General features: G+C 44.7%; 1 long non-coding RNA gene and 1 other non-coding gene across 3 annotated transcripts; both read left to right on the forward strand.

The window, feature by feature from the left end:
* Nucleotides 1–3,053: 3,053 nt before the first annotated feature.
* Nucleotides 3,054–53,447, forward strand: LOC106974497 (uncharacterized). Of its 2 annotated transcripts, XR_008289104.1 has the most exons (4): nucleotides 3,054–9,609; nucleotides 10,127–15,747; nucleotides 34,365–34,550; nucleotides 52,847–53,447. It is a non-coding gene; the product is annotated as an uncharacterized LOC106974497 (long non-coding RNA). The 2 variants fall into 2 exon arrangements; XR_008289105.1 differs by lacking the exon at nucleotides 52,847–53,447 and having other exon boundaries at nucleotides 34,365–35,683.
* On the forward strand, nucleotides 23,144–23,275 carry LOC113602640 (small nucleolar RNA SNORA27). The gene has a single exon (XR_003424120.1). It is a non-coding gene; the product is annotated as a small nucleolar RNA SNORA27 (small nucleolar RNA).
* Nucleotides 53,448–144,179: the final 90,732 nt, after the last annotated feature.

The raw sequence follows: 144,179 nt of genomic DNA on the forward strand, positions 1-144,179 counted from the left end.
CCCCTTCCCCTGAAACCTGATGGGAATTCAAGAATCAAGAATGATCCTGGGGTGAGAGGAGAGGGTGTTTGGGAAAGGAAAGAGGAGAAAAGGCAGAAGCTGAGCCAAGGGTCCCGCTCTCTCTTGCCTTCTTCCTCTGCAGGGATGCATGTGGGGGAAGGAAATAGGCCATTAGCAAGTGTGTGCTCATTCCTGACAAATTTGAGATAATTCCCGTCAGCCATGGTCTCATCATTGTCGGATGGGCCATTGGAAGTTGAGTGTGTGCTCTCTGCATTTAAAGTCAGAGGAATGGATTTGGGTCACAGCCAGATCCCCTCTGGCTATCAATGTACCCGCCTTGAGCTGCAGAAAGAGAGAAAGCAGAATTTTCTCTAGGACCCCACGCTTCCAAGAGCTAGGTAGGCATTCATATGTTTTCTTTGTAACAAAGTCTTTAAACATTATATAAAGAAGCTTAGATCAATTTAAAAATCTCTGACCAAGTAACACCCGGTTTTCCAGAAACAGAAAACATGGTGATTACTAACTTCTTCCTAAACATGACTTACTGAAAGCTTTCTTGGTTAGGTGTCAGAAGATCTAAATTCTCAAGCTTTGCACAAAGTAGGTACTCAGAAATCCTGATGGGTCCTGATGGCTGTAAAAATCCATTTAAAAATATAATACAGGCTGTTGACTGAGAGATTAATGTTCATCGTCTGGCGGGTGGAGCATGACAAGAGGTGTCACCTAGGTGGATGATCAAAACTTAGAGGTGAAGGACGGAGTAGGTAAATTTCTAAACAATTGAAACAAGCTCAGGAAGCATCTTGGAGCCATTACCTACATAAAAAGCAGGAGGGAAACACCACCGCAAGTCCTACCGTTATTAAAACTACATTCTAACCTACTAGCACACATTCATTTATACAGCATGCGGTTCAACGTCAGACAAGGCTGAGGCAAATCAACAAATGTGTGATAATCTCATTATATTCTACACCAACAGCCACAGGGCCCCAGACTAGGGGTGCAGCTCAGTAGAAGGGGCTTTTTTTTTTTTTTTTTTTTTTTTTTAATGAGGCAGGTTTATGCCTGTAATGCCAAGGAGGCAGCTAGCATCTTGAATGGTTTGCTACTTAGTGTTTTATTATAGAAAACATCTCTCCTCTGAAAGATTATTTCTGAAGTTCATACCCTGGAACACAGGGCTTCTTCATGTCAGTAAATTTCTTTGAAGGGAGTCCAAGATTATATTTCCAACTAGAAAATAAAACAAAACAAAACCTTAGAGGGGTGATTGGAGTCTGCCTTTTCTATGCTAACAACATTTTATGGGTTATATAAAAACCCAGAAATTGTACAAGTATCAAGAGCGAGCCCAGGGGAGACTATACCAGAGAGAAGGACACAGGAAAAAGTATAGCCTCTCTTCCAGTCTCCTGTGAAGGCAAATCCAATCGTGGGCGGGGGGGAGGAGGAACCTCTCCAGATGGGCTCAAGAACAAACCTCCACATCTTACTGATCCCCAAGAATTAGATAAGAACTCTCCAAAATAGAAATTTTAGAATACTTCTGTTTAATGTTCTATAAGGTGTGAAATCTATGAAATCAAAATAAGCATTCATTAAGTAAAATGACCAAAAGACAGAAAAGATAGTTCAGGGGGAAGATTAAAAGATGCATTATTTGCTTGATCTTTGCATTAAGGACCCATGGAAAAGTGGTAAATAATAGATTTTATGATAAAAAATAACCTATATTGGAAGAGACAAAAGGGAAAAGGGACTTTGAAATTTAGATGGAAACAAACAGTAAGGAGCCTAGTGCAGTATAGGGTATATATGAAATCTATGGTGAGTGTGTGTGTGAGAGAGAGAGAGATGTGAATATAAATAAACTATGCATATAAGACCCATCAGAAGTAATATTTAAAGGAATATTAGAAGACATTCTTGAGTAAAAGAAGGCTGCTGACTACAATAATTCATTAATCCTTGTAAAAAAATTAACAACAGAGTAAAGCTCAGGTAACTTACTGGTAATTCAAATATAAAGCATACATCCTACGTGGAAATGGGAATAAAAGGTAGCTTGATTTAAATAGACCCCAAGTCATGGTAGCTTCATAGTTGGATACCCGCCACACAAGTGTCTGAATAAACCAACTGCAGAGTTTTGAGGGGAAAAGATAATGGCCCCAATATCCCATACCCAATTACTCCGTGAGGGCAGATGAAAAACATTCTCAGACAGGCATGGGCTCAGAACAGAGGCAATCCGTGTTCTCTTGCAGAGAAAATTACTAAGTCACTCTACCTGAGCAAAAGATAAATCAATATAAACAACTCAAGAGTGAGGAAGTTGTGGTAATAAGGGATTGATGGTGTCCCTTTGGGCATTGTACTTCTTAGCCCTTATTGAGTTCTTTCCACGGCTTGACTAATGGTGGGGCAGATAGCATGTGGCAATCTCTTCCTTTTAAGAGGGAAAGGCATTGCAGTTGTAAAACAGGACAAATGGATGTGCCTCCTCCCACCGGCCCCAGAGGGGAACAGAGAACTCCATCAGAACACGCCGGTCCTTTCCATCTGCTTCAACTGTGGTCAGCAAGGGCACAACTCAGTCAGCCCCCAGAGTGAGCCCCGGACACCTCTTGCTGGCTTTGGCAACACTCCTCACAGGTCTGGCTGCAGCCCACTAAAATGGAAAATGAACGAGCAGGGATGAATTCTACGTCCGCAATTCTTTCTCTAGCTTTTTTTTTTTTTTTTTTTTAATCAAAAATAACTCCTCTGGATTAAACTGATGCAGTCAGGACCTGATTTTTCTCTCCCATTACTCCTTTCTCCTTTACGTGTCATGAACAAATAAATGATTTGGACAGTTAAACTTTGTATGAGAATTGCATTTATACGTATAACGAAAAGCTCGTTTTCACACTGTCCCAAGTTTTCTTATGCAGAAAACCCTATCTAATCATTGGGAAAAGTTCTTGGTAGTGGAAAAGTGCGTATTTTTTTTAAATCCCAAACATTAATACCATTGTACCAAAGTTAACTGATCTTCAGTGTGAAACTTCCCTGCTATTTTCAGTGCAACTGGGATATACTGCATTTTAAATGGTGACAATGCATTTACAAGTGTTTCTTCATAAAGACACAGGTTGCAGCCAGTCAGGATCTGTATGATGATCCGGAGATAAATAGTCCACACAGCAGGAATGTGAAGAAAACCCATATGTAGGAAGTCTCCTGCAAATAAGAGAAAGCATCAAGCCTGCCTTTAACCAGTTGGAAAGGCATGCAGACTTCTTTGCACTTTGTGATTCTTCCCTCAGCACTTAATTCTGTAATCATCACACAATCATGAAAATTAGGCATTGCAATTTCATCCCTGGGGGAAATATGTGGACGCTGGCACCCTGACAAGTGTAACAGTATAAAAGGAAAATTACCTTAGGCTTACACTCCTTTTCCCCCCGCATTTCCAAGAAAGAACTAAATTTTTGAGGTTCATAGCAGAGAATTCTGCTGTGACTTCATCGGCATGGTCTTCCACCCTGTTGAGCGCTTACAAAACTCTACGTGTTCCAAACTCGGTTTCCTGTCCTGGAAGGTTAACCATCCACCCTTCATTTCCAAACATTCCACAGATGTATTCCGAGCCCCCCTCTATACCAAGCCTGTATGTAGTAACCTTTGGGAAGCATTACAGCCTAGCGGGGAAGAGTGGGCACTCCAGCCACATGTAGTCTGGGCTCCAACCCAGCTGTCACTTACCGTCTTGGATGGCCTTTCCTGTGTTCCTTAACTTCTCTTATTTCTTCACTCGTGAGGGAAATACAAAAGCCAGCCTAACAGGTTATCGTGAGGACTACAGGAGAGTATGCGTGTAGGGTGCTTCACTTATTATTAGCCACAGTAGCAGTGTGAGTAGAAGTAGCAGTCTGCTCAGGCTGGCATTAAAAAACACCTTGAGTGGGTGGCTTCAACACCAGAAATTTCTTTTCTCCCAGTTTTGGAGGCTGGAAAGTCCAAGATGAAAGCCTGCAAGATCAAGTACGGTTTCTGGCATGTTCTCTTCCTGGCTTCCGGATAGCCACCTTCTGTAGCTGGAGAGAGAGTAGTGGAGAGAGATTGAGCAAGCTGTCTGGTGTCTCTCCTCATCAGGGCACTAATCCCACCAGATCATGGCTCCACCCTCGAGACCACATCTAACCCTGATTACCTCCCAAATGGCCCGCCTTCAAATACCATCATATTGGTGGTAAGATTTCAACATATAGTTTTGAAGGGACACAATTCAATCCATATTTTTTATTGTGATGATGATTATTATGATTATTTCCACTTTTAAGCAGCATGATGGATCATTTATATCCTTAAGAGGAAGAACACACATTTTTTAAAAGATGTCAGAACCTCCATGGAAGCGTAACTCAAAAGAAATCACCGTTGGACCTTCAAGAAATGATTCAGCTCCTCATTTTAATGACTGTCTATCTCCAAGTATCCTGTATATTTGGGGGACCGGTTGTCTGCCCAACCAGGCTCTTCAGTGACCAACAGCAGATAAACATCGTAACATAAGGATTGTAGACATTTCTGAGGCAATATTTAGAATGGTCCCAAGCCATCCCTCTAATTTGGCTGAAATGTGTCCACAGCGTCAGGATTTACCAGTTGGCTTATACCATGTGCACACAGGAGACTCCAACAACAGGGCTCCCAGCTGGCCTAAGGAGAAACTTTCTTAACTCATCCTTGAAAAGAAAAAGCCATTCTCTCACTCACCTCTGGATGGGTGTATCAGGGTTTCTGGAACACCCATCTCACTTTATGGAAGGAGGCCGAAGATTCCTGATATCTGGGAAGAATGACACACTGAGTGGGGATGGGCTGATGTCATGAGTAGGGCCGTGTCCTCCTTATACCCTTCAGGGGAAGGTAAGGAACCATACAACAGTATGCTGGACCTGTGCCAGACAGTCGTTAAATACTTGGGCCTTTTGCAACCTGATTGTTGAATCTCAGCTTGAAATTGGTCACGATGAGAATATTTACACCATGAGAATCAGCAAATACTACAAGTCAGGACCTTTTTCTTCCCTAGAAGTGTTGGTGTATTAGCATACCACTGGACTTCAGTGCCTCCCATTTCAAAAAGTCCTACACTGGGATATATCAATACAGATTCTTGGTTTCCACACAAAATTTAATGCATTATACTCTCACTCCTGACTTGGCATGTGTATTTTGGAAGGAAAAAAAAAAGAGTTGCCACAAACCTGGAAAACACATTCTGGAGGAATTTCTAAAATCCAACTATATATGTGAATGATCTTAGAATGGCAGTGAGGAATGGGAATAAAACCAAATAATAAAGAAAGTGAGGGATCTTGACCAGATGACAAAAACATGCCAAGATCCCTGATATTTAAATTATCTTACCATCTGCACCTGAGGTATAAAGAGTTTGGGTCTGAAGTGAATCGAAGATATTTCAGTGCTAAGTGTGGTCCATGCACACGTCCCTGTAACCCTGCAAGCCAGTGATGGAAGGAGTCACGTCTTACTAGTTTCGGCGCTCATCGTATTTACCACAATGCCTAGCACGGAGAAAGCATTCAGAACATGGTTCTAGAATATAGGAGCATGTGAGTGAAAGAGTGAATGGTGATAATAATAACAATAGCCCCAATAATAATAAAACTCTAATGTTTGAGCAATATTTGTTCCAAATACGCATTAGATGCCACCACTGACTTGTTTAGGAGCTACTAACGGCTTCCCATGTCACCCACACTCACCGGCCCTGGCCCCAAGCCCCTTCCTGCCCAGTTGCCTACCTGATTCTCATAGTCTCGTCCTCCACGTCTCATTCGCTTGACTCTGGCTATGCGTAACCTTCTCGCTTCTCCTTGAATGTCCCTGGTACAGATCTTTTAGACCTTGACTTGGCTCGCTCCTTGACTCATGCAGGTCTTTGCTCAAATGTCATCTCCTCACAGGAAATTTCCCTGGCCAATCTACCTAAAATGGAATTTCCATCACCTCGACAACGTTTGATCTCCTTAACCTGTTTTCCGAAGAGCCCTTATACTTTCTGGCATTTGCTGATTTAGTGGTTTGTTATTTGTCTTCATCTCTCTGAAGACTGAGTCTTTAGGGGCCTAATGACTTTGTCCACCTTGTCTTGGTGCTGGAATGGTGCCCATTATAGCAGGTTCTCGTTAAAAACTTGATAACTGATAAATAAATGAGTGACTTACTTTATTAACAAAATGCAAAAGAGTGACTGGCCAATGCAGCATGGGCTCGAGGTGAGTCCTGATTTGCAGAGGTGAAAAACAACCCTGCTACCTGCTCCCCAAGGCAAGCTCCTGTTTCCACATTGTTCAGTGCAACAGCTTTTCCGTCTGAATCTCCTTGTAATCTAGCTCCCGAGCCACAGAAACAGGACATACCCACGTGTGCAATGCAGACATGCCTAAAAGCTAACTAAATGCATTCCTCACCCCCAATTTCATTCTTATTCCAATTCATGACATTAGCAAAGCCAGAAAATGGGATATCATATGGCATTTTCTGATTTTCCACACTGCCACTCTCAGAGATAATATTCAGAAATGAGAGTGATCATACTATGCCCTTGGTAAAAACATGTCGGTGCTTATAGGTTAAAACCCAGATCCCCGAGGAAGGCATCAAGACTGCTACTGCTCTGACTCAGACCTACCTTTCCATTTTCGTCTCCAGCTTTGTATCCTCTTTTCTTGCCATTAGCTAGATTCTTTACTCCAAGCATGCTGAATCTGGGTTTTGGTTTCTTGGGTCCACCATGTTCATCCATGCCGCCATCATTATACTTTCTGTAACCTCTAACTAGATTGCCCTGTCTCTCCCCAGCCTGACACGTGGACTGTCCCTCCCCCATCCCAAAGCTGCCTCCGGTAAGAAGCCCTTCCTAACAACCACCAAGCTCACTTAGTTGACTTCTCCTGCTATGTTCTTTGGAAATACTAAATGGGCTCTGGTTCTAACACACTTTCCCTCTTGAAATAGCTCCAATAAGAGTGTTAATCTCTCGGGTACACATATTTAACCCTCATCAACGAACCAGCTAAGTATACAAAGAAATTCTCTACAAATGCTGAGAAGAGAGAGCCAAAGGCCTAATTAATTTTTCAACACTGAAGTCTGAGTTTTACAATTTGTCTCTTTTTTATGGTAATAAATTTTTCTAAAACAAGCAGGGCCTAGTGATTGGGCAGCGGGCCAGCAATTCCCATTTGGCAAGGAGTTTTCTTGACTCAGACTGTGTATACTGGGAGAACAATGCCACAGGTCAAGTGTCAATGCTAGCCCAGTTCCCTTCTAATGAGAATGGAGGCCTTTCGTGTGTGCTATCTGCCAAAAGATAGCTGTGGACGTCCCGCCGTGTCTCACTCCAGTGTCTACAAGCACTCAGGGCCCTAGTGTATGCCAGTATTTTCAAATTCACTTCACAGACTTGAGGAATAGGTGATCTGGAAGTGGACTTAAGAGTTAGTTAGTTATTCAGTTAATCGTTTATTTAGTTATTCTAATATGCAAGAAGTACGCATGCTTCCAACACTAGCCTTTGATTCATTCTTGCCATTTACCCAATCCTAGCTGTTCACAAAGATCATCTAAATGTCCACCATCCTCTCTCTCTCTCTCTATTCCTGGGTCAAGTCCCAATATTTCAAGAGGTCAGATTTCTAACTGCAAGTTGCAACCAGGGTAGAAATAATCCCTGCCCTTTTCCTAAGGCCGTAGGTGATGTGTGCCCACTCAGTGCTGTAGGTGATTATCTGGATTAAAAAAACTTCACAGAGAGGCATTGGTAAATGATCAGGAAAATACCCACTTGAGTCCAATATAGCCAGGACTTTTGAAAGTTGAATTTCCTTTTTGCATCAACCATTAGTTTGATAGTCCTGGGTGGCAGCTTAAAATGACGTAAATGTATGAGCTCATAGTTTCCGTGGGTCACAAGTCTGCTGTAGCACGACTGGATTCTTAGTTCAGGGTTTCACTGAACTGATGTCAAAGAGTCAGCGAGGCTACTCTTCTCATTCGATGCTCTGGGTCCTCTTCCAAGCTTACCAGTGGTTGGTAGAATTCATTTCCTTGTGGTTGTTGGAATGAAATCCCTGTTTCCTTGCTGGCTGTGAGCCAGGGGCCACTCTTGGCTGCCCACATTCCCTGCTGCACGGAACCCCTCCACCTTAAGCCAGCAGTGTCGCATTGAATACTTCTTATGCAAATCTCTGACTTCCTCTTCTGTGATGCTGGAGGAAACATTCTATTTTCAAAGGGCTCCTGTGGCTAGGTGAGGCTCATTGGATAATTTCTCGATCAGTTGATACGGGACCTCGATTTTACCATCTGCAAAATCTCTTCGCAGCAGCACCTAAATTAGTGTTTGACTGAATAACTTGGAGTAGATATGTGTAAAGCAGGGGCCATGGATCTTGAAGGGCCATCACAGAATTCTGTCTACTGGTCCTTCTCAGAGCATTCAAAATGTGGCTTTCAGAGAGAACATGTACACTGTTCTCCTACACCCACCTTGAGTTTTCTCTTATACACATCTTTGCCAAGGTGTTGTGCAGGCATCCTGACGTCGGCGTGTTGTCATTTCAGATGGCTTGATAGAATAGAGTGGGATGAATTTGGAGAGATAAGGCAGATACAGCAGAACCATGCCGGTCAAATCAAAGAATCTTGACTGCACCTATAGTGTGGTGGGATGTTATTAAAGGGGGCAGGTAGGCATGTAATATGGGATGCAATCATACCATAAATCAGCTGTGCCGGAAAGAAGAACGAGTGCATGTGAAGAGACCAGGGTGGAACTGTCACAGTGCCCGGGCAAGAAATGACGATGGCCTAAACTAGATAGGACGGGGCAGGAAGGAGTCCTTTCCCACTGGTACAGCCTGACTAGGCATTCACTTAGCATCCTCTACACTTCCCTTTCATGTTACTCATTCCATTATGTGGAACTGTTGCTTAGCTTGTCTCTCTCCCTCTCCTGACTGCACTGCATCCCTGACATGGCACCAGGCACATGTAGGCCATCGGGTAAACGATCACGAATCACCTAATGGGTTCTCTACACCGCAGCAAACCCCAGCACAAAGTCCAGCTGCCTCCTTTTGCAAACCTCTGCTGGCCTTGCTCCTGCTTTCTGTGCCTCAGTTGCACGGGTGTGCTTCACGGGACACAGTGGCAGCTGGGTCCCTGTTGTCTTCCCTCCGTGCCCATTCAACCCAAATTGGTGTCCTCTCCTCCCGGCTCCCCTTGGCTCTTGTTTACAAGCCAGGACTGCACCGTCTCCATCACGATTCTGGCAAACCTGAATATTTTATTGCCTCCCCCTACCCTAGAGGCTATAACAGAGACCACTTTTGTTCCACCAGTGAACAGGGACAGGAGTTTCCATAGCCCCAGAATCACCAGGACAGAACAGTTCCATTGAATAGACCATTGCCATCCTATCCCAAAACGCCCTTGTGAGTTCTGATGAGTCCAGTTGCAAATGCTTCTGGTTTCCCCTGTTCGATCTTCGATATGACCGCTCCTCCCTGCTGGGTAAGTCCTGTGAAAATTACTTTGCTCGTAGATTTAATTGACTTCACTTGAATTTTGCTTTCAGTCCTATTAGAAGACGAGCCATTTGCTCCCACACCCAACCCTCCCCCTTCAAATGAGTGTCAAGGGAACTGTTTGTGTTTTGTTACTAAGACTGTTGTTGGACTTGAGGCTCCGGTAAGAGCAGGACCCTCTTGAGTCTTGGCAACCAAATCCCACACGGCCTCACTCTGTTGGTTTTGTCCTCTCAGCCCTGTTCCCTTGTGGACAATTTGTAAAATTAGGAAATTAAGAAAACAGAGACTGGAAAAAAACCTGAGAAATTCTTAGTAAGGAAAATCCCTTCCTAGAGATGAGAAACCTCAACAGCAGATTTGCCAACGGAATTTGCACCGTCGATTCTCATCTAGGATGCCGTAAATAATAAACATTCTCTCTCTCTCTCTCCCTCTCTCCCCCCACCCTCTTCCTGCAAAACACAGTAGATGCTAATTGGATATTAATTTATTTTCTCTAGATGGCTGGGAAAGAAAGACTTCCTTTGGATTCAAAATGGTGCATTTTGATGCATGAACATCTTCCATAAACACTGGGACTCAGTTGGAGACTCACTCCAAGCTCTTTCTTGCTGTAATTTTTCTTAGAACCCTGCATTGTACTCCATCCTTCCCTTTCCTGAGTTCATGGAATCCATGTTCCCAATCACAGAAGTATGAGGGCTATTGCTTGAATGAGCTGACAGGTACCTCTTTTCATGCCATTAATGTGGCCCTCTTCTCCACGTGTGAAATATCACACTTGTAAACATTTTACCCACAGGTTTATTTGAAAGGAGAAGCTGTTTTCAGGAGAAGAGACAGGCCCTGGTTCTGATTTTCCCCATGAATGTTCTGAGTCAGCCAAAAGGATACCTACACCCAATGGGCATCAAGAATGGGAAAGAAAGGAATTCCATATAAACTTCTGTAAGGCAAAAAACAAAGACGGGTTTTATCTTCAGTGTGACCACAACTTTCACTTTAAATAAGTTTTACTTAAATCACAGCGTTTGAAATTTACATCCAGGGTCTGCCAGGCATTAGGCTCTCTGCTTTTATAGGAAGATAGTTCCCTCTTAACTGGCTCACGGGGTACAAAGGGAGGCATCTGGGTACCATGTGAGGCATAGCTTTAATGTCACCTCTCCCAGGCTGAGAAGTCAGCTCTGCACTCTGGCACGGGTCTTGATTCCACCTCCTTGGCTGCAAGCTAAAGAAACAGTGATCACAAACTGCTCTCGGTCTGTGTCCTCAAAGAGACTGTGAGCTCTTTGAGGCAGAAGGTTGTATCTTATTCAGTTGTAGTCATTGGTCTTGTCCCCCTTGTCTGCTACAACTGGGGCACAAAGACCAAAAATGAAAGAGAGAGAGAGAGAGAGAGGGACAGAGAGAGAGAGAGAGAGAGAGAGAGAGAGAGAGAGAGAGGAAGGGGGCAGCAGGAAGGAGCAGGAAGAGAGAAGAGGAGGAGGAGGATAAGATAAGGAAGAACGGGAGACAGAGACAATCCCTACAGAACATGCTGCTATAGGGGCTCCTGGGCGGCTCAGTCGGTTAAGCGTCTGACTTCAGCTCAGGTCGTGATCTCATGGTTCGTGGGTTCGAGCTTCATGACAAGCTCTGTGCTGACAGCTCAGAGCCTGGAGCCTGCCTTGGATTCTGTGTCTCCCTCTCTCTCTCTGCCCCTCCCTGCTCTCTCTCTCCCCAAAATAAATAATCAAAAAAAAAAAAATGAAGAATATGCTGCTATACAGGATCGGAAGTAAGAAAGGCATAAAAACAACTCTACTACAAAATTCCCCAAACCGCCAGCAATGTGCTGTTTCCCTTCTTCAAGCAAATCTGCTACAGAGGGACAGTAACTGGTGAAGCCATGAGACCACCCTGCCGTCCTTGTCACTACACATATCCTGAGGTCAGAGAGGGCTCAAAGATCATCATACCTTCTCCACCCCAGGAACAGGGGCAATGGGAGCTGTGAGCCTGTTACTTCAGGGAGAGAGTGGCAGGGAGAGGTGATAATGATGTATGGAGTGTAACTGTTCATTTATGCTCATTTAGTGAACAAATTAGACACTTCACATATCTTGTTAATTTTTGCAACTTATTCTGAGAGTTGAGATTGAGATATTTTGTTGACATTTTACATAGCATGGCCGTAAACAACTCCCATCATACCGAGAAACATTATTCGGAATTACGGAGGGTCCTTAACGTTCCCAGAAAGACCTCAGGTACCTATTCTCAGTTCCCATGAAGAGTCTTTGTGAAGGAAGGGTGGATCTGAACTATCAGAAATAGAAGAACTATTTTCAGAGTACATTCTATGGGCTGGGCACTATGCCAAAGGCACTTTTTTTTCCCTACTATAGAGCATTTGACTTGCCCCCCAACCCAATTTTCACACCTGAGTACCCGGGTCCCAATTAGAGATGAGCAAGTGGAGCAAGTTATTGTCCAAGATCATGCATTCTGGTGAAGCTGATATTTGAAATGAGATCTACCTGCTTTCAAAGCTCATTCTCTTTCCATCACATCATGCAACTGAAAATAAAGAACCAACTGGAATTTAGTTGACATGTGCTTCTACATGACCCAGTAGACTGTTCTGGGGACAGGGACTTAGAAATTCTGAAAGTCCCCACAATGTTGATCATCCTAGATGATGGAACTTTACATGCCCATGACTTCACCATTGACATAGCCAATACGTACTGTGAGAACCAGCATTCTCCCATGTAACATGATGGAAACTCTACATGGGAACCTGCATTAGAACTGATCTTGACACAAAGTGATCCTAAGATAAAAATAGCTATCTCCCCACCCTCTCCATTTTCCTTTTCCTTCCTCCCCTTTTCTCTTTTGCCTTTCCCTCTCCCCCTCCTTTTTGTTCGTCCCCTCCTTCTTCTTCTGTCTGTATCCTTTGCTTTTCCCTATGTTGGTTGCATTCCTTCCTACAGCTGACTTCCTCCGTTTATTTGGACAAATGAGAAACAGAAATGTCTACAGAATGCTCCACGCTTACATCATGCCAGCCTTGCACTGGCAAAAGTTGGAGACATTTTCATTCTTCTGTTATCAATACATGAAATCCTCTGGAATTCACTTGATGGATCCTTTGGGATCATAGGCTCACCCTCTGTACTAATCTCCGTGAACAAGGCCTATTACTGGCAGCCCACGCTGTGGTCTAGTGCAGTGGGAAAATGTGACTTGTCATCCCCATCAGAGCCATATGGAATAGAAGAATGGTTATTTCTCGGGAGGGAGGGTAGGCTATTACCACAAAAAGGGATGAACAGATTACAAGCAGAAAGTGATTGACAAATGTCCACAAAGATTCATTTTGACCGAACCTCACTCAAATTCCCAGAAGCATGGTCTTTCTCTCCTTCCTTGATGTCCAAAATTTGTAGCTCTCTTCCAGGTTTGGAGTTAGTCCTTATAATTTATTTTAATATCATCATCTTATAGCTGGCACTAAAATATTGACGTGCACCCTGTCTAGCAAGGCATAGAGGCCCCTCACGGTTTGGCTAGCCATCATGAATGATGACGAGGACAGTGATCACCACCACTGTTACCAAGTGCCTACGATATGGTTATGAATCTGGATTCTGAAGGCCTAGATAGATAGAGGTGGTTTCAAACCAGCTGGTCACTTGCAGCTCGTGGGATCTTGTTCCTGACTTCCGGTTTCCTCGTTGGCAATACAGTGCCAGGGTGATGGTAGCATAAGCCCCCGAGCGCTTCAGTGAAGTTTAATTAGAAATGTACTTACAAGAGTGTCGGGCACATTGCTTGGCACATGTGAAATATATCAATAAACTGTAGCTACTCTTTGTAGGTCCCAGTCCCAGCTCTGGACATGTTATTTGATCCTAAACAGCTGAGTAAAGGGGGAAAGTGTTTCCTAATTTGTTTCGCAGGGGAGAAAACAGAAGCTCAGGAAGAGCCGGATCAATTTGCTCCGACACATGTGGCTCATGAGTGGCAGCCTGGGATTTGAAGGCACCTCTTAGACTTCAGAGCCCTAGCCGTTTGACCGCCAATGGATCTCTGTCACTTTGGGATAAAAATGTAGGTCAGAGCCTGGTAAGGGACAAAACCCTGAAAGCCGGTTCTGTACCTGAGTATGCAGAGTGCCCAGCGGCCAGGAGAGACGGCAGGCATCCCCGTGGTTCTGTGCGTGGCTCTACCACTGCTGTCTCAACATCCCTCTTCCTTTAATGTTCCATTTATCATCTTGCAGACAGTCTACGGGGTGGTTTTGGAACTCCTGCCTTGGGCGTTGCTACCCAGAGACTCCTGGGAGGCGATGGGGTTGCTGCCTGGTGTTGTTATTTCTTGAACATGCTGGGAGCGTTTTGCGGGATGGGTGGGTTGAGACGAGGGCCCGTGCCAGCGGCCTGCGCCTTCCTGTCAGAGAGTAGCTTCTCGGGGCTACCCAGCTGCGGGTGATGATGCTGTTGAAAACAATTTCTGTCGAGCAGAATCCTGAGCGGGGGCCAGGCTGTGTCTGTCCTCCTTCTCCTGCCGCTCCAGTTTACGTCCGATCCCGGGGTAAGTGTTCCCATCTGTGTTACTCTGTTAACTGAAAAGGAAGGAATTAGCGCATGAACTTGTCACATCTTGTGACCTGTTGCACACTGAGATGGGAGGTGGTGGCAGAGCGAATACCATTCTTTCTCTCAGCGCCTCGCAGGCTTGCGCAGGGGAGTCAGAAGAGCCCTTCTGGCTCCGTGAAACACGCCGGCACCAGCCCTCAAGTCAGACAAGGCCCCTCCGAGCTGCACCTTATGGAGAGCCGAAGGGAGAGGGTGGCACAACCTCAAAGGAAATCTCCCCTCTCTGCCAAGCTCCAGATGGAAGGCCTTCCCACGGAAATGCTTGCTGGAGACGCTTTGCTGACACAGAGCGTTGCCAAGGGAAAGGGCCTCTGGTGGGGCTGCTCTTGTCCTTTCTCACGGGGGGGGCTCAAGGCTGGGGAGGGGGCACAGCTCCTCCTTGGCGGAAGGACCCTACGGGAGGGCCCCGTGTGAAGGGTGTCGGGGAAGTTCTGACCTCGAGCTGCTGGTGGCCACTGGCCCCTCACGCAGAGATTTTCAATGCGACATGACAACACTTTGAAGGTGTCTTTGATCCGTGTTTTCTTTTCACAAGGCTTTTATAGGAATCCATGCTTGGCTAAGTGTTGGATGCAGATTCAGGGAACGAACACACTCGGGTATGAAGTGTTCGGGAGAACTGGGCTCCATCTCGAGATTTCCTGATGGCGTCGGTTTGTACCCGTTTGCCTTGGCAGAAACTCAGTTAGGAAAGGAGAGGAAGAGGGAAAAAACATAGAAAAGAGAAATCCTTTTTGAATTCAACGAAATCGTGCCCCCGTAAATGGCAGAGACCAAGGGTCAGAGCAATCGTAGGCTCTCTCGTCAGAGATAGCAAGAGACGGGACCTCTCTCTTGGGTGAGTTGGCCGAGGCTGAGAGAAGGCTCTGTAGGCCCCAGAGAAGTTTTGCCCAGAAGAAGGGGCTCCCTGCCAACTCGGATTGCCACCAAGAGGCATTGTCTGTTTCCCACTTCCCATGTCCTCTCAGAAAAGAAACACTCAGCTCCACGAAGACAAACATTGATTCCAGGATCTCACAGACCCAGCCTATGTCATGACCTCTAGAAATAATTTCCATCAGCAAGAATATAAATACGCTTTTTTTTTTTCCTCTCTCTCTCTTTGATTTCCTCTGTTTTTAGAATTTTACGGCACACGCTGGGAGCCACTGTTGAGGTAGTTCCAGGCAAGCTATTCTCTGCCTTACCCGTCACCAATAAGCTGCGAACCGGTGAGTCAGGGCTGAGGTCAAGGAGCTTCAATAAGCATCTGACCCACAGGACTGTGATGCCGATGGTGCATCGGCCTGCTTGGAAACACTTTGCATGGGGTACTCCATGTGTCTGTAAACCCACGGATAATACCTGATTCAGCCAAATGCTCCAAACCTCAACCTGAACCCTCCTGTTGGAAGGGTGTATTGGATCCCAACGGCACTAATATGCTGGAACAAGACAGAATAACATACCATCCACACTTTCACGCTCTTTTGGTACGTAATGTCCTCAATAATTAAGGGCTCTCCTAGATTATAGATAAGCAGTGATTAATCCAGCAAGATTAATCCAAAGAACATTTTATCAGGCACATTTTTTTTTAAATACTGTGGTTGCCTTTGGTAACCTACAGATGATCACAACAAATGATGGTCTAGAAGGAGTTGCAGCCTTGAAATAAATATTTTCAATTGGACATAATATAGATATTGGGTAGTATCTAATTAAGCCTTTAATATCACTCAAGGGCTGTAAATATATTAAAGCATTTCATCAACTGTATGGAATAGGTGCCTGTGGTTATCCACATTTTACTGATGAGGAAACTGAAGCTCCAAGAATTTGGGTAATTTGCTCACGAATATTCTACTGGTGATGCCACTCTGGTGCCCAACCCGGCATGCAACTCCAGAGCACATAGTCTTTAAATTAAGCTGTGATAGTTCTCTGGGGAAACTGGGAAGGTGTAGTGTATCGTACTGGGACAGAGAGGGCAAATTACGGCGATTATTTCGCACCCTGCATTTTCCTCTACGTATTATTTGGTAACCACAAAGCCATGACCCCATCTCCACCTCTCGTGAGCTCCACTTACCGTGTCCAACGTCCACTGCTCATCTGCACCCACGGGGCCAAAGGCTCCAAGAAGCCAACACATCCCAACATCAACTAATTACCCTTTCCTCTAAATCTCTCTTTTCTCTCCCACTTTCTGGGAAAGTGGAAGACTTGGCTTTCTCCTTAAAAAGGAAAAAAAGAGACGACTAGCTATGGCTGTCTCCAGCCTGAAAATAAAGAGATCATAGGCTAGAGCATCAAGAAAAGACATTCCCTTTCTTCCAATAAAGATACATTTCCAATTTCCAATTGAAGTCAAATGACTACACATGTGTTTATTCATTTCAGGTCTGTTTGGCCTTGAGGGTAGAACTAAGTCTCTCTCTCTCTCTCTCTCTCTCTCTCTCTCTCTTTTTTTTATATCCATGTACCTAGTACAGTACCTTTAAATACTTAACAAATATTGTGGGACCCGTAAATGAATCCCTACATTGGATTCTGTACATTGTACAACAATCCCTACATTGTTGATTCTTCATAAAGCTGATGTAACACCTACCGTGTGCCAAGGGTTCTCTTGGTCTTGTGAATGCAGAGCCACACAAGACAACAACTTATGCTTAAGAAGCTGATAGTTTTAGAAAGCTGTAGGGGTCTTTTAAAATCACAGATCAAGCTTCTTGTCTGGCTGCAACTCTCCAGTGGCTCCCCATGTTCAGGAAGGGTAACATCGGAACTGGAGCATGGTCTGCAAGGTGCTCCCAGCCCGTGGTCGGTGCTTCCCACTTCATGGCACCTTCCTTGTTGTTGAAAATGTACAAGCTCCATTGGCCTCTTGATCTTTGTCTGCCTTGAACCTGCTAAGCTCATTTCCCTCTTTGAGCCTTTGCATCAGCCGCTTCCCTGAATTCCCCTTTCCTGATCTTCCCCTGCCTCCATCCTTTGGCCGTTCATTTACCAGCCTTAATGACCGCGGCTTGGAGAAGCCTTCCTAGATGATCCAACTAAAGTGGATGATGCTGTCTCATACCATCCTGTGTTGATTCCTCATGTAGTGCTCCCAGATATCTAATACGTTGTTTTTTTATAAGTTTATAATCTATCTCCCCTGTTAGCTTCTATGCTGTAATAAAAGTGACATTCTCTGACTTGTTCTCTATTGCATCCCATTATCAGAGGAGGACGAGACGCATTGTGGATGCCCAATAAATACGAGATTAAGAATTGAATTACTGACTAACATCAACCTCCAAGCCAAGGTGCTGGGCATGGCGTTCCCTTCTCATTCTGTAGCAGCCTGAAGTCTGTTTGTTTTAATTTTCAAGAATCTATGATGTTTCCCGATCTCTCCGGTACTTGATGGTTTTGTTGCATCGGGTTCAAACTGTTTGTGGAAGTGCTGTTTGTAATGTTCAGAAATTAGAAGGGCTTTATCATCAGTAAGGACTGGGTAAATGAACTGCCTCACCCCCATAAAATGGAAAACTCTGCCATCATTAAAATGCTCATGGATGCCTTTATTTATTGACATGAAAAGCTAGTCACATAGATTATTGACCAAAACATGTATAAAATATTAGTTCATTGAAATTGTGTGCTTTCAGAAAGTTCTTCAGTGAAATGTTAGTGGTCGTTTTCTCAAGGTTGTGGGACTTTAGGTAATTTAGAAATATTATTTATAGGAGCCCCTGGGTGGCTCAGTCAGTTAAGCGTCCGACTTTGGCTCAGGTCATGATCTCATGGCTTGTGGGTTCAAGTCGTGCATCGGGCTCTGTGCTGACAGCTCTGAGCCTGGAGCCTGCTTTGGATTCTGTGTCTCCCCCTCTCTCTGCGCCTCCCCTGCTTAGCTCTCTCTCTCTCTCTCTGAAACATAAATAAAAAATAATCATTTATAATTTTTCTGCAGATTAGTATGCTTATAATAATTATACAATATTTCCCTTGATGGAAGGACATTTTTAAAAGTGTTTTTCCATTTAAAAGATAAAGAAAGCAATATTTGGAACAAAAAAAAAACCCAGAGACAAACAAGAATATGATTTATTGTTCTTGGAGCTTTCTCACGGATCCCTATTTCCCACAGAGTGAAGTCTGAACAACTCAGTGTGGCCTCAAGATCCTTCTCCGTGGTACCATCTTCTCCAGGCTGGCTTTCCAACAAGGCGCCGCTAAGATTCTAAACCCAGGCACACCTCTCCTTTTGCAGTTTCCTAAGACGGCCTTGCTTGGCCATGACCTCATTTCCGTAGCTGCTCCCTTTGACGACAGTGCCCTTCTCCACCTTGCTATCAGGAACACATCTGTGTATCTTTGCACCTGTGGACTCAGTGCCACACTCCCTCCCCTCTGAGACCTTCTTTTCTTTCTTTTTTTTTTTTAAACGCTTATTATTATTTATTTTTGAGAGAGAGCAAGAGGGATAGAGTGGGGGAGAGTGGGGGAGGGGCAGAGAAAGAGGAGACCCAGAATCCGAAGCAGGCTCCAGGCTCCGAGCTGTCAGCACGGAGCCTGACGCGGGGCTCGAACCCGCAAACTGTGAGATCATGACCTGAGCTGAAGTTGGACGCTCCACCAACTGAGCCACCCAGGAGCCAGGAGACCTCTCTTTAAACCTTGCGCGTGGCTGTGTCAAAGCCCTCCTTCTTTCTTCCGCCTACATCCTGGTATCTGCTTGTTCACATTCATGCCCTGTCTAATCGCTGGCTCTGTGTCCTGGTAATTAACACATGCCTAATAATTGTGGGAAACAGTCTTGTTCTTAATTCATCACCACCCTGCAAATACTAGCATTGCCTCCAATTGACAGTATGGGACATTGAAGAGAGTTTCCCAATTTCACACAGTCAGTCATTCGGTGGGAGTGCCAGGATTCCAATCCAGCCAGTTCTGTTCCAGATTATATGAGCTTAACCATGACATGCGGCTGCCACCCACCTGCCGTAGCACAAGACACGTCATGGGCCTTTATTTAGACTTAAGGAATGGCCAATGCCACAGAGGTATCCATTTTCTCACTGGGATGAATCTCCATCCTAAATACAAGAAATAAACCTCAACACTTACGTGTCCTTGCCTTTTTGTGGTTTAAGATACTCATCTTATACTACGATTCTTTTTTTTTTTTTAATGTATATTTTTGAGAGAGAGACAGAACACGAGGCGGGAAGGCAGAGAGAGAGAGGGAGAGACAGAATCTGAAGTAGGCTCTGACACAGGGCTCGAACTCATGAACCACAAGGTCATGACCTGAGTCAAAGTCAGATGCTCAATTGACTGAGCCACCCAGGCGCCCCATAATTCTTAAAGTTTTCTCTGAAGTAAAACCTTTTGAAGATGCGCCTTCAAGAATATGTCTCACGGTAGAAGGCCTCAATCCTGATGCCTTGTTTCTATTTGACATTTTAGTTAGTCCCTTAGAAGTACACAGAGGTACAGTATAGTCTGTTACTAGAAATTTAAAAATAAAATTTGGTAACTGATAGTTGCAGAATGGTGTTTCTCTGATGAATGCAGTACTTAAGAGCATAGAGCTCTGGACTCCAAATTCTCCTTTCACCTCTTGCTGTGGGCCCTTGAGTAAGTTCCTTTTCTTTTCTATTCTCCTCTGCCCCATGAAAAAAACCATGCTATACTACCTTCCCCACAGGGTTATTTTTAGGATGCAACGTAATAATGCAGGGGAAATGATTAGGATGGTCTGGAGCATAAGTGCTCACTCAAGCATCAAATCCAAAAATTAGGTATGGCTGTCACTATTTTCTACTCCAGGGACCATAACACACTGGGAAGAATAGAGGCCAGGTAAGACACTCAAAGCTTGAGGTCCTGAAGGAAACGTACCTTCCTTACTAATCTGCAGACATATCATACAAGACCAACAAATCCGGTAACTGCTAACATTTACCTCTTCCCAGACTATATTCCCCTGTATTTTTTTCCTAAAGGTTTGCTGCCTCCCTTTTGCCTATTTTTTTTTCCAGTAACACTTTTCTCTAATGCTAGCTTGCATCGACCCTAGCCCTAACAGGTGAGGGGCGGACAGGTAAGTACTCTGTCCCAGGGCAAGGGGAAGGGGTAGGGATCCACATCTATAACTTTCTCTTCCACCACCCTCCCTCTTGGACCACAACCAAGTGGATCCTGGTACTGTTCCCAGTCTAGCAGGGTCCCAGAGTGGGAGCCTAAAGTGTGTACATCCTGAATATGCAGACTTGTCTGGAAATGCCTGGAGGGTTAGCCTGACAAGCAGGATGTTTGCCAAGGAGTCTCGTGGGTGGGATTCCAACCTATGATTATCTTCCTACCTGGTCATCGCCCTGTTAGAGCAACTGTTCTGTTGCAGCTCTTAGCTTGCCTATTGGTTCTTCCCTAAATACTCAATTCACTGAGGCCTTCCAGGATGCCTGCCTTATTAATATTCATCCAGCACCGCAACAGAGAGCCTGGCCCACAGAACACATGCACTAATCATGTGTGGAAAAATGAGTGAGTGAATGAGTGAATGAATGAATGACAAAGAGCTCAAAAGCTCATGAGTTTGACCCAAGGAAAATAGTTTTTTATATATAGGAGAGGCCATTTTGAATCGAACATAGCATGGTGAGTTGTTCAAGTGGAATTTGGCTACCCCTGCCCCTAGGAAGTGGTAACGATACACTGTAAGAAAACAACTTTAAGTGAGACAAATCCCCACCAATCTCCGTAAGTGAGGATAACACCGAATGTCCTAGCTTTAGGTCTGTTTCCCAGGAGCATATACTGAGAGGGCTTGGATAATTTCTTTCACTAGTGCTTGAACACTTGAGGATATTGGAGAACAGAAATAAGGAAAAGCTACAAACGTTCTGGAAGCTGTCAAAGAGGGAGACATCCCTGAAATGACCTGGGAATCCCCGCGACTAGAGATTGAATAAGAATCCACAGGAAGGGTCACTGGAGAAGGGAGATGTTTCTGTGATAAAAAGGAGTGTTAACAGTACCAGCTCTGCCCTGCACTTATTCTGTGGCTTTGGGCATGAAAAACTCCATTTTTTCATCACTAACGTGGAAGTTTTAATGGCATCCACGTTGGACATTATTGTAAGATTAAGTTATATAATATCTGCACAGTGTTCTGCATGGTTGATAATTCCAGTTGTGATAGTTTAGGAAGCATGATGAAGAGGAGGGTGATGATGAGGAGGAGAATGACAGATGATGAAGTCACGTTGCAAAGCTTATCAGAAATACTGCATTCTGATCAGGGTAGGGAAGTCTTCGTGAGTTTTCCCAATTCTGGCATATGGCTAAGGAGCCAGAGAATGTTTTATAACCAGTCTGACAATCCAAAGGTATTTAAGACGATTGTGGTCAGGACAAAAAATCAAGGATTGCAATTTTGAGGACTTACCCGGATGTATTTAGCAAGTGCCCATCTGGACCATCAGCCAGTTTCTACTCCTGCTATTAGAGCCAATTCATCCTTTGTGAGCAATGTACCAGATAGTTTGCTGGTGTAAGACAACTGTGCGTCCTCACATATTTTTGTTTTTTTTTTTTTTTCTCTAGCATGGGTGATACGAATGAGTTCCTCTAAAAGTCTGCGCAAGAGTTAAGTCTTGGAAAGTTGTTCAATACAGCAAGACATTAAAAGGCAGTTTTCTGTGAAGGTAGAGCTTTCTGTGAAGGTAGATTCAGTGAATATTCCCAAGAGTTTACTTGTATAATGGGAACCTAGAGAGTCCATGAGTCTCCGAAGAGCTGGTCCTTATTTATAGAAAAAGAGTTTCAAATCTTTCTAGAAAAGACTGGGTGCTTGCATGTATGGGAACACATGTATAGTGCTGACTCCAGAATGTCAGCAGAGAAGTGTGACCATACGGGCGGACAAAATAGACACATAATCCACATTCTTATGAAAACCATGCCCTAAGGAAAATTAAACCAGTCCGAGGAAGACTTCCCTGAAATTCAGCAGGAGAAAACTCTTGAAACATAGCTGGCTAGATGACTATTCATTCTTTAGGTGTATCAGGTGTAGGGTACAAGTTTGTGTGTTCGTATCACGTTAATAAAGCCTTCTCCCTCCTTATTTATTTTGTCTATGTGATGTGTCTACTTGAGAGTAATGTATCTATTCCAAACAAAACATTTCCTTTGAATTTCTAAAAGATTAATTTACATATTTATTTAATACTCAGTCATTGAGACTAGCAAAGAATATTAGTTATTTGTTCATAACAGGATCTAACTCCAAGTAAGTTCACTCTTGTCTTCTTTGTATATTTTTTTCCGCCCGGGAGTCTACTCTGTCCGATATTAATACTGACACATCAATGTTGTTCTTATTTGCACTTTCCTGATACACATTTTCCAAATACTGGGTTTAAATCTTATGAGACATTTGAAAAAAAATTGTTTTTTCCAGGAGGTGTGTTTTTGTTTCTCACCTGAACCGGTGGTTTCTAAATATTGTGGTTTTACGATCATTTACAGTTATCATCATAAAAGATAAATTCCCACTTCCTTCTGCGATCTTATGTTTTCTGTATCTCATGCTTTCCTACCATTTTCCTCTATTTCCTGTCTTTTGCTAGTTGAACTCTGCTTTGATTTCTTTAATCTCCTACAGTAATTTGGGAGGAATCATCCTGTTTTTTTGTTTCTACAAAATTTTGCAAAATAACATACTTGATCTGATATTCCCTTAATTATCAAGGTCAAGAAGAAACAATAGCCTTTGACTCCATCCTATTTTAGTCAAGAAATTTAGCACATTTTATTTTTTCGTCCCTTCTCCCGTTTCCCGGCATTTCGCAGTGTAATATGTGATTTTAGACAACTGTTATTATTTCTAAAATATTTTATATTTTGAGTTAGAAAATCCCCCTTCTTCAAATTAAAAAAAAAAAGTGGGGCAAAGGAAATATCCTTTTAAAACTCAAGCATACTGGGTGTTTGCCTTGTATCCTGTCAGAGGAAACAAATTGAAAAAGAAAAGAAAAAAAAAGAAAATCCCCCTTCTTGTTTCTTTTAGAAACATTCTTCACACTGTCTTTCTCTCTCTCAAAAATAAATAAACATTTAAAAATTGAAAATAAATAAATGAATGAATAAATACATAAATAAAAAGGGGCACCTGGGTGGCTCAGTTGGCTAGGCATCCGACTTTGGCTCAGGTCGTGATCTCACGTTCTTGGCCTTGTTCTCATTAGTTTCCACTTTAAATGTTCTCATTCGGTTTGCTTTTCCATGGTCTTGCAGGGTGTTCTGATGTGGCAGTTCCTTAAATGCGATGGCCCCGGGTCCCTCTGTTCTGTGCCTTTTCCCTCCCAATCTCTATAGCCTCTTAGGTGATCTCCTACATACTCGGGCATCTGGTCATCACCTCTGTCCTTTTGACTGCCCGCATCTCTGTCTATCTGTTTCTCTCCTGACATCGAGATGCGTGCACCCAACCAGGTTGCTGGATGTCTCCACCCAGTCTTCAAGGGGTGGCCTCATGTAGGAAAGGAAACGTATGGCTCGACCTTGCCCTAACTCTTGGTTGTCTCTTGAAACTCAGTGATTGCCCGACCAGCTGACTTTACTTTTAACAGCTCGCAATTGCCGGTCGTGCACCAAGACCTGTCAGTGTCAGTACTTAGATCCAGGCTGATTGGAAGCCAGAGCCTCAGACAGCAGCTTTTAAAGTATGCAAATATATACAGGCTGTCTACCAAGAAGACGACGAGGCTGTAAAGCAACCAAAAGCGTTTATTTGGGGTTTTGGGGATTGCAATCCAGGAGACACAGAGTCGACTGAAATCGAAAGTGTGCTCCGAATTCCAAGTGGGGAGTGCAGGCGTATGAAAGGCAGAAACCACAGGGTTACATAACTTGTTGGCAAGGCATTGTGGTTGGGGCTGACGGAGTTAAACTGACCATCTAACGCATGATTGGCGATTTAGCTACCAGGTGTCACATTATCTCTGTTGCGGTCCAAAGTTGAAGGATGTGTTCCAGAAGGCGGTCCAGGTACAATTGACAAATTACAATTGACAAAAGTCAAAAGTCCACAGTGTTCCAAAAGTGGAAACAGGATTGAAATAGGGGACTTGCATAGGCCTGCTTCCTCAGTATCCTCTAGAACCTACTTTTTGTGATGCTTATTTATTTGAGAGAGAGAGAGAGAGAGGGAGAGGGAACACGCATGCACATGGGGGAGGGGCATAGAGGGTGGGAGAGGGAGAATGGGTTGTCAGTGACGAGTTCAACCCGGGGTTTATCCCATGCACCATGAGATCATGACCTGAGCCGAAATCAAGAGTCAGACGCTTCCCTGAGCCACCCAGGAGCACCCAGACCCTAATTTTAAGGACTCTCTTAGCACTGCTTCCTTCACTTTGGAATCTTCTCTCACAGGTGTACCTCATTTTATTATGCTTTGCAGATAATTGCGTGTTTTGGTTTGCTTTGCTTTGCTTTTTACAAACTGAAGGTTTGCGGCAACCCTGTCTCCAGCAAGTCTGTTGGTGCCATTTTTCCAAGAGGGCTTGCTTACTTCATACCCCTGGGTCACATCTTGGTAGCTCTCACAGTGTTTCAAACTTATTCAGCGTTGTTAAATTTGTTATGGTGACCTGTGATTACAATTCACTGAAAGCTCAGAAGGTAGCATCTTTTAGTGATAATGTATTTTTTAATGAAGCGATCGATGGACATTGTTTTGGTTTTTAGACGTAATACTATTGCACGCTTAGTAGACTACGGTATAGTGTAAACATGACTCCTATATACACTGGGAAACCAAAAATTTCGTTTGACTCACTTTATGGTGAGATACGCTCGATCACAGCGGCCTGGAACTGAACACTCCATATCTCCGAGGTGAGCCTGTACCGTGCCGTGGGACCGCAAGCCCAAGCCCTGCTGGCCACCAGACCATCAATGCCGTCCTTCCCAGAGATGCTCCCAACAGCCACCCCCCCTCACTCCCCGCCCTGCCACCAGACAGCTTTAGGTCAGAAAATAATTCACATTCAAGACTGGGTGTTTTTCAAGTGGCTGCCCCTGCATCGGGCCCTGGAGTGAGTGAGCCCATGTGAGCCTTTGAGAGGTACTTCACAGTTTGCCTGGGCCGTTTGGATCTCAGGGAGGCGGGCCCCACTGGTTTTCAAGCCAGATGTTTCAGGAGCTCAGGTGCAAGTCTTAAAAGTTGGGGTGCCTAATGCAGGGTATGAACCCTTCACTCCTGAGGGAGAAGCTCCAGGGTTTTGAGTTCTCTCCCAGTTGTGGGTCTCCTCAGGGTTGAGGGGTATGGCAGGACTGAGTCACAGCCTCTCCTGCCTACCTCAGATGTGTCCCTTTTCACATTTTCCCCGTGGGAAGGAACCGCTCCACAGCTGTCAGGTGTTTCGCAGAGGTGGTTGTTCCATACGTAGCCGTATATTTCATGTGTCCTGGGAGGAGGTGAGTTCATGGTCTTCCTATGTCGCCATCTTGGACTGCCTTTCCTGGATATCTTCTTTAATATCTCAGAGACACACAAAGCTTTTCAATAGGAAAAAGGAATGATCACAGAAATAGAGACTTCTCTCATTATTCTACTGTTCTCTTAAGTCAAGGGAATGTGCAAAGAGCTAGCTAATAATGAAGACCTATTATATGCCTGTCACTGCATGAGGCATTTTTTATACTCAATCCCCACTTTAACACGCTGGTCTGAGGACTCACGTGTCTAATTCTAAAAGTGGGAAAACTGAGTCTCGGGAAGGTGAAGAAACTTACCCAAGACTCAGTTTTTTGTTTTTAAATGCTTGCATTTTCTATTTCATCCACATCAAAACTTCGCTCTATTGTTTCTTTGGATCCCCTTTATCTTCACGGCTCAACTTCCTTTCTTTAAGGAGACAAATCTTGGGGCGCCTGGGTGGCTCAGTCGGTTAAGCGTCCAACTTTGGCTCAGGTCATGATCTCACCATTCCTGGGTTCAAGCCCTGCGTCGGGCTCTGTGCTGACAGCTCAGAGCCTGGAAACTGCTTTCAGATTTTGTGTCTTCCTCTCTCTCTGTCCCTCCCTTGCTCATGCTCTCTCCCTCTCTCTCAAATAAACATTTAAAAAATTTTTAAAAATAAATAGACAAATCTTACTCTTTCCATTTGGACTCATCCTTGTAGGCTGCCCATTCCTCTCTGAGGTTGTTTCCAGGTTTGGGTCAACCTAAAGAGACCCTGACAGTGGAATGACTTCATCCTACAGTTAGCCAGGAGACCAGCTCCACTCCGTAGTGGGGGGAAGGGGATGTCCTAGATCCCAACCCCTGTGACTCTAGTGGAGCAATCAGTCAGTTGCCAGGACCCAGACCTTGAGGTGAAAGGAACGGTGGGGATTGTATCCTATGGGATTCTGCCTAAGAGATTCATTGGCCTTCAGCACTATTTTCCTTCTAGTCCTTCCCGTTTCGCTTAAGAAGATGGGTGGGACTAGAACAGCATACAGGTTTTTGGTTTTTTTGGTTTTTTGTTTTTTTTTGAGAACGGACTACTGTGTTTGAAGTGCCATGTGGAAGGTTCTGGTTTAGTGTTAATCCTGGAGGATTCTTCCACTGGCCCTGTTTGTCCGCAGCCACGTTTCTTGTCTCTGGCACTCCAGGTCAACCTAAAACATGGCAGAGTATTTACAGTGATCAAGCTAAAGGAGCTCTCAAATTTCCATGTAAATGGAACGGAAGACTGGAACTTTCCTACCTATACTCTGGGTGGTACAAAATGCCCACATTCCTGTAGTCCCGCTTCTGCAGACCAAGGCAAACAGATTGTCCTTTGAATGTCTCAAAAGCTCTTTATTTTTTTTCTTGTAATGCCAAATGCAATATTTGTTTGAAAAGACTACACCAGAAGTTTCCCAGCTGAGAAAACAGGCTTGTGAAAAATGGTTTCAGAAAATGAAATAAACCATGCAAAAGTTGTTCAGGGTGTGTTTGAAATGAACATCTGGATATGAACTACTAAATTACCTCCTTCCTCCTCCTCCTCTTTCTCACAGCTGTTTGAAAGAGTCCTGAGGGCAGGGAAACAGGTCAATGGACCAAATTGCACCTTTCCCCCACTTCTGATCCCTTTTGCACCTATGCAAGGAATCTAATGCACATGTGTGTTTAATAAGTGGGCACAAATACAAGACAAAAATTATCTCAATTCCTGTTGACTCTCTACAGCAATACCAAAGGAAAATAAACTCTGGATTTTAAAATTTCTCAAACAAAACTTATGGTTCCAATAAAATATCACTTTTCAGTTGACTTTTTTATATCAAGAGCTGAACAAACCACTCATTTCTCTTCATTTCTTCAGAAAGAAGGAATGATTATTACGTCACACTTTCCCCAAAGTCAAGAAAGTCCAGTTCCCAAAGCCCTGCCTTTTAACTCATGATGGAGGCACATGAGAAGTTCTGCATGTTCATGCCGTCACGCAGCCCCCTCCATAGCCACCTCTTCGACACACGCATCTAAAGAAGTACGTTGGGAAAGAACAAGTTGACGTTTGTCGATCTTCACGAGACTATCAGTGGCCACAACTAACGCAGAAAATATGAAATAATTGCCTCATGTTAGAAGAACGTGTAGGCGAGTCTTTGGGGAGACATGATAGATGTTTTCACATAAGAGGAGGCTGGCTGGTGAACTCTGTACTGTCAGAGGCCAAAACAGGCCTGATGAGAAAAGGAGACGCCATACGGAAGCAGGTTTTAGCCTCTGTTTCAAGTGTCTGTTTCCGCTACAGCCTCTCCTCCTTTCTAGGATAGGAAAGGAGCCTCGCTCACCCTTGGATCCTGGTGCTGTGCGGTCAACCATATACAGTGCATTACAGGTGCTCCTGTGATGGACGAACGCCTAACCGACTGAATGCAATTCCTAGTTTAGGTTTTCCAGAAGAAACAGGAGAAAACTCCCTTATGAATACACGGATGAATATTTGCAGGGAAAGTTGGAGAAGGCATTGGGAGCACACTTCTGAGATCAGATGGACTCCAAGGCTCTCCCATGGTTTGGAGTCTGAAATTCTATGTTCTCCTTCTGTATTGTTTAGAAGGAGATGTCCATCCACATGCCAGGGCTCAATCTCAGCCATCCTCCTTTCTTATATCCCCTAGGCTCTACTCGACACTGAGCTGGTTCTTGGCTAAGACCACTGTAGAAGGAGTCTTTGAACTTGACTCAAAGCTGCATGCCTCTAATCTAGGCATCTCTTTCCAGCTGATTTTATTTTGTTTCGACCTCTTGTTCTGTACCAAGAAAACTGTGCATAGTAGTGGATACCTACTGGGAAGCTGTTAAATTGCATGGCAAAGAGAAATTACCCAGCCCAGGAGATCAGAGAAGGCTTCCCTGAAGAAGCAGTGTTTGAGGCAAACAAAAGCAATGTAGATGAAGAAAGCATCCAGGAAAAGGGGCTTGGAGTACAAAAGATCATGAATGATACCGCACTGAGCAGGGGTACTATAAGCAGCTGTGGCTGGAGAATAGAACACCAGGGAGAGAATGTGTGATGGGAAGTAGGGAGCGGAGGCCATGGTGGGGAGTCTGTGTAAGTTCCCCTAACTCGCACTTAACAATAATCCAGCCCAAATGGATGGCATTTACTTCTCAGGTCAATGCCATTCATCAGGCTGTTCCGTCTGCATAGGACCCTTCTAATTTCTACCTGTTTAACATTTTCTCTCTCCTCGAAAGCAACCCTAATGCTCCCTTCTCCGGGAGCCTTTGATGATTTCCTCCAGTGGACACACTTCCCCCCATGGGTGTTTGTACCTCTCAGAGCACTTCCACATTCTGCCTCTCTGCTGGCTGGACTTGTGACATTCCATCCCAGACACCTTGAGCTTCATGACAGCAGGGGGTAACTCCTACCGCTCTTCCTGCCCCGTTCGACTCAGTAAATATTTGTTGATGAGCTGCGGACAACATTCTGCTCAAAATAGAGTGTTAGTCAGGAGGCGCGCGGGCCAGGCTTCTTAGGTTAGAATCTGGACACCGTGACCTGTTCGATGTGGAATCTTGGGCAAGTTGCTTCATTTCTTCCAGTGTCATTTTCTTCAACTGCAAAGTAGGGGTGGTGACAACACCTATCCCCTAGGAATTGCAGGAACATTAAAAATAACATTTGCGAATAACTTGGCCAAATGCTCAGATATGTTAGTCATGATAAAATCCCGAGGAAAGATTACAGAGACTGAATTGTCAAGCCTGATTCACGCTCATTTTTTTTTCCAGTTAAGTCAACATCTTCAGAGGATTTTGTATGTCTTATGTCCCATTCTAGTGTCTGTGTCCTCAGCCAGCCTACAAGAATGCAAATTGGGAACTGACATCAAACATTACATTAGTTGCAGGTGTACAATATAAAGGCTTGATATTTGTATATACTGCAAAATGATCACCACAGTAAGACTAGTTAACATTCATGGCAAGAGTTACAGATTTTTTTTCCTTGTGACGAGGACATTTAAGATCTACTTTTTTAGCCACCTGCAAATATGCAATATAGTATTACTAACGGAAGTCACCATGCTGTACATTATATCCCCGGGACTTACACATTTTCTAACTGGAATTTTATACCCTTTGATGATCTCACTTGTATGTGGAATCCTAAAAAGAAAAATCTGAGCTCATACAGAGACCAGACAGATACACAGAGCCTAGGTTGTGATTCCTCACGTGCATGTACAAACAAAAGTTGAGCTAAAGGAACAAGCTGAGTGAAATCCCGGGCACACGAGGGTAAGGGATGCTTGAGAAATGGTGAAAAGCACTTCTTACTTGAGCCCCCGTTCTGCCTCCTGGTCTGTATTCCCTGTCGCCATCTGAAACTGGGTCTTCCGCCAGTGACTGGTTTGCCCCCAATGGATTGTATCCCATCCAGTCTCTCATTGTAGTGTACCTAGGTGTATAAATTACACAGTGACTATGTAATGTGTAACTAGGACACTTTTGCGGGGGGTGGGGGGGATAGGCGGAGGGTGCTCTGTTGAACTTTACACTGGGACCACAGATGTGAATTGGGACAGTCACGGGCAGTTCAAGCTGTGCAATCGTCTAAGTTAGAAGCAGCAATCATGCTGACTTGGGTCACACAGCCTTCTGCGTCTTTCAAGTTCAAACCTCTAGCTCCCAACCAAAAAAGAGTAAAAGTTTTTTTTGATCCACTTTATTTTTAATTGTATCAGAACATTTTCAACTCAGTGTTGCACATAGGTTTCCTGGAAGGCTATGTCAATATATTGTGAAACATCTGGATCTTTGCATATTCGGATGTTGGACTATAATGAGCAGTTTTCAACCCAAATCTTTAGAGTCATGTAGATAAACCGATTGGTTTCGATTCAGGGAACTTAACTGCCAGCTTCAATTAGCCTGGGTACTTTAATATATTCTTTTTTCTAACATAGGAGGCAACTTCAATAAATTATTATTTATAGAGTACTTATTAAAATGCTACAGGGAAATCGTTCCTGGAAACATCTCGCTGTGTAACTGTAAATGATCAAGCCCTTACTTGCTGATTGAGTGTTTGAGGACTGAAGTCAGATCATAGGATCACAGCTACTCATGCCTGAAGACCTCAGACAGCACCCACGCCAACTCTGCATCCAATCCCTGAACCCCTTCGACAACATCACTGCTAGATAAGTGCCCAGGAAATATTTGATGTCTTGTTGATGGAGGGATGCATTTCTGCTCAGAGTAGCCCTTTCCATTGCTGGGTGGCTTTGCCAGATACAAAATCTTGCCTGGTTTTAAGTGGAAATCAGCTTCCAAGTTTCCATGCACTGAGCCCCATTCTCTAATAGGAACTCCATTCTCTGACAAAACGAATCTCCTTCAGCCCCTTTCTGTTCTCCCATCATGAGAGGTAGTGCAGACCTGCATCATCTGAGCCAGTAAGAAACAAGCACAGCCCATGAAGTGAAAGACAGTGCAGCAAAGTGGTTTATCCCATCCACTAGGGCCAACATGCTTGAGTTTGAATCCTGGCTCCACCTGTAACAAGGCGAGGCATTTAACCTCAAGGAATCTTAGTTTTCCCATATGTCCAATGGGAGATGTTCCTGGCTATCTTCTTGAGGCATTCTTGAAAGATTATAGGAGGTGGTGTAGGTAAAGTCTTTAGAATAGTGTCTCCTGGCACATAGTAAACACTTCATAGACTATTATCATATAGAATCCCAGCAAATAGAGTCTGGAAACCATCCTTCAGTTGTAAAATCACTGCTCGGTGGGTCAGAAGTTATTACTGGACACTTTGTGACCTAAGATGCAGCCTCCTCAGCAAACTCCACCAAGCATTCCTAGTTCTTTGGATTGAATGATACATTACTTTTTGGAGGGGATAAATCCTGGCAATTAAGAGTCAGGGCCTGGGAAATTGTATTCGGCACTGGATATACATTCAATTGATGGGACAGGTTTGTTTATTTTTTAATAGCCGTGAAATGAGAAATACTGAGGGTTCAGAAATGGATATTTTCCCAAAGCTCCTCATGAAATGTGAATGTGCACTCGGATTAAGAACAACAGACTTAACGTGAGTCTCCATGGGTCAGGATCTGGGTTCCTTCAGTAACCAGCTGCACAACTGTGGGGAAGTTTCTTCATTTCTTCAGGCCTCTGTTTCCACATCTGTAAAATGGAGATAAAATAAAAGTTCCTTCCTCATAAAGCTGTAATGACCCTTAAAGGAACTAGCACATATGGAGAGAAGAGTGCTCATTGGGTATTTATTCTATTTGTTTCACTGTAATAAGTATCTTCCATTCTTAATTCTTACCCCATCTCCATCTACCACCTTTGCCTCAACCTTTTGGCAGGTGTCAAAGAGTACCGAGCACCCTCTTGGCTATAGGTACAACCCAAGGTCCAAGACTAGGATCTATCAAGAAACCCTTTCCTAGCCAGGGTGCACTTCAGGCTGATGGTGGCCCAGTTTTCTTTGAGTAATTAAGAATGATTTGCATTTATACAGCACTGGAATAGACCTGGGTCCCTACTGGCAAAGCAATTAGGAGAGATGACAGCATGATTATTGTCTTAGGCTATGGCTTACATCAGCATTAGAATCATCTGGGTGGTATCTGTCACTTAAGGATCTGCTTCAAGATTGGCAGAAGGGCTCCACATACCTGCTGCTCACACTCTGGGACCCAAACCAGCAGCATGGGCAAGCATCACCCGTGAACTTGTTAGGTCTACAGACTCACTGGTCTCACCTTAGACCCACCAAATCAGAAAGGGTCTAGTTCACGGAATCCCCAGGTGGTCAATGTGCCCATTAAGGTTCAGAAGCATGATTCTTCATCAGCATTGAGAGGAATTCATACCCAAAGTTTGTGAAATGTTCCAGAAACCTTCATTCTACCACCCACTAAAAATGAGGCCTAGATAAAGCTCTTCACAGCCCTTGAATCACAGCCCCTCTAAGTTAGCAGCTCTCTCCATCTCCCCACCATCCTGTACCACTGGTTTAGCACTTATATAAATGCCTTCTTTGAGTTATTTTCTGGTTTGGATTTTCTACCTGATCCTTGGTCCTTGTTGAGAAACGGCAATATTTGTCATAATGGAGGCCCCCCTAAGACCTGTTCACTATTCTAGACATAGAAAGAAGGTGTGCTGTTAGTTATTCCAGCTTCTATCACTGATTGGTATCCCTTTCCTATGATGTTCCACTCTGGGGTATGCCATCTTCAGGAAGGGTTTGGAGCCGGAATTCATACAGAAACAGAGAAGTCTGGCCTCAGGTAAGATGTGCTAAAGGCTTTCACTAAACAAACAGACAAATAAACAGAAAACCCAGAGTAAAGTCAGAAGAGTTTGCCCCAATTATCATTTGGCTTTATGTTGACATCAATACATAATGAGATCCCTGATTTCACTGGATTTCAAATAGGTGGAGAAAAGATGGAAGGGGGTTAGTGAATAAAATTCTGGGATAAGTCTTGGGGTGTAAGAGGCACACACACACACGCACAAACACACATACACATATTGAACATCTATCATTGTGCCGGACAATGTGGATCCAAAGATGAGCAAAACCAAGTCCTGTCTTCATCTCTCACCCTTGGCCCTTGTGGAACCTTGAGAGAAAATAGACATGGTCAAATAACCACCAAAGTATGTGTTACATCCTAACAGCGATCACCACCCATAAAATTGAGGCACAAGTGCCTTGAGAACGTAAAAAAAAGGAGACGGATCTATTCAGGACGTTTCCTCTGAAGAAGCAACAAAACTGTAGTGTGGGGAGGGTTCAGAAGGACAAGGCGGGTGTGACAGGGAGGGGTGGCCCAGCTGGTGCTAATGTCGTGTGACCAGGGGAATCTGTGCCCCTTGAGGAACTGAAACAAGCTGGAGTGCGTGGAGCCCGGAGGAGAGAAGGAAGGGGAAGGAGGATTGAGAAAGCCGAGGCTGGAATGATGGTGGACGCGCTTTGGTCCTCGACCTGAGAGCACTGGGAAGAAATGAAGGGGGCAACAGGGCCATATTTGTGTTCCCCAAATAGTGACTTTTTTCTGCCAACATGGAGAACAGATTGGAGAGGGACAAGAAAGGATGTGAGGAGCAGACCGATTAGGATTGCATCCCGGCCCCCGGGGTAGGGACGTGGCACCTGGATTGTGAAGAAGGTGGTAGGGGCGGTGAAGAGAAGTGGGATATTCCAAGAAATAGGTGGGGAAGTGGAAAGGACTCAGGTTAGTTTGGCGGGCAGGAGCAGGGGAGAGGGAGGTGTTAAGGACCACAGTTTGCTGAAGTTCCGAGATGCTGTTCTTTTGGCTAAGGCGGGGAGTCTGGGCGGATATCGGATGGGGAGGTTGGGTGGGTCATGAGTTACATTTTGAACATTTTGAGTTGGAAGCCTTCCCTGACCTCCCAGACAAAGCTGTGCAGGACTGGAGTGTGGATGAGAGTCCTAGGCTGGAGGGGACTATTTTATAATAATAATTTAAAAAGTAGAAATAACCAATGTTACCATTCATTGAATACTTACTCAGTGCCAAGGCTAACCATCCATTATCTAATTTAATCTCGCAGGACTCCATGAAATGACTGATCATCCCCATGTTACAGATGAGGAAGTGGAGGCCCAGAGACGGCGTCCTGTCCAAGCTGTTAAGCACTGTGTCACACTGCCCCCTGCTGAGCACCTACTAAGTGCCAGGCTCTTAGAAAACGATGGTGTTTAAGACCTCCCCGAGGAGGAGCTTCTATTCTGGTAAGGTAAGTTCGCGGATGTGTGTGTCTTCCCTAGCAAACTAAAGGAGGAGAAGCCCCGAGGTAGGAATTTCTGCCTTTTGTCAAAAATACGGTCACTCGCCTACAAGCCACATCCCTCTGGCATTCACGTGCACAGATTCGGGGCATGCCCCTGCCTTCTCTCTAAACTTTTTGTTCAGAAACTGAAAGAACAATTTTGGGTTGTTTCTGCTCCCTGGTTTTAGGTTGCCTAAGGGCAGGTAAGTTAAGTAAGAAGAGTTTCACCATGCATCCACCGGGCAACCCACCCCCGTTAGCCTTTGATTTCAGGGTCTCAGACACACAGGAGGCGAGGGCAGCCCCACACTGCTCTCCTTTTTGTAAGGCTCTTTATTTGCCGCGAGCGGCTTCTTGTGTTTACCTGTCTGGGCATTGTGCTGAGGACTGTGAGAATGACACTCCTCAAGCCAGCTCTGAGATGGAAACAGACTCACCACAGCAGCTAAAGAAAGAACGTGTATGCAAAATGATCTCTTCCAGCACGTTCTGCTTTTGCCCAGGCGTTGCACATAAGCATGGAAGAATTTTACTGCTCCTGTTACCCAGAAGAGCTTGAGATTTGAAACTGGGAACCTTTCCAGAGCTTACATGGAACGGAGCATACAGATCAGTACTGAAAACATAAATCACTCTTCAACCCTTGATTCTTATTATTTTAGTAACAATAGTCTAGTTGAAATTTAACACTCTGCGCCTCCGTGTGTGTGCGTGTGTGTGCGTGTGTGTGTCTGTGTGTGTGTGTGTGTGTGTGTGTGTGTGTGTGTGTGTGTGTGTGTGTACAGGAAAATAAATACATTTTCAATAATCCGCTTTGGATTTAACTAAACCTCAACTTTATCTATTGTCAGGTGTGCTTCTGCTGTTCAAATAATATCAATCTCCTAAAAAACAAAAAAACAAAACAAAACAAAACAAAAAAAACCTGGGGCCCCTGGGTGGCTCAGTCCATTAAGTGTCCGACTTTGGCTTAGGTCATGATCTTGTGGTTTGTGGGTTTGAGCCCCGCCTTGGGCTCTGTGCTGACAGCTTGGAGCCTGGAGCCCCCTTTGGATACTGTGCTTCCATCTCTCTCTGCTCTCTCTCTCTCTCTCTCTCTCTCTCTCTCTCAAAAAAATGATTTAAGGGGCGCCTGGGTGGCTCAGTCGGTTAAGCGTCCGACTTCAGCCAGGTCACGATCTCGCGGTCCGGGAGTTCGAGCCCCGTGTCAGGCTCTGGGCTGATGGCTCAGAGCCTGGAGCCTGTTTCCGATTCTGTGTCTCCCTCTCTCTCTGCCCCTCCCCCGTTCATGCTCTGTCTCTCTCTGTCCCAAAAATAAATAAACGTTGGAAAAAAAAATTAAAAAAAAATAAATAAGTGATTTAAAAAATGAAAAAAAAAAGCCTATTTAGGTTTGGTACAAGTGATGATAATTAGTGCCAATTCGGGCAGGGAGAAGTCCCAAGCAAGTGTGCCCCTTACTGTGTTTCACTTTTACACACACAATAAAACTTTTCTTTCTTGTATAGAGTCATGCTTTTCATATTTTGTGATTTTCCTTAAACGTATATCCCAGATCATAAGAGAAATGCTATTTGGATTATCCAGTGTGAGGCAATTCAGAACAATGCCGTATTTGAGCAGATAATCAATGCTACCCTCAAGGACTGTCTGAGGTTACGGGCCTTTTGCAAACAACAGAGAATATGTAAACCCGAGCCCAGAGGGGAGCATTTCATTTTGAGCGTATTTTTCCAGAAATATTATTATGATTTATTTTTACTCAGAGAGTAAAATATATTCATCAGAAGTCTTTTGACTATTAGGGGGAAATAGAAAACAGTCCTGTTGGGAGGGTGGGGAAATAACTGTTAGCATTTCTCTCCATGGCACCTCAAAGCAGAGTTTAGGATAACCCATCCCCGCCCCCCATCATATAATTGTCCACACATCCGTGTGCAATAATGTTAATGACATCAAACCCAGATTAAAAGCAATTCTAGGAATTTCTGTATTTCTACCTGAGGCAGTTCCTTCTCCTGTGCCCTGGATGACATTAGTTTCTGCTTTTTCAATAACTTTGCACTCTCTAGACTATGGATCTTTCCAGAATATCATTTGCTCAACAAATGATTCTGAAAATCAAAAAAAAAAATTCTTAAAAAAAAAATCTTCCCTGATTTTACTTCCCCATTAACTCTTGTGCCGCGTGCCCTCTGCGAACAGCAACATTTCTCAAAAAGTTGCCGACACAACTAACACCCGTTTCCGAAGCCTACTCACTTCTCCAAACTTACCGAATTTGGCTTTCGTTCTTATCAGTCTAGGAAATAGTCTCTTTTCACCACCACGAGGGGGTCCATACCACTAAATAAAATGGACACCTTCGAGCTCTTTTTCATGTGTTTACTTATCCATGTGTTTACGGAGTGCCTACTATGTGCCCAAGTTCTGTTCCAGGTATTGGGGACACGGCAGTGAAGAAAACTGACAGGAAAACCGTTCTTTTGGACTTCACCGTTGTAGTGGAGATTACGGATAATAAACTTAAGAAGTAAACTTGCATCTTCTGTATCAGTGAGGGATCACTCACCAGACTTCAAGAAACTTGGCGATTTCCTGCTGGGGACACTCTTGGCTTCTGTGATCCAAACTCCTGTGTCTCCTCTTCCCAATCTGGTTGATTTTTTTTTCTTCAGTCTTTGTCAACTCTTTTTTTCCTTTTTTTGTCCGTTACACCATCCTGGACTCCCTCAGGATTTTGCTTTAATTTACTTCTTTGTATTCTTTCATTCATTTCTTTGGCCCTCACTTGTGTATGTTCTATTTTATTCCTAGGTGATTAAAAAAAATACTCCCCATCGTTTTAGCCACCACCAGACCCCAGTGATGCTAAAACTGATGAATCAAAACCCAGAAATGGTTGTAACGGGTTTATTGCAAAGCTAAGGAGGCTGTACTTCTGTCAAGCCATTCTCTTCAGGGGCCTCTGTGAGTGTTGCAAGTTCCCAGGGATTATATAACATCTCAGGTGTGAAGGGAAATAGAAGTTACAACCAGGGAGCATTTCCTTGGAAGCATTCCTGGAAAATTGCCTAAAGAAATCCCAGAAGGAAAGAAACTGAATCTTCAGGATTATAATCATTTGTTGTGACTTCTTTTCCCACTCCAAATAAATACTACCTTTTATACCTAAATTTGTGCTTGTAATTCGGTTCGTTTTTTTTTTCTGAAAGATGGTCCCCCAAATTGCATAAACTTTAGGCCCCATAAAAACTGGATCCTTCCCTGTCCAGAACTGGCCTCTCTTCTGAGGTCTAGTTAGTGCCAAAGTCTTTTTAAGTTTCTACTAATTCCATCATTAGCCTCTAATCCACTCCAGAATTCCTTTCTTTCTTCCTAGATTATTATAATATCTGTCTACTTGGTCTTTTCAATCACAGGGAAGCTCCCAACTATTTTCTCTACACTTTGTCAGCTAAATACAATCTTCAAAGTATAATTTATTTATTTATTTTTTAAAAACAATTTAAATGTTTTTATTTAGTTGTGAGAGAGAGAGAGAGAGAGAGAGAGAGCATGAGCAGGGGAGGGGCAGAGAGGGGGAAGACACAGAATCTGAAGCAGGCTCCAGGCCCTGAGCTGTCAGCACAGAGCCCGATGCGAGGCTCGAACTCTTGAACCGCGAGATCATGACCTGAGCCCAGGTTGGACACTTAACCAACTGAGCTGCCCAGGCACCCCAATTTATTTATTTATCTTTAAAGATTTTATTTTTTAAAGTAATCTCCACACCCAACACAAGGCTCGGACTCACAGCCCCAAGATCAAAAGTCACACGCTCCACCAGCCAGGCCAGCCAGGCGCCCCACCAATGTAAACCTTTATAAACAGAAATCTTCAGTGCTACTTGCATCTCAGAACTCCTCAGCAGTCATCCATTGTTCTTAGAACCCAAGGACTTACATTAAATCCAATATTTTTAACACTGCACCCACGTGCTGTGGGGTCTCGCCCTTGCTTCCATCCCCATTCTCATTCCTGTCTCCCCCTTGATGAACTGGTAGGTCTTTCCTCGTTTCCTCCCAAAGATAGCATTCACTCCTCCGCTGGGATTGTGCTCCATGATCTTTCCACTTGTTGGGACTCTTTTCTGCAAGATTTTCACCTGGCTAGCTCTTAAGATCTTGCCTTAAACATCTTCTCTTTAGAGAATCCCTCAGCCCCTAGAGGCAGGGATAGAATGTGCTTCACTAAAAATATATGGGATAAGGAGGAGGTGAGTGGCATACAAAGCAGGAGCAGGTTGCCACTGCCACAAGAAGGTAGATGAACCCAAGGGAGAAAGGCTGAAATAAACTGGTGTAGACGGCTGCGTTTATCATGCCTGGTTTCTTCTTCATCTAGGGTACATAGCCCTGTGACTGAGGTCTCACTGGTGGAATGAGAGCGGTTCAGATCTGGCCCCATGCAATCCTCCAAGCCCGTTCTCTCTTCCCTTATCTTCTGGCAGGATGCAGGCGATCTACTGTTAAGACTCGGGGGCCCTAGAACTGCATGGAAGACCACCTTCCAAATACCCAACTGAACTTTTGATGGTCAAGAAACAGACTTCAGGGGTACCTGGGTGGCTCAGTCAGTTGAGCGTCCAGATCTTGGTTTTGGCTCAGGTAATGAATGGTCTCACGGTTCCTGGGTTTGAGCCCCACATCAGGCTCTGTGCTTATGATGTGGACCCTGCTTGGGATTCGTTCTCTCTCCCTTTCTCTCTCTGCCCCTCCCCCACCTGTGGACGCGCTCTCTCTCTCTCTCTCTCTGTCTCTCTCTCTCTCTCTCAAAATAAATAAATAAACTTAAAAAAAAAAAAGAGGGCACCTGGGTGGCTCAGTCAGTTGAGCATCTGACTGGTTCACATCACAATCTTGCGGTTTGTGAGTTTGAGCCCCATATCGGGCTCGCTGCTGTCGGCACAGAGCCAGCTTTCCAATCCTCTGTTTCCCTCTCTCTGCCCCTGCCCTTCTTGTGCACAGTCTCTCTCTCAAAAATAAATAAATAAATAAAAACATTAAAAAAAAAAAAACCTTCACTAGATGAAGCCTCTGGAATGTGGGGCTTGTTTGTACTTTAGTTAGTATCACTTGTAATAACCTCAAACAAATTAAGAAAGAAACACCCACTGTATGCCCTCATCCCATTTCACTTTCTGTTCAAGTGGAAATGTTTGGTTTAACCTCCCATAACCCTACATGGATATGAACTGGCTCAAAGAACTCATCTGAAAGGCCCACTGGACTATACCCTTGCAGAAATCCCAAGACTCAAAGGATTGTTCGTTTTGATGGGCAATAGATGTAGTGGTTAAAAGCTAGGACTTTGGAATCTTTCACAAGTGGACTAATGCATTGTGGCCTGACTGCATGCATGATCGCTGTCCTTTACTTTGTAGTCCCTTCCCTTGTTGGCTCTGGGTTCAACCATGTGACTTCCTTGGTTACTGAGTTATTTGCAAACCTGATGCAAGCGACATCTTGAAAAGCACATTCATATTCCTCCTTTCTCCTTTCTTTTGCCCAAGTGGGCTGCTTCATTCTCATACTTGTTTCTTTCCAGAAGCAGGTGCTGTTCTAAGCTCCTGGAAGAATGTGAGTGATACATGGAGAAAAGCCAAGGTCATCTTAGATGACTTGATAGCTAGCTGACTCCCCCACTCCCCCGAAAAGTGAGAAATCCCAGCCGAAATTAGCAGAGTCACCTACCTAGCTCCCAGTTGACTTCGGAGACATGAGTGAACCAGGCAAGACCAGAAGAGTGTAGCCTCCTCGAACCTCATTAACAATACATGGCTATTGGTTTGAGCCAGTAAGTTTGGGGTGGCTTGTTGCAGGGTATTATGGAAGTGATAGATCAGGGTGAAATAGGTCCAAGTGAAAATCCCATGGCTGACCTTTATTAGCTCTAGGACCTTTGACAAGTTACTTAATCTCTCTGCCTCAAGTTTTGCGTCCAATAAATGGGATCTGGCAGTGTTTATTTCAAAACACTGTTGTGAAAAGTGATCAAGTTGGTGGGTGAAAAACACAGCGCTTAGTTATCGGTGTGTTGAAGAAATCAGTAAATCTTAGATGTGATGTATAGGAGATGTGAAGGCAGAGGAGAAGGAAAAATAGAAGGGCAGTGAGATCTTCTGTGGGTCAAAAGTTTGGGTTGCTCAGCATTCTGGGTATCTAAGAGGAAAAAAAAAACATTGAGAAATATAAACCATTAGGCAGCCCATCCATTCATTACTGAATAAACTAAGCTCTGTGTTTTATAAGATGTGTCACTGGGAGGTTGGTATGCTTAGTCCTTGTGAGCTTACTCCCTTGGAAGACATTCTTCACCAAATCTTGCTTCCAGATTTTACCTTTGGTATGTATCAAAGCTGTTTCCTCAAATAACCGCCTAAAAACCACTTTTGTCTTGGTTCCAATGTTGCCATAAGGGTGTTTTCCATTTTACCTATCAATACCCCCGTTAGAAGTTGTCACATAACATACTTCTTTCCAATATAGCAAAATACAGAGAAAGAAATGGGGCTTATTATATCTCCCTAGGAATCAACTTATGCCCTCCTTTTTGATAGACTTTCCTCTTAACCCTGGCCACCAGGAAGCTCAAATATATTACTCATCATAACAACTACATTACTCTTAAGTTTAGCATTCTGTCTAATTCTCCAACGATTCTGTTTTCTTACGAATACAGAGTTTCTCTAATGCTCTTTCTTATATGTCATATGTTTTAGCCACCTCAAGTTGTGCATAAGCAAATGGGCCTTTTCTAGTGTGTGACAACAGTCTAGAACCAAATGTTCACAAACATTTGTAAAATCTAGATGAGAAGCTGTTTCCTAAGGGCCTCAGCTCAATCTCTGAAACCTGTTTTATGGTCGCTCAGCCTTGGTTTTGGAAAAGTCATCAGGTTGCTAACTGCTTTGGCGATCATAAAACAAAGTTTTCTCCTAAACAGAGGAAAAGGCTCCACGAAGGAAAAACTTGTTCACAGAACACAGAGTGAGAAAAGGCCCCTCAGAAGCCTTGCTGGCATCAGTCCCAAGCTCATGTTACCAGGAATATTTACATTAAAAATATATCTCCAGCTTGACCAGCAGCTCTGAGGTCAAGCTCAAAATCCTGCCTGGGAGTTCTTTGGTTTTATTACCATTTGTCAGCTCAAGCTTTGGCTATGATTTCCCTGCCTTCTGAGGCATGAAGGCAAACAGAGCAGAGCGAGGGCTGGGAATAGCAGCCCTGATAGTGTGAGGTGGGGATGAGGGGCTTCTGAGGTTTTTCAGCAGGAAGTATCTGGTTGAAGTCCTCTTGGCCAAGAACTTTCCTTTTACATACTGGTCTTTTTATATGCAAGGAAATGCCCACAAGGGAGGTTAGTAGGACTAAGTAGGCAAAAAGATTGCCTTCTTTTCTGAGACCTTCTCCTAGAGATAAACTTACTTGGTCCCCTTTCCCCACCCATCCGGAACCCCCCCCCCCCCCCCGAGAGGCCTCACCAGCTGGAAGAGTGAGAAGGAGAGATTTATGAAGTTTCCTTTGTAATTAGAGCTATAATTGTATTTTGATTTTCACTAGGTTGCTACTCAGCCTGACATTAACAAACACCTGCTGGAGAAACATGTAAAATATAATTTTATCATTCACATTGTTTTGTTTTAAAATAGTTCAAGGATCTATGATTAAAGAAAAATTAAGTGAATAAATAAACCATTCTAATTTCAGTCCCTCTCAATAACAATACCAGCCAAGGTAATTCTGTGAGAGACATAGTACAGGAAAAAAAAAAAAAAAGATTATTGTCACACAGGATTGAGGTCAAATAATTCCATCACGTTGCAGTAACATATAAATAGATTTCCAGCTCTTACCCACATTCCAGTCCTGGTTCTGAACATCTTGTCCCAAGTCATGCCTCACCTTTTACTCAGTGAAGCTTCCAGGCTTCTTAGTGGATTGCTTTTTCACCAGTGTTAGTTACCTTTTGTAGTTTGGATTTGACCTTAGGGCAGTAATTACCTTTTGATCTTTCACTGCTGCATTCAAATCTATTTTCCAGTTCATGGATTCTCTCTTCAGCTGTGTCTATTCTGGTATTTAATTTGTTCATTAAGGCATTTTAAAAAATTTGTTTTCTCTATTTTTTCCTAGAAGTATTATTTGGCTCTTTTACAAATATGCTATTTTTTATAGCATGTTCCCATCATGTTTCTTATTATGTCATTTCATCTTTAATCACATTTAAAATTATCTGATAGAATATTGCAGATTATCATCGTCCACTCAAATCTTAGAGTTACCTGTGTATGTTGCAGACTCATTGACTCTCCCTTATGAACTTTTAGGCTGACTCTTGGTTCCGCCCCTGCTTTGGGCAGCCCCATAGGAAGAACACATTCCCTCTGGGTCGTGATAAGGAGACAGAAAGTTTTTCATTTTACAACACCACAATCCTTCTGGTTTTTCATTTTACAACACCACAATCACATTGATGAGTTGAACACAGAATAGAATGTGGATGTGCAGCTTCATGATTAATAGCTACATCCTCTTAAGATGGCAGGAGAAGCAATAAATAAACAGCACCTAGAAGCTCTTTAGAGCATATAGCCTCAGGTTAATTCTTATAACAGAAAGTATGACCTCCTCCCTTGATGTGCACCAGAGACTTCCCCAGTACATCCTCCATGGAGTGCTCACCAGACTACAAGTGCCTCTTCCTACCACCGTTCCCATGGATGGATGATAGGAAACCTTCTCCCCTGTTTCCAAATATAAGGAAACTAAGGGTCAGAACAATGAAATAATTTTTCAAGGTCATATAAGTAAGTAGAAGCGTTAGAATTTGAACATTCTTTCCGATTCCAGGGCCTATGTTTATTTTCCCAGCAGTAGAAATCAGAGGAGAGTGGGCACATAAGCCCACTGAATCAGAGGCCCTCCCAAAAATGCATAGTAAAGGCAAGTTTGCTTTGTGTCTTTTGTTCCATGTTAAAAATTAATATGAGTCTTCTATATTAATTCATAAAATTTTGTGTCAGTTTTTTTTTTAAATTTTTTTTAATGTTTATTTATTTTTGAGAGAGACAGACAGACAGAGCATGAGCAGGGGAGGAGCAGAGAGAAAGGGAGACCCAGAATCCAAAACAGGCTCCAGGCTCCGAGCCGTCAGCACAGAGCCTGATGTGGCGCTCGAACTCACGAACCGTGAGTTCATGACCTGAGCCAACCCGGACGCTCAACCGACTGAGCCACCCAGGCGCCCCTGTGTCCGTTTTACAGTGAAGAGGAGAAGATATTCTGAGTTAAATTGCCTAGTTTTCATCTTAATCCCTTTGCCTTTGTAGATATGTTCTCCTTTTTGTTGAGGCCTGGGCTAGCTGCCCTCTAAGAATCCATGCTCCCTCACCATGATAGTGCTGTTATGGGACTGTGGCTACCTGATCAGGAACGGAGCTTCCTGACCCTTTTTGGGTAATATGACTAAGTTCCTTACATCCAAAGGGATATGGGTAGAAGTGACGTTCCATGTATAATCATGACTTGTAAAAATGCCCCAACTGCAATTTTCCTCCCTCCAACTGACACCCCCACGTAGATGTACATGACACCCCCACGTAGATAGATTTCCCAGGCAACCTCGGAAATTATTCTGTAAAGATGGCCAAGCCTGCATCAGCTCAGTCCTTCTCAGGGAACAGAGAAGGACTCGCCTCTTCCTTGCCTCTTCCAGTTTCCCCTGGCTTCTAGCCTTGCTTGGCTTAGAACTCACATCTCTACTGCCCTCTTATAATAACAGGTGATTCGATTTAGGACCCACTTGGATAATACAATATACACCCACCCCCCCACCACCAAGTCAAGACCCTTAACTTAACCACATCTGCGAAGACCCTTTTTCCTTATAGGGTAACATTTATAGGTCCCAGGGATTAGGACCTGATCTCTTTGGGGGCTATTCAGCCTAGCACACCACCAAAAAACGGCTTGAGTTGACCCAGAACCAAAGACCACGAGGGAGGAAGGGGCTCTTAAAATGGGGAGAATGTTGAATTGGGGGCGACTAAGATCTTCCAGTGACTTCTTCAGTAAGGATCAGAAAATCCAATTTGCACACGCACAAACATGCACACTGGGTGAGGAGAGGGGTTCACAAGCTCTCAGCAGTGGCTCAGGCCGTGCAGAGAGCCTCACGGTTACCCGGTGTGCGCACTGAAGCCCCAAGGAACGTCACCGTGGGGGGCTGCAGGCCTACCTCCATCCCCCCCTTTTACTTACTCGGTCAACAAACGTTATTCAGAACTGTGTTCTATGTGCTGGGGATACATCAAGGGAGCAGATGAAAGCAAGAGTCCCCATCCTTGTGGCGGGTTTGGCAGTGAATAGGACCCTTGGTTGATGGCGAAGTTAATTGTAAATAAAAACATTCCAGTTTCCAGTCTTCTGGCATCTCTCCTTGTTTCCTTGACTCCCCAAAGATGTAAAGTAGAAACCAGTAAGTCATCGCTGGGCACGTTCTCATCACTCAGGTTGTGTTTGGTCCTTCTCTCAGAAGTGTTTTCGATTCCTTTTTATTTGGGGTTAATTTTTTTTCTCAGCACATAGTAGGTTGCTGCATAATGTCCTATTGATTTGTAGGTTAGAATTACTCTCCAAGGACTGGGGCGCCTGGGTGGCTCAGTCCAGTAAGGGTCGGACTTTGGCTCAGGTCATGATCTCACAATTCGTGCGTTCTAGCCCCGTGTCAGGCTCTGTGCTGACAGCTCGGAGCCTGGAGCCTGCTTTGGATTGTGTGTGTGTGTGTGTGTGTGTGTGTGTGTGTGTGTGTTCCTCCCCCACTTGCGCTCTCTTGCTCTCTCTCTCTCTCTCAAAACTAAATAAACATTTTAAAAAATGAAAAAAAAAAAGAATTACTTTCCAAGGACAAAAATGTACTCTGCGCCTGAAACTTCAGCTGCACAACCTTGTGCCTTAGTGTTTATATAGTGTTTATACACACACACACACACACACACACACACACACACACACACATATATACATATATATATATACACACACATATATATATACATATATGTATATATGTATATATATACTTTTTATTTTTTTAATGTTTTATTTTTGAGAGCGTGAGCAGGGGAAGGGCAGAGAGAGAGGGAGACACCAAATCTGAAACAGGCTCCAGGCTCTGAGCTGTCAGCACAGAGCCCCACGTGGGGCTCGAACCCATGAACTGTGAGATCACGACCTGAGCCAAAGTGGGATGCCTAACCAACTGAGCCCCCCGGGCGCCCCTAGTGTTTATATTTTTGTCTATCTTTCCTTGTGGTCAGTGCATTGCCTCTGCCCTCCCCCCACCCCACCCCACCCTCCGCCCCGGTTCTCCCATTTAAGCTCACACGGGGCTGTACAGGCAGCCAAGAGACAGGCAGCTTATCACAGCCCCACCGACACCCCAGCCTCTCCCGTCTGGCCCCGCTCTCAGTACAACCTGATGAAAAGATGTCACACCGCAGACAAGCGGTTCACCTCCTCACCTCTCCCCTTTGCCCTCTGCCTTGTCTAAGCAGCAGTGGGGGGAGCTGGGGGGGAGCAAAGAGATTAAATCAGGTAGTTGAAAGCTAACACCATCTCTAAGCAACCCTCAAAGCGAACCCAGGAATTTCAACTGTAATATTATCCCCCAGGAAAAGGAGCAAGAAAATGAGAAAGTCAGTGCCTTGCTGGGCTCAGCATTGGGGGTGCCCAGGCCCAGCTGGCGACAGGGAAGGGACAGCAGCCTGGCCTTAGCTGGAGAGCATCTGGGGGCAGAAAGAAAAGTGGGGCTCACACAGACATCCATGTGGGAGCAATCAGGAACATGCCTGCCAAGGCTCCAGGGCTCTGGGACACATTCACAAACTCCAAACAAGTGCATGGGAAAGATATACTTTGTTTCCTTCCCCCCAATCCCACCCCTTGCTGCCCCGCTGAGAAATGCTGGGTGTTGTGTTTCCAGGGGAGGCTTTTGTGGCTAATTTTGAAAAATGAAGCCAGCAGGTAAACTAGAGCTAATGGCCCCAGGCGGGGGGCAGACATCTGGGGCAATGTTGACTTTGCTGTGGGAGAGCCAGCTGGCCTTTCCACCGCTCTCCCTCCAACCCCTTCCCTGCCCGCCTCCAGGGGGCCTTCAGCTCCTAAGCAGCCAACAGCCCAGTCCCTTGCTTACAGCACCAAAAATGTTTGTTTTTTATGCGTGACCTTGGCCCGAGCACACCTGGACAGTGCCCTCTCCCTCATCCTGAGGGGCAATGGCTTCCCACCATCCCTGCCCATGCCAGGGGACGAGATTCTCAGAACCGGGAGAGCCAGACTTGGTAGAACTTGTGATATGAGCTCATCTTAACGACCAAGAGGGCGGGGAGAAAAGTGACCTCGATGCCAAACACTGTGCCAGCTGGGTGCTTGGCACACTTTGACCCTGCAACTTAGGACATATGATTTTTTTTTCTCATTTTATACATGAGAAAACTGGCGCGTAATGCATGTAACAGAACTAAAGCCACAAAGTAACCAGTGCTCAGGTTAGATACAAACATAGGTCAAATTTAGTGCAAGGCTGAAGCGTGTTGTTCAGGAGGTCCTGCTGGCCCAGATGCTGCCTGGGCTCTGCCGGCTTACTTGCTGGGAACCTCAGGGTAGGTAAACTTTCCTCCCTGAGCCTTGTTGCCCTATGTGTTAAAGAACAGGTAATAGCTTCTGCTTCTCGGATTGTCCTGATGGCTGAGTGAGATGATGAACGGAGAAGCTTTAAAAGGTAAGTGACCCGTGCAAATAAATGCTCAAAAGGTATTTGCTATTGATATTAGAACATTAGCGATCTTTCCACTGTACGTAGTTGGTTTGTAGAGAGTAGAAAAGTGCTTAGCTTTTCAGTACATATAGTAGGAGAGCCATAAGGTACGTGCGGATATCCCAGCTGGGCTGGGGCTTCAGAGAAGGACATGTCACCCCAGGGCTGAGAAGCGAGGTCTGGTTTCCCCTCGTCACTGCGCCAGCAGCAGAAGGTCACCTTCCCAGAAGTGACTGGAGTCAACCCTGTCAACACCCAGGAATCCACAGGACTCCTAGAATGGAGTTCTCCGGTGCCTCTTCCCCATCCTTTCTTTGCCTCGATCCAGGATCACGGGCATAGAAGAGAAAACGGGGGTTAGGAAGCCCCTTCTCCCTGCTAAATGGTCTCATTCTTTGTCCGTCCATCCATCATCCATCCATCCATCCACATTTTCTTAGCATGGTTCTAAGTGCTGCACAGGAAAAGAGAGGAGAAGAGACATCTACGGTGATACCCGGATGTAAGCTTATTGCAGGAACAGTGCCCCGCCCCTTCCCAGCCTTCACTGTAAGTCGGAGGTCTGGGCGTGTGCAAGGAAGGTGTAGGCACCCGCAGCCAGAACAGCACAGGCACAGAGTAAGGACATTCTGTGGATGTGATCTGACTAACCATTTCGTGTTAGCCGAACACAGACTCTTGTGTCTGTTTTTACTCTTCCACTCCTGCCCTGGAGCCCCGGGGTCCCCCCCCCCCCAGCCAACGCTCCACTGCTCTGCCTCCCCCATCCAGTTGTATCCTTCTGACTTCATGTCTGAGTTTACAGGGAGGGACTGTCCAGCAGAGCTTCAGACTGAGCTCCCATACTTTCACAAAGAGCAATTCCGTGTTTCCTTCATCCAGAACATCAAACAGAATATCTCCCGCGGGGCCCCTGAAATCTATGTTGCCACCTCGTTAATGACTATCTGGGGGAAGGTTTTATGAGGTATCGGGGCAGATGTGAACAGATATGGGAGAACGGATGTCTTCTAGCCTGAGTCATCATGGGGTAAAAGCAATGCTGACCTTTTTGTGTATCTTCCCAAGTCATTAGCATGCATTTACTGGGTTTTTGCCCTGCGCCCGCCCTGTGCTCATGACCCTGGGGAGACACAACAAAGCAGGGTTACTTTGATGGAGGAGTGTGATGGCTTAGCCTCAAAGTCTGCAAAAAGAGCATGTGAGGGCAGGGTTCCGATCCTTCCTGCTGTCCTGGTGGCTGCAGTGGAAAGTCACAGTGTCGTGGCATCCAGAAAAAGATGTGGATACTTCAGTGTCCGGGAGGGTTATCTGCTGGCTGTGGAGACGGTACCTACATAAAGTGAATGCTCCGTAAATATTAACTGAATGGATGATTCCATGAACAAATGAATGAGTGGGTGGTGGGAGAGATGGGGCAGCTGATATCCCGAGATGGTGATGATGTGAGCAGTGCTGTCAGAGAGAAGAGGTAGGGTGGGGAAGACCTTGACCTAGGAGATGCCCAGCACAAGTTAAACTATGTACTTTAGATTCTGCAAAGGAAACAGGACTTCAGGGCAGCTTTTTAATCACTGTAGGGAAACTGAGGCGTAAGCCCAGTCAACAGTACTGGTTACTATTGGCTGGTATGATAAAAGAAATAATAAAGGCCAAATAGGTTGAGCTTTTATTCTATGTCAAGAACTTTCTAAATGCTTTAACATTTACTCTTCAGAGCCAAGCACTATCACATATGCGCTACGTTTATTCCAGATTTGCAGAAAAATGGAAAGGAAGGTAGAGGCTAAAAAGCCTTCCACATTCTGAGTGCTAAGGTTCAAATCCAAGTGGTCTGATCCCAGAGACTGCATTCTTAAAATGATCATAGAGGCAGGGGAAAAGTTCAGTTCCGCGAGCAAGTGGATGTCTGGGGCTCCTCCCACACAAAAAGGGCAAGAACGTGTCCGGACTCCACCCGTCGTCCGGGAGGCTAAATCAGTCCTGCAGGGTGGACACGGGGACTGGACAGAGATGTGACTGGGAGCAGCACAGTCACATGAGCGGGCAGGGACCAGGCTGTCAGGCTGCTGCCGTGGACATGCTGTTCTTGGTGCACATGGCTTAGACCTTCTCTTCCTTTCTCTTTCTGTCTAGTCCTGGCGCCCACACTCCCGCGTCTGTCTCTGAGCTGCAGCACCCAGCTCTGTGCAGGCGGGTTCCATCTACATCTCCTCCTCTAATTTATCTTCAGGTTTGCACTGCGCTTTCCCGAATGCCTTCTGGTGTGTGCTCTCCATGCCTTGTCAGCAGCTACGACCTCCAGCAAGGCCAAAAGGGAGCCATCTTTGTCCCCAACTCAATCTGCACCACCTCCCCCCCTTCTCTCTCTCTCTCTCTCTTTTTAAATATTTTTTACGTTTATTTATTTTTGATAGAGACAGAGCACACGTGGGGGAGGGGCAGAGAGAGAAGGAGACACAGAATCCGAAGCAGGCTCCAGGCTCTAAGTTGTCAGCACAGAGCCCAACGCGGGGCTCGAACTCACAAACCGTGAGATCATGACCTGAGCTTAACCGACTGAGCCGCCCAGGCACCCCTCCCACTTCCTCTCTTCTGCCCACACCGCCGACATTCTGTCTCCCGGGGCTAAGCCTCAGAGGCTCCAGATCACTCTCTCTCTTTACATAACATGAAATCACTTAGGAGTCCTTGTCAATTTTCCTCTTATAACTGAAAATTTTTTTTCGTTGAATTTCTATGCCTGCAGCTGTTCTTTCCTTGCCATTCCTACTGCCCATCCCTGAGCGCAGTTGCTTTGTGTTTGAAATCGCGTATGGACTCTCGGTAGATTCTTGCCTCCAGTTTCTCTCTCTTTGGTTCCATCCCCCACGCGCTGCCAAACCAATCTCCCTAAAGTGCACTTCTGAACATGTCAGTCCCCTGAGCCACAAGCTTCAACGGCTCCCCATTGTCTGCCAAATAACGTCCAGATTCCTTATCATGGCTTTTCACATCCACTTAGATCTGGTCTCAACTCAGTGCACATTTATTGAGTCCTGTGTAGTCCCAGACCCTGTGCAAGGCGTTGTAAATGTAAAACTGAGCCCAGGATGCTTCCTGCCCTTGGGGGAAGAAAAAGAAGAGAAGCTGGTCCTCAGATCTCCAGCCCGTACTTCTTCCCACTCATGCCTACTGCCTAAGGTATGAGTGTGGATTTTTGCTCTTCTCTGGAACTTCCTTGGCACTTTCTTGACTCTGTGTCCAGGAATTTCCTCATTTCCATGAACAACCAACCCTCTCCTGGTTTACTATCCCCTCCTTATATAGACAACCATGAGCGGCCCTTTTGAAGATGAATGCTTCTGACCACTCTCCTTTGCACGATTCTCGTGATGGATCACGGTCCGCTGTACGTTACAGATTTGCGTCTACCTTTATCTCCGTACCTTTATTCCCCAGACTGGTGTGCAACAGCCAGCCGGTCCGCCGAGGATTCATTTATGTATGTTCTTAGAAAAAATCAGCAACCTTAGGTACTGTTTTCATTCAACAAAATGTGGCAGTTTTTTCCTCCTGCATGCCTCCTCGGAGAGTTCACCAATTGTGTTTTATGGATTCCGAATCCATAAGAGAACGGTGGAGTGTCTTAATGTTTTCAAAACATAGGAATATGGGATATTTTCCTCACATCTATTTTATTTTCATACGATTCAATCACATCTCCTGGAAATAGGGTTCCATGGAACACAATTGAGGAGACCCTGTCCTAGAAAATGAGACCATGGAGTAATAGTGAGAATAATGACGCTAAGAAAAACTTGTTATTTGAACATTTGCTCTGTGGTAGTCACGACACCAAGGGGTTTTCCATGCAGGTTTTTATTTAATTTTCATGAAAATCCAATGCACAGGTGGTAATTTTGACCCATTTTGCAGGTAAGGAAACAGAGGCTCAGAGCTCTTAAGTGATATTCCCAAGGTCATTATTGTCATCGAGAAAGCAGTTAAACTACAACATGAAACCAACCTAGCCAACCTCAGAGCCTGTGCTCCTTGAGGGAGGGGGGCCTGTTTTTAAAATCTCTGTGATCCCTCTCGCCCCCAAATTCATAACGGTCTGTGACTCTCGAACACACTTACGCCTCTGCTTTTGCAGTCTGATTTTTGCATTCGTGCTTTGATGCTTTACAACAGAGAGTAGAAAGAACACTGCTACACTGCTCCTTGGCTCGGGAGACCTGAGTTTATGACCCCAAATCTGCCTTTAATTAACCATGTGTCATTAGGCAAAGAATTTCTTCCCTCTGGGGCTCAGTTTCCTCAGCTGTAAAATAACAGTGAGGTTGGACTCGTTGATATCTGAGGTCCTTTAACCTCTTTTCACCACGCTCTTCTTTTTGCCAAGTTTCTGTGATTAATAGAATTAGATGAGCCCTTTGTTGCCTATTGTATCTGCCACTGAGAGAGCTGGAACCGTCTCTCAAAGGAATCCAGGCCATGGCCAATTCAATGTGTTGACTTTGAGGCCACCTCGATGACCCACACAGTCGCTGGCAGCATGAGGAGCAGAAGCATTGCCTTTTACCAAATATGTTCTTCCGTTAGAGTATTTTTTTAATGTGAAACATCAAATGAATTTCAAAATGTTATCTGGATGATATAAGTATAAATGAGTAAAAAAAAAAAAACCAGATGGGATACATTTCCCTTGCAATATATATGTGATTAAAAAATTGAGGGGAAAAATGTTTGTAGCAAATATGTTTTGGATTTTCTGAACCAAAAGCTCTTGCAGAATAGTTTGAGGCCTCCAGAGTACCAGTGTGCAGCTGCTTTGGCCGGCCTTCAATGACCCATCAAACCCCAGTCGTCTTGGAAACCCGCCTGCATCCTGGGAAGTGTTCTCCATTGAGCAGCTAAAATGGCTTCCAGTCTTCCAGGGTAACATAGTTTGACTATAGTTTACCTCTTGGGAACCTTCGTACAAACAAGATGTCTATCTCCTGACCCCAGAGCCATAAGTGGCATAGCTTGAAGAAACACAACAACAATAGAGGCTGATGTTCGTTTGGGGGTTTTCCTGACGCAAAGCACAGAATTTCAAGGATGGGGAATTTCACCGGTAAAAATGTCTCCCATTGAATTATTCTTACCCGTTGAGTGAGGAATTCGGGGTTAGCCTGAGCAGCCATAATGGTTGGAAGGGAGAAGAACAACGAAAGGGAACGGGGATGATTCTCTCGTTAATTAAAATGCTCTCAGGCTTGGACTGACAAGACTTGGATTTCAATGTGAATTCTGCAGTCGTTAGGGTAATGCTAATGCTATAATTTTAATGATGGCAGTTAGCATTTATTGAGCACTTCCCATGTGCTAAAGCCTTAAACTGATCATTTTACTTATCTTTTTAACACTGGTAGCAGAGTCTGTTCGTGCCTGGCCCGGTCACCTCTGCTTATCTCCGAGGCCACCACTGATGGTGAAGAGAACTGTGCCTCTCTGCCTCAGAGCGTCCTCTGGCCACAGGAGGGGTTTGGCCCACTGTCCTGGACAAGCAAGAAAGGCCAAGGTGTTACAAGAACCATCACTAACCCCCAAGCCACGAGGGGCGTCAATTGGCGAATAAACTCCTACTTTCCTTGCCCTCAGCAGGACAGTTCTGAGACGTGATCTATATGGGTTCGCAGACAGTCCCAGTGGGATCACTGGAGGAGTTAGTGAGACAGGGATCCAGTGAGACAGACACCGGTGACATACTGCGTGGGGAGAAGCCCAGGAGGGTTTGAAGCCTAGTGACCCGAATACCAGCGAAACTGGAGGGTCATCGAGCTGGGAGCGGCCACTGTCATACTATACCTTTGTTGATTCCCCCATACAGGCCTATGTGCCACAAAGATATCTTGAGGCTTTGCAAAAGGATCAGTAGGGTTGGGGTTTGGTACATCTTACTCTGAAGAGGCACACTTCTGGTTTCCTCAACAGGAATAAAACCTAATGTTTTCATTGTTCTTAAAATACCATGCCTTTATTTTCTAATTATAAAAGTAAAATATACCCATCTCATCAACCATGAAAATTAATGAAAATATCAGGAAACATATATCCATAATCTCTCTAATGCAAAGACAAGTACTAGCAGCGAATGCTCTCTGAATGGATTTCTTTATCCATAAAATGGGGATAATGAGAGAACATACCTCACTGAGTTGTTATGAGAAAGAAATGACTTAATGCTACTATTTTCCTTAGAAAAGTGCCTGATAATTATTAGCTAGTGTTATAATTTTCAAGACATTCCGGACATTTTCCTGGGCACTTTGCATGGCATCTCCTTATGTCTTCTCACACACTCACACACACGCACACACTCACACACGTGCATACTAACACAAATAATCCACGTGAGCATTTACCAGATGACCCACGTTACAGCTGAACTGAATGACCAATCTAGAAATGAATTGTTTTCTTCTTTCATGGCAAAGCAAAGATTGAAGCTCGTGTTTGCTTTACTATGTTTTTTTTTTTCCCCTGGAACACACCGTGTGTGTGAACAACATGAAAAGATTCTTGAACCTTCGTTACTTCCATATGTTTGTCACCCAGTGCCTTTCTCAACATTTCTCTCTAATAAATAATAAGTAGTAAAACCACTAAAACAAAAATGACCAGTATTCTTCTCAGCCTTGACAGCAAAACCCGGGAGAACAGAGGATCCTGTTCTGGGTCACTTCCTCCCGTGCCGCAGGGAGCTTGCTTTAACAATTATCCACTCTTTCATTTGGTTTCTCAATTTGTTTTTCATGGCACCACCCCCTCAGCCTCCAAACAGAGTCAGAGGTTTCCCATTCTAAGAAGGGTCTCTTCCCTTAACTTCTACACCTTATGTGTTAGTTAGAATAGGTCACCTGCAAAAAACTGCAAAATCTCAGTGACTTATACAGTCCTAGTTTACTTTTTGCTAATAGCAGGGGGCAGGACAGGCCAATGGTGCGGGTCCCCATGCTATGCAGTCATTCAGGGATCCAGGGTCACTTTATCTGCCATTTCTGCTTGGAGTCCTTGTCTTCCTCTTCCTTCTGTGGCCGTTGGCGGGGGGGGAGACAAAATGGAAGATCTCCAGTGGCCAGTTTTATGGCCCAAGATTGTAAGTGATGCACATCACTTCTGCACATCACGTGAGATTGGTCAGAAATAATGACTTTGCCCCGCTTATGCTACAATAGTGCCAGGAGGTAGAGAAGACCCCGGATATAATAAAAATCGTCAGTCTTAGTCATGCCGTTGTAAGCAACCCCTCATCTCTTCCTATTGTTTCCCCTTCTGTCCTCTTTGAAAGAAAAAGAAAAGTTGCTAACCTCTGAATAGGGTGTTACATTTAACACAGCATTGACCCACCTCAGCGCTCATTCTCCCTAATGTTTTACAGCCTTGGATTAGCACCACCACCCGCCCCTGCCCTGATTCACTGTTCTCAAGGCACTGAAAACTGGCTCCATGTCAAAATCTAGCACCTAGAACAGAGCCTGACACAGAGTAGATAGATGTTCAGCTTCCATTGGGTGGATGAATAAAATATGTAATTTTGGCGGTATCAGCTTCTTTCTTTGTGCAAAAAAAGCCATTGCTCTCCTTTGATGTGTCAGATTTTGTTCTAGACGCTGGGTAGTCACTGGCTGAGGCCGTCACAAGCAGATGCTGAGACGGAGTTTGATATACAGCGTTTTATCAGGGGTTAACACTTTTGGAAGGGGGAGGCGAGGAGTAAGATAAGGCAGATGAAGAAGGCAACTTGTGGTGGAAGCCTGACAAAGATTTAGGCTACCATACAGGAAGTTCTGCAGAGCCATTCCAGCCACGGGTTATGGGCCGCCATGGGGAAGGTGTGCCCTTGGGTGAAGTGGACCTCTGCGGCTGAGGCAAACCCTGTAGGAGTTGACAGCTGAGATGCCTCCTTCTGTGAAGGGACATGTGAGTGGCATAGTTCTCTGTCCACAAGTGGGACTATAGTAGTAAATGCAATATGGCTTTTGCTCCAAGATCTAGTAAGAGACGTGAATATACACACTGCACATTTCAAAATAACCTAGTAAATGTGATGATAAAGATTTGCAGAAGGTGCTTTGAGTGTTCTGAAGGGGCATTTGGACAAACTTAGGTGATAAAGTTGTTCAGTTTCCTAGATGAGTTTTAAACGTGAGGTTTCCTAGACCATATGGCCCTGCTCTGGCAGTTGAAACATGCACAGGAGTCAACAGGAGAAGAAGTGGACAGAAGGTTTTCCAGACAGTGAATGCAGCCTGAACAACAGTATGGAGGCTATTTCTTCTCTGACTTCTCCGGGCCACTCCTTGCCTTACTGATAGATAGAGAAGTTTCCTTATTTTCCCCTCTTGCTTCCTAAATGTTAGATCTACCTAATCTCTTTACTTATGTTCTCTTTTGCATGAGCTATACAAATTTCCCTAATGCCCTCACTAACCCCCAGCTCTAGCAGCCATTACCTCTAAAGTAGCCTTTCTCAAATGGGATCATTTGATGATTAGAGTGGATCCTCTCCATTCACTCAAAGAGGGTACATAGCTAATACCATTTCCACGCACAGGAGGAAGGTCAATTCATTATACTCAGTGGATGCCTTAGGACATCTGGTTTAATTCTTTTGGAAACCCGATTGAGAAGGGCCATTCTAAACCGAAGACCCCAAATTTGTATCTGTGTCCTCAGCCTCCATACTGAACTTTAGTGCTATTGAGCTGATTTCCAGCTGCCCCCCCCCCCGTAAATCTACAGAATTGCAAACTCCACGTGTCCTAAGCTTCCCCTCTTTCCCTCCTCACACTTGCTCCTAATTTTGATCTTTCTCTTTGAGTCTGTGGTATCACCAGCCATGTAGCCATCAGGATCCTCAGCATCCCTTAGTGGCCAGCATACCTCGGGGACCGTCGGGTCCTCTAAAACGTCCTTCCGTTTTTTTCTCATTCTACTCCCAAATCCATGCTTTAAAGCCATTTGTTATTTGCTTTTACCCAAACTCTCCTAACTATCCCCTCGACAGATACACACACACACACACACACACACATTCCCACACAGGTTTTCTCTAGAACCTTCCAATTCCAGTGTCTCCTTGCTACAACCACAAGTACCAACTTGCTAAAGGGAAGCCCTTAACATGTCCTTCCCCTGGTCAAAAAGCTTCAAAGCTTCCTAGATTCCTTCACATGACCGTCTTTTCATCAAAAGCCACAGGTAAGATAGGGGCTACCTCCTTGTCACCATGGCAATATTCTATAAAGGCCCCAAATAGGAAGGATGGTTCAGCACCATCTGAATGCCTAGCCTTAGGTCCACACAATTCCTCATCCGTGTATGCAAAGTTCTCTACCACACTGTGGTAACTTCCCTTTTCTGCCCAGCCCCCGTGATATCACGATTCATCATCTCCAATCCAGCCACACTCCATGGCTGTTCATGCTCTGGAATCTCCTTGTTCCAGGCATTTACCACTACCATCCCGTCCCCTCTCCAAGTCCTGGTTTCCTTTCACTTGTCAAAATCCAACTCACCCTATCATGTCATATTTTTCATGATATTTTTTTTTTATGATTTGTCACCGGATGTTAATTCTCCATTCCTAGAAATACTACAGCACAAAAACGTGTGCCCTTATCATTTTCTCGCTGGTAATATGCTTGTCACTACACAGGTAATGAGGCCCCATCTGCATTTCTACCAGGAGAATTCCAGCGTGAGATCTCCGCTGAGCTTGTCTAAGTTTCTGCCTGAGCGCAAAACTCGTGAGCCTTGTAGCAAAAGATGCTTCTGCTGAGAGAGAGCTCCCTTTCCTATTTTCCAGTATTCTTAAAGTCAGATATGTCTGTGCCTTACCTGCAGTTTGGTTTCTCATCTCTGATTACATGCTGCAGCCCTACATTTGAAAGACACATGTGGCTTTTGCCTGAGCTAACATGATCAGGATGTCTTTCATGGGAACAAAAAATGTTCTGCCCAATACACAGGCCAGGACAATGCAACTCCTTACAGTGGCTTTTGAACAAGCTTTGAACTAACTAACTCGCTCCCTCCCTTCCCTTCTGTTCTTCCTCTCCGTCTCTCTCTCTCCCCCACCCTTTTCCCCTGCCTCTCTTCCTTCTTCTCTTCCTGCTTCTAACATTTCCTGACTCTTCTCTGCAGGAAGAGAGACGGAGCTTTTGGGCAAACATTCTGCTATTAGATCCTAGAACCGCTCTGTCACAAGCTCCCTTTAAGAGGGTGGTGATGGGTGCTTGGGTGGCTCAGTTAGTTAAGCGGTTAAGTGGTTAAGCGTCCGACTTCGGCTCCGGTCATGATCTCATGGTTTGTGAGTTCCAGCCCCGCGTCGGGCTCTGTGCTAACAGCTCAGAGCCTGGAGCCTGCTTCAGCTTCTGTGTCTCCCCCTCTCTCTGCCCCTCCCCTGCTCATGCTCTGTCTCTCTCTGTCTCTCAATAATAAATAAACATTAAAAATTAAAAAAAAAAAAAAGAGGGTGGCGAAACCCAAGGAAGTGTGGCTCAGTAAAAGAGTACAGGATTTGGCTGACAGGTCTGGGTTCAAATTCTATCACCTGCTATCTGTATGATCCCCCAAAACTTACTCCTACCCTCTAAGTTCCAGTTTATTCGTTTATAAAAGGTTCACATAGTTATGAGTTCTCCAACACTCCTAGGGCACGATCGGGACCCAGGGGACCGAGGGTGCCCTGTTTAAGGGGGCACTCCCTCCTCACAGCCCCGACAGTGAACACCTCCTTGCATTTTGCCTCTGGGAGCCTCCCTCGCCCCACCTTAGTCCAGGCCTGGAGAGCTGTGGGGGGGATTGAGCGAGTTGTTACACGGAAAGCGTTCATAGCGGGAACCGGTCCGTAGTCCGTGTCCACAAGCACGAGGCATTGCTGTTTGCTGTAACTACAATAACCGTCATTCTTCTTTTTTAAACAACGATTACCATGACCGCAACCACAGCACCGTTTTCGCCATCACCATCACCACTGATATCGGAATACACTGATGCGCATTTGACTTGAGGGTAAAATTAATTTATGGGCGTTTTTTGCAAGGCGGTGCTTCTCCATCTTCGCACCTCTTGAGCAAAGTGGCAGCCAGACGCACAGCCTGGCATCACGTCGCTTTAGAAGGGAAAGCACAGTTGCGGCAAAGCCGCGAAGAGTCTGATTGGTGCCACAGCAGCTCGGGGCTGCTTGGTCCATGTGGCTTTGGGGAAACTGGGAGACTGGCGACTCCCCAGAGGCAGAGAGATGTGATGGTTATGCGCTCAGGTTGGGGTACACCTGAATTTCAGAACGGGATTCTCCATTTCCCGACCGTGTAAGCCTGGGCGGGTCATTCTTTCCCCAAGAGTGATTTGTCCATCAGGTGGCTGTGTGACGACGACATACGACAAGGCCTGTGAGTAACTTAGCACCACCATCGCGTACCACGTGTACCTGTATGGGACTTATTTTATCTTTCCCATCTTTATGCTATTGCTACGGTGGAGGTACTGGGATGCTGCCGTCCCCCGTCCCTTTACTTCCAACCCCAGTGTAAGATCACCCCCTCTAGGCTTGTGTGGCCTGGGAAACCATGAAACCCCAGCCGCCTGGCTTGAATGGGCCACTGTTCCCTGCAAGGCAAGGCTGCGGGTGGGGGAGACCTCACTGTGATCTTCTGCCATGCTTGACACATGGTCAGCACCTGTCATGTGATGGGAAGTGGATTTTATGGTTCAACTTCTTCCATCAAGGGAGAGCATAGTGGCTCGAACGTTTCCTTTTCTAAGCCTGCCCCACGTTCTTCTCTCTTTGTTTTCTGGATATCTGTTGGCTCTGTCTAGTGAAGTAGCTGACATCTTAATGATACCTTTCTGTGGCTTCCTTCTACCCACCCCCACCCCACCCCGATTCAGGATGAGGATGCCTTCCATGGGCTGGCCATGAAGACCATGAGTCTACACTGGATCCCTGGGGGGAAGATACCTTCACTCTGAGCCATAGCTAAGATGTTCATATATTTTCGTATTCCAAATGGGTGGAAGGGAGGGATGTTGGATGGGATGTTGACAGGACTGGATGGGATGCTGGGTGGGACTGTCTCTAGCGAACAAGGACATACGGTCCCCTGGCCATTACCTATTACCCCTTCCACAGCCACTTTAGGGAACACCTATTACAGTGTGTGTAATAGATCTATAATTGGGCTCCTGTCATGTAAGCCTGTGTCATCAAGACAAGCAGTCATGGGACTGTACTTGATGGAAGGGGGGAAATATCAAAAGTGGTCTCAGGAACACAATCTGCACTTTCCGTCTGGAATACAGTCTTGCTCCCTGAGATCCGCGGGGGCGGCTGGTCATGAGCAGAGGCAGTGCAGCACCAGGCCTCTTGGCTGAAATTCCATGAGCACAAGGGTGTTCCTTCCCTCCCACATTGCTTAGGGAACCCACACAGAGGAACATCTGGCCAGATGCAATCTACAAAACATGCTGTGAAACATACTAGCTCCCTCAAGCCAGTGGGACCCCACCTAGTCAATGAACAGGAAAGGGCCCCACAGTGAATTCTGGAGGCTGAGATCTGTCTCACACGGGACCTGTCTCTCTGTAAAGAATGAAGTCCAAGCCAACCATTCATAGTGAAGTCTGACAAAATCTGGGAGGCTGTCTTAGGAGTCAGGGATGTTAACATAAGGGATCAGTCAGGACCTGGGGCCACTGTCTACCAGTTTGTCACAACACAGAGGAGAAAGGAGAAGGGGGGAGAGGCCCTGGGTTGTCAAGGGCAAAGCATCCACAAAGAGCTAGCCTTAATCCAGCAATTGCGGGCCCCCAAGTCCTCTGCTAAGTGCTTCAGCTGCAAAGCTTCATTTGATCCGCGCAACAACCCCAACTAAGGTCTGTACCCATTTTGCGGATCACGCAGGCGAGGCCAGAGGCTACAAAATGTTCTCAAGGGCACACAGCTAGTGGGGGTGGAGCCAAGGAGAAAACCCAAGTCAGTCTGCCTTTTCAGAATTTGTTTGCAGGGAGTAAAGCACAGATTTCTCTGCCTGCAGACACATCCAGCCTCCTGCCACAGCCTGGGTCCTTGAGATTAGGGAGGTATTGTGTCTGTGTCACAGCCTCTGAATCCCCATCTCCCAGGACACTGAGAACAGGTATGAATATTTTGTTGGCTGCCTGTAGTGGTGGATAAGCCCTGCCAACTTCTCAGGTGAAAGGTGGGAGCCTGCATGCAATGAAGAGTGCTTTTCCCGCTGGACGTTGCTCAGGTGTGAAGGCAAATAAAAAGGGAGGACAAGGGAGGCGTTGCGTAATTAACCGAATGACTTCACAGGTTCCAAACTTCTGATTCCAGTTGACCTCTGAACTTAGTGCCCTCTCAGTCTGCTGACTCCCAGCGTGATGGACCCAACCCCCCAAAGTGGGGAGAGATATGTTTCTAGTAGCTTCCACGGGATCCTGATGAGGAAAGGGCCAATTGGATCCATAAACAGGACCGCCAGGCAGAAAACCAGGACAGTGATTACGAGGGAAAGAGCTCAGACTCGGAAGCTGACCCGGGGCCAGCACCTCGACTGCTTTTGAGTGCAGAACTTCGGGGGACAAACAGATGACTCAGAGCAGCAAGCCCGAGATCCGAATCGGGAGCACCGGCAAATAACCACCTGTCCATGTGGACCTGTCCACTGTCTCCCGCTTAACCGCTGCATCGTCAACATGCCACTTTGCGTAGCGCCTCTATTACCTCTCATTTACGAGGTTCAGGGGAAGTGAGTGCCCCTCGGAGTGACTCCACTGGATGGCCCTTCTCTCCCTGAGCTTCTCCCGAACCACAAGGTGAATCAGGCCCCAGGATTTGGCCTGGTTCAAATCCTTGTGGTGCCTCTTCCCACTTTGAAAATGATCCTTACATTCTCTAGGCTCCAAGACTCCATTTCCTTATCCGTGTAACGGAAATAATAACTTCACCCGCCTCACAAGAGTATTTGGGAGGGGAAAATTAAATAATGCACATAAAAGGCCGTAGCCCATGGCTGGTGCATAATTAATGTTCAATACAGTTTTGTTAGTATTATTACTGTTACTAAGGATGTAATTACAAGTGTATAAGTTTGTTAAAGCTGCCCCAACAAAGTCCTGCAAAATTGGTTGCTTAAACAACAGAAGTTCTAAAGCCTCTAAATCCCAAATCAAGGCGTCCTCAGGCTTGCCTCCTTCTGAAGGCTGTCAGAAGAATCCATTCCAGGCATCCTCCGCGGCTTCCGGTGCTTTGCTGGTGATCCTTGTCATTCCTTGGCCTATAGATGCATCGCCCCCAATCTCTGCGTCCACCTTCACATGGCGTCCTCCCACGCACGTGCCTGTGTCCACATTTCCTCTTCTTATAAGGACATCAGGGTTCTGAAAGATTCAGGGTTTCTCCTACTCCGGTATGTCCTCGTCTCAACTAATTCTGTCTTTCATGATCTTGTTTCCAAAGCACGGGGGCTTAGGGCTTCAACATAAGAAATTGTGAAAGAACACAATATAACAAGTGTAATTTTTACTATACTTAACATAACATTAGACCCATGTCATTACGACCGTGTATTTTTTTTTTTTGAAGTAGAATCATATTCCATTTCCTTCCCGCCACCTGCTCACCCTTCAGGAGAGCCCGTGTTGCCGTGTTGGGATCTGAGGAGCAAGGGTGGGTGAAGAGGGGAAAAGCCAGCATCACAGGTTAGTAGAACCCATGCGGGTAGACCTGGTGGACGAATGCAAAGGCCACTTGTCCAATAGGAGGTACTCAAAATGATGTTACAAAATTGAGTTAGATTCTGATGACTGTAGTTACCCCAGGCATTCCAGTGTAGTGGGCTGGGCCTGGAAAAAGACTCTGACGAGTGATGACATCTACCATTCTAGATGAGCGGGTCCAAGTCTAGCCCCAGCTAGTGAAGAGAAACAGGTCAAAGATATTCTGGTTGCAGGTGAAAAGAAGAGAGCTCTGAAGAGCTTTGCACCACCACGCAGACCCAAACATGAGGGGAAAGCACTCATTTCACTGCTTCCTCACGTTGGCACAATATCTGAGACGCTGCAGCTTTACAACGGACACACTTTAAAGCATGCTCTCGCGTCTGGAAGCTAAATACATCATTTCGAAATTACAATCATTTCTTATTTTTGACTCTTCCCCTTCTTGAGATTTTGTGCTTGTGCTCACACGCACACAGACCTGAGACTGTCTCAAAGAATTTTCCAGAATTCTTTACTCGATTTACTCTTCATGATAACCTTTTTATAAGCTTCTATTGCTGATACCATTTTAAAGATTCAGACACTGAGCTACAGAGATGTTAAGAAGCTATGTCACCCAGCTATTAAGAAGAAGAAGAAGAAAGAGGAGAAGAAGGGGAACTAGGAAAAAATGATATTTCATCACAGGTAGGACCCTGAACTCTTGGTCCACTAAGAATGTCTAAGCCAGAGATGAGCAAACTACGCCTCCATGGGTCAGATCTGGTACAGTGTTTGTGTAGGTAAAGATTTATTGTAGCACAGCCATGAACATTCATTTACATGTTATCTATGACTGCTTTTAACAATGATGTCAGGATTGAGTAGTTACTGCAGAGACCATATGAGCCAAAAATATTTACTATCTTGCCCTTTACCAAAAATGTTGACTGAACTTGACTTAAATCATCTCACAATGTCTATCTTTCAGACCCGTTCTGTGTGGGTGCACTGTGAACTCTATTTGAGCGTTAGAACCGAATTTGCTCTGAACCATCCATATTTTTATCATCATCGTCCTTGAAGTTAAAATACCCCATTGGTGAAATAGTGCAGCTAATGGAGTAGAAAAATACCAGCCAGTCCATGGACCTCACCTTCCAGCCAGTGAACTGGACCTAACCCTTAGGGATCCAGCCACACTATGGTAAAAATCACTGTCTGAGTAACTGACCCTTTTGCCACATCTTCCGTGGTCAATAACTCCTACCTAACTTTCCTTCTCTAAAGATTGCATAAATTATCACCTATATGCAAATATGATTATGACTTAATTACTAGGGCTGATTGGTGATTCATTTTTTGATTATGATCAATCACTTCTCACGAATCATAATAAAACATTCAGGGCAACTGGCAGGATGCTGATAACGCAGTTTTCCTTCAAATTTTGTAACCGCCCCCAAACCAGTCAGAATAAGCTCTTAGCTGAAGTCTTCATTTTGTAAAGAAATGTTCTGAGGGCAGTTCATAGTGGGGATAAGTCAATAAAACTATGAAAAGTGCTTAATATTACTAATAAATAAAGAAATGCAATATAAAGGGAGTTATGATTTTAACCCATCAAAATGACATTTAAACATTAATAATAATACCCAAATATGGAAGCTGATTTCAAGGAGTAGACAAATTGTCAAATTTGTCCAGATTCAAAATGGCCTTACACTTTGACCTAACTAAACCACTTCTAGGAATTTCTCCTAGAGAATTTTCATGAAGTTTAAATCATCTATCTATCCATCCATCCATCCATCCATCCATCCATCCATCTATTCATCCGTCTATCCATCCATACATACATACACTTATCCATCCATCCACCCATCCATCTTTTCATCAATATTTCCATCTGTTCATCCATCCATCTGTCCATCCATCTGTATCACATAAATATAACACAAGTCTTTTTATTATAACTTTGCTTATGATACTAAGAAACTTGGATACAGACAAAGATGTGGGATTTGTTTAATGAAGTGTGATGTATACACATGACAAAGTCCTAGGTGTCAGAAATACACACACACACACACACACACAAATATATATTCATATATGTATATACGTATGTATGTATGTATACATATATACACGCATGTATATATGTATACTTGTATATAGGTTTATATATGTACATACATATGTGTATATATATATACATACACACATATGTATATGTGTGTATATGTGTGTATGTATATATTTATGTGTGTATATATGGCTGTAAAGCTTTCCAAGATCTCCAAAAGTGAAAGAAGTGAGCTACAGAATGGTATGTAGGATCGAAATTTATCATGCATCCGCACCGTCTGAAGATTTTGTTAAAACACAGATTGCTGGATGCACTTTGGAATTTCTGATTCAATAGGTGTGTGTGTGTGTGCGTGTGTGTGTGTGTCAAAACCTGAAATTTTGCGTTTCTGACAAGCTCCCAGGTAATGCTGTTGCTGTGCTGGTCCTGGGACCATACTTGGAAATCTGTTGATCAGTGAATGATACTATTGTATGTCTACTTACATATGAAGAGATACATTCTGGGAGAAAATAATATTATTGGTTTTGGGGCATAGGACTGGGGCATGAGAGAGTCTACATTTTACTTTATAGTACTTATACTCTCTGAATTTATACTACTAACATTTGTAGTATAAACCTATTAGCGATACTTATTGCTTTTAAAAAGAACCTTCCAGTCACTTGATTCGTTTTCATCTCCCCTTTTAGGCTAAATACAAGTTTCTTAAATAACTTATAAATTCCATGTATCTTCTTCTTGTCTGAGAGTAGAGAACGCATCGTTGATACGGTCTGCATTCGTTAGCTATTGCTGTGTAACAAATTGCTGCAAACCTAGCAGTTTAACCTTAGCAAAAAGATTTACTATTGCACACAGTTTCTGAAGTTCAGAAGTCCACAGGCAACTTAGCTGCGTGATTGTGGCTCCCCTGGGGTCTCGATTATGCAGTCTGCTGGGATTACCATCTTCTCAGGCTTTGAAGCAGGGCTGGAGAATTTAGCTCCAAGTTTACTTACGTGGCTGTTAGGCAGAGTATTTTTATTCCTTACCTAGTAAGTTAAGCAATTTTTCATTATGACCTGAACTCCCAAACATCTTCAAATTGGTCACACGATGGCTTGTCACTAAGATCGAAATATTTTTTGTTTAGATTACAAGTCTGTTTTTTCATTGTAAATTAATCAATTATTCTAATAAATAAGAAGTAAAGGAAAGACTATAGGATGGAAAAGAGGAAGAAAAAGAAGGGAGGAAGGGAGAGAGGGAGAAAGGAAAAAAGGGAATGAAGAATGAGAGTAAGGAATACAGAATAAGGAATGAGTGGCAGGGCCCCCGTGTTTGAGGCTAGGACTCTGAGCACATTTCAGATTGCATAAGCAGGTGACATGTTAATGTTTAACTCAGGATTAGAATTAATCCATGGACTTCAACATTCGTTGAACAGTTGTTAAGTACTTGGCCTTACCTTGGGAACTCAAGGAGCTGTAAAAGACAGGGGCTGTGCCCCCAAAAGCTCCCAGGGAAGACTGACCTACAGACCGAAAGAACACCAAACAAACAAACAAAAAAAACAGCCAGTACTTATTTAGTACTAGTATGCTATACTACATATTATTCTTGCATGATTTCATTTAATTCTTACGATAACTCTGGAAAAGAGTACTTTTATGCCCATTTTATTTTATTTTTTTATTATTATTTTTTTAATGCCCATTTTATACAGGAGGAATTGGAGGCACCGCTAGGTTAGGACTTGAGTTAAACCCAGGAATGTGTGCTCTCAGAGCCTGAGCTCTTAATCACATCAGCCTGAACCTCAGGCACTTACAATATAGCTTTGAGATAAGTCCTTAAGTAAGTCCTTTGAGGTAAGTCCCTACTTTGATATAAATGAGGGGAAATGTGGGAACACAGAGGAGACTGGTTCCAACAACCTAAGGGCATCAAAGAGGAGGCTGTCACATTGGGGCTGGGTCTTTAAAGACGACCTGAGGCTCAGCGTGGAAAAAAGAAGGCGATCGATGTCTTGGCCAGAAGAAAAAAAATATTGTGGAGAGAATCACAGGAAAGCATCTCTATAGTCATGGAATTCTGGTTGGTGCCTACAATACAGAGGAAAACAGTGGGGGTGGCCTGGAGGAGAGATGTGGGACAAGGCAAGAAGGATTTTGTGTACCGAGTAAATGATTGGAATTTAGTGTCATGGGAGATAGAAACCAGTAGGTTCTTTAAGCAGAATGAGTTATTAAGATTGATCTCTTGAAAGACTCCCTCTGGACCAAAGTTGGGGAATGATCACAGGAAGGGAAATTACTGGCGGGGAGGCAAGCTGGGGGCGATGCCAGTCGTGAAAGTAGAAGTGATGAAAGCCAAGTTGGTTCGTCTTCCGGAATACGAGAAGAATGGGCTCAGTCAGGGAGACAGTTGAATGGTGGCTGTGAGCTGGGGGAGAAGAAAGAAGGGAGAGGAAGAAGATGCCCCCCCCCTTATGCCTCGGCCACTTGGGGTATGATAGTGCCTTTCACTGACACTGAGGACAAGGAGAGCCATGTGTGGGAAAGGGATTTATCATTCATAAAAATAATAACAGTAATAATGACAGACTATTTCCTAAGTGTTTACTATAAAGCACACACCGGGCTAAATTTAATATTTTACGAGTACTATCTCATATTTTACCCTGAGAAACAAGATAGGCACCAATGTTACCAGGCTTTTGCAGAATGAGGAAATTGAGGCACAGAGGTTCATTCATTTGTTTGTCTGCAGACCATTCACAAACACTAAAGCCAAGATGCCATCGAAAGCCTTCAACTCTGGAGGCTGTATCTTAACCACTATGTAACATAGATATATTATTTCCTCTTGCTTTGAACACAGATGCCCTTGGAGGAAAGCGGTGGAGGTGGGACTCTTTGTTGGGGTAGCAGACAGTCTTCAGCGCCAAGGAGGTGTCTAGTCCCATCACATATCTTCAGAGTGAAAGATGGTGACGCTCTTCAGAGGTGACAGAGCCAGTATGGCCTGCTCTGAGTCGAGAGTTGTCTTTCCTCCCCCTTCCACACCAGTAGCGAAGTTGCATTTGCTCTGAACCATTAGCTCTCTCTGGCCGGGTTGCCCTGGTGATCAATGGTATTTGCAAGGCAGCTGGCTAAGGTCACAGGTCAGGCTCTAGCTATGGAAAACACACCCTGGGTCTTTGTCTCTTCAATAACCAAGCTGGTCTCACCAACTGAGAGAGCTAATTGGCCCCATCCCTTTGAAATGAGGACCCAGCATAGCGGGAAGTTAATAAAATGTATCTAAGAAGACCACAGGATCACATCAAAATCACCAGGGGAAACTTGGAGGAGACCTGGAGATTCCTGAGTCCCAGCCCAGACCTCCTGAATCAGGATCTCTTTAAGGGAATCCCATGGATCTACATGTTTTCTTAAGTTTCCCAGGTTATTTTTATGCACGGCTAGGTTTGGGTACTACTGAAAATAGCCTTCTCTCTCATGTAACTCCAAAGAGAATCAGGTGGAATGGGGACTCCAGGTACTGAGCTGGGGGGAAAAATGGAAAGAGAATTGGTGTATATCGTATCTCAAGCTTGTTCCTCTGGAGTGCTTATGACTAGTGGAACAGATGACAATAATAGGGGCAGGGGCCCAGGTGTGAAGAGGTGACTTAATATTCCTGCTTTAGTAGAAAGGAAGGAGCTACTGCTTCTGGATTCCCCCAAGACCCCAATAGTAAGTGGTGAGAATATAGTGATGTTTATATCTGCAGAAGAGACCAACAAGGCAGGAGGGCATGGCTTGACTCTGTTGGGTGGGAGTGCTATCCTCAACTATGGATTACTTTATTTTCCAAGCGGCAAAGGGTTGGTTATCTGTGGGGGAAACTGGCAACAGAGACTGTCATTGATTTACGATCTTTGCTCGGCATTCGTGTGGTAGGCAGCAAAGGGGAAACTCAGGTCTCAGGACCTCCATCTCCTTGGAGACCTAGGGTTCCCTTAATCTCTTCGGATGTTGGAAGTCATACTCCTGTGATTGCCACTTCCTAAGCTTGACTTAGGAAGGGACTGGGAGGCTGGTCCCATTCCATCTACTCCTTTAGCCAAGTCTGTCAGAAAGCACCCAGCGTCTCTTCCAGGCCTTTCTGTGTGTGTTGCTGGTGCCTTCTCCTGTAAACACTGGACTGGAAACCCAACTCCTGCTCCCAAAGTATACTCCTTCTCTTGGGATCTAGGAAGACTATGGTGGCTGTGACCGACAGGATGTGGCAGAGGCTGAAAGAAGTCAGGAGCTTTCACTTCCTGTCTTCAGAAATGCTCACTCCTAGATCCCTGAACAGTCACGTAAGGACTCCAGTACCCTCCTGGAGAGACCGCTGGAGAGTCCCTGAGAAAACACGGAGAGGGGGAGGAGCCCAGGAAAGCCTGGACAGCCTGCCAAGAGAACTCGTTTTCCACCAGACGTGTGAGTGAAGCCATCGTGGATCTTCAGACCAAGCAAGTCATGGCCGAATACCACCTCCAGGTGCCAAGCAGCTACGAGGGACGGAACAGCCCGACCAAACCCTGCTTGAATACCTGACCCACAAAATCATGAGGTATAATAAGACGGGTTTTGTTCAAAGCCACTAACTTGAGGGATATTTTGCTAGATAGCAATAGACAACCGGAATAGGATCCCAGTCTGAGCAAAGCCCCCCTGAAATGGTGGGTGATTAGTATCCCATGTAGCATGAATCTCAAGAGCTCTAGTGTTGGCCACTTTCCACCAGAGAGAGAAAGTCAACACCTTCTGGGAGCAAAGAGCCCATCAGTTCCCATATTATCAAAATAATAGCCTATACACGCAAGGGAATAAATGGATCAACCCATTTTAGGACTTCCCCTTCAACACACGCTCACCTTCCCCTTGCTCCCCCAGCAGGGGCTGCACCTCTAAGGAGAAGCTGTCATACACCCCACTTAACAGAGCTCTCCCTATTTCAAAGGTTTTTGTTGAAACGGGGTCAAAATAAAGGAAAGTCCCTGGGAATCCAGAAGGAATGACTCGGAGAAGTATAATCCAGTGACCTCTGTTACAATGACTCAGCTGGCCTGGCCTGGCCTGCCCTCAGGAGTAGGCTGGGCCCGGGGAGAGAAATGAACCCTGGGGCCCCACAGCTGCAGGTAAAGGTTTTCAGTTAGACCCGTTACTAAACCCAGCTTCCAGCACCCGTAGTCCCGGGGAGAGAATGCTAGTGGTTTTTCAGCAAAACACACACACACACACACACACACACACACACACACACACACACTCTGTCTCTGTCTCTCGGTGTTCTGTACCCTCCTTGTTAGCTGAAACCAGGAGCGCCTGGATCCCCTAAAAACTCAGTCCTAGAAAGACAAAGACAAACCCCCAGTCGTCTGTCCAGGGAAAACCAGATCTGTACACGCAAAGAGGGAATGCCAAGGCGAGGGCCCTGCTAAGATTACGGGCTGTTAATAAGGAAAGACAGAAGCCAGGAGGTTTGATGTACAACTCGACAAGCAGAGGTTAAGGGGAGAGCCGGGGCAGGCTCATTTGCAAACTTGGTCCTGTTTCATTAAGTGAGAGCAGAGACAGCCTGTCTCAGTCCAGCAGAGAAGGACCTCATTATCCACGTAGGGAGCAAGAGATAAGAATCTTTTAATAATTGTTGGGAATTTTTTTATTATGATGTGGAATGCCAATTTAGGCCTCTCCTCACAGACTGGATACAAACAGCCTCCTTGGAGTTAAAGCTGCCCACCCCCCCCCCCCCCCGGCTGTGGTCATTAAGGACAAAGAGGAGAGAGACGGATGTTTGCTCAAAGAAAGGCCGCTGCTCAGGGGGGGCTCCCGTGGCTGCCAGGGACCAGCAGCCTCTGGGCTGGTTGTCCTGTCTCCAGAACTTTCCCAGAGTCCTCAGACGCTTGCCATCCTGGGCCCTGTCTCTCTCCCCTACCTTCGGTTGGCAGTGAATTTCCCCAAGATATTCCAAGGATCTGCAAAGGGTTGGGCTATTTTTCCGTTCACTTTTAAGAACTTCTCAGGTACAGGGATTTGAACATAACTTTGTGTCGTTAACTTGACAGACAACGAATCCTTCCCGCACTAAGCAGCCATTAGGCACAGAAGTGCAATGAAAACCAGACAGTTTTATCGTGTTGTACCTAGACACCCTTGCCTACCAGAGACTAGGCTCTTTCTTTGTTGGAAGGGACGGTGGGGAAGGAGGTAGGTGTTGCTCCTAGACACTCTAGAACTGACCGGATGCATTGCCCTGGGTGTCACCCAGGGATTGAAGAAGAATTGAAGAGAGGATTCCTTTTTCTTTTTCTTTTCCTTTTCTTGGTACGATTTTTACTTCATGATGTGTGGAACAGTCCAGAGGTCGGACACTCCCACTGGGGGGGCTCTTGTCAGAGGCTGTTCAGGCCCCCGTTGGAGACCCGCGTCCTGAGGTAGGATTTCCATGGGCAGTGGCTGGACTGCCCTCAGAGGCTGAGGAGAAGGGAGATCAAGGCCTAAGGAGGCCTACGTGGTGCTGATCCTCTGGCCCTGGCTGCGTTGGGGGCTCCCCTTTGATCCCACCCAGCTGGGCCGTTAGCCCCGCACCCCCAAGGACTCCCACAAGTGGGTCCGTCCTTCTTCCAACCAGCCTCCTCCCCCCTCCCTCCCTGGCTCCGCGGGTCCCTTCTATTTTTCTCTCCCTCTCTCCCCACATCATGCCCCGCGGGGTAGATGCTGACTGACAGTGATGGTGGGTTTTAAGCCCGGCGTGTCAGGAGCGATGAAGCGTCTTCCAGGGAGACGGGCCTGGCCGTTGCCATGTTCCCAGGCGAGGGCTCGGTGCCCAGGCCTGGAGGCTCCGGGAGCCGTCTGAGCACTCGCGAAGCGCCTGCTCCTTGGCCGGGTTTCAGAGAGGCCGGAGGAAGTGAGGGGTGTTGCCGGCTCCCTGGTGGGATCTGTGCTGACAGATCTAAAGCTTCCGAGGGTCCCACGGCAGCTCCAGGCAGCTGTGGCCCAGTGAGCTGCCCTGGGCGCCCCGCTCGCCGACTCTCCGCTTGCTTCTGCCGTTGCCCCGGAACCATGATCCCATCACCCTCGGTGGCAGTTACCCAACAGTCACAACCACTGCTATGGAGAGTGATGTCCAGAGCAGGAACCCGCCCTCCCCCGCTCCGGGTTCGAGAAATGGCATTTGCTGCGTCCTCGCCGTCGGGGGAGGGGGGTGGTCTGACGCGTCTGAGCCCCACTTGGCTTGTGGAAATGGGACCCTCCTTCAGTTATGACAGAAAGACACAGGGGAGCAAAGTTTGGCTGTGACCTAAAGGCATGCGAGGACGCAGGGCAGGGAGGGATGGAGTGTGGGGGCAGCGGGGGGCGGGGAGGGGGGGGGGGCACGTGTGCATGTGAGTCCAAGTCCCGTTGCAGCCACGTCTTGGTTATCCCAGGGGGTCAGGAGAAGTGAGGCACAGGCTGCGGAATCGCCCGCGGAGGGAGTGGGGAGCAAGCCTTGTTCACGCCAAAGAAGAGGGAGGGAGGGAGGGAGGTGCAGGATCAAAGTGCTCAGACCTGGCTTTCAGGGACCCCGTTCAAGGGGTCCTTGCTTCATATTTGTGACCTTGCCTTCTCACCAGCACAGACGTGCTCCAACCCGGCGTGTCTCCACCCGCACACGGACCGGGTGGTACCCACCTCCAAAACTAGGCAGCCTGTTTCTTCCGTCTGGAATGTGCCTCTTTCTCCTTTCCTCCAACTGGCATTGTGTACGTCCTGAAGTCACCTCCTCCAGGAGCCTTCCCTGACTGCCTTCCAACCATACGGTGCCATTCAGAGAGACGAGATCATGATTTCCATGTGAAGCAGCTCGCGTCTCTCACTGACGTTTGAAAAGCAGGTGGCCCGGGTGCCCGAGATGCTTGTGCGGGGCTCCTGTTCAGGGCAGGCCTGACGCAGAAACCCCGTGGACAGCGGGTCGGCTTCAGAGGTAGCCTCGCGGTCGTTCTCTTCCTCTGGTGACTTTGGGCCAAAGAGATCCTCCAGAGTGTGTGGTCAACTTCCACCAACACCACGGAGGAAACAGGATGTTGTGGTAGGAGAAGACGCTTCTTGTAGTTAGAGATCCAAGTGAAGAGAAAATAAGCAGTTTTCCTGGCTCACTGGGTGCACGGGCATGGTGGTATTCCAAATCGCATTCTGAGACCACGCTGGTGCCGTCCTGATGTTGTGACCCTCACGGATGCACCTGTGGCTGCCAGGGCAGTCTTCTGACTCCCTGTGCCTGGAGTTCTCTTTTCCGCTACCCTCACATGCCTGGCTTCTTCTCCTTCTGCAGGCTTCTGCTTAAATGACACCTCCTCCAGGAAGCCTCCCCTGATTACACTACCGAAAGTAAAACAACCCACATTATTTTCTCTCCCTGCCTCCTGAGTTCCTTTGAGACTGGTTAACTGCAACGTAAAATGATTTTATTTTTGTGATTAGTTATGTGGTTACTTTTTGCCCCTGAGTTTCACGGTTTTAAGACCCTTCTCGTTGGTCACCATAGCTCATCGCCTAGAACAGAGTCTGGTATCTTAGGTGTTGGTGAGCGTGTGTTGACTGAATGAACGACGGTCCATAAGCACCCTGAACAGATTGTGGGATAGGGCTTTTGACTAGAAGGGCCTGCTGAGTAAAAGTAGCTTGTGAACTGCCAACATGTCATTGGTGACATCACCCCCTCTGTTCCCTTTGTCCTCCTGCACTGCTTTCAGCCACAAAGAATTGCCCCCAAATCAAGGCCAGGGAAACATGGGGGTGCTACCCAAGCAATTAGATAAGATCCCTTTTGTGTCTGAAAACTCTGCTCCAGGGACAACAGGGCTCCACTTGGATGGGGAGGTGGATAAGAATGATCCGGAATTCTCAGTGAAGTGTTGGGCCAAGCCACGCAAGTCTTGCTCGCTCGTTTTGTTTTCACATTAAGTGCTTTGAACTGTCGACATCCCAGAGAAACGAGCCTGTAAACCCTGTTGGAGGCAGACCCCCTGAAGAGGGCGCTACAAATGCCTCTCTCATGGAATTCTGCGATTCACTGTTAAGTCCAGCCTCCGAGCTGGTCAAGTACAGGCACCCAATCGACAGCCCCCACGTGGAAGGGAGGTTTCTACCTTCTCCCTCTCTGTTTCTACCGTGGCTAAGAGCTCATGTGTTAATTGGAGACAGAGTGGGGGCTTTAAAGCCAGCCTTCCATACCAAAAGCTACCGTCAGACGCGGGACAGTTCCATTAACCTCTCTGCGTAAGCCTCAATCTGGCATCTGCAGAATCGGAATAAAAATACCCCCCTCATGGGTTTCATGTGAAGAGTAAATGAGTGAATGATTGAGAAGAACACTTGCTGAAATTATTGCAACGTGTTCTGGGATTTTCTCCACCATACTTGTGACTCACTTGGTCATTATACCCTCTGCTGTTTCGATTTGCCTAGATCTACTTAGCAGGACACCGGCAAACCACAGTAACAAGTGCCCCGTGCCTGATGACAAAAAACCATCAGTGACCTCCGACAGTCACTTGCACCAGTGCAAGAGAATGCCAGATAACTCGAGAACCATTTGGGAAATCTGAAATCAAGGTAAGAAGATGTGTGGGCTGAGCATTATCATTTCCTGGGCTTATCATGGGAAGCTTTGTGGAGAAAGTGCTTTTGCAGTAGATGTTGGGTCATGAAAATGACAGGGGACAGGGCATATGTGAAGGCCCGGAAGTAGACGAGGGCACACGGCATCCTGCCGGGGAGCCAAGGACTCAGGCTGCACTGGAGAACTCCAGGTGGCCTGGTGGCAGCTGCAATATATGAGTCACCCAGGCTTGGTTGTGCTTTCTTCTGGGGCCCTGGGAGGATCAAAGATGTCAGGGGGTGGGGGTGGGGCACTGGAGGAGGCGGAGATAAGCCCATCCTACTGCATGGGGCCAGCTTGTGACCCGCAGTTCCTCTGGGCACCTCAGACAGTTTCCTGCTTTTATCTCCGATTTCCCGCATTGCTTTCCAGTTGTCTGTGCACGTGGCATTCTCTTGCCCTCGTATGTCCACCGTCTGAAGGCAGTGGCCGTTTTCTGTCACCGCACACGGGGCACCTGGTACTTTGCTTGCAGGGCATCCTACTGAGCAGATGTAGGCAGGTCGGATGGGCAGAAGGTATAACGACCAAGTGAGTCACAACCGTCGTGGATCATTCAGGATCGTTCAGTGAGTCGTTCAGGGGCAGGAGGCCTTCATTTATCTTCTGTTCCTTCTAGAGGTTTTGCATACATCGCCTCAATTAGGGGACCAGAGAGTCGGGTCCAACACCGAATCCCGGCTCTCCTGCCCACTAACTAGCACTGCCACCCTGGCGGAGTTACCCGCCCTCAAAAAACGCCCATGTCCTCATTTGTGAGATCGGAGGACCAATGGAACGTGCCTCGTCCAGTTGATGGAAGGGTGAGAGTCACGTGAAGGCATTTCACGTGGCCCCTGACAATGTCCCCACTGTTCCCTTCAGCAGGTATCTGTGGGACACCCTCTAGAAGCCAGCCACTTGATCGTCCCTGAGAATACCGTGAGGGGGGTGACCAGCCGGCTTCCGTGGAACTCGCGTTCTAGGTGGGGAGACAGATCGGCGACAGAGAACTCAGGGCACGTTGGATGATACGTGTTCCAAAGGAAGGATAAAATAGAGCAGGTTCCAGAGCAGAACTGGGGGTGCCGTTTTAGCTAACACAGCCAGAGAAGGCCTTTCCGAGGAGGAGACATTTGAGCAGACATGGGTGAAGTGAGAGAGTAAGCTTCGCAAAGTTGTGCAGGAAGAAGATTCCACGCCGCGGAACCAGAGGCGCAAAGGTCCTGAGGCTTGCGGTGTACGGAGCAGCGGGACGGCTAGAGCGGTGGGAGCAGGGTGAGCGAGGAGGAAGGGGAAGAGCAGAGCAGGTAGCCTTGGCGGCCCTGGTGAAGGCCTCGGTGTTTATTCTGAAGGAGACAGGGTCATCAAAGGAGTCTGGAAAGGGTGGCTCCATCATGGGATTGACAGATTTGGAGGGTAGCTGTGCCCACCGTGTGGAGGCGAAAATGTGGTGGAGGTGGTTGGGGGGTAACCTCTGGAGGGGTCCTTGCAGTCATCCAGGGGATAGGGGGTAGGGATGCCCTTTCCTCATGCAGCCGTCGCTGGTACATTGTGACCCTGTGAATGTCATTTCTCCTTATACAGGCTTATGTAATGCCTCTCCCTGTCATTTTGCCCTTGTGGCCTATGCAGGACCCTGCCCAGTCTTACCGGTCCTTGAATCTGAGAGCCCCCAATCGCTCTCCTCCTGTGGAACCAGGGCTGCTGGGTCCTCAGAGAATCAGTCCAGCTGTAGGCAGCATCCTGAGGCCCTGTTTCCCGCTGCTGATCACTGGGGACACACTTTCCTTAGCTCAAGGCTTGGGCCCAAAGGCAAACGTGGTTTGCTTATCCACAGGGCGTCTTTCTGCCCAGTCTCCTGCTACATGACTCACTAGATGGCCAGGCTGACCTACAGGTGGCCTGGGGTTGCAGGGAGAGGTCATTTCCAATGGATATCCGTTCCTGAAACTGCTGGGTTCTGAGGCCTCACGCCCCCCTCCCCCCCTCCTCAAAGGAGATTCCACAGCCCTGTTAGCACCCAAGGGAACAGTGGGGATGGGCGTAATCCAGAGACAATATCCTCTGGGAAGCTGGTCTGGCAGGCAGACTTTAGTCCGGGCTGCCAACGTCCTTGGGATCGTTTCATACCCAGGTATTCGCAATCCGGGCTGTGTACAGATGAATCCCTTAGGGGGAAATCATGAAGCGGGGCTGCCCCAGAACCCAGGGAACGCAGGGCTGCAGAAACTGCTGCTGGAGAGGAGGGACTGTACCTTCCCTGTGTCACCTCAGTCCTGCATCCCTGACGCCCCCGCGAGGTGAGCCCGCCTCAGCCTCCAAGCAAACCGCTGCTCCATGATTTCACAGTGGCACGGAGTCTGGACTGTTACTGACACCGCTTGCATTTTGCAGCTGTGCGTCGCATCCCCATGGCAAGACCCTCACTCTGTGCCTAGCTCAGAATGCATGACTTTCCGGAACAAGCCCAGCCCAGCCCCGGTGAGGCACTTCCAGGCACCGTTTTGTGGGTCCTGGCAACTTCTGCCTGCCTGTGGATTTCTCGTGACCTGCTCGCCAGCCGCTCTTTTTTCCTCTGGGCCACTACTGGTACCTTTGAGATGCCCTGTGGTCTTCTTCCCTGGGCCCCCAGCTTCTTCAGGTTTTGCCCATTTCCATCTCTGGATTCCAACCAACACATACACCCTGGGGCCACCTCCGTTCCGGTTTTGATGTCCTAATAGAAAGTCAAGGACCAACACTCCGATATTAAAAATTTGGTCCATTAACAGAAATGGCAGAGCCCAGGACTGTGGGGAGGGATCCTAAGGAGGAGCTAATTTAAAATTTAAATTATGTGCACACTTTGAGCCAGCACGTATATCTTGGTATTGATCGAAGCTCTTTGGAAGCTATTTATGTTTTCAGCCCACCTATAAGGCTGAGATTTATACTGCATTTGGTGTTTAACTAGCCTCTTAATGCATCCTGTTGAGCCCTGGTATTGGTGGGTGTGTTGTAAATTTTAGCCTGGGTGCTAAATTGATTTGCTTAGTGGAGTTGAATTTAGGCCATTAAAATAAATAAATAAAATGAATAAGAGGAACTTCCAGGCCTTCTTGTCATATTAAAATCAACCAAAGCCAGAGAAACACAACCTCTGGAGTTGTGATTGGGTTTCGTGTGCCAGACTTAGGGCATGAAGGGTTCCTTTTGGTATGGCCTCCCGTAGGGAACACTTGCAGTATGGAATTGAGGGAGAGACCATGGAGAAGCACGTGTACATGCTGATTGGAAAATAAGAAGGACCACGGGGCGCCTGGGTGGCTCAGTCACTTAAGCGTCCGACTCTCGATTTCAGCTCAGGTCACGATCACGCGGTCCGTGAGATCGAGCCTGGAGTCGGGCTCTGTGCTGACAGCATGGAGCCTGCTTGGGATTCTCTCTCCCTCTCTCTTGCCCCTCCTCTGCTCATGCTCTCTCTCTGTCTCTCTCTAAATGAATAAATAAACTTATTTTCTAGAAGAAGAAGAAAAAGTCCTGAATTCACACCCTGACTCTCCCTGTACACCCATAGTGGGATCCTCTTTTTCCCAGTTTCCACTGGCCTGGCCCAGTGGTTCGATAAAGTTGTGGTCTCCTTCCATGGGTCTCATCTCATTGTATTTAGCCCGCCTGTGTTCAGCTGGACTCTGACATATGTCCAGCCCCTGGGTTGGAACAAGAGGGCAGCAGCTCTCAGCCATCCAGGGCCGACTTTGGAGGCATCTGAGAATCATGGAGGGTCTCCACCATTTCCACATTCCATGGAATCAACAGCTTCCACGAGACGTGGGCTGCCAGGACCTAAGCTAATTGGAACACAGGCCAGATATTTTCCCGAAGATTCACTCCAGATAAAAGGCTTATGTTGTCTCCTAGAGAGAGGTTAAAAAAAAAGTTCTGAAATCAGTAGACCATTTAGGGCCTGTTGCTGACCCTCCTGGTTCTCTGACACAAGAGCATTTTCCTTTGCAGTCAGTACAGAGATGGTGGTCATTTGAGCTGGCTTTTTACCGTGGTGGCTTAAGGCATACTGGTCACAAGCCACCATCAATGGCAGGCTGCGAGAGCATGGGCAGAGGAGGGGCAAGAGAGAGGGAGAGAGAAAATCCCAAGCAGGCTCCATCCCATGACCAGGATGCTGGTGGCTCCCGGAGCAGATCTGTGGGGATGAAAGTGCCAGCAACACTTTCTCTCTCCTCACGTGGGTCGGGCGAGGTCTCAGTCACTCTTGTTCAGCCTGGGTCTCTTGATCAGCGATTTCCGGATTTCCCAAAGATGGCATAGTCCTCTCTTCACGAGGCACGGGCCATTGTCTCTGACAGTGCTCGACCCTGAAATGGGAAGTAAGCTTGGCTCATCCACTTTTTATCCACACTTATCTAGCCTTTCAGTGGCCCTAGCTCGAACCGTACCGTCGGCGCTCATAGATCCCATCGGAGAAGTGGCACATTCTTGAAAGTGTTGGGATCGTGGGAGAGCAAAGGGCAAAAAGGAGACAACATAAGCAGATGTTTCCGTTTGTGGACATCTTTTTTCTCGTCCCTTTGGTTTTTCAATAGAGAAATATCTGCTTGGCCTCCTCTCAACGGGATGATTAGGTCTTTGGCAGATGGATATGTTAGCAGTGAAGACAAATGACACAGCAGGACCTGGTGATTCCCTGTGGCCGAAATGTAGGACGCTGTGGGTGCAGGCTGGCAGGTAGACAGCAGCTGCTCACGTGGAACTTATAAATGCCGGGTTAGGGAGTGTGGGACGTTAATCTCTAGGACATTGGCTTATACCAAAGGGCGTTTGGGCAAGAGAGTGCATTACATAATTTGTATACTACAGAGAATTTTCTGATGCAATCTTCGAGGAGATTGGACTGGGTGAGCTTTGAAGCACAGGGATTGATTAAGGCACAGGTGCTCTGAGTGAGCGGTGGGAGGTGGAGAGGCCCTAAAATCATGAGTAAATTGTAATGCGGTTTATTAATAATTAATCATAAATGAGATGACCACCTCCCTAAGCGGTTATTTCCCCAAGTTTATAATCCGTCCATTTCTACACACACACACACACACACACACACACACACACACCCCTACCTCACACCATGCCTCCACACCACAGTGACTATGCTCACTCATTTCTGAAATATCACTTTTAAAAAATTGCATTTCAAAAACAGCAGAAGTTACCATAACTCTCTTTAGTTTCTCTGAGAATATGATCTGTGCAAAACCCTGGGCATGGGTGAGGAACTGGAGAAAGAATCGATATTGCTGACTCCGCAGAGTCCTTCGGCTGCCCTCATTTCAGTCCAGTGGGAACACTCAGCTTCCTCTTTCCTCCAAGTACGTCTACAGAGCAGGGGAGAAGTTGCCACAAACTTCTTCAACGCGGCTTGGGCCCTCTTCAAAGCAGCGATACTATTTCAGCAAAAAGTCCATGCAAGAGCTCAGCCGGTGGTAAAAACCCATTTAAGCAGGCTCTGGTTTATTTACTGTAACCAGAGCAGAGTGGAATTGGAGCTGGGATAATTAAGCCCTAATTCATCAACACTTTGGAAACAGCACATTTGGACTGGAGAATTCCAAAACGGGATGGCCGGACTGGGGCCGACTGGCCTTGACTGAATTCTGGGAAGGGGCAGACATTCTCTTGAGTTGCCCACTGATTCTGACCTACCCAGACATAATGCCTTCCTCTGGGTTCGGGGGACTGTGGAGCCAGCTGGGGCCAGTCGACTAGTCTATCCCCTTGGAGGTTTCTAGGTACCCCTCATGGTCCGATGTGGGAGAGATCAGATGCTGGCAAAGTGTGAACATCATTTGTGTGCCTGGCACTGTGCTATTTTTTTTTTTTAATTTTTAAGTTTATTTATTTATTTTGAGAAAGAGAGAGCACAAGCTGGGGAGGGGCAGAGAGAAGGAGAGACAGAATCCCAAGCAGGCTCCGTGCCGTCGGCGCAAAGCCCGACATGGGGGCTCGAACTCACAAACCATGAGATCATGACCCGAGCTGAGATCGAGAGTCAGAAGCTTAACTGACTAGGCCACCCAGACTCCCCTGTGCTGTTCTTTTAAAACTAAAATTAGGTTCTAGGTTTCATGCCAAGTCCAATGTTCCTGACAGGGTGTGCTGAGAAAACAGCCATTCTGAGCTCCTTCCCAGGCATTTCACAGCATGACAACCTGCTCAGACCCAGGGCCTGGGCATTTAGATAAGGACCCTAAAATGAGAGCTTAGGATTCCTACCACAGGTTCCCACCTGGCTTTTCCTGGGGTGCCTTTGAACATAGCCAATCAGAGTTGAGTCTGCGAAAACGTAGTGAGCACTTACCCGGCCATCTTTCTAAGTCACAAGTGCTTGCTGCCCGGCTCTCGGGCTCTTGCCCGCCTGTGACCTGGGCTGGAGGACTGGCCTCCCCCAGCTCCCCCCGCCCCCATCCTGGGACTTGTAAGCAACAAACCTTGTGACTCTACTCCCTTTGAGTGTATTGACGCTGTGCCTTCAATCAAAATGACCCTGGAGTTTCACTTCCCCAAAATGGGAGCCCCAGTGCTGAGGAAGCGACCTGCCGACCCTCTCGTGGCTGGCTTGTGCCTCCTCATTCAGCAGGTCATAATCTGCATAGTCTTAAGTCTGCACACAGGCTCCAGGTCATCCAGAACAGAGGGATCCAATGAGACTTGTTTCCAGCCTCCTGTCCACACACATTTGTAGCCAGTGCCTCTGGTCCTGTCTGCAGCTCCCTAGTTACTCAAAATTACCACCAGTCTGGGGCCAAGACATTTTGCTAGCCTTTGCACATGCTATTCCCCTAAGCCCCCTGGCATCACGCAAATGGCTCTACCCCTCCTTCAGCTTCCCTCAAGCATTCCTGTCTGTGACTCCCCCGGGGAGATTTATGCCTTTTACTCGCTGTTCACTCCAATTCTCATTCATTCATGCATTGACTCATTCATTCCATTGAGAACTGTTGATTGGTGTGTGTAATTACATTACAGGCATCGCCCTAGGTCTGGAGTAAACAAAATACCATCTCTGCCTTCATGGAGATTACATTCTAGAGAGGGTAAGGGAAGGACGGGGAAAAAAAAGTGTATTTCAGACTAGGAAGAGAATGAAGGACAAAGGAAATGGAGTGTGAGAGAGTAGGTGTTATTTTATACAGGGTGGTGAGGGGAGATGTCTCCTACAAAATGATATTTGAGCAGAGACCTGAAGAATGTTAAGGAATATGCTGTGCGGATACTGGTGGGAGGAGTTTAAGGGTAGAAGGGAGAAAGCAAGTGCAAAGGCCTTGGAGTCGGTTCATGAATGGCATATTCTAGGAAGACTTCTCTCTTCTCTCTTATTTCTATTTTATATACATAATGTATAACCTTGCTGTAATATCTCATTTGCCTTTTCCCTAGAATGGAGATCAGGGACCTTGGTATGTACCTATACATATCTGTGTGTACACACACACACCCAGAGACTACCATTGCTCTCGGAATATAGTTGATGCTTAATAAGTGCTTGTTGAAAGAAAGAATAATCATCTCGTTAATACTCCTAACCATCATATAAAGAATATACCATTATATCTTGCTAGATAAGGAAAGAGAGACATTAAATAATGCTCATATTTGCACAGCTTGTACATGAGCAGCGTTGTCTAGATTCTGACCCACATCTCTAAGGCTCAGAGTAAGAATATTTTCACAATAGTCTTACTCGTGGAGTCAGAGCAGATCCTCTTACAAGCCTAGGGTCACGGGCCTGCAAGGTGCAATTCGTGTCCTATCAGCAGGCATCCTGAACGGGCGTGACTGCCTACCCGCTTGCCTACCTTTCTGGCTGCCTCTCATCATGTCCTTGGGACTAACGAATGCTGCATTTGTGACATTTGGCTTGCCGTGCAACCCATCAGGGAGTGTTATTTGAGCAGAGCAGATCTTGGGTGGAAGGCATCTCCACAGCTGGGCAATGGAAGGGAGAAAGGACCACCGTGGAATACTGGTGAGAGCTGGAACAGGGTACAGGGTGCAAAGAATAGAGCAAGGCGAAGGGCCTCTGGATGAGGATGGAGAGATTTCTGTCTATATACCTAGCTCCAACCAGCAGGGCTTTCACTGGGGCCCAGGGAAGTGAGAAAGAAGGAACAAGGGCACCACTTCTGGCAGGGCTGGGCAGGTGACAGGGTCACAGGGACTGCTGGGAACAGGGGCGGTTGGGCCCTGCCTGCCGTGTCTACCGTGGGCAGGTGTGAGCACTGACAGGCGCAGGGTCCCATGCAGTCTGGTGGGAGGCCCCGGGTCCCTGGCTCTGGTGGGTTCACTCCAGGCCTGGATGTTTGCCTTGGCAGCCCTGGAGCATTAGCCTTGGCCTTGGCCATTCCCCAGTGGCCAGACAGCCGGGCCAGCACACCTGAAAGTCATTAGATTGGGGGTCCTATTTTGTTCTCACATTTCAAGCAGTGACCTGCAGCCATGTGTGACGGCACAGGCACTTTATCGACCCCTTCTCCGGCCCACCCCGCCCATTTACCTTTCCCTCTTCATCCGTCCCTCCCCAAGACCTACCGATCCCCCAAAACCCAGGGCTAACAAGGACCCTTTTCTTTCCTCTTCCATAAATATTTGTAAGGGTTTTCACAAGCTATTTAAGTCAGTCAGTCTTCTTCATTTTTCCATTAATGAACACTCTGAGGCTCAGAGTAGCGAAGCGACTAGCTCGGAATCACACAGCTGATAAGGTGTAGAGCCTGGGTAGGCACCGAGGCCTAGAAGATACCAAGAGGCTGTTGAAATGTGGGCGCCATACCACCAACCACCCCAAATACTCTGGCCGCTCTGCCTTGGTGCTTCCCATCTGTGATGTCCGAACCCACCTTTTTCTCCTCGCGTGGACCCAGTGCTCAATTTATCTTGTTCTCGTTCCTGTGTATTTACAGCCACGTGGGCACCTCGTATAATTTACCTTCCTTTAAAAATATGTCTTCTAGAAATATCGTTTTCTAGCCTGTGTTTGTATTTTGCTAGAGCCATGGGTCTCAACCAGGGACCTTTTGCCCTCCAGAGGGCAAACATCTGGACACACTCTGTGGTTCTCACAAGTGGAACAGGAGGGTGGTTGCGGTGCCTCATGGGTAGAGGCCTGCAGTTGTGTGCGACGTCCCACAATGCACAAAGACAATCCTCCACAATAAAGAATTATCCAACGCTAAAGGTCAGCACTGACAAGGTTGAGAAACTGCGCTAAAGGCATAAATAAATGCATGTAATACTTTGTGTGCATTATTATATGTTGAAAAATAAATACTTAACCATTGACCTATGGGAGCATGAATCACTCCTATCCTGTCACGGGCAGTTTCTGCCGGCTCGTTACGGCTTCCCGTGCGCCTCCCTTCCCAGCTCCGGCTTCAGCGACAGTGTTGGGGTAGCTTGACATCGACCACAGTGGGAATATTTACACCATGGAAATTGGCAAATACTATACATCAGGTCTTTTGTTTGTCTGTTTTTGTTTTTGCTTTGGAGAGTCAGTTTATCATCACACCGTTAAGAACTTTCTATGTGACAAAGATTGCACATTGTCTTATTTAACTCTCACAATGCTATGAGGCAGCTAACATCACTACTCCAGTTTAATGTTAGGACATGAGGCACAGGAAACTAAAGCAACTTGTCGTATATAATATCGTTGTTAAATGGCGGGGACAGGACTTGAAACCAGGCAGTCACATTCCAGAGCCTTTGCTTTAAGCACTACCTGCCTGGCCCCACGTTAATTAGAAAATTAATTAGTGTTAATGATACACTGTGTATTCCTGAGTTGGTCCATTTGAGATGGAGAAATGGATATTTACACAAAGGGCATTACGTTCCGATATCATGTTACAAATTTGATCCCTTGATAAATGATAGCATCTGTATGAAGTACTTCCTTTTGGGTAAATGTATATATTTTACAGTAAATGAAGATTAAACCAACTTGCCCTAGAGTTCTTAAAACCCGAAAAGGAGCGCTCCTTCAAGATGTTGCCTAAGCGTCACATGCTCAGTGAGATCTTCTCTAGTCCATAGTTTAAAATTACAACTTCATGTTCTCCCCAGAAGCACACCCTATCCCTCTTCCTTCCTTATTCTCTCCATAAGCACACATTCCTTAAGGTATTGTTTTTCACGTCAACATCCCCAACACCTAGAACAGCACGTGGTACATAATATACTCTGAAGAAAAGATTTGCTGAGTGAATAAATGCATGACAAACAGAGACTTCTCCAAAATAGAAAATAACCCTATCACTCATGAAAAGGCTCCATGTTTGATACGTATTTATGAGAAATGCAAAGAAAGGTGGGATCTGCCTTTAGACGAATTTATTAGACATCGTTCCGATAACCCAAATTGGAAAAGATAAATTGGACGCCTGAAACCGTGAAGCTGGTTTGGCTGAACAGATGCTACGCTTTTGAAATAGATGGAGCTTTCTCCCCAAGTCCTCCAGAGCACTGAACATTTGCCACCATGGTCTTTGGGATGGACTTGGGGCCCATAGAACAGCCAGCCATAAGCACTAAATAAACGCGTGAAAAATGAAATCTACCAATGCTAGGCCTTGCAGAAGGCCGTGTTTACTAAAGAGGGACCTCCTTACCATCACCGGCTCCATGAGCAGCTCACAGGAACGGAAGTTCAGAAAGCTCAAAAAGTATTTGTTGTTCATTGTTCATCTGAAATTCAAATTTAACTGGAATTCTATATTTAATCTGGCAGTCCTAGCAGGGAGCTCAGGTCGGACGCCACTGTTGCTTGGTTACTGTCAGGGACTCTGCCCCACGGAGTGCTGAGGACACAAGGATGGAGACCAGGGGCAGGAAGCGGTCCCAGGATACGATCAGTCAACAGTTCTGGGCACAGGCTGTCCCTCCTTTCTGCCTCAGAGAATCACAATATTTGAGAATCAGATAGCCCCGTTCCTGGTGTTCACCTAAAACTCTTGGGCTTTGTTTTCATTTCTACCTGCATTCAGTGGTTTCCTTCTCACTTCTGTTATTGTGGCAACATTGAGAATTGTGCTAAAGCCTGGCTGATTCAAAGAACACAAGGGACATTCCTAAAACTGCAGATTCCCAGATCCCACCTAACAGGTAGGTCTGGGATCGGACCTAAGACTCTGTTTTCTAAAATCTCTTCGGGAGATCCCAATAGTTAGCCATCTGGGGGAGCCACCTGAACACTTCAGTTCCACCACTCTATGCTGTTGAAGACTCTTGGAATTCAGTGCCATGGGAACAGGGATCAAGGCTGGAATGAAATTTGGCCCACCCATGGAATGGGACCAATATTGGGAAATAGGGCCCAGGATGCTATGGAAGGATGGACCAAAACCCTGGTACATGAAAGTTCATACGATGGCAGTCTATGGGGAATGCAGACACATACTTGGCAGGGAAATCGGGATAATGTGAGTGGGAGGTATAAGACCAAGGAAGGTGGTTGCTACCATGAGGAATATGGGTCACAATTCTAAGTCCATAGAAAAAAGCAGTTGGCATGAGGAAGGCAGTGCCCTGGGCTGGTTGGCAGCACAAAATCAAGGGATCTGAAAAATTAATTCATCTGAGTTCGAATGTCTTTATATGGAAAATGAAGAATCATTAATTTCTGCATTTATTCATTGAACACGAGTGTCTACGCACCAGACATCTACTGGAATATTAGAAAATCACTAATGAATAAAATACGTGAGATGCCTGCCTGCACAAAGCTTATAGGCTATCAGGGAACACAGGCAATAAACAAGAAAAATGAAACCCCTTTTGATGATTTGATAGTTGGCTGATAACAAAGAAGTTGGTTCGTGCTCTAGATGTCCAGCCGGAATCTTGAACCATATGTCATCGATCAATTTTACCTGAAAATCTTCCATGTTGGGGCTTAGGATTAATGTTTGGGTAGTCTAACTCTCCAAAGTTAGAGACTCTCCAAAATGATACGGCGGAGTCAGCCCGTACCAGGTCACGAGAGTGACTGTTAGGTTTTCCGAATTATTTTGTGCCGGTTGTTATCATAGCCACTATTAAAAATTAAATTAATAAACTCGCAAATAATTTGCATTAAAAGCAAAGGTCACACATACTCAAAACTCACTGCTTTCTAATGGCTTACCACATTTTATCATTATGTGTGTTTGTGAGATTATTTGTACCTACTGTATTCGTGTGGCAGAAACGTTATTGAATGGAGTGTTACTGTCCGCCTATTGTCAGCATCCACATTCAGTGACTTTGCATTGATAGTTTGAAATTGGCCATAATGGGAATATTTACGTCATGGGAATTTGCATACGCTACAAATCAAAGTTGGTTGGATTCTTTGTTTGTTTGTTTGTTTGTTTGTTTTCCAAGAGAGCAGGTTGTTGACATTTACCAACAGAACACTGGAGTCTCCCCTCCCCATTGAAACTGGACCAGACTTGGAACAATGAAGAATAAAAAATAATGATGTCACAACTCCTTAAATGCCTTTACCTCTTTGATGAGAAAAGTCATTCAAGGGAAAGGCAGATGCTAGTTTTTGAAACTTTGGCTTTCTTTCCTCTTGCCTGAGGATTTAAATAAACAAAAAAATTTTTTTGTCTTTTTCCATGCGAAGACTTCAAGTAGTTAGAGAAGGCTTGAGTCTGAACTAAGAGGGTACATTGGAGAGATGCAAAGGAGTGGGAAGTGATGAGAACCAGGGATTAGGCGGTGCCTGGGGTTTTGTTACACAACTCTGGTGTGTGTGCTTGTGTGTGTATATGTTACATGTATAAATTATATATACCTACATATACATGCAAAAGATCCTTATGTATCCATATTTCCCCTTTATCAGAAGGTTATGCTGGAAGAGGCTATGCTTAGAAGTAAGCCAGACCTGGACTTGACTTTCTCAGCAATGTGATGATACTGGGGAAAGTCTCTTCTTGTTTCCTTGTCTGCAAGTTCGAAATAATAGCATATAGCTCATAAATTGGCCGGAGAATATAGATAGAGTATCTGACAGAAACTGACACCATTCATTCATTGACTGATTCACTTAGCAAATATACTTCACTGAACGAATACAGTAAAGAAAGTGAATGCAGTCGGCCCTGTGGAGGTCATGGTTTTGCAGGAGAGACATACGTTAAATACTGTGCTTAAAATAATTTTGCTATTCTGATGATGAACCCAGCGAAAGAGGGCATGTGTCCATGAAGCAAAACTGAAGAGCCAAGGAGGGTGTGGGCACTCAAGAATATTTATGTTTTCTTTCTCTATTCTGTCTTTCCCTCTTGTGGCAGCCAATATCAACCCTTGCCCACATTTCTTGGGCCACATCCCTTCAATTTGCTGGTGTAGAATATGCACCAGGTTCTGTAAGTCTTTGCTTATAGCTTTTCTCCAAAGCAGCTGAAGGCTGCTGTGCCCTGCTGCAGGCAGACAGAAAGTGCTAGAAGTAATGCCCCTGGGAACAGTCTTCCCCAACACAAGGAATGCTTCTGTGACGTTCGTTGTCTGCCAGAGTTTCCTCAGTAGAATTCGACTCCAGTTGCCCGCGGTACAGTTTGCTAGCACATCTTTTTTGGCTGCTGTCCCTTTTTCTCACTTCCCCATTCCCTACAGGTGTTTGTGCCATCCGAATACACTATTTGCATCAATTCTTTGAGTCAGACCTGCTTTTCTGGGAACCTAAGCCAAGAGAACTCTTCTCTCAAACGTGTCTGTGTCCCTAAGCCGCCACATCCCTCCCCCTAAGCTGGGCAAGAAGTGTGGCCCCCAAATCATGCGCAGACTTCTAGGAATAGATTGGTTATATAACATATGGTCTAAACCCGGGCAACTTGGAGAGTGAAGGGGGCCGAGTATGCCCCCTTCACTTGAAAATATGCCAAGAGGACAATAGACATAAACAGAACTGTGCTGGCAGACACAGTCAGCCTGTCTCAGAGAAGCTTTAATCCTTCCAGTAGGATGTCCAGGCCAGGGTTCTGGGCGCTGACAGGGGGTCTCTGAGTACCTCTCAGGAGAAGGCAGCATGGGTGCCTAGGTCATCTGTCAGACCCTCGGGGCCTGTCATTCCCAGAAGAGTGGCTGACTGCAGCCGGGGGCCGGGTGGGGGGGAGCTCATCTCTACTTAGAGCGCTCACATCAACTCACCATTTTGGGGAGAAAAACAACACAGATTTATCAATGTCTGTCACCTCCTTTGGGCAACTGCACCTTTTTAAGAGCCACGGGGTCCCCGGTGAACGTGGATCACACCAGTGCATGGGAAAGGAGTCACTGGGGGAGCTTTGCTGAAATGCTCACTGATGTTGGCAACATACTGAGCTGGATGTATTTCCTGTGCACCGGGGCTGCTGTGGGTGCACTGGGGACAGGGAGGAGGGATTCCCAATGAAGGAAGTTTCTATGCAAACCCTGCAGCCCATAAGAGATCAGGTTTCAGCTTCGATTTGCTCATTCCCCTTGCGTTTTTCTTTCCCCCAAACATTTAAACTCAGATAGCTATATAAGTTCAAATGTTCTTTTATAGAGTGAAATAAACAGCTTTTATAGCCTGAAAACAGCAAGCTTGGAGATCAACCATTCACCACTGAAGCAGGCGTGTTTAAGTCGAAGAAATAGATGGCATTCTCTTCCTTATTGTTAGCTATATTTTTCCCCCCAAACTAAAAGGAGGTAGCTTGTAAATTAGCTGCCTTCCAAGTTGCCAGGGAAAGAAGTTAATGCAGCCTCTGGGCATTTTGCTACAAGGCTGCCCCCCTCTGGTTCCCACCATTATGTGATTTGTTTTTCAGAAATTTGAGAAAGAACGGTTCAGAATTCAGGCAGGTCAAGGTCAGGGTCCCAGGAGCTAGTCACTCTTTCCCCACATTCTAGTTACCACCCCTGGCTTCTCAACACATCCTACACTTTTCTCTAGATGCCAAAATATATAACTGCATTTAGGGTGAACTTTGGCCACCCATGGTTCCAAAGTACACATGATGAATGGGTTAGGTTGAAAGGCAGAGAGCATGGTGAAGACAGAAGAGGGACGGGACCCCACACCCTCCATTGCCAGCACTGGCCTTTCCACTCCAGGTATCATTATAGCCTTTAGGGCTATTTCTTCACTTGGGGATAAGGAAGCAACTGGAACATTCATGCAGGAGGCTAGCAGGTAGAGACTGATGCTGGAGATACCCGGAGTCCCAAATCTTCCTTATTTGCATTGAAGGAGCCAGTTCTGGTCTATTCATATAACAGATAGCTTTCGAATGATGGTTAATACCAGGCATCCATGGGCACATCACAGGGTGGCCCTCAAGCTGTTCCCATGCCTTGAGCCCTCTCTTTGGCCAGTAGTTGTAATTAGACGTTGCAGCCTCAGAAAGCATCTCTTTACAATTGCCCTGACTTTCTCTCCAGCCACACTTCCTGATCAGTCTCAAGCATGTGCTCCAGAAACACGCGTTATCTCACAGTGTTCCCCAAATTTCATTTTTGTCAAGCAACTGAGTCTCTATTTCCACCCCTTCAGCCTGGAGGACCTTCCTTTCTTTTCATCCTTCATCTAATCTCTTAAACTCTCATCAAAACTGCTTATATCAATTTGTTAGGGCTGCAGTAACAATTTACCACAGACTGGGTGGCTTAACCACAGAAATTCATTCTCTCACAGTTCTGGAGGCTAGAAATCTAAAATCAAGATGTCTATCGGTAGGGGTTGGGTCCTCCAGAAGGTTAAAGAATCTGACCCATGCCTCTTCCCCTTGTTTCCAGTGGTTTGCTGAAATCTTTGGAATTCCTTGGCTTTTAGAAGCATCGCCCCAATCTCTGCCTTTATCTTCATATGACATTCTGCCCCTGTATATGTCACTGTGTCCAAATTTCCCCCTTTATATAAGGATATGAGTCACATCGGCCCACCCTAATGACCTCACCTTAGCTAATTATATCTTCAGTGACCTTATTTCTAAATAGGTCACATTTTGAGCTAGTGAGGGCTAACACTTCAACATATAACTTTGAGGGAGGCGCATTTTAATGTCTTTAACAACGCTTATACCATGAGTCAATACAACAGAGTTGAGAGCTCCCCCTACCTCCCTGGGCACAGATTTAATTTTTTAAAAGTTCAGTGATCTCGCCGAACTTCAGTTGTTTGTTCAGCTAGGTCCTACACTTGTTTGCCAATTGGATGAGATCATGACCCCATCTATTCCCTTCAGCCTGTGCATACTCAGTGCATGTTTCTGGAATACATAATAACCCATTCAGAATCGCCTCCTTTTTGCCAAGGGCCAGAGGAGAAGCATGAAGAACAAAGCCATAAGGGTACCAGCAGCCAGCATGCCTTACGGAGCTATCATAAGGGAGAAAAGGTGTTCCCTCGGCTCCCTGGTTCACTTCTTCTTCTGGCTTTTTCCCCCTTAAAGTCATTATTTATCCACCCATTTCTCCTACTTTGCTTTTCTTTCTCTTTATTTCCAACCCTGCTTACTCCCTGCTGCGTCCCACATATGCACCCGATGTGTGCTGAATCTGAACAGCTATCACCATGAGGTTAAGGGAAGTATGGAAAACTGGGAGTTTATCAAAATATTCTTAATACCACTTCTAGGCTGTCAGCAGTTGTTTATGCCTTCATGTTAATCCAGGGATTTATATTTACTTTATTCTGATGATATAATATGATGTATAATTGCTTTTGAGAGTTTGGAATTGCTTTTGTAGAAATACGGGACTTGAGTCATGAATCCTAATGCTTTGCTGCTAACAGGCTTTTGTTATGCGGAGGAGGGTGCTTCCTGTCTCTTCCTATTCAGAAGAGAACTTCTCACACCCCAGTGAGTTAATAAAAATGGAGAGAGTGTGTGATGGTGATCTTGAGCAGGCCCTCTGGGAAGCTCTTACATTTGCCAGACACATTTGAAGTACTTGCCAGCTCCGTGGCCCTGATCTGGAAATGCTCCTCCCACTCTACCCTAAGGGAGAGGCCAGGGCAGCCATGTTGACCCTGGGTGGCCCTGCTTTTTGGTCCTACCTGAAAAGCTCATGGGAAGGTACCCTACTCAGGTGGAGCCGATCAGCTTTAGTCTTGAGGATCTGAGCTAAGCCTCACAAAATGAGCTGTAAGATTGGGACGGGCTCTGGATCCATAAGGTCATAGAAGAGCAAGAAACCAGTGTTGCTGACAGGAACTGTATGCCGGTCAAGGTTACGGGGAAGTGGAAGCTTCTAGCCCCACGGTGGGGGGGTGGGTACGCAAAAGAGAATGTAGTCTGTGGGCAGGGAAAGCAAAGCTCTGGAGCCACCTTGACAAACGTCTAACCCGAGGTCTTCTATTTATTAACGCAACGCTGTCCATAATGAAGATCCTGTTGTGTGGGAGCTCTAACCAACAAGACAGAGCATAGGACTGTTCTGATTTAGGGTTCAAAGAAGAGATGATTCTGGTATGTTAGTATATCAGTAACCTCTGCTGCATAGCAGATTATCCCCAAACAGAGCATCGTCAAACAATAAACGCTTATTGTTTCACCCAGTTTCCATGAGTCCAGAATCCAGGAGGAGCTCAGTTGGGCAATCCTGCCTCGCTAAGTAGCAATGTGTCGATTGGTCAGGTCTGCCTTTGCCTGAAGACCTGACTGAGCTGGAAAATTCACTTCCAGTGTATCTCACTTTTCCTGCCTCGCAAGTTCGTGCTGGTTTTAGCGGGAGGCCTCAGTTCCTCACTAGATAGGCCTATCCATAGGTCTGTTGTCTTTTGGCAACAATGACAATGGCATTGGCAAAAAGCCAATGGCAGTTGGCTTTTCTACAGCTGGTGAGACAAGAGAGAGCAAAGCAGAAACTATTTTATGACATAGCCATGGAAGGGCCACCTGAATTTTGACCACATCCTATTGGTTACATAGGTCAGCCCTATTCAGTGGGAGAGACAACTGCACTGGATAAGAAAACCAGTTGAGAGCCCTCTTGGAGCCTGGATACCAGAGTCTGACCAAGAAAGACACCAATCTAATGTGTAAGAGAGAGAAAATTGAGGCAGCTTCCTTCTCCAGGACTATTCCCAGATGTCACTTAGGTACACAGACTCTCTACCTGCCAGACATGCCAGTCTCTATACAAGTGTTCAAACTGTCCTGTGTTCTTAACACCCTCCCTTCCCTCTTTCTGACACTCCCTACTCATACTCATCCTTCAAGGCCCTATTCACATGATCTCCCAGCACCCAGGAAAATAGTTATGCCCCTTGCCTTGTTTCATGTGCTTCTTGCATTGCTGTCTTGTCACATTTATTCCATTCTCTAGCTAAATCTTGAGAAAGAAACTATGCTAAGTATCATAGACAGGAAATAATGCAGAGATTGATTATACAGTTGTTGGAAGAACTGATAAGCTAACAGACATGGTCTCAACACTGGCTAAGGCCTCAGCTGGGATGCAAATCCCTGGAGTTGAGTCTCAGCCCCTGGGTTGATTTCGAGAGTTTCCTAGAATCGCCAGCCCCAGCTCAGGGCAGCACAATCCAGTGGATGCTGAAATGAGCAATGCTCAGTAATTCCAAAGCAGCACTGGGAACATCTTAGAATACGTGTTCTGTCCCCAGGCCTTCAAATTACTAAGTTGTTCTCATCTGTCACTTTGTGGTAAATAAATCCAGAGTGATCCCCCGGTAGGGCTGAAACGGAGCTTATGTGTTGTTGGGCCAATGACCACAGGTTTCCCCTCTGCTTCTCCATTCAGCCTTCTAGTAGAGAAAATGGATCAGGACATTGCCTTCTGGGGAGCAGGGGCAACATGCTCTGAGAAGGGGTGTGTGTGTGTGTGTGTGTGTGTGTGTGTGTGTGTCCATTGAAAAGGAGAAGCATCTCCCAGGCCCTGGGGATGGATGGCACAGTACTGTTGGAGGTTTGTTTCACACAGTCTTGATGCAACTTTGTATTGCCCTCCCTCCATTCCTGAGAATTAACACCATCAACTAAGATTTATTGCTGTATATTATGCACCAGGCACCGTTATAATACGGAGGCTCAGAGTAAGCAGGACGGGAATCAAGGAGTCTCCAAATCTAGGCCCACACGCTACGCGGAATGCGAAATTGCTTCAGTGCCGAGGCCCCAGGATGTTTTTGACTCTTCTGTCCTGCTCCTTGCTTATATTTTAAAGGGTAAGATAAGAGTACAATGTATAACCCCCATTACACATTCAGTCAGTCAACGATCACCTTCCTAAGGGTAGGGAAGGTTAACACCAGTGGTCTCAGTTACTCCAGTGGGTTCAGAATGTTTCCCTCTCTCTAGTATCCTCAAAAGTTGCAGTTTACATGACAAATAACTCGATCACTCAATATAGAGGCACCATTTGCCCCTGTGCTTAGAACATAATAGCTTCGCCCTAAATATTGGTTTACTTGAAAGATGCTTAGTTCTCTGGGGAGCAGTATCATGCCCAGGCTGAGTGGTCTGTGCCTTCTAAAGGAGGTAAGGGGGGGGCCTGACAACCAGAAATGCCCCCAGATCAATATCTTTTACCCCGGTATCCTGACATTTTTCCCTTTCAGAAATAGCAGTGGGGCCAGAAGTTCAAGTGCCTGTGGTTTAACCCGATGCTTCCCAGCCTGAAAGCTGTGCACCCTTGGCCCTGGGTCCCTAGCACCATGATGTGGCCTGTCCTCCTACTTCCCCTCCTTCCTCTCACTCTCTGCACACGTGTCCTCTTCCCTCCCCTGAGTCTGGTCACTAATAATGCTCACTCCTGATGAAAAGCTCCAGCCCTGTGGGACCACCTAGTAAAGAGATGTCAGCATCCGCCGGGCCTGGGTCAGGCCGGTGTCAGTGGCCTCAGCCTTGTCTGTGGTCGCTGCTGGCCCACGTTTAAAGGCATTAGTCGATCCCAGCCACACCCCCATCCCTGGAGGCCCACACCTTTGATCCTCCTCGGGACTCTCTCCATAACCACATCCCGGCTCTTGCAAGTTGTAAATTGCCGCGTTTGCCCTCTTTGGGTGCCTGTGATGTTTGTGCTTCTCCTTCTTCCATTTTACAGTTGAAGGCTTTATACATGTTGGCTCAGAGGCCAGGATCTCCTTCCTCAACACGACTGCCTGTCTGGCCCTTTCTCACACTTTGTGTCTCAACTGCCATGCCATCCATTCTAAGACTTCCCATGACCACTAGCCACCAGAGTATCCCTCAGCACACAGTTTAGTACAAGTTAAATTACTATATTTAGCTTTGTCATATGGTTTCTCCACTGGACCTTAAAGCCCACCAGGCCAGTCACGATGCCCGACTTTCCCCATTATCTGTCCCTCCGAGTCCGGCTGGTGAGGTATGGATAGGTTTCCCCTGCACTGTGCTCTATCTCCCAGGGCTGTGCCTGCTTGTATTTTTCCAAAAGGAATCCCTCAGTGTTTCACTCTCCCATTCCGCTGGGGAATGATTCAACCTTCTATCTTTGTCCTTCTGACACCTCATTAGACTTCACGAATCCTCCGATGCTGAGGACAACAGCTCGTGCTCGCATGTGGTTATTATTCTAAGCTGACATTATTGATTACTGGGGAACGCTCTGTGCCACGAACTGGCCAAGAATATTTACATACTCCAGAGCCATATACGGTCTTAGACTGTTCGGGCTGCTGAAACAAAATGCCACAAACTGTGTTGCTTTTAAACAGCAATCTGTTTCTCACAGTTCTGGAGGCTGGAAGTCCAAGATCAGGGTACCTGCCCAGTCAGTTTCTGGTGAGGAACTTTCTCTGGGCCGCAGACTGCCAACTTCTCATTCTGTCCTCGTGTGGTAGAGAGAGAGCTGACCAGCTCTCTGGCTTCTCCCTAGAAGGGCACTGATGGCATTCGTGAGGGCTCCTCCCTTGTGACCAAATCACCTGCAAATGCCCCACCACCAGTTACCATCGCCTTGGGGGTTAGGTTTCAACATACGCACTTTGGGGGAGACACAAACATTTAATCTGTAGAAGAAACTAATAAAAGGCATGGGACGCTGCCTTGCTAATAGTGATTTGGCATCTAGAAGGCTGTCTAGAAATGTTAGTTTCCATGGTTTGGTCATAGTTACCATTAGTCCTTGCAACATTAACTTACTATTTCTCACTTTTTTATGGTTACAATGAAGAGAAACCTCAACTCAACTGGCTTAAATGATAACAGGAATTCAATGGCCCACGTAACTAAACAGTTCAAGTGTTCAAGTGTATCTACTTTGTGGAGTACGATCCAGGATTTAAATGTTGTATTAAGGAATTGGTTTCTATCTAGGTATTTCTTGGATGTGCTTGTTCATCGTGGGCAACATTTTCTGAAAAGCTCTTCTCACGTCTGGTGGGAACCACCCACAGCTTCTGAGGGTCACACCCTTCCTCATTCACATCCAGTGTATGCGGGGGGTTGGGGCAAGTGGGGGCTTCTAGTTTCACCCTCTGAAGAAATAGGCTGTCCTCTCCACACAACTTGAGAAAATGTCCCCTCAGGAGGATTCTGGCTGGGTCACAGGCTGGGTCCTGAGGTCATCACGGTGGTCAGGATGGAAGGAGCTGGTTGTCCTCAGCCAGAGACTCTGGGCTAACGGTCAGCCCCATCACAAATGCATGATGGGAGAAAGGGAGGAGGGTGAGGGTGAATTCCCAGTTGGAAATCAGCAAACTGTTGGAAGAGAAGCCAGGGATGAGCCCTGGAAGGAGAGCCAAGGAATATTCTTGAGATAGCTACCTGTAGAGTCATGATGGTTTGCTTAGAGACCATCATTAAATTGTTCATTGAAGGAGGGAGGGATGAGAGTAGTAGGAAGGGAGGAAGGACACAAGGAGGGCCATGCCATTTTGGCCGGATACACCACTGTGCAAGGAACTGGTGGTGCTATGGGTGGAACTTAACCACAGGTCGGAAAGAACTGGCTAAACAATTAGGAGGAAAGTAGTTGCTTCCTAACTTTTGCTGTCAAAGAATATAAACAGTATATGGCTTGAAAAGTTAAATTAAAAAGATGGAAAACATAAGAAATAACTTCATGCCTAGGAAAGATAGTACTGAGTATTTCACAAAAACTAAAAAACAGTAACTAAAACTGAGGCATAAATGTCTGAACTCTCTTTCTTTCCTTCTTTCTTTCCCTCTTCCTTTCTTCTTTCCTTTCTTTTCTTCCCTCCTTCCTTTTCTTTCTTTCTTTCTTTCTTTCTTTCTTTCTTTCTCTCTTTCTCTCTTTCTCTCTTTCTTTCTTTTTCTTTCTTCCTCTCTTTCTTTCTTTCCTTCATTCTTTCTTTTATTCCTTCTCTTTCTTTCTTTCTTTCTTTTATTCTTTCTCTTTCTTTCTTTCTTTCTTTTCTTTTATTCTTTCTCTTTCTTTCTTTCTTTCTTCCTCTTTCTTTCTTTCCTTCATTCTTTCTTTTATTCCTTCTTTCTTTCTTTCTTTCTTTCTTTCTTTCTTTTATTCTCTTTCTTTCTTTCTCTTTCCTTCATTCTTTCTTTTATTCCTTCTCTTTCTTTCTTTCTTTCTCTCTTTCCTTCATTCTTTCTTTTATTCCTTCTCTTCATTTCTCTCTTTCTTTCTCTCTTTCTTTCTTTCCTTCATTCTTTCTTTTATTCCTTCTCTTTCTTTCTTTCTTCCTCTCTTTCTTTCTTTCCTTCATTCTTTCTTTTATTCCTTTTCTTTCTTTCTTTCTTTCTTTCTTTCTTTCTTTTATTCTTTCTCTTTCTTTCTTTCTTTCTTTCCTTCCTTCCTTCCTTCCTTCCTTCCTTCCTTCCTTCCTTCATTCTTTCTTTTATTCCTTTTCTTTCTTTCTTTCTTTCTTTCTTTCTTTCTTTCTTTCTATTGAAGCATAGTTGACAGACAATATTATATTAGTCTCAGGTGTGCAACACACTGGACCCACAATTATATACATTACAAAATGCTCACCAAGTAAGTGCAGCTACCATCTGTCACCATACAATGTGATTACAATATTATTTAGTATATTCCCTATGCTGTAATTTTCATCCCTGTGACTTATTTATTTATTCACTCATTCATTTTTGTATCTTTTTTTTTCATCATGGTAAGTGTACTCTTTAATCCCCATCACCTATTTCACCCCTTCCCCCACCCCCCTCCCCTCTATAGTTTGTATTCTATAGTTAAGAGTCTGTTTCTCAGTTTGCCTATCTCTTTTTTTCCCTTTGCTTGTTTGTTTCATTTTTTAAACTCCACCTATGAGTGAAATCATACGACATTTGTCTTTCTCTGACTGACATATTTTGCTTAGGATTATGCTCCCTAGCTCTAACCACGTTGTTGCAAATGACAAGATTTCATTCCTTTTTGTGGCTGAATAATATTCCATTATGTGTATATATACCACATCTGCTTTATCCATTCATCAGTCAGTAAACACTTGGGCTGCTTCCATAATTTGGCTATTGTAAATAATGCTGAAATAAACATGGGTGCAGATACATCTTGGAATTAGTGATTTTGTATTTTGGGGGTAAACACCCAAGTAGTGTGGTTACTGGATTGTAGGCTAGTTCTCTTTCTGATGTTTTGAGGAAACGCTACACCGTTTTCCAGAGTGGCTGCACCAGCTTGCATTCCCACTGACGGTGCACAAGTTTCCTTTTTCTCCACATCATCATCAATCCTTGTTGTTTCTTGTGCTGTTGATTTTAGCCATTCTGACAGGTATGAGGTGATACTGCATTGTGGTTTTGATTTGCATTTCCCTGGCGGTGCATGATGTTGAGCATCTTTTCATGTGTCTGTTGGCCATTGGTATGTCTTCTTTGGAGGAATGCCTGTTCATGGCATCTGTCAATTTTTAATTGTATTATTTTGTTTTGGGGCATTGAGTTGTACCAGTTCTTCATATATTTTGGATGCTAACCCTTTATCAGATATGTCATTTGCAACTATCTTCTCCCATTCAGTAGATTGTCTTCTAGTTTTATTGATTATTTCCTTCGCTGTGTAGAAACTTTTTATTTTGAGGTAGTCCAGGAGTTTGTTTTTGCTTTTATTTCCCTTGCCTAGGGAGACGTATCTAGAAAAATGTTGCTATGGTCGATATCAGAGAGATTACTGCTTGTGCTCTCTTCAAGGATTTTTATGGTTTCAGATCTCACATTTAGGTCTTTGATCCATGAGTTTATTTTTGTGTACAGTGAAAGAAAGTAGTCCAGCTTCATTCTTTTGTCCATAGCTATTCAGTTTTCCCAACACCATTTGTTGAAGAGACTTTTTCCCATTGTATATTCCTAGCTCCTTTGTCATAGCTTAATTGACCATATAGTTGTGGGTTTATTTTTTGGTTTTCTGTTCTATTCCATTGATTGATGTGTCTATTTTCATGCCATTACCATACTGTTTTAATTACTACTGCTTTGTAATGTAACTTGAAATCAGAATTGTGATATCTCCAGTTTTGTTTTTCTTTTTCAAGAGTGCTTTCACTGTCTTTTGTGATTCCATAAAAATTTTAGGATCATCTGTTCTAGTTCTGTGAAAAATGCTGTTGGCATTTTGGTAGGGATTGCATGAACTCTGTAGATGGTTTTGGGAAGTATGATATTTTGACGCTAGTTGTTCTTACAATCTGTGCGCATGGAATGCCTTTCCATTTCTTTGTGTTGTCTTGAATTTCTTTCATCAGTTTTTTATAGTTTTCAGACTGCAGGACTTTCACCTCTTTGGTTAAGTTTATTCCTAGATATTGCACTGTTTTGGGTACAATTGTAAACAGGATTGTTCTCTTAATTTCACTTTCTGCTGCTTCGTTATCAGTGTATAGGAATGCCACAGATTCCTGTACATTGATTTTGTATCCTATGACTTTACTAAGTTCATTTACCACTTCTAGTGGTATTTTGGTGAAGTCTTTGGGGTGTTCAATACATAGTCTCATGTCATCTGCAAAGAGTGAGAGTTTTACTTATTTCTTATCAATCTGGATGCCTTTTATTTCTTTATGTTGTTCGATTGCCGTGGCTCGGATTTCCAGTACGATGTTGAATAAGAGTGGTGAGAGTAAACATTCTTGCCTTATTCTGATATTAGAGGAAAGGCTCTCAGTTTTTCACCATTAAATGTTGAGATATGTTCCCCCTAGACCCACTTTGCAGAGGTCTTAAAATGAACAACTCTCTTAAAATTAACGACAAACAACTAAACATCTAAAATATTAAAAAAGAAAATGGAGAAAATATTAACCACATATGTGGAAGCAAACATTTGATATCTTCAGTATTCAAAAGGACCTGACGTGTCAGTTTACAAAAAGTTATAAAGAAATGGTCAAAACTAAAACCTGAGAAATAATAGACGATAAGATTATGAATGTATTTTTAACTTTCTGATAGAAATGAATGCAAACTAGATGACAAGTTTTCTAGCACCATGACAGAGAATTTTTGTTATTTTTATTTTGTTTGTTTTACATGATACTTACCATTGCTGGCACATGGTGGGGATCCTCATCTTAGTACAGTCTTTCTTAAGGACAGTGTTGCAGTGGGTGCCACAGTTTTAAAAATAGGTCTGCAATGTCACCAGTTGAATTTACCTGAAGTACATAATTAAGGGTATGATCAGAAATGTACACGCAGTGATGTTTATCTCAGTATTGTATATAATAGAAAAACATTCCTTTTTTGTTATGGTGGTTTATTTATCTAAGCAATGTCTACACCCGGCATGGGGCCCGAACTCACAACCCTGGTAACAAGGTTATTCTGACCGAGCCAGCCAGGCACCCCAGAAAACATTTCTATAAAAGGAAATAATCTCATAGTCAATAGCAGGTCAAATTAAACAAGGGATACCTATACGGTATGAGACTGTTCAGTTAATTAAAATTGATGTTGTTGGGGCACCTGGGTGGCTCAGTCGGTTGAGCATCCAACTCTTGATTTCGGCTCAGGTCATGATCCCAGGGTCATGGGCTCAAACCCCAAGTCAGTCTCTGCACTGGGCATGGAGTCTGCTTGGGATTCTCTCTCTCCCATCCTCTGCCCCTCCTCTGCTTGCTTGCTCTCTCTCTTTCTCAAATAAAGAAAACTGATGTTGTTGATATTTATTGAGATGGAAAGATAGATATTGTACACTTTAAAAGCATATAAGCAGATTTCAATATATTGTATATATTACAACACCAACTTTGTTAAAATTTAAATATATATGTATTTGATCTTTTATACTTATAAATTTAACTTTATAAACTTAAATATGTCACATATTCTCAAGATTAAAAAAACCTGGGGCTAATATATGCAAATATGAGGGTATTTATAGGCTTTTTCTTAGTTACCTCTGAGTGGTAAAATTACAGACCTTCTTTTTCATTATCCTGTGTATCTGTATTCTCTGTCATTCATTCCCTTCCTTTTTACTTTCTTTCATTCTTTTAAATCTATAACCTGTCGCATATAGTAAAAATACCTAATTCTGATTTCAGTGATTGAGTCATTTAATTTAAATGTAATGGATGTGACAGTCAGGTGAGAGAACTTTGGGTGAGGAGAAAGTAAGAAGCCGAGGTAGAGAAATGAGGTTTGGACTGAGAGCCCAGCATGAAAGGAGGGGTCTGGCAATGGGACCAGCACTGAATGGTAACCGGATGAGGGTTCTAACCTGCTCTGCGGGAACACATGATGAAACCTACAGGGGCGGAGCTCAATACAATCTGCAGAAACATTTCCTGGTGGATGGATAGCTGTTGACACGGATGGATGAGAGAAAGCCTCAGCCCTGTTAGCTTCTTTTTTCTGCAAAGTGGGGATCATAATCCTTTCCCTTTCCCCAGGGTTTTCACAAGGATCCAAATGTGTTCTGAATATGATGTGCTTACACACCCTAATACAATCAGACGTGAGCACTCACCAGCCCTAAATACCAAAACTGTCACGGGAGTGATAAAGGAGTGGTAATTCCAAGTCGAAACCGTCTCTGAAGAGAAGGAATCCTGGCAGAACAGAGGCTGTCTCCCCAACCCATCCATCCCAACTGCTCACATGTTTACAGGGCTTGGACTGGCTTGGTCCTCCACACTTCTGTGTGTATTAACTTCTTTATTCACACGAGGAAACTGAGGCACACTGCAGGCACGTGATGAAAATCCGTTCCTATTCAGGAGCAGGACAGGGTTTGGAACAGGGGCATTTTGGTCCCTGAATTCATTCCGTATCGTGTGTCTAGTCCCAAATAAGATGGGACAAGCGGATGGAGGAAAAGACACAAGGGCTCGGGAGGAGGAGAAAGCAGGATGATCATGACGCTTTGTGTGGTGTATTGAGGAGACACGTAAAAGGAGGCACAGTCACTTCCGTTTAACTCATGGATTTGTCCGATCCCGTCTATAGCAAAGAACAGGGCCATAGGGGGTTAAGCAGAGCGAGAAATTCTTGCCTCTGTCACCAAGGAGCTAATGGGGAGAAGCAGCTTCTAGCAGCTAAGTTTGCTCCAATAACCAGGGAAGATTCTGTTTAAAGAATATTTTCTCTGTCATAAATTCACAAACGGTTCTGTCTGCCTGGCTCAGAAATGTGGGACTTGACCTTGCCGGGAGGGAGAGATGCACCCTCATGGCCTGAGGCATCCCTGAAGGCAGGGTTCTGCCTGAAGAAGCCTTCCTCCATAGTAACTGTAGACAAGAAGCCGAGGGTCTGAGGGTCTCCTAACCCAGGTGTCTATTCTTGGGCCACCTCCCTCTGCTGGTGCAGGGCTCCCCTGGGTGCTTAAGAATTCCTCGCTCGGTGAATTCACCCACAGTACAGTCCATCCTGCCACGATGTTGCTGGAAGGCTAGCCTCCAATCTGGGATAAGAATGGTGGGACTCAGCTGTATGTGCTGAACCTTGCCTATGGCCCCACAATTCCACTCCTATTAATATACCCAAGAAAGATGAGTGTGATGTTCGCCAAAAGAATGCTCAAAAAAATGTATAATTCAAACAGCCGAAAACTGTTAACAATCGAAAAGTCCATCAACAAAATAGGTTGTTATTACAGTATATCCATGGAATGCTCTCACATACACGCGCGCACACACACACACGCACACACACACACACACACACACGCGCACACACACACAAGCTTCCCAGATCTGCAGAGGGAAAATAGCCAGACACAGAGACAGCATACTGAATGACTTCATGTAGATGAAGTTTAAGAACAGGAAAAGCTAATAATTATAGGGCTAGAAGTCAGAGAGTGCCTGATATGGGAAGGAGAAGGTGGGAGTCTTGTGGGCTGCTAGAAATGTTCTCTGTTGTGATCTGAGTGGTGGTTTCACAGATGTCTGCATGTGTAAAAGTTCATCAGCCCGTGTAGTTGGTTGGTGGGCTATACTCTTTGTCGATTGTGTCTAATAAATGACTTCAGATACTTGGGCTTCTACTGTCTTACTGAGTGTGTCCTGAAAATGGACACATATTCCAAATATTTAGAAGTTGAATTACTGATTTCCAAATTGTAGAGTAATTCAGTTTCCCCAAAGCCAAAGCGTATTCTAAACCTCCAAATAATTCTCTCATGCCTCCAGTATTTCATGCATATTTACATTTGAACGCAGTGTTAAGCCCAGTGAGGAGCGTCTGATTAAAAGTAATGCTAATAGTTAATATCTATGTAACACTTGCAGTGCACTGGGCATGGTCTAAGCCCTTTGGGCATTTGATGTAATTACACAACAGAGCTAGGAGTTATCCCTCTGACCATGATAATTTCTGTGTTGTATATTTGGGAATGGGCACAGAAAGGGTAAGTGATTGCCCAAGTTCCCATAGGTAGTAATTAGGGTCCAAACCCAGGCATTCTGGCTCTAAAAGTTATGTGCTGACCCTGCTTCTTCTGTTTAGCTAGTCACCCCTTTGCAAGCATAACAATTGTCATCTTTACTTCTGTTATATTACATTTAGGAAAGTCTCATTTCTCAGCCCTAGCATTAGCCATTGAATTTGTCTGTTTTCTATTTATTTTGAAATAATATTATGTGCAATCTGCAATAAAAAAACTATTTTCCAAATGTGTTTTAGTAGCAGAATTCAATCTTTCCAATAAAATTTTACCCTGAATCCCGGGATAAATAAAAAGTTGAGCTCTTTCAACCAAAGCGAGGTGAGCAGGCTGGGGGTTCGGGAAGGAGGAGGAGTCGGGGTGGGGGGGGAGGGGAGGATGTGAGCTGCATCCTTGCTCTGGAGTGCACTGAGATTTCCTCCCAGGGAAACTTGGGGCCATAGAATTCCAATAATAGTCTCTTTTAAAAAGTAAATAAAAACAGAGGTGGCATTTTTTGTGTGTGTGAAAGATGGAAACTTGCTGAAACAAGAACTATTGACCATATTATGCCAGTGCGAAATTGGCTTTCACCAGCTGATGGAAACTATTTAGAAGTAGTTTTGTAGAGCATCAGTCTATAATGTCAGGAGAGGTGAATTGACAAAGCGTTGAATCCACTCAACCCAAGGACCACCACGCACTCACTGTAGGATATAAAGAACAATTCTGCAGTAAAATTTCCAGGCCTTCAGTCTTCCAATCAAACTCATCTAGTTCTTCAAGGGAATATTCCTCGGACTGGGATGCTATTTGCTTTCCAGCGTGTGGGCGTTTCTCGACCTTTCTGTGCTCCAGTGTTGAAAAGTCTCTGCTGTCATACTTCACATATCGACAGCCCTTCCTGAACTACTTTTCTATGTCGCTGTTGCCTTCAGCTTTTGATTTATTTTAATCAAAAAAATTAATGCATGCACATGGTAAAAAGGAAGACAGAAAGAAAAAGAAGTCAAATACAATGAAAACTTCAAATGGCCAAAAGGGTACCATGAAAGTAAACTTTCTTCCCATACCGGAATTCCAGATGTGCCTGCGGTCATTGTCTGTTTCATCTTTCCAACGTTTTCTGCACAAGACTGACACATATATGAGTGCACCCTTTGGGTTTTGTTCTACACACTCCTCTGGATCATGTCATTGGTGTTTTCGTTTGTTTGTTTGTTCGTTCTTTTGTTCGTGTTTTTTTTTTCTTTTTTAACTTGAAAATATGTAGCTGGTGAAGCTCATCCTCTGTAAAGACTGAGCACTTTTCTGCATGCTGATGAAGTGAATTATTTAAGCAGTTTCCAGGGATGGGTGGTTAGGTGCTTACTGATACTTTGTCGTTGTTAAGTGAAGCTACAAGAGGCCTCCTCAGATGTTCTGTGACGCTCAGATTGAGGATAAATTCCTGAAAGTCTAATTAGCGGAGCAACGTTTAAATGCACTGAAAAAATTGAGAGACGGTGGCCAACTGGCCTCTAATTCATGTTCCCAATAGATCAGGAGGGGCCCACGTCCCTCCCTGCCCCCAGCGGTGTGCATGGTCAATTCCAAATGATTACCCTTGAGCTAAAGACAAAGGATTGCAGTGTCTGGAATGGGGGTGCTCTTTGCCAGCCGGGAGTGCAAGTTCTGAAGAGGCACCACCCTCGTGGGCAGAACAGTGATTATTTGGCAACCAGTCCTAGTTAGAGGACGACTGAGGAGCTCTCTGAGGAAGGCTGAACCCAGGTCAGTTGTGTCGCTCTTTTGGTTGGCCCATGATGCCTTGCGGATATTGGGGGCCGATGTCTACTGTCAACACCAATAAAGTATGTGTGGCAAGAGATCTTCTGCACATCGGAGGGAGAATCTGAATCAGCCACAGCGATGATGTGCCTCTGAAGCAAAATCCCAAGGTGGGTAAGGCTCGTGAGCAAAAATCAGTGCTCTCGAGTCTTGACCCTTCACACGGTACGTGAGAGTCAAGGGGCCAGGCTGGAATGACCTTAAGCCCTTGTGGATAGGCCCTCTCCTCAGGCAGGTACACAAGCCACACCTGTAAGACCAAGGCGGACAGACTGCTACGTCTTGGGTTTATACGGCCACGGTCTTTATAAAGTGCCTGCCTTCGAGGCCGTTTTAAAGAAACGCCTTAACACAAAAGCCATTTGTCAATGGACCAAACTCAATGTGTGTACATTATCAAGGAGAGACCTTCTTGTTATTTTTTATTAAGTTTTTAACTTAAATTTCAGTATAGTCAACATAGAGTGTTCTGTTAGTGATCAGGTGCACAACATAGCAATTCAACAAGTCTATACCCTGCTCAGTGCTCACTGTGAGTAACTGTACTCTTTAATCCCCATCACCTGTTTGGCCCCTTCCCCCGCCCCCGATAAGCATCAGTTTGTTCTTGTAGTTAAGAGTCTGTTTCTTGGTTTCTCTTTCTCTCTTTTTTCCTTTGCTCACTTGTTTTATTTCTTAAATTCCACACATGAGTGAAATCATTTGGTATTTGTCTTTCTCTAGCTAACTTATTGCACTTAGCATAATACTCTCTGGCTCTATCCATGTCATTGCAAATGGCAAGATTCCGTTCTTTGTGGCTGGATAATATTCTGTTGTGTATACACACCACATCTTCTTTATCCATTCACCAATCAGTGGACATTGGGCCGCTTCCATATCTTGGCTGTTGTAACTAATGCTGCTATAAACATCGCGGTGCACGTATCTGTTCGAATTAGTATTTTCGTATTTGGGTCAACACCTCGTAGCGCAATTGCTGTATCATTGGATGGTTCTTTTTGTGCCCTTTTGAGGAACCTCCATGCTGGTTTCTACAGTGGCTGCACCAGCTCCCATGCCCACCAACACCGCACGAGGGTTGCTGTTTTAAGGGGAGAACTTCTTTCGGGTTCCTACCTCACATTCGACATTCAGGAAGGCAGAATTAATGAGATTTTACTATGCAGAACCCTGAACTCGCAGAATAGATAAATCAGGAGGGGTTTCGGGTGAGGGGCGGAATTTACCCCCGGGGTTGATTTAAGAAGCTCTCCGTAGACTTACATTAAAAATAAGATTTAATTTGCCAGGGCAGCTGTGGTACAGGGAACAGGCCAGGACTTGACTTCTTGGTGGAGCTGCCATTTATGGGCTGTGAGACCTGGGAATAATAATACCTACCTCACAGATGTTAATGTGAGCTCTGAAACAGATGATGTATGGGAGGGCTTCGGGAGACCGGAGTGTTGTAACAAATGTGCAAGCTCGGCTTTCCCGGCCACGGCAGTCCTGGGAGGAGAAGCAGATCACAACGCACAGACCCTCGTCGGCCTCAGCCGGGAGGGCGGGAGCGCCAGCCCTCATTACACGTTTTCTTAGCTATTTGGGGTGTCCCCGCAGGGCGCCTTTGGATCCCCGCATACGTGGGCTTCTCTGCCATTCCACGGTGTTCTTTATGGCCTTCATTCCTGCTTCCATTACTGCTGTGGCTCCAGCTGCCCGTAGTTCACGGGGAAAGTTCGGGTGCATCTTCCCGTCCATGGGAAGCTGTGAGGCCCTCCTCCTCCTCCAGCCCTTGGCAAGTGATTTTATTCTAGTCCGGCCCTGGGGCTGGCTAGTCCACCCAACTGTGTCTCTCCCCATGCCAATATTATCCCTCAAAAAGAAAGTGCCTCATTCTGGTTATTTGTGTATAAAACAACACCCGCAAACCTAGTGGTTTCAGTAGCGGCAACATTTCTGTCACTCACGAATCTGCAGTTTGAGCAGAACTCTGTGGACAGGTCTTCTCTGTTCCACTCAGCTTCAAGGACAGGGGACTGGAATCATCTGGAAGCTTCTTCACATCTGTCTCTGATAATTCATTATACCATAACCAGTCATTCTATTTATTTATTTATATCGTAAATAACCATGATATCCGTCTCTGATAATTAATTATATCATAGCCAATCGTTTTATTTATTTATTTATTTATTTATTTATTTATTTATTTATTTATATCGTAAATAACCATGATATCTGTCTCTGATAATTGATTAACCAACCAGCTAATGGTTAGCCGGGGCCTTAGCTAGAACTGGGACTGGTCTGCTTTTGTGGGCATTTACATGTAGCTGGTTGGCTTCCTTGTGGCGTGGTGTCTGGGCTCCAAGGGCAAGGATGCATGCACAAGAAATGGAGAGAGAGAGAAAGAGAGAGAGAGAGGGAGAGAGAGATCATCTTTTATGACCGAGACTCAGAAGCCGCACAATGTCACTGCAATAATATTTATTAGAAGCAAGTCACTTCTTGCCCCAAAGACTGGTGCGTAGTCAAGGAGAAGGGAATTAGACTTTACGTTTTGTCGTTAAGAGCGTCAAGAATTTACAGACATACTTTGAAACCACCACACACATCTTGACACCCAAACCCTTAAGTGTTTACGCTGTGCAACGTGGGCTAAAACACTGGCATTAGCAGGCCCTCAGTCTTTATTATGATTTATTAATGAAACACCTCTTGCCATTGTATTTGTTGGCAGTGTTTGTTTGCAGTCCCCTTGCCCTGGGACTTAGACGCAAGTTGCCTGGTGCTACCCCGGGAAAATGACACTCTCCTGGACTCAGCATCCCACTTCGATTTCGTGACTCTCACTCCCTACGGTTTTTGTTTGTGGACGGCACTGTTAACTACTGCAAGCCATCCCTAGACTCACAGGTCTGCATGGTGGCTGGAGTTCAGCTGGTCCAGGTTGGGCTTGGCTAGCGGAGCTGATCTGGGGCAGCTCTGTCCCGTTCTTCAACCACCACCTGAGACCAGAGCGCTCGTCAGGGCAAGTTTCACCCCCAGTGGTGGCAGAGATGTGATTAATATGGCCGGTAGAAACAGGGGAGGCCTCTTAAGTCCTAGTCTCTGAATCTGCCCACTGTCACTTCCACCCACACGCCATGGATCAAAGCAAATCAGGTGGTCCAGTCCAAAGTCAAGGGCCTGGGAAATGCACTGCACCTATGATGAGGCCAGGGCATGTGTGTGGATTCAGGGAACGGTGGAGAATAATGCAGTGTAACTGATGATTTGGTCTTTGTATATTGACCTTCTCTTGTCTTTAAGGCAGAGATTACAAGTGTCGCTTTCCCTGTTCCTACTCCTTGTCCGTTACGGTGGGTAGATTCCAGCATGCTCTATGAATGATCTGGGACCCACTTAGGACTTTTCTCAGTATGGCGTTCCACAGTAAACTGATTGGGTCTGGAAAATGAAAACATATATAAGATATATTCTGTCCCAAGAGGCTCCGAGGCCCCTAATCCAAAGTCCTGACCCCAAACGTGCTAAGCTCTCCAGGCTTGCAAACACCATGTCAAGGTGCTAAGATGAGAAGAGCAGAGGCCACTGACAGAGGTGTGTGAGCATCACCACTAAAAATATACACTTAAGTTTTCTTTCTTTTTCTTCTATAATGAGGGAGGCCAAACTGGTTATAACCTCGCACAGAACCATGAACCTGGAACACATCATCCTCAGCTCTATGATAAGTCTGTTCTCAAAGAGGAGGTCTTTTTAAATGTTTCCTTGTGGAGGGGAGAAGTCGGGTGCTGGTTAGAATGCAATGGGTGACACGCCAGAAGTAAGACTGGGGTCTGTGTCACACACACACACACACACACACACACACACACACACACGCACGCACACAGGGAAACATCTGGAGTCAGACATTCAGAGGTGATTCCTGTTAATCACACAATCCTAGAAAAGATGCTAGTGGTAAGGATTCTAGAACACAGTGCCTTGTTCTTTTTCTCCAGTTGTTATTGCCCCTGAAAAGTTGTGACATACTAAGAAAATAACATACCTGTTACCTTATTACAAAGCGATGAGAAATGTATTTCCTGACTACGTGTTGTTACCGTTGAGAGGTAAACAATTTTCGCAAATGCATAAGTAGCATCTTAAGATGTAAGAGAGCAATTAATTAAGCAGAAGTTTCCCCTCTGGGGGGGGGTCTCTCTCCTCCTCTCGGGGCTCCCGTCCTTGCTGCCCTCAGCCACAAGGCCAGCAGAAGTCAATGGGGCAAGATCGGTGTAGGGGACCCACATGAATGAAGGCAAGAGGCAGAGCTCCCCAGGGAAGAGAGCAGCAAGGTTAGGGACCTGCGATCTGTAGGAGGTGAGGGCAAGGATGCTTCAGAAATAAAATAAATCCAATTCTGGAATCTATATCAGAAGTGACAATAACTCCTATGGATTAACGTGTTGGCCGGGGAGCCGCTTAACTTCCCGTCTCCCAGGCAAGTTTGCTTTGTTGTGCTTCTCTTCACCATGGAGGGCATGGCCGACTCCACCTGCCCCCGATCGTGACAGTAACCTCTCAGGGGAGGATGGTTACCTTCTAAAGACAGGCTGACATCTAAGGATGGAAACCTCCCTTGGAAAATTAACAGTGTCCCTATGGCTAGAGCAGCACACCCCCACCCCACCCTTTCCAGGATACACTGGTTGACCCATCTGGATGGTAGAAAGAGGGCACCAGGTCAGATCTTATCACAAAATACTCCATGAAGAAGTCTCGAAGACACATCAGCCAATCCAGCCCAAGTGCTAATTGGTTTGCAATTCCCCTAATTAGTGTGTCATCTACCTGGGCAGCTCAGCAGCTGGCAGGAAGCCCAGACCCTGCCCAGCCAAATTCACAGCTCCCGGAATTTGGAAGTGTAGCAGTGATGATAATTCCGCACCTCGTCCACACGTGGGCATGCCCACCCGCACGTCCACACCTTCCCGCTAAATGTTAACAATGAATCACAGATTCTCACAGTGCAGCTAACAACCTCATTAGGCTGTTTGGTGTGAGGAGGAAGCAAGAGCCCTTCTAACTTTGCTCTAACACTTGGCGAACCAACTACAGAGCTGCTCGGGCCGGTGTCATCGGGAAGAAAAGGCTTCGGTGATGGTCAAAGGCATCTGGAAGGCTCAGGCTCCCAAATCCGTCTTCCATCAAAGGTGAGCTGTTAGTCTGTTTGGGGTGACTACCACCTGTGCTCTCCTTCCCAGATAGTCTCTGTCTCTGCTTAGAGTCCCAGGATTTTCAGTGTGGGTAACACAGCGACCCTGTCTGGAGGGAAACAATTACATGCATGCTCAGCATTGTCATAATGTGCATCACCATATTACTTCAATGCATACAAACGTAAAGCTCTGTATCAACAGCGTCCTCATGGCTCGTAGACAGCGGGTATAAAACACATCCGCGAGTTGAACAGAGGCAAAACAATACCCATTACATGTGAATTGAAATATTAATTTAATGTGGCATCTTGTGTTGTGTTGCTGACACTAAATCGCTGTTTGAGATCTGAACATGACACTGATTGCTGTGTTTCTACAGTATCTTTTCTGTCTGGAAAGTCGATACTACAATGAGCTGAATCTACCCCATTCCATCGTCTCACTTGCCTGTTTAAACTATTCCTAAAGCTGGGTTCATATAAACGGGTCGGGGATTTTAACTGACCTTCACTTGGAACGGTCACTTCATTTACGTGTAGTTAGACCTCCTCTCATTTTTTTTCTTTTTTTTTTTTTTTTTTTCTTTTTGGTAACTACGAATGGAAGAACAGGGAAATAAAGGTATCTGGCAGTATCTAGTTTTAGGGGAGTCATCTCTATGACCCAGAATATATTTGCATTTAGACTTTTTTTCTATTATTATCAAAACGATAAAGACGCTGGTGGTCAAATAATTAACACTTCCTCCTTGTGGAAAATTGTCCACCTGCCTTTTCTCTTTCCCAGGAGGCTCCTTTATTCTGCATGTAAACTGGCCCTCAGCAGCCTTCCATTAGGATGAGTGTGTCTCAGGCTAAGGTTACGGGTCCTCCTGTCCTAGTACAAGTCTGGTTTTTGCAAGATTTTTTTTTTTCAAACCAAAGCTTTGCAAAGCCTTGTGTTTTGCAGTTACCAAGACAATTAGACAATTTGACACTTTTGAAATATTAAAATCTGCCAGTACATGTCTGGAGAATAAGTCAGCTAAATTAGGACTCTCCGTAATGGACAGAAAATTCTATAAAGATGTTTCTCTAGAAGCTGGGTTGCCCTGAGCAAGGGCCAGGACTACAGTGAGGAAAGTAAGGCATTCAGTTCAGGTGTAAAATCGAAGAGGGAGCCAAGAAACTCGGGAGTCAAGATAAGTAATAATTAAATGCAATATGTTTCCTAGAAGTCAAAATTAATGCAAAACAATCCATGATGAACAAAATATGAAAATCTTAAATAGAGACCATTGCTCTGTTGAACCATATTGAGCCTGAGGCAAAAGGAAAAATATGGGCCCCTATACACATATTTTTGTGTATTTTATTAATGTTTTATATGTTGTGTTTTTTTTTTCAAAAGACTGTAGTTGGCGAAATACGGAAAACATTTAAAACCGGCACCGTTTCCAATTTAAGTACCTTATTTATACCGATATACAGTTTATGATCATTATACTTCAGCTTAAGTTAATTAAGAATTGCTTAAGACTGTCACTTGGTGAGGAGAAATTGTCAACATGACACTCTCTCAATTGAACGTGAGATAAGCAATAAAGCAAATTTTGAGAGTATTGTTGATGTGTTTGCTTCCATTAAATCCAGAGCAGACATGTTTCCTTCTGTCTCAGGTTCCGATGTGATTTGATACAACATTCCCCGGGAAAGGCAGAGGGTAGGCTTGAAGATTAATTAATGCCTGGAACAGCATAAATATTTATTGAATATTAGTTGGTGTCACTATTACCGTGATCCCTTCCGGCGAGTTCCAGAACAGAAGCAGGACTTCTGGCTGACTGTGCCAAACACAGTTCTAAGGAGTTGAGAGGTAAATGGGAAAAGCAAGCTGGACCATATTCAAAGTTCTCAGAAGTCTCCATGGGCTGCTCCCACCTCACGATGTTGGCTTCTACTTTGCGCTGTCTTTGTGGCAACCTCAGAAGTAATGTTTCTCATTCCTCCCCTGCCCGAAGATTCTGCTATTCCACTCAACCATGTCTGTAGAGGAAACTCGAAGTCTGGTATGAAAGAGGGGGGAAATGGAGATGACCCAAAGTTAGAGAAAGATGTGGGCTATAGACCGGTTTCCAAAATTCTAAAACCTTATGCCCATGCTTACAGACGTGGGGATAGTAAAACTTACTTCGTATCAGTGTTTTGTGAATTAAATGCCCTGATTTTTATAGGGTGTCTGAAGCAGTACCCAGAACATGCTAGGCCAAGAATACATGTTTATGAATGCAAGAAGAAGGAAGGAAGGGATGGGTATCGGTCTTAAATTGCTGCCTGACAGATTATCACAAAATTGAATGCCTTAGCCTAAGACTCATTTTATGTTGCAGTTCTGTAAGTTTGAAAGTCCTGGTGGGTTCGACTGCTTTCTCTGCTGAGACTCTCACAAGGCTGAAGTCAATGTATCAGCTGGGCTGGGTTCTTATCTGGAGACTCTGGGAGTAAAACCACTTCCCAAGTCATTTCAGGATGGTCCTATGCAAGGTCCTTTATTTTCTACTTAATCCTCATAATAACATTATAGGCTGAGTCATGCCCCCATCTTCTGGATGAAGAAACTTCAGTCATTGGACAATTTTATCAAGGTCCCAGTATTAATAAGTCTAATTGAGGACTCCAAATTTTTGTTTGAAAATAAGAGAAGACACACACTGAATGTAGATAGAAGACAGTAATGAAAGGCTTTTGGGGGCACCTGGGTGCCTCAGTCAGTTAAGCATCTGACTCTGGATTTCCGATCAGGTCACGATCTCACAGCTCGTGAGTTCAAGCCCCACGTCAGGCTCTGCTCTGACAGCGTGGAACATGCTTGGGATTCTCTCTCTCTCCTCTTCTCTCTCTGCCCCTCCCCGCTCCCAAAATAAATAAATAAACTTAAAAAAAAAGAATTTTCTTTCATGGAAAATTATGTGGTCATTGACAAGCCTCTCAGAGACAGCTATCCACCATATTAACCCTGTTTCCATATTTCCACTTGTTTTCTCTGAATATTTTGGTGATCTCAGGTCTTAGGACTGTATGTGCTAAGCTGGTAAGTACCCTGAGTCCTTCCAAAAATGTAAAGGAACATACTGGGTAGAGACTAGGCTGTTTACCCTGCCTCGTGTGGATTGCTATGAGAAGCATAAGTTTCTAATGCCAACTGAAAATTTCCCATTTGCATATAACTTTATCTTCTAGTCTTCTAGTTTGAAAGCTATAGTTCTGGTGCTTAAGTATTGGAACTTCGGGGATATGCCGAAGTTTTGAGGAGGGTGTTCTGAGAAAATTCAAGTGAATGTTCATTCGGTCACCTACTCCATTCCAGATTTGGAGGAGTCCCAGGTGATTTGTCTGTGAGCACCATAGTTATATCCTTGGCCCTCATTGAGTTAGGCATCCTGTGAGATGATGGGACTATACTTGGATCGCTCTCTTATAAGATAGGACCAGGAAACATTCAATAATTCAAAAAGATGTCCTCACCAAGGGATTTCCCTAAAAGTCAAAAATGCTGGATGGTGTACTCATCTATATTGTGGTTCCCTGTATTCTACCTTAGACAATTTAATACGGCCTATGCTCCAAATGAAATTTTGTGTGACACTTGGGATTTCTTTAAACTATTGGTTAACCTTCTGATCTCTGTTTTATTCTTATTTTTCAGTGGAAATTCTTTTTGAGAAAGTCTGACCTCTTTTGGAGAACAAAAAGGGAAATGGATTTTCCCCCTATTAAGTCAGGATAGACAGGGAAGCAATGTGACCCTAGATCATTAACACAGGAGTTCTGGCTGTCCTTGGGAGAGGGCCAGTGGCCCAGAAGGAAAGCCAGATGGGGTCAGCGACCTCAAACTGACAGATGTGGCAGTGGAGGATTCCAGGAAGGAAGATCAGAGGCTGGCCAGGAATGAGAGCCACTTGCCCAGATGCTAAACCCCAGAGGGGTGAAGGTAAAGACTTGGGCAGTATTTGGGCTGAGTCATGGGATAAACTGGTCAGCAGCCAGGGTCAAGTTCAGGACAGCAAAACACTGTCCAGGGAACGTGAGAAAAGAAAGAGAGGGCAGGGAAGAAAGTTCTTGTGGGACCCTGGGGAGTTAGTTGTGTCGTCTATATAATAGCTTTATTTAACCCTTCTTGTGGCTCTGCCATGCATGTCTAAATGTGATAATATGTCCACCTCCCAAGAGTCAAGGGTGATGGGCCAGCATAAAGATCAGTTCTATTGTGTGTGGATCACAGAGAAACAAAAAAGCAGGAAGTTCAAGAGCAGAGAGAATCAGTAGGAACTGTCTGTGAAGATATGGTGCCTGGCGTATCTCAGTCCTCTAGCTCTGAGACAGCCAACACTCTCCCACTTGAGAGAGGAGGGGCTGGAAGCCTTCACTCTGAAGCCTTTTCTCAGCTTACAAAAGGGGTCTTGGGGCACTTTTATCTTCTCTGACAACTTTTACAAAAGGCCTTTATCCATGCTAATTTTTTAAAGACCCACTTGAACTGTAATCCATTTAAAGTTTATTGAACGACACATCCTATTACGTAGGCATAATTTCTTCTCTAAAACCATGTTCTTGCTTCAAATGTTTCAATGATAACACCAAGTAAATAACTAACTAAAACAACTCGCACAAATAATGCCTTCTTTGGACCAGACCGAACAAGACAAACAGGACACAGATGGAAAAGACAGGCCAGAATTCCAATTAATAAACTTAGAAGGAAAGATGGAATTAGGAAATCACCTCTTGGCAATCACCACAGTAATAATTGTTTCAGGCAAGGATCATTAGTGGTTGCTAAAATTAGTGAAAGTACTATGAGAAACAAAATATTTACAGAGTCTCAAAGTATTGCCCCATGAGATACTCATTAATTACAAAAAGAATAATAGTAACTTTGCAGCAGAGAGGCCTGGTAGATATAACTTACACGAAGCAATTAAAGTAAACATCACACACACACAAAATGGGACAGTCACATCATGTGCCTCATGATATGATGCAATGAGAAGGACATAAGATCGGTTTTATGGTTCTTCTGCCAAAATGCATAGCCTGAATCTAATTATGAGGAAACCTCAAACAAACCCAAATTAAAGGACGTTCTACTAAATAATCTGTACTATTCCAAAATACTAAGATTATGAACGACAAAGAAAAGCTTAGGACCTGTTCCAAATTAAAGGAAAATAAAGGTACATTACCGATTAAAGGGATGTGACAACAAAATGTGACGATGTGATCCCAGATTAGATCCTGGACCAATGCCTGGATTTAGTGGGACAACTAGTAAATTTGAATAAGGCCTGCAGATTAGATACTAGTAATGAATCAATGATAATTTCCTGATTTTGATTATTGAATTATGGTTGTAGGAGAAAATTTTGATTTTAGGAAATTCACACTGATGTACTTGGGGTGAATGAAGGTATCATGTGTTAAACCTCCATTCACATTTCAGAACAAAGTGTGTGTGTGTGTGTGTGTGTGTGTGTGTGTGTGTGTGTGTATAGGCAGATATAATTATAAAGCAAATGTAAATTTTTTAGCACTTGTGGAGAATCTGGATGAAGGCTATAGAGAAATTATTTGTATGTTTTTGTTGTTTTTTATTTTTATTTTAGAGAGGGTGAGAGCATATGTGGGGGAGAAAGAGAGAGAGAGAGAGAAAGAGAGAGAATCTTAAGCAGACTCCATGCTCAGCATAGAGCCGGACATGGGGCTCAATCCCACGACCCCGGGATCATGACCTGAGCTGAAATCGAGAGTCAGATGCTCAGCCAACTCAGCCACCTAACCACCCCCATACATCTTTGAAACATTGGGCTAAGTCTGAAATTATTTCACAATATAAAGTGAAAAATAATAAAACCAGAAAGTTTTAAAAAAAGAAGACATGATCTCTACCATCCAGTTCCTCACAGCCTCATGGGGACAGATGGGCAAGTCACCATGAAGAGATGAACATAGTTCAGTCGACTGCAAGGTGTTGTAAGGGCACAGGCAATGGAATATAATTTCTAGAAGCAAAGGACAATCAATAGACACTTTGCAGAAAAGACACTAAGTGTGAGTTAGGCATTTAGGCTCCTCATCCTGAGAAGTTAAGTCTGTTGCTCCATGTAGATGTGAGAAAGGAGCTTGTAGATTACTCAGTCCGATGGTCCATTCATTCATCCACTTAGTAACAGCCGCGTATCCATCCCTGGCTTCCCCAGACGGCGAACGCCAGTTAAGCCATTCTACTATCTGTACCCAAGTTACAACAACACCGACTGTCTCTTTCTTCACTAACAAAGATCCAGCTCTTTTTAATTTATTTATTTATTTTCATGATTTTATTTATTTATTTATTTATTTATTTAAATATGAAATTTATTGTCAAATTGGTTTCCATACAACACCCAGTGCTCATCCCAACAGGTGCCCTCCTCAATACCCATCACCCACCCTTCCCTCCCTCCCACCCCCCATCAACCCTCAGTTTATTCTCAGTTTTTAAGAGTCTCTTATGGTTTGGCTCCCTCCCTCTTTTTTTTTCCTTCCCCTCCCCCATGGTCTTCTGTTAAGTTTCTCAGGATCCACATAAAAGTGAAAACATATGGTATCTGTCTTTCTCTGTATGACTTATTTCACTTGGCACAACACTCTCCAGTTCCATCCACGTTGCTACAAAAGGCCAGATTTCATTCTTTCTCATTGCCAGGTAGTATTCCATTGTGTATATAAACCACAATTTCTTTATCCATTCATCAGTTGATGGACATTTAGGCTCTTTCCGTAATTTGGCTATTGTTGAAAGTGCTGCTATAAACATTGGGGTACAAGTGCCCCTATGCATCAGCACTCCTGTATCCCTTGGATAAATTCCTAGCAGTACTATTTCTGGGCCATAGGGTAGACCTATTTTTAATTTTTTGAGGGACCTCCACACTGTTTTCCAGAGCGGCTGCACCAGTTTGCATTCCCACCAACAGTGCAAGAGGGTTCCCGTTTCTCCACATCCACAGCAGCATCTATAGTCTCCTGATTTGTTCATTTTAGCCACTCTGACTGGCATGAGGTGATATCTGAGTGTGGTGTTGATTTGTATTTCCCTGATGAGAAGCAACATTGAGTATCATTTCGTGTGCCTGTTGACCATCTGGATGTCTTCTTTAGAGAAGTGTCTATTCACGTTTTCTGCCCATTTCTTCACTGGGTTATTTGTTTTTTGGGTGTGGAGTTTGGTGAGTTCTTTATAGATTTTGGATACTAGCCCTTTGTCTGATATGTCATTTGAAAATATCTTTTCCCATTCCATTGGTTTCCTCTTTTAAAGAGTTCCCCTCTGTTAATAGTTTTGAGGTGCACCATTGGATCAGATTTCTATGCAAAGTTCTCAACATCACTTAACTACATTCTAGCAAATGCAGAAATGTGCCCACTGTTCCCTAGGAAAAGAAAGATAGATACCTGCTAGGTATAGAGACAGGTAGCTATGCAAATAAAGGGCTTTCCAAGCCCTTCTACTGAATGCTCTGAGGTAGGGGAACATTAGTATCCCTGTCTATTGGATGAGTGATGGATGTTCAGAAGCCAAAAGAGGAGAGACACTCTGGGAACTGACAAAGAGGGCTTCCCAAGATGATGGTGCTTGGGCAGGAATAGGAAGGCCCTGGCAAACTTGAGCCACTAAGGGCAGGAGAATTTGGGATATATCTTCTTATCTTCATTCCAATATGTTATTTTGCTTTTTCCAGAATCACTGGCTTTGACTGAGTTTGTAAATTAATGGACTTCTAATTTCACAACCTAGACAACTTGGCAAATAAGATTTGGAATCAAAACAGCATCAGATGCTTTCTGATTTTCACTGACCTAGCTCTAGTGAGTTCCAGGATGACACTCTCTTTTTCATCACCGAGATTTTCCACAAACATCCATACGTGACCAAGGGCTGGTGATCATGAGTTCTGCCATGTGACATGGCACAAATGTTTTATTTAAAACAAAATTCCTAAGGAAATATTCTTATTTTCTCATTCAGTACCAATTCAGTCACTCAATACAAATTTATTGATTGCCTGTTATATTCTTCTAGAAAAAGGGGTCAAATGCAGACTTGTTGATGTGTTATAATTGAGGAAGAGCTGGGCTGAGAGTTGGGAAATCTAGTTTGGACTCCAGTTATGCCATTATGTACCTACACGTTCTTTAATAAGTGATATCTCCTCTCTGGAGTTTGGGGTGAGGATGTGTTAACAGTCTCCTTGGTATTTTAGAGGCCTGTGGTGTCAATGGTCAGCATTAATTGTCCACTCAAAGCCCCCCAAAATGTGACCTTAGACTGAAGAACTTATTCATGAAGAAATATACTAAGGGGAGAAAGAATGAGCACTGTTGCAAGATTACTCAGTACAGGTAGGAGTGTGGTTCTCCCAAAGGTGAGGAAAGCTTCTCACAGAGGAGGTTATAACACAAGCTTTGGGAGAAGCGGGAACCTAATGATGTCAGAAAGAAGGGAAGATCTTCTTAGATGAGACAGTGATTGCTTCTTCAGGCACCTGAGGAGAGATACAAGTAGAAGTTAGAGCTGGAAATGAAACACAGATTAGACTTTGCTTCTAATGGATGCAATTAGCCTTTAAAATTTTTACGAGGAAAACTTTACCCCTTCTTCATAAAGGCAACTTTTGTTGACTTGGGAAAAAGACTGAGGGGTGGCTTGTAAAGGGTTCCCCAGGTCTAAGATGCTATAACTCACCAAGCAGCCGTGTTAATAGTGGATCTGCTGCTGGAGAGGGGGGAGTGTTTTTCCTTGAAGATGCTTAGGATGTTTACATAGCTGATCTGTCTCCTTTTCCTAATGTGACAAGATTTGAGTTGCTCCATGAAGGAAGTGGAAAACACACGGAGATGCTGTTTATTTCTTAACTGCTTTGCTGTAAGCTGCTGTTTTAAATTCTAAACAGCTTAATAAAACTTTCCAACCATTTCAGCATTTTCTAAATTTGAGAGGCCATCTTTATGGCTTTTGGGAAAAAAAAAAAGTCCAGGAGTATTCTCACTAAACCATTTCAAGCAAAATCCTAATTTTAACAGACGAAACAACAACAATCAGAGTGATGTAGTTTAAAATCCCCTGGCTACTCAGAGTGCATGTGACCAACACCCATTACCTCACCCAGCTGATTCAGAAAGATGACTGTGTGCTACACAGGAAGGTTCATCGAAATGCCTACCTCAGCTACTTTGCCTTTGGTCAATGGAGAAACTCACTAAGTCAGCTGATGCATTGAAGCAAAGACTGTGCGTGTCTAAGGCCCATATGGTTTTGGTCAGGAGAGTGGAGGGATGAAGAAGGACCTAGAGGCAAACTCTCCTATGCGCCCTTCCCTCCCTCGAAGTTAGGTGTTTGCCCAACAGGCCTGAAGTCAACGGAAGGGTTCCTCAACACCTGTGGCAGAACCACTTCACCCTCAGAGCCATCTAAGGTAGACACAGTTTCTACTTTTCGGAAGAAACTGAGGTTCAGAAAGATGAGGTGACTTGCCTTAAGGCTAACAACTTGCGAAGCTGGGACTTGAGTCCAAGTTAGACTCTAACCTTCTGCTTGCGACCCATGCCGGTGCCCCTTGGAGAGTGGCAGCTCTTTGCCTGGGCTCAAGCCAACACCTTGCATCCATCAAGCAGGACTTGCAGTCTTCTTCCTCCTCCCCCTGTAGTCCCTCGTGCTTCTTCCCTTGGCTTTTGGCAACTGTCCCATCGCCTTCCTCTTCAGGCTATGGTTTCTGCCCCTATTCACTCTTTGTTGGCCCTGGGTTGTGTCATGTGCAGAAAGCAGAAATGCAAGTGAGCTTGAAATGGCTGGTCTTGGCAACGGACCCGTCATAGAATCAGCTCAGAAGCTGTTCCTGTGCAAATTAACAGCCGAAGCAGACAGCCCAGCAAGGACTGACCGGTGTGCTCACTGAGGAGGCTCTTGCTTCTCAGTAGACGTCTCCTTCCTGTTTCAAATGTCATTACTGGCACAGAAGGAAACAGGGGCTTAAAGGTTGGCGTTGTGATTAGGACTTGGCAGGGCTCGAATCCTTGAGTTGAATGTTCAGATGGCCCAGACTTTCCCTCCTGTTTCAGAGCTGATGGCTGTTTTCCTCTGAGTTAAAGGCCATATCAAGCACCCGGTAATAATAACATATGCCATCATAGGGAGGCAAGTCCTACCCCCTGCTCATTCGTAGAGGACAGTGCAGGTGCATCACGAAACTTCTGAATCATCAGCCAGAGTTTCTGCTGTTCCCAGTGTATGAGACAAGCCCCAAATCCAGGGGTCAGTCCTCCGCACCTCTGTTGGCCTCATCTTCCTCCATCAGAGACCATCCACTGTATATAAAGCCCTGGAGATTTTACCTTCCTTTCTCAACTTCACCTACTCTCCTCCATTTCCACTGCTACCTCCGCACACCCAGTCGTCAGCATCTCTGTCCTGGCTGGTGCAGCCGCCTCCCAGCTGGTCTCTTTGCCGTCACTCTGCTCTGGCCATCATCCATTCCCCACCCAGTGGCCAGACCAGCCTTCGCAAAATGCACACTGGGCACTTTGTGCTATTAATTTTGACGTTTGTGACACTCCACGCTGACAGCAGGGTGAAAACATAAACTGAGTAACACGGCCTGTCTGGACCCAGAAAGTGCAGCTCCTGCCTTTCTTCCGACTCCATCGGACACCCTTAGCTCCAGGGACACTGCCCACCGAGACTCTCCCTGGCTCTAGGCCTTCACACCGGCTCTCGTCAGCCGCGAGTAACCACTGCCCACTTTGATGAGTTCCCAGGTCCCATGTCGCTTCCGCAGACAAGCCCTCCAAGGCCGCCAGGACGAGGCCATGCTCCCGACTGTTTACTCCTTATGCTCTGGGTCTCTCTGTCGTCGCAGTCATGACAGCTGTAGTGTTATTCTTGGTGTGATTATTCCTTGGATTTTTGTCTCCCTTGTCAGTTCGACACTTAGCTCCCGAGGTTAGGAGCCACGTCTAGTTTCTTCTAACCACCGAACTCCCAGTGCTATGGAAATTCACAAGATGTTTTACAAAATGACTCTCTTTGAGGTACGTTGGCATTTTTGCTTGTACAGATTCAGGCAAGGGGGAAGGCCTTCGAAAATGTTACCAGTTTAACGTCACTCCTCTTCACAAACTCAGTGAAGTCTTCGTCACCGGGTTCACAGAGACAAGATCGGTGAACACGCTTCGACTCTTACGACAAATAGTAACCAAGTTGTAAGTACATAAATATAATTCTCCACAACAAATATAATTTCCCATAACCAACATGTAAGTCTGAAGGTTACAAGTCAATATTATTTTGCGGATACAATTAAAACAAACCCCTCAATGTTTTAGGAAAGCTCTTTGTACTTTTTAGTAAATGCCCTTAAACAGAAAAACCTAATGTTATAGCGACAAGATCTGGAAAGAGTAAGGCTTGTAAGTAAGGACAATGAGGGCTGGCCCGTGTATCATAGGATGGGTTAGCAGCTTCTCTGGCTGCTACTCACTCCATGGGGGTAGCACCTGCAGTTCAGTGGTGGCAATCAAAACTGTCTCCAGGCATCTCCAAATTAAGAGCCACTGATCTAGAATTACAAAGTGAAAATCAACTCTCTCCATGAGCCAGGGCTCAGCCACCTGAGATTTATAGCGGTTACAAGGACAATACCCACAAAATTCTCAACACTGGGAAGAATAAGAGAACAGAACGTGTTCCTGATTTGGCTTCCCGGCACAGCGGAAAATCCAGAGCTTCGGAGTCAGACAGGCTCGTGTCTGCATCCCAGGAAAACCTGTAAACTGCTGTGTGCTGCTAGACAACTTACTCAGGCCCCCATAGCCACGGCTTTCTTGTCTACCAAATGCAGTGGACAGCAGAGTGGTTCTAAAGAGAACATAAGTCAATTCACGTGAAGCACTTCCGGTGTCTGATGCAAAGTAGGGACTTAATCGACTACTGGTCGCAGTCAGCATGATTGTTGATATCACCGTCTGCTACCGTCGCCTTCCCTCCCTTGCCTCAGTGCCGTTCTGCCCCTTCCAGGACTCACTTCCCCACCTCACCAGAATATCAGGCGCCCTACCCCTTTCCAATCTCTGCCTCTGACCCCTTGGGCTATAGTATTTCTGCTGTCTGGACTATTTCATGTTACTTTCCTGAGCATTTAAACATAAGGGTATGCAATCGCGTCCCATCTTTGGGGCTCTAGAACACTCCCCTCTACCACCACAGTTTTCTTGCCTCTGGTAACAGTTTCTGAAAAGGAGCTACGTCTTTGGCATGCCTTCTCTGGTTAAGAGGTCTCACCATAACAGGTATCCTCAACCTTGGCCCACAGCACTGCAATTTAGCCATTGGCAGCAGGCTGCAGATGTCGTTGAGCCCAGTGCCTCCCTCCACAGACACCATGCAGCCAGGTTTCTTGGCCGCTGCGACCTGTGTGGGGGCGTAGGCGTGAAGGTAACCCACAGAATAAGCTCAGGATGCCGCAGGAGGGGCGAAGAAGTCTCCTCCAACAGAGGTCCCCAGTGGACTGGGGAGATGGGGAGGAGGGAGGCAGGCACCTTCATCAGGCTTGACCCATGGAATCGTGTCACCTGGATACAGTGTCTGTGCTCCTGCAGCCAGAAGTGAAGAGAGCTCTGCCAGCCCCTCCCCAGCGAAGCATCTCATGGAGATGAAGGAAGTATTGAAGACAGAGAAGCCATAACAGTTAGATAGATGCACTTTCAGGTGCCAGAAGGGGAACAGGGGCCACATTGCCATCAAATTCTGAGGCCCCTCTGAGTGATCTGTTCAATCCGCTCAGGTTGTTTAGTTTCTTTCTGCCTTGTCTATATAGAGAGTGGGGCTGCCGTGCTAATCACGGGTTTTCTAAATCAAACTTAGGCTCACAGATGAGTCACATTAATTCCGTTGTCTCTCCTGTGCTTTGTGTGGTGAGCCTGCTTTCATTTAGAATCCACAAATTTATAATTTGTGCACGTGTAATGGGGTTAAGGCTTAGATTTATCTCAGGGGCTACTGAGAAAAGCTTTTGGGGGAAATTGATATTTTCGTAGGCCTATGTAAATAAATAATATATAAACGTTTTTACTTTGCTAGAGATGCTATTTACATCCAAGAAATAGGAAATTATCCTTATCTGTTCGTGGAAGAAAGCTGTTGAGCAGTGCTGTCCAATAGAAATACAACATAAGCCACACATGTCATTTCAAACACTATAGGAGCCATGTTTGAAAACTGAAAGTTAACAGGTGAAAAGAATTTTAATAGTGTAGTTTATTTAACACAATGTAGGGGCACCTGGGTGGCTCAGTCAGTGGAGCGTCCGACTTCAGCTCAGATCATGATCTCACAGTCTGAGTTCGAGCCCTGCGTCAGGCTCTGTGCTGACAGCTCGGAGCCTGGAGCCTGCTTCCGATTCTGTGTCTCCCTCTCTCTCTGTCCCTCCCCTGCCCATGCTCTGTCTCTCCCTGTCTCAAAAATAAATAAAAACATTAAAAAAACCCCATAATGTATGCAAAGTAGCATGTCAACATGAAGTCATTATAAGAATTATTAGTGACATCTTTGACATTCCTTTTCTCACACTAAGTCTCCGAACTCTGGTAGGCATTGTATACTCACAGCACCCTGAATTTCAGACTAGCCACATTTCAAGTGCTTACTGGCCACGTGTGACTAGTGGCTACCATATTGGATGGCACAGTGCTTTAGAAGTTTCCATTCCCTTTCCTGTCTTCTTCCTTTTGTTTGTCTCCTCCTTACTGCTTCGTGAGACATCAGGGTTATAGATCCTTTGGTTGCCATTGTTCATCTGTTTACAAAGTAACATATATTCCCTTTGGTGCATGCCTTCTCCTTTTTCTCTGGAATCCTCAGTGAGAATTAGTCCTAACGAGTACTAAGCCATCTTTTCCAACTCCCACCTTTGAGGTCAGGGTCCGTCCAGTTCAAGGGAAAATAAAACTGAATTTTTTTAACTTAAGCAAATCTTGAAAAACCCTGAACAAGTAGTCCATTGCTATTTGGGGTCTACAAGAGCAGAAGGTTAAGCACTGCCACACTGAGTTCCCACGAAGCTTTGAATTTGGACTGCCTGAAATTTAGGGACTACACCAAAGTTCATTCCCAAACCCAGCAGACTTGTCCACTGTGGCCCAGTAGACCAAAACATTGAGCCCATGGGAAGGAGAAGATGCATGAGACCGAGAACCCAAGCAATACAATGCAGCTTAATTTTCTCCACTTAGTAAGGCTGAGGAATGTATTTAATTCAAGAAATCGATTTTTTGAGGCTGATCCCAATGGCAACTTTCTTTTGACTGCTGTATAAATGTAATTAAACCACAGAAGATAAAAATTGCCAGGTGAAAGCCCAAATTGCTAAGACTCGTGTTACTAATCGTTAGCAACAATGAGGAAGATTTGTGTACCCTGATAGGTTAAGATGTACATGATGTTACCAGATAAGGAAATTATAGGTCATCATGTATTGCATGATCCTTGGCAAAGTACGTTTGGAACAGATGAGATATTTAGATACAGACACAGATATGGATGAGACATGGGTATATCTGTAAAGTCAGGAAGATGAGGTCCAACAGATTGTCGTGGTGCTGTGGAGTGGTGAAATGGGGCAGGCGGGAGGGCACATTTACTTCTAACTTGGTATAAGTTGTAATAGTACAGCCAGCTGGTTGTTCCTTTTCTGTGTAATTTTTAGAATGATTACCAATCACTATCAATAGTATGGTAATAGAGTAATATTACTAGGAGAGTAAGTCAGTTCTGTTCAGAAAAGCTCAAGTGACAGGATCTCTAATATTGGAAATGTCTCCCATTTGCCCAGACATTGTCTTGACCTTGACCCATCTTATGCTGATTTCAGCCCCTGTGAAATAATCAGCTTCTATGAACTGCTGATAATTAACATTTACTGATTATTCAGTAAGAACTTCACTTGCCTTCATTGAACCACCTCAACATTCTCATGGGGTAGGCATTACAATTCCATTTTACAGATGGAAAAACCAAGACAGAGAAAGATTGAGTCATGTAACCAAGGCCACACAGCTACAGCATTAGCACCAGATTGTGGTTTGGCATTTCAGTGATGGCAATCCTCCTGACTCTGACACGTCCACACCATCGAAGAGCTTGTGGGCAGCAGGTTCCCTGAACGTCACAAGTTTCACCCAAAAGTCACTTGAATTAGGTAAGATGGGTTTCATTTGGGGAGGAACAACTCTCCTTGAGTTCACCTAAGGATGGGTGGTCCCCAGAATCAACGGTCTGCTAAAATTGCCCGTGAAACCAAGGTGTCAACCTGCTGAAATGTAAGCAAGCCAGTAAGGACAGAGCGCCAAGGGAGGGTGCTTGTGGGTGTTCTCAGCACATTGTCACCCTTCTAAGGAGTGCAAGTTTTGTTTTAAGGGGGATTTGAGCTGCAAAATGTGTCACCGCCAAACAGGCTGCAGTTTTAATGATCTAGCTTTAGTTGTGAAAGTAAATTCCATGCTCGTGAGAAGCATAGCATCCACAGACAGATTGGGTGCATTATCTTGAATGCTGCGTGTCCAGCAATTGGTGTGGTTTGTTTTGCGCACTGTTTAACATTGACTTTGGATACATTTTTAAGATGATGATGATGATGATGATGATGATGATTATTTATTATTATTATCATCATCCCCAAAGGGCTTCAAGTCCACAAACAACCATAAACATCACCAAAGGCAATGACTGGCAACGACAAATTACCAATATCATATCATAATATCATAATGTTATCTTCATAAGCATCACCAGCCATCATGCATCCACCCTGAATGAGCTTTGATGTAATGTGTTTTGCTCAGGCTCTGACTCAGATGTTTTGAAAATTTTAAAGTAAAAACCTATCTGGCAGTGGGAGATAGAGATGAATCGACAGAGCATAAGGACTTTTAGGACAGTGGAAATACTCTGTTTGATGTTATTATAATAATGGGTATACATCGTTATACATTTGTACAAACCCATAGAATGTTCAGCACCAAGAATGGACCCTAAAGTAAACTATGAACTCTGTGAGATCATCATGCGTCAAAGTAGGTTCATCCTTAGTAAAACATATACATTCTGATGACTGATGCTGATAACACGGGAGCCAGTTCATGTGAAGGGGCGGGAGTATATCGGAAACCTCTGTATCATCCTCTCAATTTTATGGTAAAATTTAAAGTGCTCGTTAAAAAAAAAGTCTCTAAAAAAAACCTATGTAGCAGGCACCTGGGTGGCTCAGTGGGTTAAGCGTTTGACTTCAGCTCAGGTCATGATCTCACGGCTTGTGAGTTCGAGCCCCACGTCGGGCTCTAAGCTGATGGATCAGAGCCTGGACCCTATCTCAGATTATGTGTCTCCCTATCCCTCTGCCCCTCCCCTGCTCATGCTCTGTCTCTCTCTGTCTCTCAAAAATAAATAAACATTAAAAAAAAAACCTATGTAGCTAACAATTTTAAATTGTAATAAATTATTAATTTTAAAATTAATACATTTTAATTTAAAAATTTTTAATGGTTACCTCCAAACATTTTCTCTTAAACTGTACGATTCAGATGTTTAGGAAGAATAAAGCCAAACTGGCAATGTGACAGTATTACCTGCCTCCCCAGCACGGCACCCTCCCTGCTCCAGATTAATTATTGGCCAAATCCAACCCTCAGGCTTGGAAAACTCTCCGTTGAAGCACTTTTTTAGGGATAATGGATGGTTTGTCAGTACGTTTCTCATATAAGTCACTTGAGTTTAAGCACCACGGCCTGCCAACAAGCACTCCACAACCCCCACCTTTCTTCTTGATCCCCCCAAGATATTTCTATTTGATTATAAGTGTGACGCTTCCTTGATGTCTTTGAACAGAACATCTGGTTGCATCTGAAGTGTACCAGTTCTGTAATTTCGGTTAAGCATGTCACTTTCCTCTCCATGCCTTTCTTTTTTTTTTTTTCTGTAAAATGGGAATAATAATCAATATTCTGTAGAATTGCTGATATGATTACAAGCGATGATGGGTTACTATGTGTTTAGCAAAGATCATATGTGATTTCTTTCTTCTACCAGGATGTGATTCAGAAAAATAGAAATTGATTCAAGGAGGAAGAAGTGGAATACAGGAAGCAATGGTAAGAAAAAAAGTGGCAGACATAACAGTAAATCTTTTAAAAATTCCTTAGAATGTAACAATTCATAATAATAATGTCTTATTTAGGGGATAGCTGAGAAAGGGAGAAATTAAAATAAAGGAAACCAGTAACATAGAAGATGGGGGGTAGAAAGACCCAAGTCAAAGAATTTCAAAGGTTTTTTTGACTCTAAGAAAGGAGACAGACAGGTAGCCTAACCTGAGACTTTGTTAAGGTAATTATGCATGCTAACAACTTTAAGGGCCACTACTAAAATAATGGGTGATATGTAACTTCCCCAAAAAAAGGTAGGGGAAAAAGGGGGGGAACCCCCATAAAACATGAAACTGCCTAGAACATTCTGAGCAAAAACAGGAAATGAGATGGGGCGGGGACACACTAAGAAAACGCATGGTAAATAGAAAACACAGTAGAAACAGGTTCAAATCCATTTGACTATTCGATAGAAATTTAAAACTCATATGCTACACACAAATAAGCAACGTACGTAGAAAATCATAGACATACCATTAAATGGTCAGGAAGGATAAATAATTGTGGAATGCTAGTTGCCTTTGATTTTGAGAGGAGGTTGATCAAGGAAAACAAAAACGTAGAGGAATCAGACAATTCGAAAGAATTCTATCAGCCAAATATGTCGATGTGGAGTGAGAAGACCTTCATGTTCTTTGGTACTTTCAAGCTGGTGAACATGGGACCCAGCACTCCCAATGGCACAGAATGTTCGCGCTGCCTATGAGTAAAGCTCGGACCCATGCGGACAAGTCTGGGATTGCTTGGAACTGACTGTTAGCTGACTATAGGCATTCTACCTGAAGGTAATAATTGCAAATGGAGAAAACCCTTTAAAGAGCATTGCTGGTTTTCCTATGGGCCTCCAAGGAACCAAAAGCCTTGAGAAGTCCCAGGGATCAGGTTCCAACACCCAAGAGTATGAGGCTTCATACTCTCCGGGATCTTCCCCCAAGGCTCCATTGTTGATCAGGCCCAGAGGGTTACACTTTTCTCTCTTTTATGCTGAAAATGTTCGTTTCATTTGCCTCCACTATTGCTCCCTGAAATCCGTTTCCCAATGTTTCACCCGCCATTCCTACCTTGTGCTTTTCGACTCTCTTGTGTGGACCATGCTACATCGCTGGTGACTGCCAATTACAGGTTTGTCTGTACTCCTCTTCCTCCGACTTTTATCATTAGGGAATATGGCACAAAATAAACCAGGGTACGGCTGGAGGGTATAGGGCACACCAGAGATCAAGACGATTGAGACTTCCCAAGAGACTACACCTAGCCGACACCTTTCAGCTCTCTTAGGTACATTCCTAGGAGTAGAATTGCTGAGTTTGGGGGGAAGTCCATGTTTGCCATTTTTGTAGGACCTCCAGACTGTTTTCCAAAGCAGCTGTGCCATTTTTACGTCCCCACCAGCAGTGTACAAGCGTTCCAATTTCCCTACATTCTCACCAACACTTGTTATTGTCTGTCTTTTTGATTATAGTGGGTGTGAGGTGGTATCTCATTGTGGCTTTGGTAGGCATTTCCCTGATGACTAATGAGGCTGAGCATTTTTTCATGTGCCTAATGGCTAATGTCAGTTTTTCAGATTGGATATGGATATTTCCTCCAAAAGGGACAGTTCTCTCTTCAGGGGGCCCCACATGTCTACCCACTGGTATGACACTCATCCAGGCTTTGAAACTCACTAGTTACTCATTTCCACACTTCTGGGCTGGAGAGAACAGATTCCCAAGAAAGAGGCAGAAGGCCAAAGATTTATGCCTCTGTCTCTCTTTTCTTCATTTCCTGTCAGATGCAGCTGGGTCTCTCCTGGAACAAATTCCCACAGACAAACTCTCCACCAGACCATCAACTCAGGAGGACAAACGAGGAGCTTATTGTGAAGAGTTTGGGCCAAACCACCCGGAGTTCCCTGTGCCAGGTGAGCATGACTAGGGGCTGAAGTCACCCATTACTAACCCCTCACCCTTGACTGCCTGAGAGGTATTTCTCAGGCTTTAACCATGAAACCTGTTTCCTCTCTCCCCTCCGAAGCTCAACCCAGAGAGGCTTGATAAAATCACTCAGCAAATGGAAAATATTTATTTTGTGCTTATTCTAAGAAATGTGATCCATCAAAAATGAGCTGTCAAGTCCTTTCATTTCCAAGGACAGTGTCCACACATTCCAGGCTGCCTCTGGACCTGGAAGCAGACAAGTCCAAGTCAGAGGCAAGTGAGGGCCATACAGATGTCTTCAAGGGTGATGCCGTAGCACGGACTCAAGGCACCATATGCAGAGTCAGACGGCCTGGGTTTCAGCCCAGCTCCCTCACTCACTAGCTGTGAAAATTGGGCAAGTTGCTTAACCATCCCTTACTGACATTTTCCCCACTATGAAACAGCAGTAATGATATTCATATGACTTTTTCAGACGACTGTTTTGGAAAATAAATAAGGCAATAACTGCTTGTTTTTTAACAAAGGCCTGCGAAATGGCAACCAGTGAAGAAACAATTAGATATTTATGATCTGGCTGCCATGTCCATTTCTCAAATATGATAAGTTCTGTCACACTCTTGATTTCTTATTAAAGCCACAATATAGACTCTTAAATGTAGTTCGTTTTTACTAAATCACACAACTTATGAGTTAACAAACTCCTGCTTGGTAATACAAGGAGATTGGTAGAACCTGTATTTAGTATAAAAAAAAATCAACTGAACAATTGTGGGATCAAGGAGTTGGGAAGTGGATCTAAATGGCACCAGAAATCAACCGTGGGAAGGATTTAGAGTCCGTGTAGGCCCCCAAATTCAGGGAGCTTCTTGAAGAGTCCATGTTGCTTTGGTGTCTACTCTAGCTACGGTGAATTCTTGCAGGAAGTTTCCTTTGTCAGGTCACAACAAGAATAAAAATGAAGCCAAAGTTCTAGGAATCCATTTATTAACAAACCGGATTCTGAGGTCGAATTTTTAAAGTATCGGGAAACCACGCTAACAGATGAAGCTAGGTGTAGCAAAAAAGCAATTGGTTTAGAACCAGAAAATGCAAAGAAATAATGGCCCCTAATCAGACTTTTTGGGTTTCCTGTTTCTGCTGTGACACGTCGCCACCCGTTTAGGGTGGCAGTACAAATTTGTATCGTAGAATTCTGGAGGTCACAAGTCTGCGGTGGGCCTTACGGGGCTGACCCCCAAGGGCTGGCAAGGATACGCTCCTTCTGGAGCTCTGGAGGAGGATCTGTCCCCTGTCTTTCCCAGCTTCTAGAGGCTGCCTCGGTTCCTCGGACCAAGTCTCCCTTCCAACCCTTGCATCCCTTCTCTCATCACATTCCCTGTTCTGACCCTTCGGCCTCTCTCTCATAAGGACACCTGTGACTGCATTAGGCCCCTTCAGATACTCGAGGGCACTCTTCCACCCCGAGAAGTCTCACATAATCACTTCTGCAAAAATCCCTTTTGTTGTATAAGGTAACAGATTCACAGGTTTCTGGGATGAGGATGGGGACATCTTTGCAGAGCCATTATTCTGCACTTCCCTGAAGGATTGTTATGTGAGAGAGGGATAAGGGACAAGATCCTCTCTCAAGGATCTAAGACAAATGGGTGAAATGTGGCAAGGAGGCAGCACTTGACTCCAAACAGAAGAATTCCAGTAGTGATAAGAGGTGAGATCGGGTAGTAGGAGCTTTTGTTGGGGGGATGTGGGCTTTTCTTCGCTGGGACCGGGTCCCTTGGTCTAAACATTCATCTGACTCAATCCACGTCAGGGTTTTGGGATTCCCTGTCCTCTGAGAGTCTTTCCGATTCTGTGTCTGGATCTTTGTAAGTGCCTGCATGTAAGTGTTGAACTTGGAAGGTGTGTCAGTCAGGTAGTCTAGGCTATGCTGGAGTAAGAAACAACACTGAAAATCTCAGTGGCTTTCATCTGCATCTCCGTTGTGGGACGTCAGGGGCTCCAATCACTGTAATCCCAACAAACTACCTTCTCAAATGCAGCTAGCCACCAAGCCAGCAGGAAAGAGAGCTCTGGCGGGTCTAGAAAGAACAATTAATACTCTGACCCAAAGATGGCACATAGGACTTACACAAACAACTCCTCAGCCAGAGCTAAGGTATCTGAGTACCTTAGCCCCATCCAACCGAAAGGAGAACAAGGATGTGCAATCAGGAAGACAAATGGTTGGTGAACAGAAAAGATGACTGTGGCAGTAAATAAGCCCTTTTTCCTTATCCATCAATTCATGGGTTCCATAAATTTAATCCCTTTTGCTCCTCTGAAGAGACTTACTGTCTGTCTGTTTATTTGGGGGTCCCGATGAAACAGGGTTGTCTTAAGCATGTTCCTCTTTAGTGATTTTAGCTCCATGGTTAGTATGTCACTTTCAAAAGATTAATAATGAAATGAGAATGATGGTGGTGGCAATGGTGCTGATGACGATGATGGTGACAGTGACAATGAGTACTTCTTGAAAATTCACAACGTGCTTGACATTGTACGAAGCAATTTCTACGTTAACTCTCTTGTATCTTAGGCATGAGGGAGTGAGCAAATCACGTTTCCCGTTTTGTAGCACGCCTCCATCATCAGGTCATGCAATGGCCCCCTCCTGGTGTTTTATCCATATGTTACCACTCCTCATTCCGGCCACCATAATGCCTTTGATGTGACACCTTGATCTTGGGCCTACCCTTGCAAAATGTACAGTGTTGTCATAACGATAACAAGTTATAAACATAAGTTCAAGTATTGTTAACGTGGTTCTGTTTCTTCCTTCCTTGCATTCAGCATCCTTTTGAGCCGATATTTCTGTGTTTGTACGTATACACCTCACACAGTTTATGGCTTGTAGGAGCCAATTTGTGTTCCACAGTACATGTCCATTATATTTTACTTGACTTTGCCCTCAGCAGTAGGACTCCCGGGTCGCCTATAGGAGTTCTGATACTTTCAACTGGGGGTTAGCAAACTTTTTCTAGAAAGATCCAGACAGTAAATATTTTTGGCTCCGTGGGCCCTAAGGTCTTAGTTGCAAGGACTCAACCGTGCTGTTGTAGCATAAAAGCAGCCAGAGGCAGTGTGTAAATAAATGGGTGTGGCTAGACGTGGCCCATCGGCCACAGTTTGACAAGTCCGGCTTCAAACAAGGCAAATGATGGACATCTTCCTCTCAAGTATACTGTATACATAAGAGTGAAATTGCAGCATCATAGAGTAATCTCAAACATCACCAGACTAAGGATTTCTCCGGTTTCATTCTGAATGGAGCAGTTTAACAATAGTTCATATAAACATACCCACATCCCTCCCAACATTATCCAATAATCGTAGTTGTTGTCAATATGATGGGGTAAAGTAACATCTCATTGCTTTTTTCTATTCATATTTCTCTGCTGACTGCTGAGTTGCAGTGTCCCTCCTGTATTTATTGCGCATTAGCACCACTTCTGTGTCCAGCCTGTTCGTGCTTTTTGCCGTATTCTGTAATTCTTGATGGGTGGGAATTTGTTATATATTCTACATATTAGTCCTTTTCAGTTTTAAAACTTGTGCATAATTTTCAAATAATTTCTCCCCATCTGTTAACTGTCTATTAACCATGTCTGAGGCATTTTTTAATCAGGAATTCTTTTAAAAATTTTTTAAATATTTATTTTTGAGAGAGAGAGAGAGACAGAGAGAGAGAAGGGCAGAGAGAGAGGGAGACACAGAATCCGAAGCAGGCTCCAGGCTCTGAGCTGTCAGCACAGAAGAACCCAACATGGCGCTCAAACTCACGAACTGTGAAGTCATGACCTGAGCCAAAGTCAGACACTTAACCGACTGAGCCACCCAGGTGCCCCTATAATCAGGAATTCTTAATCTTGGCCATGCACGATTTGTTCTTTAGGAGACTTTTTAAGGAAATCTCTCCACACTCCTAGATTACAAGAATAGTATTTTCTGTGATTTACCTTAGAGTTTTACCTTTTACCCTTTCATCCATCTGAAGACGCTTTTATTTATAGTGAAGAGATTTCCACTGAAATTCAAGCAGTGAGTTGGGTTTTCCAGCACCGTAGGTCAAACCTGGTGGATAAAATTCCTGATTGTCTTGTCATCTTCATTATATATCAACCACTCCGATATACGTATATCCACCCGACAGCTTTCTCTTCTGTTCCATTGATGGCATTTATCATTTGGGCAGCCACTACCATATTGTTTTTATTTCTGTGGCTTCGTAATATATTTTAATATTTGGTGCAGCATATGTCTCCTCTTTAGGCTTCTTTTCCAAAATGAATTTAGATATATGTGGACCTTTACATTTCCATATATGTGTGGGGGGGGGGTGCGTGTGTGTGTGTGTGTGGGTGCATGTGTGTGTGTGTTTCTAGTCTCTAGACCCTTAAAAACACCCAGCTGGAATTTTTTGTGTGTGACTGCATTGAAGTCATAGTTTAATTTGAAGATAACGGGTAGCTTTACAAAATTGTGACATCTCATTCATGAGTATATGGAATATCCTTCAAATCATCAGACTATCTTGTATATCCTTTAATCGAGTTTTAGCATTTTGTCCATAGGACTTTTATGTTTTTTGTTCAGGTAATTCCTAGACACATGAGAATTCTCGTGAACTATTTGGAACAGACTCTTTTCTTTTCTTCCCCTCCCCTTTTTTTCCATTTACTTGATTTTTGCTGCTATGGAGAAATGCTATAGTTTGTGTGGGTTGATTTTGCTTTATCCTATTATAATCCTCATCAGCAGACTTATGAGATGAGCACTCTTGTCCCATTTTATAGGTGAAGAAGTTAAGTACCTGGCCCAAGGTCATTCAGCTAATCAGGGAAGAAGCTAGTGCATGATCCTAAGCAGTATTCCCATCACAGAGGGCTTTGGTTGTGCAGAGGGGTAAATAGTGACAGTACGTTTAAAACTCCCGGGCACAGCCAGAAGTGCTCAATTTACAAAATGGAAACGCCTCGTGCAAATGTTATGCTTTGGCTATCCCTCTACTGACGCCTGCTGACTCCCAGGAACATGGCTACTACAAGGCGTGAGGTCCATGGTCCGGCTAATAACAGTGCAGAGAGAAAAGACCAGCTTCCCTTCCCAATGGGCCAGTCTAACACATTCCTCCACCGAGTTAAAATCGGCCCTGTCAAGGCAGCAAGATCCTCTGAATAGGGCTTCCCCAGACTCCCCGGTCGGGCTGGCACCTCCTGTCATTTCTCTTGTCATTTTTGCTGAAACCCAGCCCCAGCCCCCACATTAGCTCCCGCTTGGAAGTCTCCTGTCTGGAGCCAGCGAGGTTTGTCTGCTTCCTTGGGTTTGGCTAATAAATTGGGATCGTGGGGTCAGGCAGCAGGGGACCTGGCACCCAGGGAGCCCCCGACACTGATTTTATTAGATTTCTCTTTGCAGGGCCCGGGATGCCATCCCAGCAGGGAGCCCGCAATCGCTCAGTAACCAAGATTTTGTCGTCTCTGGTTTGACAAGGTCATTTTTTACTAGAGGAGGAAAAATCCCACATTAATTATACAAGCAAACTGGGGCCAAGGCCGTTAGAGCTGGCCTCCGTCTTCTGTGAGGGGGGGAGCAGGAGAGGAGGTGGGTTTCCTCTGTGAAAAGGGAGTGAAGCCTGAGACAGGAGGGAGCGTGTGTGCAGCCTGGACGTCTCCGACCCTCTGTCTCTGACATGCGTGTGTGCTGTCTTCGGGGTAATCTTGAGAATGTTTGTTGATCTAAAACGGGCTGCAAGCGGACTGAGCCGAGGAACATGCACAATCATGCCCACTCATTCATTCATTCATTCATTCATTCATTCAGTTTCCTTTCATAAAGCACCTGTGAGTTGCCAAACACACAGCCAGGCACTGGGAAAGGAAAAAAAATGAAAGAAGCATAGTTACTGCCCTCCTAGAGGCTCTCTCTGTCTTGCACGAGGGCTGCTTCTCAGTCCCCTGGGATCACAGGCCACCCCTCCAGACCTGGAAAGACAAGGTGAGCGCCCCATCCACCCTTCCACTCAAAGTTAGGGAGACCCTTGCACCCTTTCCGGTAGCCTCCCCGTGCCAGCTCTGCAGACTCAGATCCATTACAACATCGTATCTTTTTGCCTTGGGGTAGTGTTTGCTTTGGACTAGCAGGGGTCACTACAAATGCAAAGGCCGAATTCTTCCTGGAAGCTTCGTATCAGCCACGTGGTGTATAAAGATGTTTGCGCAGATGGAGGCTCTTCTTCCAGGGCGGGCGGTGTCTTGTCCAGAACTCACAAAGATTCGACGAATCTCTGGACACTTGCGTTTGGTTTGCGGCGGCGAAGAGGAGAGGCTTCCCCTATTGCTTGCCTGCATTCGTCATTCACCATTCGCCCTCTCACCCCGCCCTCTGCCTCATAACTGGGGACAGACCTCCATCTCTCGTCATTACCACTCTGTCTCCTGAGCTGTCTGTTTTGAAGTTCCTGGGAAGTCCATGGCCTCCCGTGTGCAGATGCTCCGGTGGCTACGACCTTCGCACATGGAGTGTCTCCCGCCTCCTGAGAGATTACCCTTGACTACACCAGTTCACTTCCTGTCCTTCCAACGAAAGAGCCTTCTTTTCTGCCTGCATCTCTCTCCCCCTCTTACCCTCCTCCTCTGAGGCTGAACCCACCATGCCTTCTCCAACAGTCTCCAAAGCACTCTTGTTACAGAGCAGCCAAACCACTCTGGCAGAGAGCACCCATTCCCCGTGGCATCTGTCGAAAAAGCTTCCAGAACGTCAGTGTGATGCCGCGACCCCAGGACCTGGGTTCGTTTTCCAATTCTGCCACTTCTGAACTAGGTGACAGTGAGAAGATAACCTAATCTCTCTGAATACTTTAATGCTTACCTGTAAAACATAGATAAAAATAAAACCTCCCATGAGGAGGTGGTGAATCCTTAGTGAGATGATCCATGTAAAGCTAGGATGACTTAGGATCATCAGTAGTATTGCCAGTCTGGAAGCCCTCCCATCCTGTCTCACTTTGAGCAGATAATCTCAGTGCTTGCTTTTGCAGAAACATCAAAGCCATTTGGTATGAAAGCAGCACCTTCACTTGCTCTCCTAAATGTTGACGGAGATACACTTCCCTCACTTTCTCATAATTCCCCTGCATCCTCCGCCATTTTCCCTTCTTGCTTTGCAAAATGGATGAAATCCTCTAGGGCCTTCCCTCATTAACTCCTAATCAGCCACTCTAGGTTTGTTTGGTGCTCTTTGATGAACCTTCCGCTAGAGCCATTTACCAGCCTGGAATGTCCCTCCTTACTCCCTCCTTTCCCTTCGTTGTACCTTTCAATCCTTGCAGCATGTCACTGTCTGCTGAACCTCCCTGCACTAATTATCTACGGCATAACAATTACCATAAACTCAGTGGCTTAAAACCACACACATTTATCATCTCGTGGTTTCTGTGGGTCAGGAATCTGGGCACAGCTTAGATGGGTTCTTGGCTTCGTGATGTCTCCAAGTGCCATCAAAAGTGTCAGCCAGGGTTGAGATCTCATCTGGAGGCTGGAGCAGGGAAGGATCCATTTCTAACATCATGTAATTGATGATAAAACTCAGTTCAAGTGCTGGATACATTTGAGCTGATGAACCATCTGGGAAAAGCATTTAGAAAGCTAGACAACTGGTTGGTGGGGGGTGGGGGTGGGGGTGGGGATATTGTAATTGTCCAGGTGAGAGGATCAGTGGGAAAACCTCAGGCTATCCATCACCAGCTAAAATCTCTTTAGGTCTCAGTTTCCTCTTCTGAATGTGGGAATAATAGTAAAGCCTACCACACAGGGATATTAGAAGGACCGAATGACATAGTACTTTATAAGTGCTTAAGATAAAGCCCGACACAAAGTAAGTTTTCTGTAGGTGTTAGCTAGTTTATTATGATCGTTTGTAATATACTTCACCTGGGTTTGCCTGTGCTGGCTCACGTCCTGTGATTCTCTGCTCTTCTGTGACCTTTCCTGGCTCAGAAACACAGTGAGTATCTCTTTCTCGCTGACCCTGGGATCCCCCGCAAGGCCGCTCTGATGGGCCTGCCTTTCTGCCCAAGTCTCTTGCCTCTGATGTGGTTCCGCAGGAAAAAACCAGAGCACCCTCTGCCTGGTCATCACCTCCAAGCTGAGCTCAGCGCTGGGCTTTGAGAGTCAGTGACTTACTCCCTGGTCGGCACTTTTATTGTGGTTTCATGATTGGTTCAGGATGGCTGGGCCTTTGCTGCCCACCCCCATCCTCAAGCGAATTCCCAGTCCTGCCAGAGGCTGAAAGGAGAGTGACTTAGTCATTAGCTCCTCTGGCAAGAGCCCCTGGCGGCAGTTCAAGGCAGCTTAGAAAACAGGGCAACAAGTGGCTGCAATATGCATTTCAAAAGCCTAGCAGACAAGAAAAGGAAATGAAAACCAGAAAAAGCAGGGATAGTAATGTCTGAACCTGGAGGCACAACTAGACGGCCACTGGGCACCAAAGACCATGCTCCCAGGCCTTGGGGTAAGAGATATGGGAGGGCAGTGCTAGCAAAGCTGAATGGTGAAACTGAATGGTAAAGCCAAGGCCCGGGGCCTCTCTCGCCTCCTCCCGTAGGCAAGTCAGAAATGAGTGAGGACTTCCTGTGCATCCTGGAAGACCACGACCAGGCAGAACTGGCTTGGGGCCTGTGTTTAGAGTATGTGAAAGGTGTCCTGTCTTAGGCCTGCCCCTTGCAGAATTCTTTTGACTCAGGCCTATTAAGATCCAGAGCCTCACTGAGCTAGACCTCTAGAATCCAACCTTTCACAAGAAGACACACGGGGAACAATGATAAACAGCGATAAAAAGGGCTGAGATCTTTTCCATCCCCTCCACCCTGGGTTACCTAACTCTTACAATACAAGGTGGGTGTTGTCACCACCTCCGTTTCACAGATGAGGGAAGAAACTAAGGCACAGAAACATTATATAACTGTTGGCTTAACGTATTTGTTATTTGTCTTCTGCTTGTCTAACCGGAATGGAAGTTCCATGAGAGCTGGGACTGTCCATCCTAGTCATCATTTTATATCAAGTGTCGAAAATAGACCCTGGAGTGTAGTAGATGCTTAAAAACAGGGTATTTTTTTCCCCAAAATAAATTTGTCAAAGATCACAGAGCTTTTAAACAATGCGCCTCCTACTCTTAACGGCTGCACTAGGTTGTCTCTGATTTGGCATGCTCTAATGGAGGCTGTCGTGTTGGCAAGGTCTGGGGCCAGGCAGTGGGGAATGTGGCCTATGGTCACATTTCCCCAGTTGGGTGCTCCTGCAGAGACACCCATACAAAATGAGATGACGTTTATAGTTTGAATGTGGAAACGCTCCATTCTTACTGGAGGACTCCATGTCCCTACTTTGGGTCGACGTTAGACTCAAAGGGAGCTGGTCTCCTGTGTCTCTGCATCTGTGTTTTCACTCCACGGAGGATTCTGATTGGTTCTGTGATTATGTGTGCATCCTCTGGACTCATAACTACAAGGGGGTGGGACACTGACAACGGCAGTTCCATACACGAAGAACCCTCAGAAAGGGGAAAGAATGGTTTTACACAGGGGATTCTAGAATAAAAAACATACAATCGAAAGAAAAATATGCCCAAGTATGATTTTCTCCCACCAAGGTCTTAGTTATGATATTTGAAAAAAAGGACCAAGTTGTTGGCATAATGGCCTTTATTTATACGCCCTCACCTCCCTTTGACCATGCTCAAAGCATATGCTGATAATGATTTAAGGCATTTTTTCTAAAAACTTTGAGCCCAGATGTGCCTTTAAAAAGTGCCTGTGCACCTCCTCTACATCTCTGATGATTTTTTTTTCATAAGTTCTGGCACTCTCATCAGAGCCACACGTTGCCATTCCCATACTTTCTCCATCTCCTTTTCCCAGATCTGGTCATAACAGGTCCCTTTTCCATATTTTGTCCTGAGAATAAGTAGACGAAACAGCAGCCCACGTAATGTCGTTGGGGAACAGTGACAAACTCCTGTAAGGCCCCAAATATCCCATTAATTGTCTGTCATTTTGCTGCCATCTCCTATTTATTGGCAATTTTAAAAATGTTAACACCAGTCTAAATGTGATTCAAATCCTGGTTCTTGCATTTAAATCTGATGGACCTTAAACAGTCGCTTAACTTCATTGAATCTTACTTTCTTGAAAATATGGGTAATAATCGAAGACATCTTCCCTACTCTCCTAGTGGGAGTATCCCAACTGCTTGGGAAAATTTCAAGACATCCATTGTTCTCTGATGCTATATTCTTTGTCTTTTGTCACATTACTTTCTATAATATGAGTTACATATGATGACTATGTATCCTGTCACTCCAATCTCCCACCCATGGTAAACATATCTGATAATAGGGGTGACCGGGTGGCTCAGTTGGTTGAGCGTCTGACTTTGGTTCAGGTCATGATCTCACAGTCCGTGAGTTCGAACCCCGTGTCAGGCTCTGTGCTCAGAGCCTGGAGCCTCCTTCAGATTCTCTGTCTCCTTCTCTCTGCCCCCACATCCTCTCTCACTCTCTCTCTCAAAAATAAATAAACATTACAAAAATTAAAAAAAAAACATAGCTGATAATAACAACACGTGTTCTTGCTGAACTCAAAGAGATCTTGAGTTTCCTTCTCAACACAAGGTGTTGCCTCAGTAATGAGAGAAAATTAGTCCTAAAATAAGCCCTACTCTCATCTCACCCAAACAGATCTTAAAAGCAAAATTCAAAAGATCTATCCATCTATCTGTCTGAATATACATATATCAAACCCTTAATGTAGTATACTTCATAATGTCTGCAATTCAACTACGAATTATCAGGCACGCAAATAAAAAATAAAAAAATGAGAAAAATCAGTCAATTGAAATTTTACAGAATTGACAAAGATGTTATAATTAGCATACAATTACATTAAAAGTTATTATAACTCTAGTTCATATGTTTAAAAAATCAGAGACAGGTAAGATATAAATATTAACCAAATCAAATTTCTAGTCTAGTCTGAAATGTTTCCAAGAAAAAGTTACAATATGTCTAGATTAGACATAAATGAAAACAATTAGTAAACTTACAGACATAGAAATAGAAATTTGTTCCAAAACTGGACATATTAAAAAGTCCTAAAAATGAAAAGAATGACATGAACAAACATTTCTACAAAGAAGACATCCAGATGGCCAACAGACACATGAAAAGATGCTCAGCATTACTCATCATCAGGGAAATGCAAATCAAACTGCCATGAGATATCAACTCACCCCTATAAGAATGGCTAAAATCAACAACTCAAGAACAACAAGTGTTGGTGAGGATGTGGAGAAAAAAGCATCCTTGTGGACCATTGGGGGAAATGCAAACTGGTGCAGCTACTGAGGAAAACAGTATGGAGGTTTCTCAAAAAAAATTAGAAATAGAACTACTTGATGATCCAGGAATCACACTATTGGGTATGCAATACCCAAAGAATGCAAAAACATTAATTCTAAAATATCTATGCACCCCTATTTTTATTGCTCCATTATTTACAATAGCTGAGATATGGAAGTAGTCCATGTGTCCATCAACTGATGAATGGATAAAGAAGAGGTAATATATATATATATATATATATATATATATATATATATATACACTTTCTCTCTCTCTCTCTCTCTCTCTCTCTCTCTCTCTCTCTCTCTGTCTCTGTCACTCCCTCCCCTACTCACTCTCTCTCTCTCTAAAATAAATTTAAAAAAATAAAGAGAATGGAATCTTGCCATTTGCGACAACATGGATGGATCTAACGGGTATAATGCTAAGTGAAATAAGTCAGCCAGAGAAAGACAAATACCATATGATATCACACATATGTGGAATTTAAGAAACAAAACAAACAAAGAGACAAAGCAAAAACAGACTCTTAACTGTAGAGAACAAACTGATGGTTGCCAGAGGGGTGGTGGGTAGGGGAATGGGTGAAACAGGTGAAGGGGATTAAGAGTACACTTATCATGATCAGCACTAAGTAACGTATAGAATTGTCGAATCACTGTATTATAAATCTGAAACATATATAATTGTATGTTAGCTATACTGGAATTAAAATTGAAAAATGAAAAGAGCATTTGTGATCTGTAGAACAATTTCAAGTGACCCAACGTACACTAAAGCAGAGTACTTAGCAGAGGAGAAAGGAGGATGCAGAAAAAAAATAATTGAAGAAACAATGGAAACTTTTATTAAATCTATCAATATACAGGTATGAGAAGCTCTAAAACATAGACATGCAAAGAAAACCCTAGAACGTAGACATGCAAAGAAAAGTATACCACAACACAGCCTAATCAAATTTCTCAAAGCTGACGACTAAGAGAAAATTGTAAACTACCCAAAGAAAAGGACATGTTAAACACAAAGGAGGAAACATAAAGATTACAGAAGAGTTCATATCAGAAACACATAGAAAAGACAATGGAACAACATTTTGAAGTACTGAAATGAAAATAACTGTTGATGTAGAATTCTATACCTAGCAAAAATAGCTTTCAAACATGAAGGCAAAACAAAGATTTTTCTCAGACATAAAAACACTGAATCACCTCAAGATGGTGAAGTTACACAACAATAAATGATAAAAGAAATACTTCAGGCAGAAGAAAAGCTATACCAGATGTAAATATGCATCTTGTTTCCCAACTGTTTTTTATTATCATCCCTCTAAGGAGTCTTTTTAGACTTTTTCCCTAATTTCCACCTCATATAATTTTAATATCTCAGATACACTGTACATCTGCTTATGTATGGAGTATATTATCTCTGCTTTCTACATTAAAAATAATAGTTTTGCCTCCCAAGAACCAATTTCACCCATGTGGGGATGATATCTACACCGATAATACATGATGTATCATTTTTCTATTGCTGCTGTAAAAAATACATATTACAAACTTAGTGGCTTAAAGAAACACTAATTTATTAACTTATAGTAATATAGGGGCGCCTGTGTGGCTCAGTCAGTTGAGCGTCCGACTTCGGCTCAGGTCATGATCTCATAGCTTGTGAATTCGAGCCCCGTTTCGGGCTCTGTGCTGACAGCTCAGAGTCTGGAGTCTGCTTCTGCTTCTGTGTCTCCCTCCCTCTGCCCCTAACCCACTTGCATTCTGTCTCTGTCCCTCTCAAAAATAAATAAACATTTAAAAAAATTAAAAGAAAAAAACAGTAATACAGGTCAAAAGTCCGAAATGGCTGTGTCCCTTTCTGGAACCTCAAGAGGAAAATCTGTTTCCTTGACTTTTCCAGCTTCTAGAGGTTACTCTTGACCTCACAAAGGACCTAGAAGGTCCTTGGCTCATGACCCTATCTTCCATTTTCAAGTCAATGATGTTATAACTCTCTGACCACTCTTTTAAAGAGATATCTCCCTTTAACCTCAGAGAGAAAGACAGAGAGACTACAAATTGGGGAGAGGCATAGAGAGAGGGAGGGAGAGAATTCCAAGCAGGATACAGAGAATCCCAAGCAGTCTCCACACTGTCGTCACAGAGCCTGACACAGGGCTCGATCTTAAGAACTCTGAGATCATGACCTGAGCTGAAATCAATAGTCAGATGCTTAACCGACTAAGCCACCTAGGCACTCTTCATCACAACATTCTTAAGCTCAATAGCATCCATCATGTCCTTTTTGCCATGTAAGAAAACATATTCTTAGGTTCTGAGGGTTAGGACACAGCCATTTTTGAGGGGCTATGATTCTGCCTACCACATGTGATTTAAACAAGGAAATAAATAGCACAAGAAATAGCTATATGGGTAGACATATAAAATTTTGTTATTATTTAAATTCTTAAAATATATTTGACTGTTGAAATAATAAGCACGAAGTGCATGATTTATTACTTCCACAAAAGTAAAATGTATTATAACAATAGCACAAAAGCCCAAAGGATTGAAATGTAAGTATACTATTTTAAGGTTCTTATACATGAAATGTATATTACTTGAAGGTGGATTGTGATGAGTTTAGGATGTGTAAACCCTAAAGCAATGAGTAAAATAAAATAATAAAAAGGATTTATAGTTAATACTAAAGAAAACAGAATGAAATCAGAAAAAGTACTCAATTATCACAAAAGAAAGCAGAAATAACAGAAACAGAACAATGAGATAAGACAGAAAACAAAGAGCAAGAGAGTAGATTTAAATTGAACCATATTAATGAACACCATGTAAATGATTTATATAACCCAGTTAAAATGTTCAGATTGTCGTACTGGGTATAAAAGTAAGTCATAATTGGGGCACCTGGGTGGCTCAGTTGGTTAAGTAGCCAACTCTTGATTTTGGCTCAGGTCATAATCTCATGGTTGGTGAGATCAAGCCCTGTGTCCAGCTCTATGCTGACAGCTCAAAGCCTGCTTGGGAGTCTCTCTTTCCCTCTCTCTCTCCCTCCCCAGCTCTCTCTCTCTCTTTTTCCACCCACCCCCAGTCTCTTTCAAAAATAAATAAATAATTTTTTTTTCAGTAAGTCATAACAAAATTCAATGATCTGATTGACTAAAGCTCAGGTGACATCTTGCATCCTGAAGTCAGAGCTGGAGCCCCCAAATCATATGGGCTTAGAGTAAAAGATATGGTTCCCCAGAAGGCAATTATGTAGGATTTCTAAAAAAACGATTGAATGGACAATGGGAAGAGAAAGTCAACCTACATGTCCTATTCAATGGCTGTTGCTAACATAGAAAATAATATCCCCCCCCCTTCCTTTTTTTTTTTTTTTTATGGAGGGCAGCTTTGGATTAACTCTTGATCATTTTAGGAGGCTTTCAAAGAAGTAATTCTCTTTCTCTCTCCCCCCCTTTCCTGGATCTTTCTCTCCAACTTACTTATTAGATTGTCATTTGTGGTTATAAGTCAGTCTGACTACTTAAGAATGAAAAAATTATCTCATTTGACCAAACATGTCCTATGAAATGTTTAAGAAGAGTAATATCTCCAGATATTAATTCTCCTCTAGACTGCCAACTGCACTAACACTATTTGTCCATATTCCCATTCATTCTTTGAGTCATTCATGACCAAGCTCAAATGTCACCATCTCTGTGAAACCTGCAACCCCCATGTAGTGGTGGCCACAGCCTCCTCTGTTCCTGCAACATGTTTGAAATCCTATTTGAAAGATTCCTGTTCTCTCTCTCTCTC

The sequence above is a fragment of the Acinonyx jubatus genome, chromosome A3, assembly GCF_027475565.1.
Source record: "Acinonyx jubatus isolate Ajub_Pintada_27869175 chromosome A3, VMU_Ajub_asm_v1.0, whole genome shotgun sequence".
Taxonomy (NCBI): domain Eukaryota; kingdom Metazoa; phylum Chordata; class Mammalia; order Carnivora; family Felidae; genus Acinonyx; species Acinonyx jubatus.